The sequence below is a fragment of the Dendrobates tinctorius genome, unplaced genomic scaffold (genome assembly GCF_039654945.1).
Source record: "Dendrobates tinctorius isolate UK_male_01 unplaced genomic scaffold, ASM3965494v1 ptg000022l, whole genome shotgun sequence".
In the NCBI taxonomy this organism is placed as follows: Eukaryota; Metazoa; Chordata; class Amphibia; order Anura; family Dendrobatidae; genus Dendrobates; species Dendrobates tinctorius.
Window position 1 is genome coordinate 9,256,815 of NW_027361690.1, and position 136,762 is coordinate 9,393,576.

Below are 136,762 nucleotides of genomic sequence, written 5' to 3' on the forward strand. Positions count from 1 at the left end.
CTGTTCTGCATCTGATGGAACATCTGCAACACCATCTGCAACACCAGCTGTTCGACAACAACCTGCCTGTCCGGTGGCAGGAGAGCCGACAAAAAAAAAAAAAAAAGGAAGATCCCAGTGTCAAGGCAGCGACTGAAAAATCCACTTCAGAGGACCAGTATGATTTTTTTGCGCTGCAAATTGCCAGCAAAGCGCGATCACTGCCACCGGACAGGCAATTGATTTTCATGAGTATAGTCCAGATGTCCCTAACGGCTCTAGAGGACCCTGCTCCGATCTTCAACTACGAACAGATTTGGATGCAGCTTTTTGGCCTGTTTAGGCCCAGACAACAAGGCCAGCAACCTACAGCCCCTGTGCACCAAGAGAGTCAACACCAAAGCTTCACCCAGCAGTTGCAGGCAGCATCAAATGAAAGGGTGGGAGACTCCACATCAGATTGCAGTACTGGGTATGGATATTACCCCCAGTACTATAATTTAAATTAAAGTTATCTTTTTGTTTGATCAGTTTTTGTTCATTTTTGCTGAAATGGACTTATGTGTCCATAATGTTCTTTCACATTGAAAATAAAGAGGTTGACATGTTTGTCAAATGTTATTTATCCCAAAATAAATTTCTACGTTCAACAAATTATTTTGGTGTCCTGCTTGGTACTTCCTATGATCTGTGTTTTCCAGTCTCTATGCTCTACCTTACGTTACGCTTATTTGTCGTTGACTCTGCTCTGTTCTTCAGCTTCCGTTCCACTCTCTAGCTCTTGTACCTTGCCTGTGTTCCTAGCGTACTTTTTGTGTCTGTTTTTGAAGGCGCGTGCAGTTTCCCTTTCACCTTTTCTACCAGGCTTTGCTGTGACGTCTTGCACGCGTCTTCTGTACCTTAGCCCTGCCTTGTCGCTGCGTGCCCCTTGCACGCACCTGGTCTTACCTGTGCCCTCCTCTCTATGCCTCAGCCGTGTTTTCCATGCTCTCTTGCACCCACAGTGTTTCTTGCACTGTGCGTTTCGTGCTTCTTTATCACAAGTCTTTTTCTATTATTGCTCTGTCCTGAACATTTTATGTATGTTGTGTTCTGATCTGTATGACCTGAGTTGAACCGTTGTCCGTACCCACCTCTCTGTTACTGCCTATGTTCTGCTCTTTGTCTTGAACCCTGCCCCTGGCGTGTCTCTCTTCACGCGCAGGACCTTGTGTTGAATCCTGCCTTAGACCATGTCTGGAACTGACGCACCTCCTTGACTGAACCCTTGAACCCTGGCTTGCCTGACGGATGGCTGTAGTCTGCCGATGGCTGACATAGGTCCAGAGACTGATGACTGCGGCCTGATTTCCGGAGATGATGTCCACATCATGATGTCCTGAACCCATTGATCGTTGCCAGATGTCAGGAGTCAGATGCCACCTAACCCTTGTCTGAACCCAGGCGTGCCACCTAGCACATAACATGCCTTGAATGTTGGCGTGCAGTCGCACGCACCTTGATGTGTATCACTTTGTCCTCATAATTAAGTATTTAAACGGTTGTTACCCTTGAAAACACGCTTTAATGAGGATAGTCTGTGAGCACACTTGGTCTTGTCTTGTATCCTGCACGTACCCTTTTGTCAGACACACTTGTGTCTTCCTTGAGTCGGCCTTCAAGTTACAGCAGTCGTAGTGGCTCACACCATTTTTCTTGCCCCTGACACTACATATATAGGTATGAGTACGTGTGTGTGTGTGAGTGAGTACATGTGAAGTGTGTGTGTGTGTGTGTACATGTGAAGTACGTGTGTGAGTACATGTCTAAGTACATGTGTGAGTACGTGTGTGTGTACATGTGAAGTACGTGTGTGTGAGTACATGTGAAGTACGTGTGTCAATACATATGTGTGAGTACGTGTGTCTAAGTACATGTGTGAGTACGTGTGTGTGCGTACATGTGAAGTGCCTGTGTGAGTACGTGTGTGTGTACATGTGAAGTACGTGTGTGAGTACGTGTGTACACTGTGAGTATGTGTGTGTGTACATGCGTGTGACAATATTTAGCAAGGCAATTCCTGCTTAAAAAAACGCACTTAAAAACGCATGAAATCCTCAGCAAAACGCATGCAAAACCGCATCTGCGGCTTCTGCCAGCAGCTGCGGTTTTTGTGCAGAAAAATTCGCAGGAGAATCTGCAATGTGTGCACATAGCCTAAAACTTAGGGAATATAATATACACCTGTTAATATGGGATATGTGCTCATTCCTGTATTATCTACATATATTTCATGTTTATTCCCCACCTATAAAGCACAGGAAATATAATATACAGCTGTTTATATGGGATATGTGTAGATTTACTAGTTGTCTGTATATAATATAAGTTCATTTCATATCCAAGATGTCTAAGAAATCTATAATACCTTTCCATTTCTTTGGACCTATAAGTTACTATAGTCATTCTTTTTATTAATTCCTTTTCTTCATTCTTTATAGTTCGACCCCCAGAACGCTGATAATTCAGTTTCGACAATTTTTTTTTCTCCAACATCCGCATCGGCAGAAACTGGGTCAAGAAAAAAAAATGTTTTTTTTGTCTATAATTTTGTGGCTTTTTCAGCTGGTTTTCATTTGCGCTGTATTCACACATTAATCTTGTCGTTTGCACATATTTTCGCCTGATTCACTTCTGCCAGCCGTGGCATCTGCTCTGTAGAAAAATCGCATGTTTTGTGTGCCAATAATATTTTTTTTTTCAGGCTATTCAACTAGAGGAAATAAAAAAACTTGAAAATGGCGTCTGTTGCTATCTCAGAGCTGCTACTGCGCAGACGGCGCCCTCTTGGAGGAGGAATTTTTTTCCTCTCCAGTATGATGCAGCTAGCGCATGCACAGCAACAGGTGCCATTTTCAAATGTTTTTTTTTATCTCCTCTAGTTGAATAGCCTGAAAAATATATATTATTGGCACACAAAACATGCAATATTGCTGCAGAGCAGATGCCACTGCTGGCACCTGTATGCAGAAGCTTTTTTTTTCCAGTATATACAGATATTCATTATGAAAACTAGGGGACAAGTCAATGAGGGATCAGTGACCTGTTCGCAGTATGCATTATGAATATATAATCAGAGCATCACAGACACCAACTTTGCCTTAGGCCACGAGAATCTCATTAACACAAAACTGAAACTACAGATTAACAACATCCACAAGACGGATTTCATCACCAGGTATCATTTTATTCAGTATAACAGCGCCGACCTGACACTGTCTGTAGGTTACTGTGCACAATCCTGCCGACAGGTTTCCTTTCAATTTTGTCTTAAGCATGCAAAATGCTGCTCAATGGGGTTGAGATCTGGTAATTGACTCGACCATTGAGGAATATTTCACTTCTTTGCCTTCAAAGTTTGTTTTGAGAATTGCCCATCTGCACTTTGAAGCGCCGTTCTTTCACCCTTGTTGCTTTGGTTGAATCTAAGCAGAGAATATCGCCCTGTACACATCAGAATGCATCCGGCTGTTTCTGTCTTCAGGTCACATCATCAATACTTTATCATTAATTGCATAAACATATGTTATGCGCCATAATCCATTAGTTGAATGATGGTAATTGCTGAAAAGTGACGTTCTTCTTGCCCGAGTTTCCATTAAGGAGAGCAAAGATGAATTTCCCTGGTATCACCCTTGTTGCCTTTGGTTGAATCTAAGCAGAGAGTATCACCCTGTACACATCAGAATGCATACGGCTGCTTCTGTCTTCAGTCACATCATCAATAAACACTAGTGATCCAGCGACATTGGAATCCGTGCATGCCCATGTCATCACACTGCCTCCAGCATGTTTTACAGAGGATGTGGTGTTCTTTAACCCCTTAATGACCGTGGTATTTTTGGTTTTGCATCTTCATTTTTCCCTCCCCTTCTTTCCAGAGCCATAACTTTTTTATTTTTCCATCAATATGGCCATGTGAGGGCTTGCTTTTTGCGGGACGAGTTGTACTTCTGAATGACACCATTGGTTTTACCATGTCATGTACTACAAAACGGGAAAAAAATTCCAAGTGCAGTGAAATTGCAAAAAAAGTGCAATCCCACACTTGATTTTTGCTTGGCTTTTTTGCTAGGTTCACTAAATGCTAAAAGTGACCTGCCATTATGATTTTCCAGGTCATTACGAGTTCGTAGACACCAAACATGTCTAGGTTCTTTATTTATCTAAGTGGTGAAAAAACATTCCAAAGTTTGGTTAAAAAAAAGCACCATTTTCCGAGACCCATAGTGTCTCCGTTTTTTGTGATCAGGGGTTGGCTGAGGGCTTATTTTTTGCGGGCCGAGCTGACGTTTTTAATGATACCACTTTTGTGCAGATAACAATCTTTTGATCACACGTTATTGCAATTTAATGTAATGTCACAGCGGCCAAAAAAACGTAATTCTGGCATTTTGATTTTTTTTCTTAATACGCCGTTTAGCGATCGGGTTAATCCTTTTTTTTATTGATAGGGCGATTCTGAATGCGTCAATACCTAATATGTGTATCTGTTATTTTTTTTTAAATTGTTTTATTTTGATTTGGGGTGAAAGGGGGATGATTTAAACATTTATTTTCTCCTTCGCCTCATTGGGGGACACAGAGACTGTGGGTGTATGCTTCTGCCGCTAGGAGGCTGACACTAAGTGAAAAAAAGAAGTTATCTCCTCCTCCGCAGTATACATCCTCGCCCCTATTGCGGGCGGAAATCAGTTTTTTGCTTAGTGTCCATGTAGGCTCACGTCTGTTTTTTCTCTCCAGACTTTTTCCGTCTTTTTCCCATGAAGATGTGACAGGGGCAATGGATCCTATTGAAAGGGTCCGATTTCCCCAAACCAACAACGGGCGAGCACGTGCGAGTGTCCCTCCACGTATCCTCTCCCGCGTCGTGGGACACAATGCCGGACTTAGCCCTGACCACCCCTAGGTATTGAAACCATGGGCTGTACAGAGGCACAAGACTAGTCCGTGCGGCCCCCACTGCTCCACCAATGCTCAGACTGCGGTGCTGCAAGGTGCCGGACGGTCCCTCTCCTCACCCCCTGAAGGGGTTAGACGGAGCTAGGGTCCCTGCACCGTCTTATTTTTTATCAAAGACCCCCTCACATACCTGCGCTCAGGCTGAAGAGGATCATCGGTGAGGAGAGGGTCTGGGAGGGCTCCTGCGAAGACTTCGGGCTGGAGCCCACAGCGCGAGCACTGGCCATGCAAGAGAGGGCACAATCCGTCAGGCGGCAGCCTGGGTCAGGAACGCCGCGCTGGTCAGTAGCGCCTTTTTTTGGTACCGTGCCTCCCCCGGTCGGGTAGGGGAGAAACTGAGGCCGCAGCTTCGGCCGGAGCCAGGCCACGGACGGAAGTTCCGCCCCCGGGGCCGCTCATCACTTCCGGCGGCCCGCCCCGTACTGGGCAGCGGTAAAAATTGAGGCCCCGGCTTTGGAGCGCGGCTAGGCCGCAAAGCGGAAGTACCGCCCCTAGAGCGGTTTTTACAGGCTGGCGCGCACCACAGATGTCGGCGCACGATTTAAAGGAAGCATCCAGGTCGGGGGGGCGCAGGATTGGGGTACGTGCTGCCCGAGAGGCCACCCTACAGGGAAAAATGAGGTGCTACCTCCTCCCCATATCCCCAGCAGCGGACAGATACAGCATGTCCGAAAAGGCAAAGACGCACACGTTCTTTTACGCTGCATGCATCTCTTGTCGGGCTGCGTTTCCGCGGGCGCAGAGCAAGCGTTTATGCAAAGCCTTCGAGTCCAAACGCGCCCAGGAGCCCTCCCCTGCGATCGCGACCAATGTGTCAAATTCCCCGGAGTGGGCCCGATCACTGTCACAGTCCATGGCGTCGCTTACGAGAGCAATAGAGTCCCTTCAAGCCCAAGATAGGGGCAGGGACAGTGGCTCGCCGCCTTTAGAGGGAACCTCCACCTCACTAGAGCCTCCGGCCTGCAGGGGCCGCTCTCACTCCAGGCAGACCCGGAGGAAACGAATCCACACGGTGTCGCCCAGTCCATCCGGTGCCTTGTCATCCGTTAGCTCTGCTTCTCGCTCCCCGTCACCAGTGGTTGATAGAGAGCAGACCTCAGATTGCGACTCAGATGAACCCCTTGACCTGGACACTCCAGGGTCGCGTGAAACAGTGGACAGACTCAGAAGCCATCAATCAGACCCTGGGGGTTGAGGATGATCTCGCAGCGGCTACGGGGCATAAGGTGGCATTTAAACGAGTGAAGCAGCCGCACAGAATTTTTTCCTCTCACCCTAAGTTTGAGGACATAGTGCAGCGGCACAGAGAACGTCAAGACCGGAGTTTCTCGGGTCAAAAGGCACTCGAAACGAGGTATCCGTTTTCTCCGGACCTCCGAAAAAAATGGATGGAATCCCCGATAGTGGATCCTCCGGTTTCACGCCTGGCCACTAAGACCTGTTATCCGTCCCTACTGTTTCCTCGATTAAGGATCCCACGGACCGCCTTATTGAGAGCCTAGCTCGTTCAGTATATGAGGCATCAGGGTCTGCACTCGCTCCCTCGTTCGCAGCAACTTGGGTAGCTAAGGCTAAGATATCATGGTCAGAGACATTAAACAAGGTCGCGAAGGAGCAGGATCTACCTGCAGAGATTTCGGAGGTCGCAGGTCAGATGGCGATGGCCGGAGACTATGTAATTAATGCATCTTTGGATGCGGCAAATTGTTCGGCACTTGCTTCCACCAATGCAATCTCTATCAGAAGAGCCCTGTGGTTGAGGACATGGCGAGCCGATTCTACTTCCAAGAAGTCCTTGACTTCCCTGCCTTATCAGTACGGCCGCCTATTTGTGGAAAAGTTGGATCAACTTATCTCAGACTCCACAGGAGGAAAGAGCTGGTTTCTCCCTCAATAAAAGGTTAAACCGCTTTTTCGTCACCCAGTTCAGGCACGTTTTTGGTTTTTTCGCCACCCCGGGTGGACTACGGGGCCCAATTCCTCCGCTTCAGGCCGCCCCAACCAGGATAGGGAGCGGCAGGTCTCATATAGAGCCAACTCATTGGGGAGAATGCATGCTCAACAGGCCAGATCGAGGGGATCCAGAACCCAAAGATCATCGGCCAAATGACTCGAGGTCTTTACCAGATAACACCAGCAAGGTGGGCGGCCGCCTACTCTGTTTTCACCACGTCTGGGCCAACGTCGCTCACGACGCATGGGTAAAAGAATTGGTGTCCTCAGGTTATAAAATGGAATTTATCAGAGACTCCCCAAGACGGTTTTTTCTTTCCCGACTTCCCAGGGTAGATGCCCAGGCAAGGGCTCTATTGGGAGCCATCAAATTGCTCCAGCACAGCAGAGTCATTATTCCAGTACTGGAACACGAAAGGGCTCAGGGTTTCTATTCCAACCTTTTTGCGGTTCCCAAAAAGGACGGGTCTGTCAGGCCCGTGTTGGACCTGAAGCTTCTAAACAGATTCATCAGGATCAGACATTTCCGGATGGAGTCTCTCCGTTCAGTCATATTGGCCATGGAGCAGGGAGAATACTTGGCCTCAATAGACATCCAAGATGCATATCTGCATATTCCCATTTTTCCTCCTCATCAGAGGTTCTTACGCTTCACCATCAACGGTCGACATTTTCAGTTCGTAGCGCTACCCTTCGGGCTAGCCACGGCTCCCAGAGTGTTCACAAAGGTTATGGCAGTTGTCATGGTCATACTGCATTCTCGAGGCATAGTCGTCGTCCCTTATCTGGACGACCTCTTGGTCAAGGGCCCGTCAATACGGGCATGCGAGGAGAATGTCAGCATCACGCTGGATACTCTTGCCAGCTTAGGGTGGTTGGTCAATGCGAAGAAGTCATCCCTTGTGCCAGCTCAGAAGATCTCTTTCTTAGGAATGATCTTCGACACTTGCCGAGGATTTGGTGATTCTCCCTCAGGAAAAGGTACTAGCTCTCCAGCAGGGCGTCCGGACACTTCGCCAACCAGTCCCTCATATCATCCGATCTGGGATGAGGATCCTTGGGAAAATGGTGGCAGCAATGGAAGCAATAACTTTCGCCCAGTTCCATTTTTGCCCCCTGCAGCACGCCCTCTTGTCAGCCTGGGACAAAAACCCTTTCACGCTTGATTGGCGATGTCGTCTGTCCTCAAGTCAGGCAGTCACTCGGATGGTGGATAACCAGTTCCTCTCTAACCCAGGGGAAACCCCTTCCCCCAGACCATTGGCTGGTGATGACAACCAACGCCAGTCTCCTCAGCTGGGGAGCAGTGTTTCACCACCACACAACCCAGGGATGGTGGTCGCCACAGGAGGCACGCCTCCCGATCAATTTATTGGAGATACGAGCAATCTGGCTGGCACTGCAGAAGTTTCATCACTTTCTAGCAAGCCGACCTTTTCGAATTCAATCGGACAACGCCACGGCGGTGGCTTACATAAATCACCAAGGGGGCACTCGCAGCAGAGCAACCATGCACGAGGTGGGGCACGTTCTTCAGTGGGCCGAAGCAAACCATGTGGTGATTTCGGCAGTTCACATCCCGGGCGTGGAAAACTTTCTCAGCCGGGAGGGTCTTGCGTCCGGAGAGTGGTCTCTACATCCCGAGGTCTTTCAGCAGATTTGTCAACGGTGGGGAACACCGGATGTGGACTTGATGGCTTCCAGGGTGAACGCCAAGGTGCCCACATATGTCGCTTGGGCCAGGGACCCAAAGGCAGTCGCTGTGGATGCGTTGATTCTGCCATGGAACCAGTTTCGCCTCCCATATCTATTTCCCCCGCTACCACTACTTCCGAGAGTCGTCAAAAAGATCAAGACAGAAGGGGTCCAGGCAATTCTGCTGGCCCCAGATTGGCCCCGTCGAGCGTGGTATGCAGATCTAATGCTGCTGCTCGCCGACATCCCTTGGTGCTTACCAGAGCGCCTGGATCTCTCAAGGGCCGATTTGCCACCCGAACTCAGGGGCCCTGTGTTTGACGGCACGGCCGTTGAATCTTGGATTCTAACCCAGGCAGGGCTCGGGAGCAAGGTGGTCGCTACAATGATTAGCACCCGGAAGCCTGCTTCAGCACGAATTTACCACCACACCTGGAGGGTGTTCTTCACTTGGTGTCGAGGCCGCGGTGTTTCTCCGCTGAGATTCTCGATCCCCAACATCTTGGCTTTCCTCCAGTCGGGGCTAGACTCGGGCTTGGCCCCAAGTTCCCTCAGGAGCCAAATATCGGCCTTATCCATCCTGTTCCAGTGCAGAATTGCTACCAATTTGCAGGTAAAGACTTTCATCCAGGGAGTCTCCCACTTGGTACCTTCCTATAAGGCGCCGATGGACGCCTGGGTTCTTAACATGGTCCTAAGTATTCTGCAGGAAGCTCCATTGGAACCGCTTCAGGATATCGCTTTCAGGTACCTTTCCTGGAAAGTTGTTCCCTTAGTGGCCATCACTTCCATCAGGCGGGTTTCAGAGCTGGCGGCTCTATCCTGCCGAGCTCCGTTCCTCACTTTCCATAGGTATAAGGTGGTCCTCAGACCAGCCCCTCCTTTTCTGCCGAAGGTCGTGTCCTCTTTTTCACATCAATGAAGATGTTGTTTTGCCTTCATTTTGCCTATGGACGCCTGGGACCTTAACCTGGTCCTAAGTGTTCTGCAGGAAGCTCCTTTTGAACCGCTTCAGGATGTTTCTTTGAGGTACCTTTCCTGGAAAGTGGTGTTCCTAGTGGCCATCACTTCTATCAGGCGGGTTTCAGAGCTGGCGGTCCTATCCTGTCGAGCTCCATTCATCACTTTCCATAAGGATAAGGTGGTGCTCAGACCAGCCCCTCCGTTTCTGCCGAAGGTTGTGTCCTCTTTTCACATTAATGAAGATGTTGTCTTGCCTTCATTTTGTCCAGCACCGGTGCACCGTGTGGAAAAGGCTCTTCACATGTTAGACCTGGTAAGAGCCCTCCGGAGGTACGCGTCGAGGACTGCACCCTTTTGCCAGACGGACACGCTGTTCATGCTCCCCAAAGGGCGCAGGAAGGGACTCCCTGCCTCAAAATCGACCATAGCCTGATGGATTCATTTGACTATTCAGGAGTCCTACCTCATTAGAGGCACGCCGATTCCAGCGGGAATCAGTGTGCACTCTACTTGGGCAGTGGGCGCCTCTTGGGCACTTCGGCGGAACAGGTTTGCAAGGCAGCAACCTGGTCCAGCCTGCACACATTTGCCAAACATTGCAATATCCATACTCAGGCCTCAGCGGATGCTAGCCTGGGTAGAAGGATTCTCCAAGCAGCGGTGGCGCACCTTTAAACAAGAGGTGCATGTAGCTTGGATCGGTGAGTTAACTCCCACCCAGGGACTGCTTTAGGACGTCCCACAGTCTCTGTGTCCCCCAATGAGGCGAAGGAGAAACATGGATTTTTGTGATAACTCACCGTAAAATCCTTTTCTCCGAGACGCTCATTGGGGGACACAGCACCCACCCTGATAACCAGTTGGCTCTTGTTTTGTTTAAATTAATGTGTCTACTTATTTGATATAAGGGTGGTGTTTTCCTTTGGACATGTTGTACCTGTCTTGAGGTTGATTTTTGTTGCCCTCCTACTGCTTTGGTACCAAACTGATTTCCGCCCGCAATAGGGGCGATGGTGTATACTGCGGAGGAGGAGCTAACCTCTTTTTTCACTTAGTGTCAGCCTCCTAGCGGCAGAAGCATACACCCACAGTCTCTGTGTCCCCCAATGAGCATCTCGGAGAAAAGGATTTTACGGTGATTTATCACAAAAATCCATGTTTTTTATTTTTTTCATATTTTTTAAAGCATTTTTTTTTTTTAGTTTGGCATGCTTCAATAGCCTAGAAGCATCCCATACTTCATTGGCTGTGCTAAATATAGGCGATGCTTAGATCGCCTATATGTAGCAGAATTACTGCATTGCTTTGAGCGCTGACCACCGGGTGGCACTCATAGCAATGCGGCATCAACAACCATAAAAGTCTCCAGGAGACCTCTGGTTGTCATGCCAACACATCGCTGACCCCCAAACATGTGACAGGGGTCAGCGATGCGTGCATTTACAGCCATGCAGCCGGCAGCGCTTGTTAAATGCCGCTGTGGCATTTACTGTAACTAGTTAATAGGCGCAGGTGGATCGCAATTCCACCTGCGCTTATTGCGGGCACATGTCAGCTGTTCAAAACAGCTGATATGTCCCGGCTTTGATGCGGGCTCACTGCCGGAGCCCTCATCAAAGCAGGGGAGACGTCCAATGACGGTTATGCCCGTCATTGGAAGTTAAGAGGTTCAAGGGAACCTGTCACCTGTTTTTGCCGCTACAAGATACGGCCACTGCCTTTTAGGGCTTATCCACAGCATTCTATAATGCTGTATATCTGCCCCATCTGACCTGCAAGTGAAGAAAAATAAGTTTTATTATACTCACCCGGAGGGGCGTTCCGGTTCGATGGGTGTCGCAGGTCGGGGTCCGGAGCCTCCCATCTTCTTGCGACGATGCCCTCCTGCTTGCTTCATCGCCCCCCCGACATCGTGCTCCTGCGCAGGCGTACATATTTGCCCTGTTGAGGGCAGAGAAAACTTATGCAGTGCGCAGGCACTGGGCCTCTCTGACCTTTCCTGGCGCCTCAACAGGGCAGTTAAGTACGCCTGCGCAGGAGTACGATTCCGGCGAGCGATGAAGCAGGAATGCGGCATTGCAAAAAATGGGAGGCACCATACTGGGACCTGCGACACCCATTGGACCACACCGTCTCTCCTGGGTGAGTATAATAAAACTTCTTTTTCTTTCAGGTCGGACTGGGGGCTTATCTACAGCATTATAGAATGCTGTAGATAAGCCCTGAAAAGCGGTGGCCGTATCTTATAGCGGAAAAAACAGGTGACAGGTGCACTTTAAATCATTAGCCGTTCCAAGCCTTCTTCATACTTCCCATCATTCTGGTACAGGTTGATCTTAGTTTCATCTGTCCAAATAATCTTTTTCCAGAACTGGGCTGGCTTCTTTAGATTTTTTTTTTTTAGCAACTTCCGATCAGACTTTTGCATTTTTTCTGTCTGGTTAATGGTTTGTACCTTGTGGTGAACCCTCTGTATTTGCTCTTATGAAGTCTTCTCTTTAGGGTAGACTTAGATACTGAAACACCTACTTTCTGGAGCGTGTTCTTTACTTGGGTGGATGCTATGAAAAGGTTTTTCTTCTGTATGGAAAGGATTCTACAATCACCCCCACTGTTGTCTTCCAGGCCTTTTAGAGTTCCCAAGCTTATCAGAGAGCTTTTTTAGTAGAATGTACCAAACTGTTGATTTGGCCACTACTAACATTTCTGCAATCTCTCTGATGGATTTTCTCTTTTTTTTCAGCCTAATGATGGCCTGTTTCTCTTCTATTGAGAGCTCTTTGGACCTCATGTTGTAGGTGCACAACGACAGCTTCCAAACAGAAATGCCACACCTGCAATCAGCTCCAGACCTTTCCCCTGCTTGATTGATAACACAGGTCTGCAAAAATTTTTCAAGAGCTGTTTTGGTTATTCCACGTAATCTTCGTTTTTGAGTGTGCTGAATCCGAAAATGACCTCCGTTTTGTCATAGGACATCACAATTTAAGTAACTATGTTAAATAAGACAAAATCTCAAAATAAATTAAAATAGACTCATAAAATTAATTTTTCATTACAAATGTTTCATGAAAATCATTTTTTTAACTGCAATGAGCTCACTAACACACACTAAAATCGATTCTTCTTCCCTGTGAGGCTTCTCTTGGTACATTTACGCTTGTGAGTAGCATCTGTAATGTCTCTCTGAAGCGTCCAACAGTAGTCTGCCATCATTGTACTGTAATGCTCCATCTTCCCTGGTATCTTCTTTCCATCTCTTTACTGTCCTGGTGGAATCGTTCACCTTGCTCTTCACTCACAGCTCCCAAATTTTCAGGAAAGTTGTCAAGGTGGGAATGGAGGAAATGCACTTTCAAACTCATCAGGCAACCTAAAGCTTGAAATGCTTTCAGCATTCGTCCGACGATTTTTTTGTAGTCAGGATCTTTGTTATTGCCTAAAAATTTCTCTACAACCTCTTTAAATGCAATCCACCCTTCTTTTTGAGGATGCGTCATGGTATTGATAAACTCTTGATCAGCTATAAGCCTTCTAATGTCTGGTCCGACGAACACACTTTCCTTCAATTTTGCCTCCGAGAGGCCTGGAAACTTGGTAACCAAGTATTTGAAGCATTCTCCATCTTTTGGAAGTGATTTGGCGAATTGCTTCATCAATCCCAATTTGATGTGGAGAGGTGGTAGAACTTTATGGGGAGTAACCAAAGTTTCTCAGAGGACGTTTTTTTCACCAACTGTGAGCACCCTCGGCTGCCAATTCTTCTTGGTCCAGTGATTTTGTCGGTCTCGACTGTCCCATAGACACAGAAAACAAGGGTATTTGGTATACCCAGCTTGTTGCCCGAGCAGCATGCATAAGACTTTCAAATCCCCGCACACTTGCCAACCGTGGTCTTCATATTTTAGTTTACGAAGAACCAATTCCAAGTTCTCGTAGGTTTCCTTGAGGTGTACGGAATGACCTACAGGGATGGAAGCATAAAAACCGCCGTTGTGGAGTAAAACTGCTTTGAGACTTCTTTTTGAAGAATCTATAAAAAGACGCCATTGCGCTGAATCATATTGGATTTTGAATTGACCCATCAAACCTTCGACATCGATGCAATAAACCAACTTATCTTCCTGGGCAAAGTAAGGAACGAACTCGTCTTCACGATGTCTGAACCATGAAAAAGACACTCCTGGCAACAATAAATCCTTGCTTTTGAGCCTTGATCCGAATAACTCAGCGGCATCTTTGGAAAGATTCAAGTCTCTTACCAAATCATTCATCTCCTCCTGGGAAAACAATTTTGGTCTTGTATCATCTTCAAAGTCAGAACTTGATTCATCATCTGGTTCAGGTATGACTCCACCTTCATCGGAGCTAGGTATCTCTTCCAAGGTAGCAGGGGCCTTGGGTACTGGTATACTGTATCTGTACCATGGGGGATGGGACGAATTGCTGAGTGAATATTGGGGAATGAAATGGAATGCTTCCATTTTGAATTATACCCTTTCACATCGCATGAACAAAAGTAACAATCGTCACTATGGTTCTTTTGCCATAGGAATCCCATAACGGAAAGCTTTTTTCTTACCCTTGAACCAATTTCGGAGGTCCTCAACACACTGTTTGCACACTTTATGAGGCGCCCAAGCTTTATCTTGATCTCCAAGCTTTAGTCCGAAATATGCGAAGTATACTTTTTTCACAAAGTCTGTAATATTCAGCTGTTGCTTCACACTGTATATTCACCACAAATGTAACAGAAACTGTCAGGCGAATTAATACACTTCCGCTGAGCCATAATGTTAATTTTGGGAAACACGGTAGAATATGACGAGCTAACACGAACTGAGATTAAAAAGTGTGAACAGGCGAGAACCAAGATAAAAGAATTGAAACAAGCCCGGGCATGTCAGAACCCACTCGTTCAGCTTGCAACATGTTGATGCTGGTTTCATTAGCTCACTCTGCAAGTTCTTTTGTTTGAAAGTTATATTTTTTTGGCATTGTATATCTTCAATGCATTGATGTGAATTAATTAATAGTAATTTTGACTTTCAAAACCCTAAGATAAAAAAAAACAAAAATTAAGAAAAATTTACTAAATTTGAAGAGAATTTTGCATTTTGTGGCAAATCCTGACTTCCAGGATTTTTTTCAATATTTTTTACGTTTTCAGCACACCAAAATACATGGAAATTAGATGAAAATAATCAAACAGCTTTTTAGTCGCAGACCTGTGTAATTAATGAGTGAAAATCCCATGCAGCCCATTAAAGAGCTTTTGAAATAATTGTCCAACTATTTTTGGTCCCTTTAACCCCTTTCTGACATCAGACGTACTATTCCGTCCATGTGACCTGGGCCTATCTGACCATGGACGGAATAGTATGTCATGTCCTTTAATGCGACACTGCGACTGAAGTCGCGGTGATCACATTAAAATTCTGGTGCTATCTTACCTGTGGGAAGATGGTGTCAGCATCCTGGGGGGGTTGTCCCCGCCCACCCGCACTCACGATTGCTGTGATTGGCTGTTCAATTCTGATGTACTCGATCCTAGGCTGGTGCCTGGCAACGCCAGGCATCGGCGAAAAAGTCTCAGATTGGTGCGATCAACGATCACATCGATCGCCCCAATCACATAGCACAGCCGTGGTGTGACCACGCTGTGACCTGCCTATTAACACCGGCGTCACTAGGGCCAGCTCTGATTGGTGTGATCGATGTCATCATCGATCACACCAAGGACAGGTTACAGCAGCAGTATATTTAACCAGTGTGTAGACCGGATAAAGTATATAAGATCTACCCATGGACAAAGCTGCGTATCATGATTAAGAGTGCTTAGTCACTCGAAACACGTAGATCGATCGCATGCCTTGTAACTCATGCTGGCTTTTAAACCTCATTTCTATTGAATGAATAAAGAATATTTTTCACTACATCGTGGAGCTGGACAAAGTTTTTTCTCATTGCCTACAGCAGCAGTATGCCTGGTCTGTGACTGCTCTGCAGGTCCTCACACTACCTGAGGATTCCTGCAGAGCGGTCACACTACTGGATCTCCTGCTGTTCTGGGCCTTGTGATGCCACAGAAGCCTGTGATACCACAATCACTGCTGAAAAAATAAAGAGGACAAGACAGAAGGAAGAAGAGAGACTACTACTGTAAGTGTTTTGATCCCTGATCCCTGCCTGATCATTTTTCATCCACCCCAATCCCCCCTTCCGTGCTCGCTTTTCTTTCTCACCCCCCTTTGCTCCACCTGCATGTGCACATCCAGCAGCTGCCGAACTTTGATAAGTGAAGCAGTTCACTCATCAGACCGACCTCGTGCCTGCTGTTTTACTCTTTTCTTTTCACAGACATTTTTTTTCTCCCTGGTATTATTTTTCTTTTACCTTTTTCTTTTCAGACAAGTTTGCACCAAGCACTATTCCCACCACACATACACAAACAGTTCAAAATAAAGTACTTGACATAAGAGCCATATTCATAAAAAAAGCCACGTTCGTCCCAACAGCGCTATTCAGTGGAGGAGGCATATGCTTTCTGGTGAAGGTGGTCGACCTTCTGTGGTAGAAGTAGTGGCCCCTCCTGAGCCATGTCTATCAAAGTGCTGCACCAACTTCTTCCCAGTCACATTGGGAAGATTAAAATCCAGTGACCGGATCTGACCGGATCTGACTGAATCTTCCGCAGTGTCCTTGCTAGCATTGGGATTGGCGGGAAGGCGTATGCCAGGTTGAACCTCCAAGGATGAGAAAAGGTGTCTATTCCCCGCGCTCCGTTTGAGGGACTGAGGGAAAAGAACATCTTCACCTTCGCGTTCTGGCCATTTGCAAACAGGTCTACATCTGGACTCCCCCCCTTGACACCAGGGACAAAAAGACCACTTGGTCCAGGCACCATTCTCCTGGATATTGTTGGATCCCTTTAGATGTACTGCTGTGATGGACTTTCTGCCCAGGAAAAAATCCTTGCAGCGATAGACTTCAAACTGGCGTATTTCGTGCCTCCCTGGTGCCGGAGGTAGGCCACTGTGGTCATGTTGTCGGAGTAGACACATACAGTGCATTGCGAAAGTATTCGGTTCCCTGGAACTTTTCAACCTTTTCCCACATATCATGCTTCAAACATAAAGATACCAAATGTAAATTTTTGGTGAAGAATAAACAACAAGTGGGACACAATTGAGAAGTTGAATGAAATGTATTGGCTATTTTATATTTTTTTGGAAATGCAAAAACTGAAAAGTGGGGCGTGCAATATTATTCGGCCCCTTTATTTTCAGTGCAGCAAACTCCAGAAGTTCATTGTGGATCTCTGTATGATCAAATGTTGTCCTAAATAACTAAGGATGATAAATATAATCCACCTGTGTGTAATCAAGTCTCCATATAGATGCACCTGCTCTATGATAGTCTTAGGATTCTGTTTGAAGCACAGAGAGGATCATGAAGACCAAGGAACACAACAGGCAGGCCCGTGATACTGTTGGGGAGAAGTTTAAAGCCGGATTTGGATACAAAATGGTTTCCAAAACTTTAAACATCCCAAGGAGCACTGTGCAAACGATCATATTGAAATGGAAGGAGTATCATACCACTGCAAAGCTACCAAGACCCGGCCGTCCCTCTAAACTTTCATCTCAAACAAGGAGAAGACTGATCAGAGATGCAGCCAAGAGGCCCATGAGCACTCTGGATAAACTGCAGAGATCTACAGCTGAGGTGGGACAGTCTGTCTAGGACAACAATCAGTCATACACTGCACAAATCTGGCCTTTATGGAAGAGTGGCAAGAAGAAAGCCATTTCTCAAAGATATCCAAAAAAAGTTTTGTTTAAAGTTTGCAACTAGCCGCCTGGGAGACAAACCAAACATGTGGAAGAAGGTGCTCTGGTTAGATGAAACCAAAATCAAACTTTTTGGCAACAATGCCAAATGATATGTTTGGCATAAAGGCAACAGCCCATCACCCTGAACACACCATCCCCACTGTCAAACATGGTGGTGGCAGCATCATGGTTTGGGCCTGCTTTTCTTCAGCAGGGACAGGGAAGATGGTTAAAACTGATGGGAAGATGGATGGAGCCAAATATAGGACCATTCTTGAAGAAAACCTGAGTCTGCAAAAGAGCTGACACCGGGACGAAGATTTGTCTTCCAACAAGACAATGATCCCAAACATAAAGCAAAATCTACAATGGAATGGTTCACAAATAAACGTATCCAGGTGTTAGAATGGCCAAGTGAAAGTCCAGACCTGAATCCAATCGAGAATCTGTGGAAAGAGCTGAAAACTGCTGTTCACAAACGGAATGGGCAAGAATTTCAGTCTCGATGTACAAAACTGATAGAGACATACCCCAAGCGACTTGCAGCTGTAATCACAGCAAAATGTGGCGCAACAAAGTATTAAGTTAAAGGGTCCGAATAATATTGCACGCCCCACTTTTCAGTTTTTGTATTTCCACAAAAATTTAATATAACCAATAAATTTCATTCAGCTTCACAATTGTGTCAAACTTGTTGATTCTTCACCAAAAATTTACATTTTGTATCTTAATGTTTTGAAGCATAATATATGGGAAAAGGTTGAAAAGTTCCAGGGAGCCGAATTCTTTTGCAAGGCACTGTACGTGATGACCTTCAATGAGAGTAGAAGCGGCTTTCAATGTCTCCTCTACTGCCTTCAGTTCCCTCAGATTTGAGGAGCTGGATCTGATGTCTGGGGTCCACAACCTCTGGAAGTGAGTGCTCTCCACCACGGCACCCCAGCCTCTCCGACTGGCATCCGAAGTGAGTATCTTCAGGGGAAGTTGGTCCCCAGCTGACTCCCCGCTGAAGGTTTCTGTAGTTTAGCCACCATGAAAGAGAAGCCTTTACTTGACCGGGAAGGGAAACTCTCCTGGTTAGTGCATTTTGATGCTTTCTTGAAGACATCAGAACATGGGACTGAAGGGCTCACGTATGGGCTTGAGCCCAGGAGAATGCCTGGATGCACGACGTCAGTGATCCCAGGAGCCCTCTGTCTCTGAACCAGATTGAGCTGATGATCCTTGGGCAAGAATGATGTTCTCTTCCCTGAATCCAACAGAGTTCCCAGGAATTTCTTCCTTGAAGAAGGGTGAAGATCTGATGTCTCCAAATTTGGGACCAGCCCAGGGATTCAAGGGTTCTTGCCACATCTAGAGTCAGACGATGGATAGATGGTGTGATGATGAGAAAATCGTGTAGATATGGGATGATGCCAACCCCCTGACGTTGAATCAAGATTACCGCTTCTGCCATAATCTTGGTAAATACCCACGGTGCTGATGAAATGACGAACGGTAGGACATTGAACTGGCAATGGCTGACCTGATGACCATGGGAAACTGCAAATCTGAGGAACTTCCTGTGGTCTGGATGGACTGGCACATGATAATAGCCATCTTTTAGATCTATTGTGGCCATTACCCAATTCTGTCCAATGAGCTGGATTGCCGATTTGATCGACTTCATGTTGAATCATCTGTACTTGATCACTCAGTTCAGGGGCTTCAAATTTATGATAACCCTGTGTTTCCCTGAGGGTTTCTTTACCACGAACAGGCAAGAATAGTGGCCTCTGCCTACCTCCTGTTGTGATACTCGAGAGATCACCTCTAATTGAAGAAGACCTTGGAGATCTAATAGCAAGGACTTTTGAAGGTATGGAGACTGCAGTGAGGTAATTCTCAGGCATTGAGGGGGAAGACTCTTGAATTCTAATTTCAATCCATCCTCTATGGTACAGAGAACCCATTGGTCTGTGGAGATGGATTGCCACTGAGCGAGAAAATTCGAGAGTCGACCTCCGACCGGAGAGCAGACATTGTTTGTCAGGGGTTGGCTGGTGGTGGGGGACAAGGATATTTTTGCCCTTACCACCCTTTGGATAACTCCACCAGCCTGTTTTGCCTTTCCCTTTGAATTCCCTCTTGGAAGACATCACGGGAGGGACGAAAGAACGTTTCCTAGGGTTTTTCTGCTCGGCAAGTGATTTCATTTTATCCGTAGCTTTTTCAAGGATTTCGTCGAGAGCTGGACCAAAAACAATGTCCCTAAAAGGGAATGGCACACAGCTTAGTCGTGGCGGTAAAGTCACCCGCCCATGACTAGCCACAGTGCTCTCCTAGCTGATTTGGAGTGGACTGAGGATCTTGACGCTACCCGGACGGATTCAGCAGAAGCATCAGCAAAGAACCCTGTTGCCTTCTGAAGGAGGGGAAGAGAGTCAAGTATCTCCTCCCTAGAAGTCCCCTGAGTAAGGTAGTCTTCTAACGTACGTAACCAGTGGAATAGAGACCTGGAAACACACGTTGAGGTCACATTTGTTTTAAGCAGATTGGTGGAGGTGTACCAGGACTTTCTTAGCAAGCTCTCGATTTTATGATCCATGGGATCTTTGAGCTGGGACGAGTCTTCGAAAGGCAGAGCTGTCTTTTTGGCCACCCTGGACACCTGCACAACCACTTTGGGGATATCCCATAAAGAGCAATCTCCTTCTAGGGGAAAGCGATTTTTTTTTTAACACTGACGAGACGCTAATTCCTTTCTCAGGAAGGTCCAATTCATGAACGATAAGGTTTTGAATGTTCTCATGTATGGGAAACCCTTTCTGTTTTTTAGGTTTTAGCCCCCCAAACAGCTCATCCTGCACAGAGTATCTCATTTCCTCCTCCTCAACCCCCATGGTGCTTCTTACCATACTAATTAATTCTTCCATATCTTTGGAAGAGAAAGTCGTAGTTACTCACCGGTTAACAGTATTTTTCGGAGTCCATGACAGCACCACCTGTGAGAGGGGATCCGCCCTTTAAGAACAGGAAACCTACAGATACAAAAAGGTGGCACCTCTCCCACGCATCAGTTGGATTACAGAGCACAAGAGGACCACAATGGTTAATAGCATAATTTATCTACAATACTTTATACGACTATTTAAATTACCCGTGTACATATAAGGGGAAGAAGTGCACACCCAAATTTTAAACTAAAGGGAGGGAATATAGGGGTGCTGTCATGGACTCCGAAAAATACCGTTAACCGGTGAGTAACTATGACTTTATTCGGTCGTCCATGACAGCACCACCTGAGAGAATTACAGAGAGTAATAACTATTTAGGGAGGGACTACAGCCTGCAGTACCCTTAAACCAAAAGAGAGGTCTGTGGAAGCACCCAAGACTAGCCTATAATGACTATAAAAGGTGCTCGGAGAGGACCAAGTAGCCGCCTTACATATCTGGTCGATGGAGACTTCTGATCTCTTGGCCCACGAGGTCGCCATGGCTCTGGTGGAATGCGCCCTCAGCTTCCCGGGTGGCGACCTGCCTTTTGAGGTGTATGCTATTGAAATCGCCTCTCTAATCCACCTAGCTAGTGTGCTTTTTGACACTCTACAACCTTTCCTAGGGCCTTGATGGGAGACAAACAGGGCATTATCTTTTCTCCAGGGATCGGTAACTGCCAGATATTCTATGAGGCATCTCCTAACATCTAGGGTGTGTAGTTTCTCTTCCTTCTCATTAGCTGGATTAGGGAGGAAGGATGGAAGAACTATTTCCTGTGTCCTGTGAAAGCTAGAAACTACCTTAGGTAAGTACGCCGGATCAGGTCTGAGTGTTACCCTATCGTCCTTAAACTGTATATAAGGAGGACGCCTAGATAATGCCTGGATGTCGCTTACTCTACGAGCTGAGGTTAGAGCTACCAGGAAGGCTACTTTAAGGGACAGGTTTTTTATGGAAGCTGATGAAATAGGTTCGAATGGAGCCTCTGTCATAGCCGTGAGGACTAGGTTTAAGTCCCACGGCATGAACCTATCTTTCACTATTGGCCTGGATCTACCCGCTGCCTTAATGAATCTACTGATCCAGTAATTACCCGCGATGTTGCAGCTAAAGAGGGCCCCCAAGGCTGATACCTGTACTTTAAGGGTACTAGTGGAAAGCCCCATATCCAGACCTTTCTGAAGAAACTCTAAGATCTGGTTTATAGGTGCTGAACCCCCAGCGACTATTCCGGAATTCTGAAGGAATTTCTTCCAAATCCTGACATAGATTTTGGTAGTGATGATTTTTCTACTTTTAAGTAGGGTGTTAATCATGTCTGGCGAGAAGCCTTTTTCTCTTAGCAATGTCCTTCAAACTCCACGCCGTCAGATGTAGGCCAGCCACCTGAGAAAGGAAGACTGGGCCCTGGGATAGGAGATCCGGGATGTCGGGAAGGACCCAAGGCTCGGACACCGACATGGTACTGAGGCATGAGAACCAGTGCAGTCCGTTTAACGCATGCATTGAACAGACTGCACTAACGCAGTGTGAACCCAGCCAACCTGGAGGTCTCCCCTGACCAGGTTTTATACAGTCGAGGTCCCAGCGTGATTTCCTGTGCTCCTCCTCCCCTAGGTCCAACAGGGGGAATCCCGAAGGGGATGCCCCAACCACGGCGGCCACTCCGGAGCAAGCCGACACAAACCAGCAGCGCATGCGTTCCAACGTGGAATGCACCAGGATGTAGAACGGTAGTTCGGGTACGACATCACTTCCAGTATGCGCGAACACTGGAATCAGCCAGCATGAAGAGAGGACGACTCCGGTCGCACGTCACCGCCCCTCAAAGGGGCGCAGGAGAAGAGTCCCGAGACATATGCAACATGGAGACGGGAGCGGCCCAGCATAGAATATGTAGGCTTTAAGGTGCCCACAATGGCCGGCCATGGCAGCACCATCCAGGAACCTCTTCATGCCCCATAGGGGACAGGAAAAACACTAGTGGTTGTAGGAAGGGGAGGGGTATTTAACAACTTTCGTGTTTCCTGTCCCCCATTAGGACGGAGAGACATCCTCCGATGATGCTGTCGTGGAAGGTGAGTAGAGAAAATATGATTTTTCATTTTTACGGCAAGGCATTATAAACTTTAGTGAAACACTTAGGGGTTCAAATTTCTCACCACACATCTAGATAAGTTACTTAGGGGTCTAGTTTCCAAAATGGGGTCACTTGTGGGGGGTTTCTACTGTTTAGGCACTTTAGGGGCTCTACAAACGGAACATTACTCCCACAAACCATTCCATCAAAGTCTGCATTCCAAAACGTCACTACTTCCCTTCCGAGCCCCTACGTGTCCCCAAAGAGTAGTTTTCTCACACATACGTGGTATCACCATTCTCAGGACAAATTGGACAACTTTTGGGTCCAATTTCTCCTGTTACCCTTGGGAAAATAAAAAAAATAGAGACTAAAAAGATAAGGTTTCTGGAAAAAATGAGTTTTTATTTTCACTCCCAGGTGTTATAAACTTTAGTGAAACACATTTTGGGGACTCCAACTACCCTGAAATACATTTGGGAACAGAAACCTGCAGTTTCAGCAAAGGTAATAGGTTTTTAACAACTATGAGAGACAATTACCTTTCACAAATGGTTCAGGACCCAACAAGAGGGGGGGCACTGCTAGACCTAATATTAACCAACAGGCCAGACCGCATATCAAATATAAGGGTTGGGGGTCACTTGGGTAATAGTGATCACAAAATAATAAGTTTTCATGTATCCTTTAATAAGATGTGCAGTAGAGCGGAAACTAGGACACTAAACTTTAGGAAGGCAAATTTCCAACGGATGAGAGATGATCTTGGTGCAATTAACTGGGACGATATCGTGAGACATAAAAATACACAAAGAAAATGGGAGACGTTTATTAGCATCCTGAATAGGACCTGTGCACAATATATACTGTATGGGAATAAACATGCTAGAAATAGGAGGAAACCACTATGGCTAAATAGAGCTGTAAGGGGTGCAATAAGTGACAAAAATAAAGCATTTAGAGAATTAAAGCAAGTAGGTAGTGATAAGGCATTAAATAAATACAGAAGATTAAATAATTTCTGTAAAAATCAAATCAAGACAGCAAAGATTGAGACAGAGAGACTCATTGCCAGAGAAAGTAAAAATAATCCCAAAATATTCTTTAACTACATAAATAGTAAGAAACTAAAAAATGATAGTGTTGGCCCCCTGAAAAATTGGGTGGATGAGGAAAAAGCGAATATGCTAAATGACTTTTTCTCAACAATATTTACACAAGAAAATCCCATGATGGATACCATGATCAGTGATAACAAAAATTCTCCATTAAATGTCACCTGCTTAACCCAGCAGGAAGTACAGCGGCGTCTAAAAATCACTAAAATTGACAAATACCCGGGCCCGGATGGGATACACCCCCAAATACTGCAGGAATTAAGTACAGTCATAGATAGACCATTATTTTTAATCTTTAAAGATTCCATAATAACAGGGTCTGTACCACAGGAGTGGCGTATAGCAAATGTGGTGCCAATATTCAAAAAGGGGACAAAAACTGAACTTGGAAATTATATAATTATATGCCAGTAAGCTTAACCTCTACTGTGGGTAAAATCCTGGAATGTTTTCTAAGAGATGATATACTGGAGTATCTGAAAAAGAATAACCTCATGACCCAATACCAACATGGGTTTATGAGGGACCATTCCTGTCAGACTAATCTGATAAGCTTTTATGAAGAGGTAAGTTCCAGACTGGACCAAGAAAATGCAGTGGACGTGGTGTACATGGACTTTTCAAAAGCTTTTGATACAGTGCCACTCAAAAGGTTGATACATAAAATGAGAACAATGGGTATAGGGGAAGATATGTGTAAGTGGGTTAAGAGCTGGCTCAGGGATAGGAAACAAAGGGTAGCTATTAATGGAGCACACTCGGACTGAGTCATGGTTAGCAGTGGGGTACCGCAGGGGTCAGTGTTGTGAGTTCATTTTCCCCTTCACCTTTGATGTCTGATGAACTCCCTCTGCTGGTGAAAGGAGGTAGTGAAATTGATTGGGATGGGAAGAACCTGTCATCTGAACAGGCGCAGTGTGATTGGACATCTGGAATTTCTGAGTGGATATAAGGCAGCCGATGCCCTGCAGGGTTTGCTGGTGATCCTTTCTGCTCTGAGCTCTGGCATCCAGTTTTAGTTCCTGTCTACTAAAAGCTAAGTTTTTGCCCTGCTATTATTCCATGAGATTTTGTCTGGTTTCCTTAGTGTTTGTATTCAGCCAGTCCTGGTTGGGACTGGCTGAATTCCATTTTTGTCTCTGATCAGTTGATCTCTTTGCTCTGTTTTCAGAATATACCTGAGTGCTGATATAGTGATTTTGAAGTCTAGCGAATTCAGGGCCTTTTTCCTATCAGACGGTTGGGACATTTTTGTAGGGTTTTTTGCGGATTGCAGCCAGCATCTTTTCTGTCCTGTCCTATCTAGTTAGTTGGGCCCCATCGTTTGCTCAGCCTGTCTTTCTGTCTGTGTTTGTGTTTTCATCTGTTTTTCACCGACAGTACATGTTGGGGGATGTCTATTGCTTTGGGGTCTGCTCTGGGGCAGTTTAGATTTCCCCTTTCTTTCTTTAGGATTATGTAGTTCTCCGGCTGTGATGAGGGGTCTAGGGCACCGTAGGAACCCCCCACGGCTACTGTTAGTTGTGGTAAATAGGATCAGGGGTCTGCAATCCGATAGCTACCAACCTCTCCGGTTTTCTGGACTTAGCTTGTATTTTTGTTTTCTCCTCCTCCGGTGACTCATTCATAACAGGTCAGTATTGGGTCCGCTTCTTTTTAACATTTATTAATGACCTTGTAGGGGGCATACATAGTAGTATTTCAACATTTGTAGATGACACTAAACTCTGCAGGGTAATCAACACAGAGGAGGACAATTTTATATTACAGGAGGATTTATGTAAATTAGAAGCTTGGGCTGATAAATGGCAAATGAGCTTTAATGGGGATAAATGTAAGGTCATGCACTTGAGTAGAACAAACAAGATGTATAATTATGTGCTTAATTGTAAAACACTGGGCAAAACGGTCACTGAAAAAGACCTGGGTGTATGGGTGGACGACAAACTCACATTTAGTGGCCAGTGTCAGGCAGCTGCTGCAAAGGCAAATAAAATGACGTGATGCATTAAAAGAGGCATAGATGCTCATGAGGAGAACATAAGTTTACCTCTATATAAGTCACTAGTGCGCCCACACTTAGAATACTGTGTACAGTTCTGGTCTCCGGTGTATAAGAAAGACATAGCTGACCTGGAGTGGGTGCAGAGAAGAGCGACCAAGGTTATTAGGGAACTAGGGGGTCTGCAATACCAAGACAGGTTATTACACTTGGGGTTATTTAGTTTGGAAAAACGAAGGCTTAGGGGTGATCTTATTACAATGTATAAATATATAAAAGGGACAGTACAAAGACCTTTCTAGTGATCTTTTTACTCTTAGACCTGTGATGGGGACACTCGATGTGAGCGGATGGCTCCTGTGACCTCTCTGCTGCATATCTTCATTTAGGCTGAGTTCACACGTGGTGTTTTTTCGCGTTTCCGCTGCGGTTTTAACCACGCGATTTTGCCGCGAAAACGCGAAAAATAAGCATCCCATGCATTCCTATGGGATTCCGCAATGCTGTTCTAATGCTGCGGTTTTTACCGCGGCGAAATCGCTTCACGGTAAAAACTGCAGCATGCTCATTAATTTTGCGGAATCGCGGCGATCCCACACCCATAGGAATGCATTGTTCCGCTTACTTCCCGCATGTGGCTGTGCACACCATGCAGAAAGTAAGCAGAACATTTGCAGATGGTACCCTCGGTCCGGAGGAGAGGAGACTGTCCTCCGGGCTTTGGGTACCATATCCCTGTAAAAAATAGAATTTAAAATAAAAAATATTGTTATTCTCACCTTCCGACGTCCCGCGCAGCCTTCCCGCTTCTCTCCACGCTCTCGTTCCCAGTAATCCTTTGCGAAAATGCCCGCGATGACGTCCGTTCTCGCGGGATCACGAAGTCTCGCGGTCATTCGCGCAACGTCATTGCGAATGACCGTGAGACATCGTGATCCCGCGAGAACGGACGTCATCGCCGGCATTTTTGCAAAGGATTACTGGGGATGGCTGCGCGGGATGTCGGAAGGTAAGAATAACACCATTTTTAATTTTTTTTTGCATTTTATCTTTTACTACTGATGCTGCATAGGCGGCCTCAGTAGTAAAAAGTTGGTCACACTCGTCAAACACTATGTTTGACGAGTGTGACCAACCTGTCAATCAGTTCTCCAAGCGATGCTACAGATCGCATGGAAAACGCTAGCATTTTGCAAGCTAAATACGCTTGCAAAATGCTAGTTTTTCCGCGGGAAAATCGTGGGAATTTAAAATGCGATTTTCACGTGGAATGGAATTCCGGAATTCTCGCGGTAATTTCCGCGAGAGTTCCGGTACATGTGAACTTAGCCTTATCCTGTTCAAAGTTCCTCTGGAGTGCTGATAACAATCTGTGCTGGTGGTGGAGGGGAGTAGATGCAGAGCCCAACACGTGCTGTGGTGACCTGAGGTCATGGGAAGGAGACGGCAGCAGGACGCAAGGTTGGGAGCTGGGCAGAAGATGACACAGAGATCGTGGAGGCAGTAGAGAAGGCAGATGCAGCAAATGCCTCCTATGCACGTAGACTCCAGCTGTCAGCCAAATTGGAGAAGTTTGCGAGGCTGGAAGGAGCAGCAAAGGTGATGTCTGAAGGGAGAGAAGGGGAGACCGAGGAGAAAGAAGACTCAGAGGTTGATTCGGTACAGGAGGGGTTAATGGGTGAGGATGAATGGCGGGAGAGTGGAGCAGGAAGACATGGAGGAGACTGTTATAGGGGAGCCCACATTGAAGGATGTATATGACTTGGGTAGACTTTGTAAGACTGCACTAACAACCCTTACAAAGAGAGTTGATGGGGTTAAAGAAGAAATGTCCAGCATGAAGGCAGCCATAAATAAAGCTGATGCCAGGGTGGGGGCAGTGGAGGAGAGAGTGAGTGTGCTGGAAGATCAACTTTCTAAAATGCAGAAGTCTCACACTCAATGTTTGCAGAGACGTGCTGCCCTGGCCGATAAAAATGATTACTTGGAAAACCGCTCAAGGCGGAATAATGTGAGACTAGTGGGCATCCCCGAGAAGGCGGAAGGGACTGATCCTACAGCATCTATTGAGGACTGGCTCCGCACTAAAATTGGCGCCGATAACTTGACCAAACTTTATGCTGTGGAGAGAGCGCACCGCGTTCCCATGAGACCCCTCTCGCTGGGATCCCCCCCGTACTATCCTTGCTAGGATTCTTAAATATAGAGACAGAGATATACTAAGGAAAGGAAGAACGGCTAACGATCTGTGCTTTAATGGCCAAAAGATTTCCATTTATCCTGATTACTCAGCCGAGATGCAAAAGCAGAGGATGCAATATGGTGCAGTGAAGAAAAGACTGAGAGACTTGGCTTTGGCTTACTCTACCTTATATCCGCAAAGCTTAGGGTTGTGGCCATGGGAACAGCACATTTTTTCCAAACACTGGAAGAGGCTGTGAAATGGCTTGACTTAAACAAGCGGTTCCAGGCAAATAAGGACAAAGGGAAGTGAGCGGAGTAAAATGTTGCACTGTGTCATGTCGTTTTTTGATAAGGAGAAACTAAAAGATGGTGCTGTTATATGGAGGTTTCTGGTTCCTGCATATTAATTGATTTGAACTATGGAGGGACTGATTGTAATAATAATATCTATATGCATATGCGGAGGAGGTGTCTAGGAGTTTTACATAGATAGTGGTTCAGAGGTAACGTTTATAGGGTAGCTAGACGTTGGAGTACCCTCTCTCTGGTAAGTGAGGGAAAAATACAACAGGAGAACTGTTATGGTTTGCTGGGTTAATGTATAGGGGGGAGGAGGGAGGGGTTAATCGTTTAGGGAAGAATTTTATTGCATACAGAGAGCTGCAAGATATTTTCAAGGGTCGGGAACTTGTATGTATAGGATTGTATGATGGGTGATAGAATTAAAATCCTTAGTTAGAATGTAAGAGGACTGTCAGAGGGAACACGAAGAACGGTGATCATGGAATATGCTAGGAAGAGGAGACCGGATGTTCTATGCCTCCAAGAGACTTATTTACTACGGGAAAAGGTAGAGGTGTTGAAGAGGAGATGGATTGGGAGAGCATATCATTCCATGTATTTTTCATATGCTAGAGGGGTCTCTTTATTAATAGGAGCGTCTACGCTATTTGAATTGAAAGCCATGTTGATAGTGAAGGACAGTATATTTTTGTTTGTAAAATTTATGGGCAATCACTATGTACAGTAGCTATGTACATAACACCGCTATATAGGGGGAAAAAGTTATGTGAGGTTATGGAATTATTTAAGCGTGGTACAGGATTACCATTACTTGTTATTGGTGATTTCAATAATGTTATAGATGAGGGGTGGGATAGACATAAACAGAGTGCAGGTAAAAGCATTAGGAAATTGACGGCATTTGGGAATTATATTAAAGAGATTGGAATGATGGACCTGTGGAGAGTGAGAAATGAGAATGCGGTGTGCTACTCTTGTTATTCTGCGACGCAGGATCTCTCTCACAAATAAATATGGAACTGGGAAATGAGCTAATGACACAACTGGTCTGTGGAATGGAATACCTCCCAAGAGTGATTTCGGACCATAAGCCTATTGAATTGTCCATTAGATGGATAGGGGGGGAAGTTGAATTCCTCCAGGGCACGTCGCAAATTGGGCGAGAAGGCGGAAAGAACTACCCCCTCACCTAGAATGGCAGTAGGCTCAGCCACAATAAGAGAATCTGCAAAGAAACTCCTAGAAAGGGCGTCCGCCTTAACATTCTTAGTGCCCGGAAGAAAAGAGACCACAAAATTAAAACACGTGAAAAACAAGGCCCACCTAGCCTGTCTAGGATTCAAGCGTTTGGCTGATTCAAGATAAATCAAATTCTTATGGTCGGTAAGGACCACAACTTGATGTCTAGCTCCCTCCAACCAATGTCTCCACTCTTCAAATGCCCATTTCATGGTCAACAATTCCCGATTCCCCACGTCATAGTTACGTTCAGATGGGGAGAATTTTCGAGAAAAGGCGGCACAGGGATTCATTTTAGAAGTCACTGGATCTTTTTGGGACAAAACAGCTCCCTGCATCAATCTCAGAAGCATCTACCTCCACCTGAAATGGAAGTGAGACATCAGGTTGCCGTAGAACGGGAGCAGAAGTGAATCTCCGCTTAAGCTCCTGAAATGCCGAGACTGCCTTTGGAGACCAATTCACCACATCAGCGCCCTTTTTGGTCAGATCAGTCAGTGGTTTGACAATACCAGAAAAATTACCTATAAATTTACGATAGAAATTAGCAAAACCCAAAAACTTCTGGAGAGCCTTCAAAGAAGTGGGCTGAACCCAATCATAAATGGCCTGTTCCTTGGCCGGGTCCATTTCAATAGCCGATGGAGACAAAATAAATCCCAAAAATGAAATCCTCTGCACACCAAAGAGGCATTTCGATCCCTTAACATACAGGGAATTTTCCCTCAAAATCCGGAACACAGTCCGGACATGTTCCACATGGGAATCCCAATCACTGGAAAAGATCAAAATATCCAGATAAATGATCAAAAACTTATCCACAAAGTCCCGGAAAATATCGTTCATAAAGGATTGGAAGACAGAAGGGGCATTAGTGAGCCCAAAAGGCATCACCAGGTACTCAAAATGTCCCTCCAGAGTATTAAACGCCGTCTTCCATTCATCCCCGTGCTTGATGCGAATAAGATTATACGCCCCCCTGAGGTCAAGCTTGGTAAACCAGCAGGCACTTTTAACTCTGGAAAATAAATCAGAAATCAGGGGTAACAGGTACTGATATTTAACAGGGATTTTGTTAAGGGAACGATAGTTAATACAAGGCCTTAATGAACCATTTTTCTTGGTCACAAAAAAAAAACCCCCAGCACCCAATGGTGAAGAGGATGGTCTAATATGACGCGACTCCTTGATATAAGTTCGCATAGCATCATGTTCGGGTACCGATAAGTTGAAAAGCCGACCCTTGGGAAATTCACACCCGGGCATTAACTCAATTGCACAGTCATAACTCCTATGAGGAGGCAAAGATGCAGACTTACTCTCACTAAATACATCAGAAAAATCAGCCAAATAATCAGGAATATCATGAGACTGAGGAGAGGTGGAGAAAACAGGAGGGTCCCTAAGAACACACTGACAACCCCAACTCACCACAGACACAGATTTCCAATCCAAAACAGGATTATGAGTTTGCAACCAGGGAAAACCCAGAACAATAGTATCATGCAAATTGTGCAGCACCAAAAATTTACATTTTTCTTGGTGGTCCGGGGCGACCCGCATTATCACCTGGGTCCAAAACTGGGGTTTATTCTCCGCCAAAGGAGTAGCATCAATACCCCTCAAAGGAATAGGAGCCCACAGTGGTATCATAGGAAAACCACAACGTTTAGCAAAGTCCAAATCCATCAGATTCAAAGCTGCTCCTGAATCTACAAAAGCCTTAGCAGAAAATGTAGATAAGGAGCAGATCAGAATAATTGCCAAAAGGAACTTAGGTTGCACACTGCCCACAGCAAATGTGTGTGCAAAACGTTTCTCTAGTTTAGGGCAGACTGAAATAGTATGAGAGGCGTCCCCACAAAAAAAAAAAACAGCTTATTACGCCTTCTAAACTCCTGATGTTGCGCCCTAGACAAAACCCTATCACATTGCATGGGTTCAGACGTTTGTTCAAAAGGCGGCAACACCTCGTGTAGTTTTACGTTCACGTAAACGCCGATCAACTTGAATGGCTAATGACATGGAATCATCAAGACCAGAGGGAACAGGAAATCCCACCATAACATCTTTCACGGTTTCTGATAAATCCTTCCGAAAGAGAGCTGCTAAGGCACCGTCATTCCATGTAGTAAGGACTGCCCACTTTCGGAATTTTTGACAGTATAACTCTGCAGAATCCTGACCCTGGTTCAATGCCAATAAGGTTTTCTCAGCTTGATCAATAGCATTAGGTTTATCATACAACAACCCCAAGGCTTGAAAAAATGCATCCACATTAATCAGAATAGGATTTCCAGGTGTCAAAGAAAAACCCCAATCCTGAGGATCGCCGCGCAGCAAGGAGATGACGATTTTAACCTGCTGCACAGAGCTCCCCGATGAGTTAGGCTTCAAGGCAAGAAATAGTTTACAATTATTCTTAAAATTCAAAAATTTAGGCCGATTCCCAGAAAACACATCAGGAGTAGGGATTTTTGGTTCAACAGCAGGTGATTGAGAGAGATAGGCAGAAATTCCACGCACTTCAGCAGCGAGCTGCTCACCACGATCAGACAATTGCTTAATCGCCATTAAAGAAAAAAAAAATCCTTCTACGGCCCCAGAGAAAAAGAGGAAAAAATATATATTAAAAAAAATTTGACACTTTTTTTTTTTTTTTTTTACAATTCTCTCCTGCTTTTGAGTATCCTAGAATCTGCGGTTTAGGCTGGTGATTCTGTTATGATTGGGTCACCGAGGAGGAAGGCAAGACCAAGCTAAGCCATAGAAAACCAGAGAGTTTGGTGACTAAGCGGATTGCAGACCCCTGATTCTATCCACACAACTAGCAGTAGCCGTGGAGCGAACCTACGATGATTCTAGACTCCGCAACACAGCCGGAGAACTAAATAAGCCTAAAGCAAGAAAGGGGAAATCTAAACTGCCCCAGAGCAGACCCCCAAAGGAATAGATAGCCCCCAAACATATATTGTCGGTAAGACAAGATGAAAACACAAACGCAGGTAGGAAAATAGGCTGAGTAAACGATGGGGCCCACACTAACTAGACAGGAAAGACACTGTCTGCAATCACGCAAAAAAAACCCTGCAAAAAATGTCCAACACGTCTGATAGAAAAATACTGAAGTCACTCGACTTAGCCCACTATATCAGCACTCTGGCATATTCTGAAAGCTGAGCAAAAAGAAGCCAATCTAATAAGGGACAAAAAACAAACTGGCACAAGCAGTAACATAAGGATGGAAATTCAGCACAACCCCAGCTGGGGCTGATTGACCACACAAAACTGAACAGAAAAAAAACAAATCAAATGTGAACAATAGCAAAAGAACACTTAGCTTGAGCATGCAGGGACTGAGCTGGAAACTAAGACCTCAGGAGGCAGGAAAAAATCACCAGCACGGATAGAGGAAGTCGGCTGTCTTAAATCCAGTCAGAGACTCCAGATGTCCAATCGTCCTCCTCATTATCAGGTGGCAGGCCTCTTAATTAGATCAGCTCCATTACCTCCTGTAACCACCAGAGGGAGCCCGGAAAGAGAACTCGCGACCCCTCTGTCAATATAACCAGCTCCACTACCTTCACTAGTAACCAGTGGTAAACCAAAAAGTGAATTCACAACAGGCGTGGTGTAAACTGTATCTCTCAGTAGTGGGAAGAATTAATCTGATTAAGATGATATTGATGCCCCAACTGCTGTACGTCTTGCACAATGCCCCTATCTGGTTCCCTACGCAGTGGTTTCGTACTATTGACTCTATATTTAGGGATCTTGTGGGGGGGAAAAAAAGCAGCCAAGGATCAGACTTGAGATATTGTAGAGGCCGACGGATGGAGGGGGACTGGTGCTTCCGAACCCTTGGATTTATTACTTAGCTGCTCAGGGCCAATAGATGAGGGATGTGTCTTGGGCTGGTTCAATACAAAGGGTCTTGGTCCAGGTGATGGGGAGGGATCCCTTGGTTCAGGGGTTGGAGGCAGGAAGTTGGGTTTGATGTATCCTACTTTAGCGCTGATACATAAAGTCTGAGAGGCAATTAAAAAGATTAGGGGTTTGGAACACTTGACAAATTTTTCCCCGATATGGTAAAACGAGACTCTACCGGAATTTGCAGCGCTGGAGTCCTGGGTTTGAATCCCACCAAGGACAACATCTGCAAGGAGTTTGTATGTTCTCCCCGTGTTTGCGTGGGTTTCCTCCGGGTACTCCAGTTTCCTCCCACATTCCAAAGACATACTGATAGGGAATTTAAATTGTGAGCCCCAACGGGGACAGTGATGATAATGTTCAAACTGTAAAGCGCTGCGGAATATGTTAGCACTATATAAAAATAGAGATTATTATTAAAATAAAGATTATTAATTTGTTAAAATGGGAGAATTTAAAAATGGGATGAGACTGGGAATACAGTACATGGTTCAGGTGCAGGACGCGTAGGGACTGGTGCCCTTTGGAACATTGCAGGTAGACTATGGGCTACCGGAGGTCAGCAGATTTCAATATGGGCAGTTTAGGCATGCTTATGTTACGCAGAGTAAGACAATGAATATGGAAATTCACAAGGATATATTATGTATGTGCAGAAGGGGAAACAAAAGGGGTAGTTTCGGGCATTTATAAGGATCTAATGCATACTTTTTTAAATAATTATCCTATTAGAGCACAGGGGAAATGGGAGGAGTTGGGTAGGATAGAGGAAGATAAGTGGGAAGTGATTATGGACTATATACCCCAACTATCGCTGAGTGAACCGGGCAGACTCTTGCAGATATATGTACTCCATAGAGTATATAGGACTCCTGAACAGCTGCATAGAGCGAGTCTGAGACATACTTCAGAGTGTCCTCGGTGCCGAATGGAGGGGGCTGGAATTCTCCATATGTTATGGCAGTGTCCAATCTGAACCCATATTGGACAGCGGTACTTAATGCCATAAGGAGGAGTATATGCTTGTAGGATTGAGAAGGATCCTGTGTTGTGTATACTGGGATATGTGGAGGTGGTCCAGGTACATAATAAATATAAGATGGCAATAGCTAGATTATATATTGCGCGAAAACTGATCGCCAGATACTGGATAAATGAAGATTTGCTGACGTTGAGGGAATTTTTCGGACAGTCTTGACTATTGTGAATATGGAAAAAAACATTTACGTTAAGAGAAAAGGCATAAGAACATTTGAGACACTGTGGACACCATGGGTGGAGAGATGACCCTGAACTTAGGTTACACCATGCATTATTTGCTTCTCATGTATGCAATGGGGGGAGGGGAAGGGAGGGAGGGAATTTCTGAAACTAATGACCATTGTTAATGTTCTCATTGTGATTTTTGTTCTATTTTTTTGTACGTTCAATTTGGTTAAATAAAAATTTATCTGATTTAAAAAATTCATATATTACAGGTTATATACACTAGTTTTATAGATATTGTGTTGATCCAGGGAGCGTGTCTAATTGCCGTATGTGGAGTCGGGAAGGATTTTTTTCCCCCAATGTGACGCTGATTGCCACATGGGTTTTTTGCCTTCCTCTGGATCAACATGTTAGGGCAGATTAGGATAGGATATGGGTTGAACTAGATGGACTACGTTACTTAGGGGGTCAAAGTTCTCAGCACACATTTAGATAAGTTCCTTGGGGGGTCTAGTTTCCAAAATGGGTTCACTTGTGGGAGGATTCCTCTGTTTAGGCACAGCAGGGGCTCTCCAAATGCGACATGGCGTCCGATCTCAATTCCAGCCAATTTTTGTTTGAAAAAGTAAAACGGCACACCTTCCCTCCTGAGCTCTGCCGTACTCCCAAACAGTGTACCCCCCACATATAGGGTATCAGCGTACTCAGGACAAATTGGACAGCTTTTGGGGTCCAATTTCTCCTGTTACCCTTGGAAAAATAAAAAATTGGGGACTAAAAAAGATCATGCTTGTTTAGAACGCCGGGCGTTCTAAACTTTAGTGAAACACTTGGGGGGTCAAAGTGCTCACTACAAATCTAGGTAAGTTCCTTGGGGGTCTAGTTTCCAAAACTGTGTCACTTGTGTGGGGTTTGCACTGTTTAGGCACATCGGGGGCTCTCTAAATGTGATATGGCATCCGATCTCACTTCCAGCCAATTTTGGTTTTGAAGAGTCAAACGACGCTCCCTCCCTTCCGAGCCCTGTCATGCGCCCAAACAGTGGTTTCCCCACATATGGGGTATTGCCGTACTCAGGACAAATTGGACAACAACTTTATCTGTCCATTTTCGCCTTTTAACCTTTTGAAAATAAAAAAAATTGTTGCTAAAAATCATTTTTGTGACTAAAGTTAAATGTTCAATTTTTCCTTCCATGTTGCTTCTGCTCCTGTGAAACACCTGAAGGGTTAATAAACTTCTTGAATGTGGTTTTGATCAGCTTAGGGCTGCCGTTTTTAGAATGGTGTCACTTTTGGGTATTTTCTGCCATATAGACCCCCTCAAAGTGACTTCAAATGTGAGGCGGTCCCTAAAAAAAAAGTTTTGTAAATTTTGCTGTAAAAATGACAAAATCGGTGGTCAACTTTTAACCCTTATAACTTCCTAACAAAAAAAAATAAATTTTGTTTCCAAAATTGTGCTGATGTAAAGTAAACATGTGGGAAATGTTAGTTACCGTATATACTCGAATATAAGCCGAGATTTTCAGCCCGTTTTTTTGGGCTAAAAGTCCCCCTCTCGGCTTATATTCGAGTCATATACACCAGGGGGGTCAGGTCATACTTACCCGTCCTGACGCTGTCTCTTGAGCCCCCAGCTTCTCCGCGCTCTCTGTTCCTGCCTTCAGCGGTCACGTCGTACCGCTCATTAAAACTCATGAATATGCGCATATTCATGAGTTTTAATGAGCGCAGGAAGAGAGAGCGCGGAGAAGCTTGGGGCTCAAGCGACAGCGTCAGGACGGGTAAGTATAGCGATACTCACCTGTCCTGCGTCCATGGCTGCTTGCTGCTGTCTGTCATCGGTCAGTGACTTGAGACAGCAGAGGGCGCGGTGACGTGATTAGTGCGTGTCGCGCCCCCTGCAGTCTGAACGTCACTGACTGATGACGTGGCAGATAGCGGTGAGCAGCCATGGACGCAGAACAGGTGAGTATCTGACACCCAGCGACGGAGAGGTGAGTATGTCATTTTTATTTTTACATGCTGCAGCAGCGGCAGCACATGGGGGAATAATCTTTAGGAGCTTCTAATGGGGGCAGTATATGGGGGAACAATCTATGGAGCTTCTTATGGGGGCAGTATATGGGGGAATAATCTATGGAGCTGCTTATGGGGGCAGTATATGGGGGAACAATATGGAGCTTCTTATGGGGGCAGCATATGGGGGAATAATCTATGGAGCTTCTAATGGGGGTAGTATATGGGGGAACAATCTATGGAGCTGCTTATGGGGGCAGTATATGGGGGAACAATATGGAGCTTCTAATGGGGGCAGCATATGGGGGAATAATCTATGGAGCTTCTAATGGGGGCAGCATATGGGGGAACAATCTATGGAGCTTCTTATGGGGGCAGTATATGGGGGAACAATCTATGGCACTTCTTCTGGGGACACCATATGGGGAAATAATCTATGGGGCATTTCCCACCCTAGGCTTATACTCGAGTCAATAAGTTTTCCCAGTTTTTTTGTGGCAAAATTAGGGGGTAGGCTTATACTCGGGTCGGCTTATACTCGAGTATATACGGTAACTATTTTGTGTGACTCATTTCTCCGTTTTAAGGGCATAAAAATTCAAAGTTTGAAAATTGCTAAATTTTCGCCAAATTTCCGTTTTTTACACAAACGCAAATTATATCGAAGAAATTTTACCACTAATGCGAAGTACAATTTGTCATGAAAAAACACTTAGAATCGCCAAGATCCGTTGAAGCGTTCCAGAGTTATTACCTCATAAGGGGACAGTGGTCAAAATTGTAAAAATTGGCTTGGTCATTAACATGCAAACCACCCTCAGGGGAAAGAGGTTAAGAAGAGGCAGCTACATATTAGGCCTCTTTCACACATCCGGGTCTCCGTTATGTGTGGTGCCAGTTTTCACACGTATTGGAGACAGTGACACATGAAGACCCATTCAAATGAGTGGGTCTGTGCACGTCAATGTGTTTCCACTAACCGTGTATCCGTGGACAAAACACGCTGACATGTCCGTTTTTTTAGTCAGCATGGACAGTAAAACGTCCCACACACGGAGAACACACATTGTCCGTGTAACACGTATCGGCACCGGGAATGAAGTGCTACAGTAAGCACTTTTCCCCGGCGGCAGGTGCTGAAGACTGCTCTCTTCATTCTCCCCTGCTCTGCTGGCGATCAGGGGAGAATGATGAGAGTTATATTAAAGTCCGAACGATGACAGCAGGTGGGGGCTTTTGGGACAAATACTCCCATCATCCGACACTTTCTGCCGCTAATAACTGACAGCAGGAGTGGATGATCGGAGTTTTTCCTCAGCCGCCGCCTGCGATCTAATGAAATAAATGAATGAAAAACCTGATGTGGGATCCTCCCAATTTTTTTTGAACCAACCAGGCACAACTCACTGCTGGGGGCTGCAACCCTCAGCTGTCAGCTTTAGCAAGGTTGGTTATCAAGAATAGAGATTTTCCTATGCTGTCCGTCATTCTGTCCCACGCCGTAATTCATATCTGGGGGATAAATAGTTTTCAACCTGTAAGGTGCCAAGATGCGACAGTCCCGACTGAAAACCACTGAATGAGCTGCTGACAGCACAGCATCATTCACCAGCAGTGACATCATCGAGGCCGGGCTAAACTGCAGTGACCTCAGGACCATGGGAAAATGCCAGTGATGATTTCACCGCTAGTGAGTGATGCTGTGCTCTCAGCAGCTCAGTCACCAATGATTTTCAGCCTGGATGGTCGCATCTTGGCACCGTCCAGGTTGAAAACTATTTAGACATGGATTACGGCTTCGGACACAATGACGAACAGGTATAGTATATTGTTTTTTTATTTTCTTTTTCTTACAGGAGATTGAGGGCTTCTCTGGAATTAGGCGATGCAGTATGGTTTAATTGAGATTAATAAAGGAGTGTCATTTTTTCAAATAAGGACTTTATTCTGGCTGTGTATTTAACATAACTATAGGATTAGTAATGGATATATGTCTTATAGACACCTCTCCATTACTAAGCCATGGGCTTGATGTCACCTAAAAATACAAAGTTGACATCAACCCCACAAATATTAACCCCACTTGCCACCGCTACAGGGCAAGTGGGAAGAGCCGGGCAAACGCCAGAAAAGGCGCATCTAATAGATGCGTCTTTTCTGGGCACCTGCAGGCTAATGTTTTTGGGCTGGTGTTTTTTTTAGGCGCGGGGGGGTGGGCTATTTCAATGACCCCTTACCAGCCTGAGAATACCATCCCTCAGCTGTGAGCTTTAGCAAGGCTCGTTGTCAAAAAATGGGGGGACCCCATGCCTTTTTTTTTTTTAAATTTTAATAATTTAAAAAAAAAACCCAGCGTGGGAAACCCCTCTATTCTTGATAACCAACCTAGCTGACAGCTGAGGGTTGCAGCCCCCCCAGGTGTGAGTTTTGCCTGGCTGGTTCAAGAAAATAGGGGGGAACCCATGTTGGGCTTTTCATTCATTTTATTAGATCGCAGGCGGTGGCTGAGGAAAACCCCGATCATCCACTCCTGCTGTCAGTTATTAGCGGCAGCAAGTGTCGGATGATGATAGTAATTGTCCCAAAAGCCCCCACCTGCTGTCATCGTTCAGACTTTAATATAACTCATCATTCTCCCCTGCTCACGCTGATCGCCGACAGAGCAGGGGAGAATGATGAGAGCTGTCTTCAGCACCTGCCGCCGGGGAACAGCACTTACTGTAGCGCTACTTCCCCTGCGGCCATCTGTGTAGTACCGATGCGGCACACGGTTGCCACATGTGTGCCGCATGTATTACACATATGGACATGGATATCTCTGGTACCGGTTTTTACCGGTACTAGAAATAAACGGACGTGTGAAACCGGCCTTAAAGACATTCCTAAACCCTTATTCCAATTAAGATTTGAATACTCTCAAATTAAAGTAGAGAGTCTGCTCTTTAAGCCTATATTGATTATACAACAATCTCGAAAATGTTTTGGTAAGCAGCTGAAATGTCAAATCTTTTGTCACTGTCCATATATTTCAGGACCTAATTGTATGCTCTACCTACATGGTATGGTAATGTTTGGGGACAATAAGTAGGAGGTTCCATTTCTAAAGACATTTTGTTACTAGGTGAGCAGTATTTTTGGAACACATGCATGGCTGGTGTGCGCCTTTCACATTCCCCCTCCCAAAAAATAAAAGGCAAATCTTATTTTAACTAATCAAGGCAAGTTAAAGATGTCATTCACAAAATAAGAGCATTAAATTTGTGACCAGCTGAGGGCGCATTGCTGGAGTGGACTATATAAATAAGGACACCTTGCTATGACATAGGATAGGCTGGTGTAGGATACAGGACATCAGTGTTATTGCCGACCAGCACTGTTCCGAATGCTGATGGTAGAGAGGAGGACCGACTTAGGTAAATGAGTTATCTGCCCTAGTAACCATGTATGAATCGTGTACCAAGATTAATTAATTTCTTTTTCAATTATATTATGCCGGAGGGAGTGGGGGGAGGTTTCTGTAGCAAAATCATAATCAATCGGTACAGATAATTTGAAAAACAAACTTTATTTATAAATGCTGAAAATCTGAAGGGCTCTCTTTAACAAGTAATATGTATATTACATACAAATATATATACCGCCATAGTACAGTGTTTGGCACCCTTTAATGTGTACACTATAACAAAGAAATAATACAATACAGCTTGTCAATCAGGAATGGTTTAAGTAAAATGTGGCCCGAAGATAAACATGGAGTTATGTTAGAATAATCTACATGGCTAAAAGGCTACATTAAGTATGGCTATCCTTTAATTCAATATATTTCCTTTTTTTCTTTTTAAACCTCAGAGTTGTGTCACATATTAGACAAGTAAAAAAGGTTAAGCTTCACCCCAATCCCCTCCACATCCCTGCGAGCATAGTTTACTTGGATGGGATATTTGGAGGCACAGAAGGTTGTGACGTACAAAGTATTCCCTTGTCTATGGGATCCCAAAGACTCCCGTTCTATAGTTTCCAGGAATGGGATATTTGGAAGCATACGTGCCAAGACATACTAAGTAGCTCTAAAACAAAATCCCTGGAATATTCTCACATGCCTCCAAATATCCTAATAAATACCGCTATGAATTCCGGGGATAGGATATTTGGAGGCATATGAGACCTAAGACAGACATACTAAATATCTCTGGGTTTATAAATCTTGGAAATAGGCTTTGTGGACACAAGACATTACAATATATATTCCCAGATCTGTAGTATCCCAGAATGTTATATCTGAACACAGAGGAGGTTAAGACATACAAGACATATATATTCTCGGTCCATAGTTCCCTGGCATGGGGTATTTGAAGATGTGTAATGTTAAGACATAAGTATTAAAGTATTCCAAGTCCCCCAAGCTCTCGAATTTCCTGAGACTGAATATTTGGTACATTGTTTCCCTGAAATAAGAGCGCTATTCTTTATGGCTCTTATTTATATCCTGCATAAAAGAGGATACTACAGCAACATACGGTAATGACTTTTCAGCAAAATATTAAGCCTATAATATTGTATACCCATCCCTGAAGAACTCATCTTATGTCTACTAGAGAAAACCTAACTGGAGGAAGAAAACAACAGGTAGGAGTGCTTGGTACTGTGAAAATTAGATTTTACAAATCTCATCATTCAGCATCTTTACAGGAGGCAAATCATTTAGATTTCATTGAATCCAAACACTACAAAGTACTGGTTCTGTGCTGCACTCAAGTTTCTAACATGGCCACAACTAGTAGATGGCCTAATAACATACACCCAACCCAGTCATTTCTTGGCAAATTAATGTAATGCCGTCATGTTTCCCAATAGGAAATGTAAATGCAGAGAACATTTTAGCCTAAGGGCAATGACACACTGATTCAAGTTGATACAATAGAAACAATTACAGTGTATGGGTGAAGGCATACTCTACATGATAGCGCACTACTGCTTCCCTCAAAATGAAAAGAAAAAGTACAAAATTCTTGTCATCAGTCTTTTCCGTGTAAACGCCAAAATTTAGAACTATTTTGAAGAAGTTTCTGTCTTCCTGTCCAGCATCTCTGTGACATATCTGGATGGAGATCTTGGAAATGCATCTGTTCCTACAAGAAGCAGGCAACCGGCTCCACCTCTGTAATATTCAATAGGAGTCTCAACAGTTTAAGGTCTCATAGGGATTACATATAAAAAAAAAGCAAGGCGCATCAAGAGACAGTGAAAAGAACGATCAGATACGATCAGATGTGGTTTTCCAGTATCTTCCCTTCTTCCCAGGCACATGAAGTCAGAGACTAGAACACCTGAATGAAGCTCACTATTCCCCAGTGATGTCGGAACCTCCAAGCAATGTTCTCATGGTTAAAGGCTTACTCATGGTCTCCTTCCACTCGTTTTTTGCGAACTGAAAGAAAACAGAATATTCATTGGTTCAGTTTCATTAGTACAAGCAGATTTTATTAGCTTCTCACATTTAAAGAAGTTAAATGGGCTTTCTAGTTTCAGGAAACTCTTGTTCCCCGGTTGCATTTTGAAAAAATAAACTGAGCTTTCCTCATCCTCCCCAGCTTCAGCACTCTTTCCCTAACGGAGCTCAGTGGCTCAGTCCAGTTGATGGCATGAGCCGGTTAGAGCCGTTAAGCTCCGTGATGTTAGCACTGCAGAAAATAATTGACACTGGGAACAGCGGCAGGGACTTGGCGGTGGACCGGGGAAGGGAAGTAAAAAAAAAACAGGGTTTTGTTTTTTCTTCAAAAGAAACTGCAGCTGGGGGGGAACAGCGTTATTAGAACACTTAAATCTCGTTTCACAAAACTAACCCAACAAAGGAAATGCTGGAAAATAATCACATGCCGGTTTTTATTTTCCAATCACGGCCCCTAACTGTCATGTACATAACTACATTCACAACTAAGGACAGTGTTTGGCTGCGTCACCTCTTTGCTCCAGGAAGATAAAGCCTGGTGGATATCTGGAGTGTAAACGTTTTAACAGGTGAATATTGCGTTTTTTTCTCTTTTATACCTTTTCTTGCAGTTGGGTTAATTTCTTAAATTCTCAGACAGCACCTTTAACATATATTTCAATGGGAAGAGACACTGCTTGAAGATTAACTGAAGCCTGTAAACTCCATAGCAGTAAGATATATTACTCAGATAATATGGCATATATAATAGACAACTCCCACGAATGGTGGCGAGAACCCACATATAGCCAGAATATATAATCAATTGCCAGCAGCAGTAGTGTGCAAACATGGCCACCTCTCCATTGACTTGTATGGAGAGACAGAGATAAAGCACTTGGAATGGAGAGGTGGTTATGCTTCACCGTTACTCCATTCACCCAGAGTTTTTTGGAGCCTTGCACTCACGATCCTGTGGATACGTAATAATGTCATTTATAGAAAACGGCTTTATCGAACGTCCTGCTTTGTAACATTACCAGTGACTGAAGTTACAAACCTATAGCTTGTAGGGTACCACCTGATCCATTCACAACAGGGCTTCATGCCATGTTCTCCAGAAATGAGATTAATTCCTCCAGAGACACGTCGTGTAGACTGATATTAACATTCACATCCCAAAGGTATTGACCCATACACCAAATTTATCACCCATCTACAGCCTAGATGACTAATGTATGATCATGGGGAGTATGGCTGAAGAGAGGCCCACAGATCCCTAGAACAGATGTCCCAACGTTCCCTGTGTGTGGGGAGAGGTGAGAACATAACTCCAACAGCCAGTGAAAGCGACAGTGGTCGGACATACGCATGATGGCCCAATTCACACATTAGGACCCCTGCTATCTTGACCATTGAGGCTTCCAGTGAGTAGACCACCAGCGATTAATAACCTATCGCCTATCCTGACCAAGGATATTAGTCATTTTTAGGATAGCCACTAAGGCTGCTTTTACACATGCAGAGTTTTCTGCGGCCCATTTTTACGGACCGTATTGCCGTGATTTTCACGGTCTCCCGCAAAACGCGCCGCAAAAAAACCTTCTCGAATCACCGGTTTTCCCTAACAAATAGCAGGGGAAAAGGAGATTTTTGTGTACTCACCGTAAAATCTCTTTTTCTTAGCCTTTAATTGGGGGACACAGAACCGTGGGTGTTATGCTGCTGTCCACTAGGAGGCGACACTATGCATAATCTGAAAAAGATTAACTTTGGCTCCTCCTCTGCAGTATACACCCCTGGACGGCGTCAGCCTTCTCCAGTTTTGTGCAAAAGCATTAGGAGGAATATACCAGAAACAGAACCATGCCTGCAAGAAGGCTACTATAAACGAGCTCAATATGAGAACCCAGCTCAAACAATATGAGAACCCAACCGTAACAACGGCCCGCAAGGGCAACAGGGTGGGAGCTGTGTCCCCCAATTAAAGGCTAAGAGAAAGAGATTTTACGGTGAGCACACAAAAATCTCCTTTACTCTGTCGCCTTATTGGGGGACACAGAACCGTGGGACATCCCAAAGCAGTCCCTGGGTGGGAAGCAGTGGACGAATATTGTACTGACAGTTCCCTAAATTTGGGGTACTGCCGTCTGCAGGACCCGTCTACCCAGGCTCACATACGCTGAGGACTGGGTATGCACTCTGTAGTGTTTTGTAAATGTGTGCAGGCTAGTCCAAGTGGCTGCCTTACACACTTGATGTGCCGAGGCTTGGTGCTGAATGGCCCAAGAGGCCCCTACCGCCCGCGTAGAGTGAGCCGTGATACCGGCTGGAAGAGGAGAATTGTTAAGGCGGTAAGCTTCTTGAATGGTGGACTTGATCCACCTAGCAAGGGTGGCTTTGGAAGCCGGTAGGCCCTTGCGAACGCCTTCTGGAAGAAGGAAAAGTGAATCAGACTTCCGGAAGGGAGCAGTCCTAGACACGTAAATACGCAATGCCCTGACAAGGTCAAGAGTATGCAGAGCCTTCTCCACTCTATGAACGGGAACCGGGCAAAGAGATGGTAGTGAGATTTTCTCATTGAGGTGGAAGGTGGACACAACCTTCGGAAGGAAGGATGGCACTGTATGGAGAACCACCTTGTCCTGATGATAAACCAGGAAGGGTTGCCTGCAGGAAAAAGCTGAAAGTTCGGACACCCTGCATAGCGAGGTGATTGCCACCAGGAAAAACCACTTTCTGTGATAGAAAGCGGAGTGAGACCTCCTTTAGGGGTTCAAAAGGAGGTGTGTAGTGCTGTCAAGACCAGGTTGAGGTCCCACGTCTCCCGACGGATGTTTGTAGGGGGGAACCAATCGAGAAACCCCTTGGAGAAAAGTCTTCACTTGCGGCTTGTTAGCAATATGCCTCTGAAAGAGCACTGAAAGCGCTGACACTTGGCTCTTAAGCGAGCCCAGGGATAGCCCGGCGTCCAGACCTGACTGACGGAAACCGAGGACCTTTGGAAGAGAATAGGGGAGTGGGATGTGCCCATGAGATTCGCACCATGTGAAGAAAGCCTTCCAGGTATGATAGTAAATCTTGGCTGCTATTTCCGCTACCCCTCTTGCGGAATCCAACGCTGCATGGACCATGTAATCTGCCACTACTGCAATTTGCACCGCCTGGTCCGCCAGCTGAGGATTTGAAGCTTGGAGGCCCTGTTGTAATAGATCAGCCCAGGCCATAATGGCCTTGGCTGCCCAAACTGAAGCAAATGCAGGAGCCAAAGAGGCACCTGCCGCCTCAAAGATTGAACGAGCCATGCGTTCTGTCTGTCTGCTGCATCCTTGAGGGTTGAGCTGTCCGGCAGCGAGAGAAGCGTTTGTGCTGCCAGCCTAGAGACTGGAGGATCCACTTTAGGCAGATGTGTCCAATCCTTAGTGTCCTTCTGTGGGAAGGGGTACTTTGCTTTCAAGTATTTGCGATTGGCAAATTTTTTCTCAGGCTGCGAAAAATGCTTAGAAAGTATTTTTTGAAATTCCTGGTGATCAGGAAAGACCTCAGATGGTTTCTGAACACTTTCAAAGGAAATCTTGTGTTCTGGTACTTCAGGAGGTTGGATCAGAAAAGTCTAGCACCCAAAGGATGGAAGAGATTATATCCTCAACTAGCGCAGTATTGCTAGGGGGACAAGGGAGCAGAGCGTTCCTTGTTTCGTTATCTGAGTTGGAGTCACATATGCCCTCTGAGTCTTGCGCATCGCTAAGGAGCTCCCTAGCGGGCGAACTAGGGCTGTTCTGTGGTCTGGGATCGTTGTGGAGATCCACATTGTCTCTCTCTATCAGGGGACGGTCTCGGTGACCTGTAGCCACTGTGCCTCTCCCTGGAGGGGGACGACCTAGTGCTATGTGAGGACGCAGATGAACGCGACCTGTGGGTCCGCTTACGTCTCGAACTGTCGTAAGCGGCCTGTTCCTGATACCGGACGTCCCTTTGCTGGGTAACGTTCATAGCCGAGACATGACCCTGCAGAGCCTGCAGTAGTGTGGAGGTCAGGTTATCTATAGACTGTCATAGACTGCGACATCTGAGTCGCCCATTCCGGCGCAGTAGCGGCTGCAGAAGCGTTTTCTTTGGGTACAGTCCCGGCAGTGCGGGTACGTGCTGCCACTGGGGAGAGTGGCCTTGCAGGCTGTGCAGACTGCGTAAAAGCAGTCTTGCCTGAGAGCCCGACATAGTACCTATTCGCAGAGGCCCTACAGGGGTATCTACGCAGAGGAAAGGAGGAGTAGGGGAGCGTTATAGGTTACAGGAACTCACAGCTGAGTACAAAGAACCCAGCTGTGATCTTACCCCACCGGTGCTTCCCCTAGGTCCAGCGCTGATAAATCCCACGTCTTGTGCCCCCCAGAGACTGCTGTGCTGCCTTCAGTTTCTTCAGGTGCAGCAAGATGGCCACCGGATTCTGAGGTGGAGGGGGAAGGGGGCGGAGAGCTGAAAAGGGCGCACGGAGCTATGTAAAAGCGCGCCCTTCCTGTCTCGATCCGCCCCTTCTATGACACTGTAGTGTCATTTTTCGTCATCCGGGGGGCGGGAATAAGGCGGCGACTTCGGCTAGGCCGAAGCCGCGGCCTAAATTTGATAGCTCATGCCCAGAAGGGCTCCAGGATGGCGCGGTTGTCCAGGGGAGGGTCGGATTCCAACCAGACCCCCCCGGATTGAACGGTAGGCTAGCGGTGGGGACATGAGTGCCACCTAGGCCCTGTGGGGGGTCCCTTTGAGGCGCTATGCAGCTGGTGCTGCCGCAGAGACAGGGGTGCCGGGAGCCCTGTCTCTGACAAGTGCCATGCCTGCCTGCACCTCCCCCGGTCCAAACAGGAGCCCGCAGCTGGGCTGGGGTCCCTGGACATGTAAGTGGCCGAATGGTGCCTGGTACAGGCCCTACCTGCGGTGTCTCGACCTAATGCCCCCAGAGGGGGATTAGGGAGGGTGCTGCTGTCACCGTCAGGGGGCTTCGTCCTACCCTCGACCTCAACCCAGAGCCCAAGGAACTGGGGAAGGAGGGGGGGCCTCGACTTCGAACCACTACCTGAGGGACTGGGGAAGGAGCGACATGGGGAAGAGCCATCTCGACCTCAATCGGGTACCCCTTAATAGGGGACCGAGGAGGGAGCCATGCCGGGAGTCTCACTGGAGACCCACTTTTCTTCATCTGTAATCCGTTGAAAAAAAATTAAGGAAAAAAATCTTAGGTCTGCCTCCTTGCGACACTAAGCAAAAACTGGAGAAGGCTGACGCCGTCCAGGGGTGTATACTGCAGAGGAGGAGCCAAAGTTAATCTTTTTCAGATTATGCTTAGTGTCACCTCCTAGTGGACAGCAGCATAACACCCACGGTTCTGTGTCCCCCAATAAGGCGACAGAGTAAAAACGGTGATCTGCAAATATAGTGTACAGCAAAAACAAGCAAAAGTTTGTTTTTGCGCTACTATTGAAATGCATTGCGGCCGTGTCCGTAAGCCGTGAGAAATATCAAGCTTGTCGGTATTTTTTCATGGCCGCAAATACGGCCCTCACGGCCATATGGAGCATGGCCCTCCTATTAATTTTTGCGGGCCGATTTTGCGGCCCCATGGAAATCTATTGGGGCCACAAAAACGGCCGGCAAAAATATGGCAAGTGTAACTGATAAACATTGATTTATATGCACAAAATGTCCCCATGCCAACTCCAATCTGGCAGATGTGTTGTCAGTAGGACATTAGACTATATGCACCAGAAGCATCAGGCCTGGAACCATAAGGCTATATTTACATGTTCAGTACCGTATTTTTCGGATTATAAGACGCACCGGGCCATTTCATGGCCGGAAATACGGCCCTCACGGCCATATGGAGCATGGCCCTCCTATTAATTTTTGCGGGCCGATTTTGCGGCCCCATGGAAATCTATTGGGGCCACAAAAACGGCCGGCAAAAATATGGCAAGTGTAACTGATAAACATTGATTTATATGCACAAAATGTCCCCATGCCAACTCCAATCTGGCAGATGTGTTGTCAGTAGGACATTAGACTATATGCACCAGAAGCATCAGGCCTGGAACCATAAGGCTATATTTACATGTTCAGTACCGTATTTTTCGGATTATAAGACGCACCGGACCATAAGATGCACCCCAAGTTTTCAGAAGGAAAATAGGGAAAAAAGATATGTGTCAAATGGAGGTTTGTCTTACAGTCCGAATTCAGCTTAACAGGGGGTCGGGGGGAGATCAGCACAGGTGGAGGAGTGGTCACAGGGGTTGTTCGGTGGTCCAGGCTGGTGCAGTGGCCTCCAGGAAATCCCATCCCAGGCTGGTGCGGTGGTGGTACTCTGCCGGGATTTTGCGCCAGGTACAGCGGTGGTGGTGCTCCTCGTTGCCGAGATGTGAATTTGAGCATGCGCAGACCCTGGCGGCCATTTTCCCGGAGGCCACCGCATCGCAGAACTGGATCTGCAGGGGCCTCCGGGCTTTCACAAAATGCCAATGGAGCCACGCCGCCCTACAGAGCAACACCACAGCCGTCGCCCTACAGAGGAGCACCACAGCCACACCATCCTGGGAAGGGAGGCTGCAGTGTCAGACTGGGACCACCGCCACAGCATCTGTAAGTATATTCTGACCATAAGAGACACCCCCCATTTTCCCAAAAAATTTTGGGGGAAAAAAGTGTGTCTTGTGGTCCGAAAAATACGGTATTTGGTGAGTTTTTTTTTTACTCTGTATGTGCAAGCCAAAATTAGGAGTGGAACAGTCAGAGGAAAGTATAATAGAAACACGTTACCACTTCTGTATTTATCACCCACTCCTGGTTTTGGCTTACAGATACTGAGGTAAAACCTCAAATACTCAACAAGTGCACATGGCCTAACCGCGATAATTCACTGTATTCACTTACTTTCACTAGTGTACTTTTTGTATTGGCTCCCATGCACCATTCATAGCAGTTTTCAGCTCTTTTTAGCTCTTTTTTATAAGATAATGACATGTCGGATCACCAGTGTGATGATCACGTGTGAAGATGTAGATTTAATATCACAGGAAGAGGGAATACAATTCTGCAATGTCATGAAAGGGTTATACACAAAGGGAAAGGGGCCCAAATAATATAGTGTAACCGGCAGAGACGTAGGCTGTGCCTAATGCAACCTATACCTGTCTAAAATCTACATAACTCATGTTTACTTACATGGAGTATTCGGAAGAGACAAAACACCCCAATGATTAGCAAATGCCAGGTTGTCTAGCGAAAACAAGTTATCACCTATTTTATAGGCGACGGCTTACTGATTGGTGGCGGTGTGACCAATTAGACCTGCAGAGATTGGCAGAACAGAGAATATGTATCTCTAGTATGGCACCTTCATTATGCCTGACCGTTGCTCCATTTATTCATTATGGGGCTGCCGAAACACTGAGTACAGCGCTTGGCAGCCTCACAGGGAACCAATGGTGCAGTGGTCAAACATGCGCTCTGCCGCTCCATTATAGCAGGGCTAAAAGGGTTTCATTCTGCCAACTGGTGCGAATCTCATTGGTCAGGCATCCACCAATCAACAAGATATGACTAATTCTGTGGAATATGTTACCACCCGACAACCCCATTAAGTGAGTTTTATCATTGTAGTCATTTATGATACATCCACTAGATCACTTTCTGGGACCTCCAACTATTGGAAACAAGGGTTTAGAGACCCTGGTCCACTCATTTCTAAGCAATGTATTCTCCATAAACTTAAACGAAGGTGCGTCTATGCGATTCTCTTTGTTGAAGCTTATAAAGATGCAAAAAGGGATGAAGGGACGAAACGCGCGTTGGGGCGCTCATGGAGGACCGCATTAGCAGACTACAATTTATAGGCAAGTGCCCAGATTAACTCTGTTATCACAAGCAGCCATTCATAGGCAATACAACAGTACCTATTGTGTACTGATAGCTGACATGTAGTTAATGCTAATTAATGTTTTGGCTTTCTGTGAATTACAAATGTGCACTGTACACCATAATTAGTAGGTCGGGCTTCTGGCGTTGTTCTACTCCTATTGTAATTTTTGTAGTGACCTTGGAACTGTATTTTGTATACTTTTTTTCAAGCCTGTTAAGCACACAATGCAGGAGAAGGCTATACGAAGATAGCAAAGTATTTTCAAGCTGCCATTTTCTCAGTTTGAAATGTAATTGAGAAATGTCATTTAACAGAACAGTAGAGGCCAGGATAACATCTGGAAGACCAAGCACAATCTCAGTGAGAGCTGCTAGCAAGATTGCTAGAGAGGCAAATCAGAACCCCCACTTAACTGTAAAAAAAACCTTCAGAAACATTTAGCAGACTCTGGAGTTGTGGTACATTGTTCTACTGTTCAGAGGCACCTGCACAAATATGGCCTTCAAGGAAGAGTCATCAGAAGAAAGCCTCTCTTGCATCCTTACTATAAAATTCAAAATCAGAAGTAGTATGCATAAGAACATCTAAACAAGCCTGATGCATTTTGGAAACAAATCCTATCAACTAATGAGCTTAAAATCAAACTCTTTGGCCACAATGATCAAAAGTATGTTTTGGAGAAAAAGGGCACAGAATTTCAGGAAAAGAACATCTCGCCAACCATTAAGCATGGTTATGGATCAATCATGCTTTGGAGTTGTGTTTCAGCCAATGGCACGGGGAACATTTCATGCAGAGGGAAGAATGGATTCAAAGAAATTGTATAAAATTCTTGATGCAAACATAAAACCATCTGTAAAAAACTGAAGTTGATTAAAGGATGGCTTTTACAAATGAATAATGATCCTAAATAAGCATCAAAATCCACAGTAGACTACCTCAAAAGGCACAAGCTGAAGGTTTTAAAATGGCCCTCACAGTCCCCTGATCTGGACATCATTGAAAATCTGTTGCTAGACCTCAAAATAGCAGAGGATGCAAGATGACCCAGGAACCTCACAGAAATTTCCAAGGAAGAATGAATGAAAATCCCTCAAACAAGAATTGAAAGAGTCTGGGCTGGCTTCAAAAAGAATTTAAAAGCTGTGATACTTTCAAAATGGGGTGCTACAAGGTACTAATCAGGCAGGGTGCCCAAACTTTTTGCATTGGCCCATTTTCCTTTTTGTAATCTTTAAAATGTAAAATATGAAAAAAGTTTGTTACCTCAAACACTAAGGAAATGTTTCATCTTTAACTTTAGCCCTTTTAGAGATCATTTCATCTTCAACTTGCTTAACTGTTCATAACATTAGTTTTGACCAGGGGTGCCCAAACCTTTACATACCACTGTAACATTGAGTAATTTATTGGTTTATTTTTTTTTTCTAATTAGCTACAAAACCCATCCTACAGATTATTAATCCACTAAAAGTTACACCCAAGAGGTGCTTTATACCACAGGTCTTATTATGTGGCTACACAGATTAAACCCTGTGCAAAATCTATTAGCGCACACACACCAGCTGCTTCATCTATTGATGGGTAATATGTAATCCTCCATGATTACTAGAACTAGTAGTGCATGCTACATCCAAGCTTACCGAGATCGTTATTTTTAGTAATAGCAGCAGCCGCCCTTGTCCGTGGCCCTTGCTGCGTGAAGTGATACCCAAATTTGAGAATTGAGACGTTTTCCTCCAGCAGTCGGGCGATCTCCATCTCCACACCAGTTCCCAGTTGCTGCCTCTGTTTTGAAAATGATAAAAAGAGTAAAAAAATAAATAAATAAAAACTAAAAATGCAGAAAGAGTAGTATCTTTATATGCACTTCACAACCAAGAGAATTCCTCATTTACCAAGTTTTAACCTCTTAAAAGGAAAGCATTGGCTTTGACACGGTACACGAGTGCTGCAGGCAATCGGCAGCTGTTAACAGGCTGCAGTGCTCACACTTCCTCAGGACGAAACCTGGCATCCGTGAAGAGCGAGTGCTGCTGATTGTTATACTACGTGAGCGCTACAGCCAACGTCACGCCAGTGCCACGAGAAGAGACATCGCTGATTTGTGAGGATAGTACAAGTTATGGGGCCTCATTTCATTCATCAAGGAGGTCACCCAAGTACTGGAAACCCATTAAGGGAACTTTCTATACAGTGTACAAAGTCTCAACGAGTTGTGGGCTTAAAGATATTAAGAAAAACGGACAGAAGGAGCTAAAAAAACAGCTACTGTATATACTCGAGTATAAGCCGAGATTTTCAGCCCATTTTTTGGGCTGAAAGTGCCCCTCTCGGCTTACATTCCAATCATTGTTCCAGGGGCTCGGAGGAAGAGGGGGAGCAGCAGGAGCCAACGGCTGTCACATCATACCCCCTCCTGGCGCGGTCTCTGCACTTCCCTGCTATTCCGATGGTCTCCGGCGCCAGCAGCTTCTTCCTGTGTTCAGCGGTCACGTGATACCGCTCATTAACGTAATGAATATGTACACTCCCATAGGGCGTGGAGCGCATATTCATTACTTGCTGCTGGCGCCGGAGACCATCGGAGAAGCAGGAAAGTGCAGAGACCGCGCCAGGAGGGGGCGAGTATGACTGGGAGGACATGCATACAACAAGGGGAGTACGGGGGGGGATACAGCAGGGGGAATGATGGGGGAGCCATGCACAGCAGGGGGGAGGACGGGGGAGCCATGCATACAACAGGGGGGAGGACGGAGGAGCCATGTATACAACAGGGGGAGGACAGAGGAGCCATGTATACAACAGGGGGAGGACAGAGGAGCCATGTATACAACAGGTGGAGGACGGTGGAGCCATGCATACAGCAGGGGGAGCCACACATACCAGGACAGGGATGAGAGGACAATGCATACCGGCTTATACTCGAGTCAATAAGCTAACCCAGTTTTCCGTGACAAAATTAGGTGCCTCGGCTTATACTCGAGTATATACAGTAGGTATTCGCTTCTGTGAGCTTGTCCAGCTGGGACCTTTATATACTGCACCCTGTATAATGAAATGCTGAGCAGCCAAGCATTCACAGTCTATGTGAACACTGCAATTTTAATTTTCATTTCTCCTATAAACCAAGTCCGTTAGGCCGTGTATCAGCTTTGTGCATCCATTTTATTCAACAAAGAAACATTGAACTACATTATTTTGCAATCTGCAACCTCGTGAAAACCCCAATCCTACCTCAAAAAATAAATGACAAATAAATCTGTAAAGCAACATAGCATGCAATGTTACTTTAAAAATAATCCTTCTCTTAATATTTTTTTAATGTATTTCTTTCTCAAACAGTGAACAGATGTCACATATGGTAAATCTGCCACTACTTATCCCTATGTTCATCCTGATGACAGTAATCCATTATTAGACTACAGCCTGTTTCTACAGAGGATAAAAACATCATAACAAGAACGTAATGCACAAAAACAAAGTCTACCTGGTTGTCAATTTTGATTTCTTGCAAAGTTTCATTCTCTTTAAGTGCTTCAACCAAAGCCAAAATGCCAGCACCGGTGACAAAATTAGACTCGATATTTAAACTCTTTAGAGTTCGGTTTACTTTCAGCATGTCCGCAAATGCCTATGGGAGCAAACAAAAAAGCATAACAATACATTAAGTCAGTAACGCATAGCCAAATTTGGGTAAAAGACCGGCGGCCCAATCCCAGAAAAGTGACTGCTTCCCACTGTTATACACACGTGGACAAAATTGTTGGTGCCTTTCTTCTGTTAAAGAAAAACCCACAATGGTCACTGAAACAACTTGAAACTGACAAAAATAATTTTCAATTTAAATTAACTGAATATTAACTAATGAGAATTAGACATTGCTTTTGAATTGTTGTCCAACAAAAAAAAAAAAAAAAGTTAAAAAAGAAAACCCGCCAAACTAATGAAATTGGCCTCGACAAAAAGGATGGCACCCTTAACTTGATATTTTGTTGTACAACCTTGCAATCAAATGATTTCTGTAACTGTAAATGAGACCACCAGTCTGCAGGTATTTTACCCCACTCCTCATGTGCAAACTGCTCCAGCTGTCACAGATTTGAAGATTGCCTTCTCCACACTGCACATTTCAGCTTTTTCTAGGGATGTTCAATAAGATTTAGATCAGGGCTCGTATAAGGCCACTTCAGAACAGTCCAATGCTGTGTTCTGGGTTATACTGTTGGAGGACCCATAAGCTGAACACCCAGCTGTTTGGAGAATGTCTTCTAGCCTTTCCCTTTAACATGTTTGTCTACAATTCTCTATCTAATCTCCTGAGACAACTCTCTCCTTAGCTTATTTTGGTCCACGTTCAGTGTGGTACACATAATGAAACAAACAGAACAGTGACTACTTTTCAACCTTCAAATAGGCAGACTGACTGATTGCAAGTTTGTAGACACATGTGATGCCAATTACAGGACATATCTTAGTTTCACATGTCCCTATGATCAAATTAATTTCAATCTTTTCTAGCGGTACCATCATTTTTGTCCAGGCCATTTTTATTAGGTTTTTAATTCTGTTGAAATTTAAAAAAAAATTAAATTGAAAATTTACTTTTGTCAGTTTTAAGTTATTTCAATGACTGTCGCTTCAGTGACATAGTATGCACCTTCAGTGCATTCAGGGTCAAGACCTCTTCTCTGTCAGAACTGGCAGCTTACGCGGAGAAGCAAAGATGGTAGAAAACACAGACTTCTTGTGACACTTACTACTGCGACTGGATCATTGCTTCTGGTTGCTGCAATGCTGAACGCTTTCACATGGGTATTTGCCTCCAGAGCCCTCGCAAATTCTTTCAAGGTGGGAATTGGGATATTCTATAAGGAACAAAACATACAAAGCTTGGTACATAATACTTTGTGGTCATAAGTATAGGATCGATTCTGCAGCAGTATTAAGCACAGTTAAATAAGTCACGAGACAGACATCATAGTAGATCGCTGCCCATATCTCACTTCTATGTCAATATTTGGGTAATATACCAAAGAGAACAGGTTGCTTTAAAAAGGTTGTTAGATTACATTTTTTATATTACCCACTGTTCCCAACCGGTAAAAATGGGGGAGCCAGTAACATGGTGCAAGGTGCTCCACATTTATATAGGAAGTACCCTAATGATATTCCGTACACTACTTTCCCTCCGGACGTTAGTCCACCAGTGTTCATAATGTAAGCAGTGCCATGCTCTTTGGGGGCTGGCTCAACCCTCCCCGGACTACTGAGCATTTGTGGCATTTACAGTGGGTATCTAGTATAGCAGTACTGAAGCAGGCAAAAAGCTGAAAAAGTTTTAAAAAATATTTTAAAAAGTGTAAAATTATAAAATTTCAAATCACCCCCCTTTTGACCCACTTAAAATAAAACAAAAAATAAAAAATACACGTTTGGTATCGCTGCGTTCAGAAATGTCAAATCAAAATACGGTATAAAGTAAATGAATCTGATCGGTAAACGGCGTAATTAGAAAAAAAACAGCAGAATTAATTTTTGGTCAATACAACATTGCAATAAACTGCAATAACAGTCAAAACATCGAATCTACCCCAAAATGGTATCAAAAACATCAACTTGGCGCATAAAACTCACTCAGCCAGCCCCAGATCCCGAGAAATGGATTGAGCCTATTTTTTCCTTACAAACTTTAGATTTTTGTTCACCATTTAAATAAAAAAAAAAAAACAAAAAAAAAAACCTATACATGTTCGCGAACTCATAATGACCCATAGAATCATAATGGTAGGTCAGACTTAACATTTTGTGAACACGGTAAAAAAAAACAAAAAAAAACACGCAATTGTGGAAATTTTTTTTTTTTTTTAATTTTATTCAATGCACTTGGAATTTTTTTTCCTGTTTTCCAGTACACAGAATTTACACAGATATGACAGTGGAAAATGTTTATATGTACTGGATATTATTCCTACATAAATGTTAGCAGATGTAATTGTATCTATAATAAATCCATCTTCAAGTTTAATTCTTTCATTTATATTGTACAAGCATGGCAGAGGTGCAAGTATTCATTAAAAAAACGGGGGAATATTAAAATCCTAACGCATTTGTTCTAAACTCTTAAATACCTCCTGAACTAATATTTATCTGAATATATGCCCTTGTCCCCCAAGTTTGCACAGTTCCGGTAGGAGTGGATCACACCATATAGGAGTGAAGTTGGTATTAAAAACTGTACGACGTAGTTCTTTCCCTCTGTCCCAAAGCTCACATATTAAAGAGTGGATATTGTTTTTCCCTTTTTTTGTATAGATTTTCCATGCCTCTAGTATAGACACTGGAGACAGCCATTTTGTATTTTGGAAAATCAAACGTCCATTTATCCCCAAACTATCTGAAGATAGAACCATGAAGATGATGTAGCTGAGGGGCCCTGAATTATACCATGGGAACTTTTTAAATACCGTAATTTCTTGGAAAGTCAGACAACCCCTGTAAAGAAGTGAATGCAAACATGGGAACATAGATGTAATCCACATGTTTTTGTTGTACTGGTTGGACTTGAATTTATGTCCCTAATACAGCTAACCTACAGTGCTGACCACCATAGCTCCTCCTGGGCTGTATAGTACAGGCGTAGCCAGCATTAGCTTGGAGCTGCCTGGACTGGACAAGACGAGTAGAGCACTGATCACGTGTTTCTCATTTGTACCTTTTTACACAGACTGTGCTCACACAGCACTATGTTTTACACTAGCCATTTACTAGAAACTAGACACTGGTTTTCTAGCAATGCCAAGTATAAGCTTCAGGTAGGACAGCTTGTTTCAAATGGCTGGGCTGTGGCCATGTCCACGTCGGACCACAAACACTTTTCTACAAGTCCTTCAAAATGAAGCTTGTGATATTTTTTCCATCCCAATAGACATATTAAGACAAATGTAATCGTTAAAACTGAGCACATTATAGTCTATTGGCAATCAATAGAGAAAATGTTGGCACTGCACCGGGCTACATCGATCAGGCTTCCTTCAGACTTGGACTGGGATAAAACACACAACTTTGGACAGTGAACCTTTAGCCTTACCTTTATATTATTGAGGTTCACTTCAACCAAGCGGGGATCATTGCTCTTTATTCTCTTCAGGCTCTCCTCTACGTTGGTCGGGTTTGGTGGCTCATCCAACACTGGTCTGATTGGCTCTGCTTTTACTACATCTATAAAATAAGCCGTAAATATTGATAAAATAATAGGCAAATACTACAAAACATTTACACATAACTTTATTTAGAACTGTCCATTAATGGCTTTGGATCTTGGAAAAACTGGTTTCTGTACCAGATCACACTTTCTACATTCATGTCATTTAGAAACCAGTTTTTCTTCTTGACAAAACATAAATCCTGACAACCTCCCTACATCCCAAAAAACATTACCCATATGATTTCATAAAATTAAATTACTGTAAAAAGTTAAAACCACACTTCAGTACTAAAGGGGTTTTCTAGGATATAGAACTTTATACCTCTGATCACAGCTGCGTATTCACGCTGTCTTTTGACAGCGTGGGAACCGTGGCTCTCTGACCGGCGGGGATGATTTCACCGCAGATGAGAAGCGGTGTTTGCCATGTTGTCATGCACATGACAGCGCGACGAACATCAGGTGTTTGGGCAGCCGAACCCAAACAGTAACACGGACTTCCTGGTGAAGTCCATGTTCAGTATCCGTGCCCGAACAGAAGGTGTTTGGTACGGACGCCGAACTCTACTGTCAGGTTCGCCCATCTTTAAGAAATATTTATTCGCCCTGGCATAAAAAGAATAATGAATTTCAAAACAAAAAAGGCACAAAACACAAAGCTAGACAAAACATAAGCGCAGTGATGAATTGGGGCCTATATCTTATCTTTTGCGCTCCTTTCAACTAATTTATGACTACATGAAAGTTGAGCTGAAGTTTGTGGTCTCTGTTAACGCATTCTTCAGCCAGGGCAGACAGTGCAATGGTGAGGCTATAGAGGGCAAGCCAAGAAAAATTATAATCAGACCCAATGGCAAAAACTGATTTTTCAAAAATACATGCACCTAAGAAAAACAAAAAAATGTTGCCTCTGAATAAGTCCCTATCCTTTAAGTTGTGAAATGTTTTAGTATAGAGGAAATAATGAATGAATTTGAACTCTCATCAGAACAAAATCCCATAGTTCTTAGTAAATATTCCAGGGGACCACCATAATCTTATTCCAGCACTTTACAAATTGATTTTAAACAGCTAAAAACAATTTTTAGCAATAACCTTAATTATTTTGGGGGTGAGATTTCATTTTTGATAAGTACATGTCACAGGGCACATGGACAGAGATTTCCTAATGATTTTTAGGCGCCGTTACATCATTCATACATAGATACTCACTGGGAAATCCTTGGCTATCAAACCCATTACTAGTGCTGTTTGGATAAATGCCCGGCATTCCCAAAATGGCTAAAAGGAAAAGAAAAAAAATGGTTAATTATATTTTTTATCAATATACGGTAATCTCTGCATATCACTACTAAAATTATCCAAACTGGTTAGGAACTCTATGAACATACGACAACCAATAACGCAGTATTTAAAGGGAACCTGATACATGCTGAACATTACTGGATGTAGGATGTCAGGCAGGCATGTATGACTCTGTGCTGCTATGTTTCACAGGAAAACACACTTTGAAAGCTGCGGTTTCTCTCCACCTGTTGCCCTTGATTGACAGGTCTCTCCCTGCTCCTCGTACATAGAGACCAGTCATTCCAGGGCAGTGGGCTAGAAGAAGCTGCTGAGGACTGGCCTGTAAAAATAGTCTCCAGCATGGTTCTGCAGTTTTTAAAGGATGTTTTTCTCTGAAATGCCACAGAGTAGAATCAAGCATACATAGCCAAGATCATACAAGCAGTGTCTCATACAAGCAGCTTGTGGATCAGGCGGCATGTATCAGCTGTCACGTTGACTTTAACCAAAGCTAAAAGTTGCCGTATACACAATGGTCACAAATTTAATTATTTAATTATAACCAGCAAATAAATATGTATCATCACAAATATGGGGAGTACAAAGAAAAATGTATGATGCATATAGTGAAACATGTTGGAGGCAGTGGCTTTATATGGGGCTGCATGAGTATGGGCATGAGTGCTGCCGATGTACTCCTCATATTTGCGACGCCATAGAGTTTTGAAGCCATCAGTTCCAAAAACATTTGATCTTGATCTCATCACTCCAGAGTATAGAATCACCCAGTAGTCTTTATATTTTCCAGTATGGGCCCTGACAAATTGTAGGCAGTCTTTTTTTTTGTGCATGGGCTTTCAGAACGGTTTCCTTTGTAGAGGACACGCATGCATGCCATTCCTCTGCAGTGTAAGCCGTATTGTGTCACGGGAAACACAGACCCCAACTTGCATGTCTATTTCCTCCAACCCTTGTTATCAGAAGTTGCTCCTGTTTAGGTGTTAACTTCCGCGGTCGGTCCGAACGTCTTTGCGAGAAGATTGCAGTTACACCTTTCTTAAATTTGTGTGTCAATTTTGCTACAGCATTCTGACTTGGCTTTGGCGATTTTCTTGTAGCCTTCACCTTTCTTGTGTAGAGAAATTATTTTCTCTCTCAGATCTCCTGATATTTCTCTTCCATGTGGTGCCACTGCTGACAGCATGACATGTCTGCTGGACACCTGTTGCTAAATTCGTGTTTATTACAATTCTGTAGTCCTAACTTTAGCTCTTCTCCCAATAGTTTCATTGGGGTGTAGTCATTTTTCCAACATGGTCGTGAATAAATATTGTGGGTGCAAACTGACAAATTTTGCTTACAATCAAAGGTCCACACTTGTGGGAGTATTTTGTAGTATGGCATCACATACAATATGTTGATTCTGAAAGGAAACTTAAGATTTCTGACAAATTTGTTAGGGTATACTCATTTATGCTGAGCACTGTACACACACGCAGAGCTGGAGGCAATAGAGATTCTCCCTGTGTTACTCCCGGTCAGTATATGACTATAGGCTTAAGCTGGGCGTACACATTAGATAGCTGTCGGCAGATCGGTAGTTTGGCCAACCGCTATTTCTTGGCTTGGTCGTGCATTTCTGTGTTTTGTTTGAAACATGGATTTTTGTGAGTACTCACCGTAAAATCCTTTTCTCCGAGACGCTCATTGGGGGACACAGAGACTGTGGGTGTGTGCTACTGCCGTCTGGAGGCCGATACTAAGTATACAAAAAAACAAGTTAGCTCCTCCTCCACCGCATACACCCTCGCCCCGATAGCGGGCGGAAACCAGTTTAGTGCAAAAGCAGTAGGAGAAGCTGAAAGCGAATTAGCCTTACCGCAGAAAAGCATATGTCTGAAAAAAGGACCACCCTACGATAAAGAATTATACCAATTAAAATAAACAAAAGCCAACTGGCTATTAGGGTGGGTGCTGTGTCCCCCAATGAGCGTCTCGGAGAAAAGGATTTTACGGTGAGTACTCACAAAAATCCATGTTTCTCCTTTGTCTCATTGGGGGACACAGACTGTGGGACGTCCCAAAGCAGTCCCTGGGTGGGAGCAACTCATCAATCCACACCGCATGCCTACCTGTTCAAAGGTGTGCCACCGCTGCCTGGAGAATTTTCCTACCCAGGCTCGCATCCGCCGAAGCCTGAGTATGCACATTGTAATGCTTAGAGAACGTGTGCAGGGTTGACCATGTTGCCGCCTTGCATACCTGCTCTGCCGAAGCCTGATGCCGAAGCGCCCAAGAGGCGCCCACTGCCCGAGTCGAGTGCGCCCTTATTCCAGATGGAACCGGCGCGCCTCTAATACGGTAAGCCTCTTGAATAGTAAGGCGAATCCATCTGGCTATAGTCGACCGTGAGGCTGCGAGCCCCTTCCTGCGCCCTTCGGGGATCACAAACAACGAGTCTGTCTGGCGAAAAGGTGCTGTCCTCGACACATACCTCCTGAGGGCCCTTACTAGGTCCAGCATGTGGAGTGCCTTCTCTACTCTGTGTACTGGGACTGGACAAAACGATGTCCTCATTAATATGGAACGAGGACACAACCTTCGGCAGGAACGGCGGAGGTGGTCTCAAGACTACCTTATCCTTAAAAAAGGTCAGAAACGGCGCTCTACAGGATAGGGCTGCCAATTCCGAGACCCGCCTAACAGAGGTTATAGCTACCAAAAACACAACCTTCCTGGTAAGGTATGGCGATCCGACTTCCTGCAATGGCTCAAAAGGAGCTTCCTGCAGGACACCCAGAACCAGATTAAGGTCCCAGGCGTCTAAGGGAGCTCTAAAGGGGGGCACTAAATGCAAGACCCCCTGAATGAATGTCTTGACCTGCATATTGCTAGTGATCTTTCGCTGGAACAAGACAGACAAGGCCGAGATCCGTCTCCTCAGGGAACTCGGGGCCAAACCTGCGTCTAGGCCTGACTGCAGAAAAGCCAGCATGTTGGGAACCGAGAAGGACAGAGGCGCAACCCCGTGCTCTCGACACCAGAGAAAGAAAACCTTCCAAGTACTATGATAGATCCTCGCCGAGGCCGGCTTCCGGGCGCTAACCATCGTAGCCACCACTTCACGCCCAAACCCCGCCTGGGTCAGAATCCAGGATTCAACGGCCATGCCGTCAAACACAGGGCCCCTAAGTTCGGGTGGTAGATCGACCCCTGGGACAGTAAGTCTGGCCGTTCCGGTAGACGCCATGGCACGCCTGCGAGGAGCTATACTAACACTAAGCAAAAACTGGTTTCCGCCCGCTATCGGGGCGAGGGTGTATGCGGCGGAGGAGGAGCTAACTTGTTTTTTTGTATACTTAGTGTCGGCCTCTAGACGGCAGTAGCACACACCCACAGTCTCTGTGTCCCCCAATGAGACGAAGGAGAAAAAGTCTCTGCCAGACTCATCCGGCAGTGGTTTCTTCCACTAAACAAAATGAGCAAGTATTACATTTCTGTGAGCAGATCCTTCTCTCTCCCAATCATCACCAGGTGGGGTAGAATTGGAAGGCCCCATACACATTAGACGGTCGGCTGAGCCAGGTTTCTGCCAACTTTTATCCAACATGTATGCAGACCCCTAGACCGTGATTACTTGATTACCTCATGGTATGAAACATCGGGAGGATTTCTCAACATGTATCTGTGATAAAGTCATGTGAGCCTCAGGATATAGCGTTTTACTGTATGCCCATGCATAAAAGACCACAGTGTACTATGCCAATCCATGCAATGGAGGAAAAACAAGGAGGGCCAAACTAATATTACACACCCGATGAACGAGGCCTGAAGGATATGTATAGCTGTGAGAGGTTATTAAATCACAGACATTTCACAGTCATTGCTACCAGACATCCTTGCAATGCTTGCCCAAGTGAAAAAGGGCTTCCAATTTTGCAAAAATCATTTTACCATATCCTTTTTCATCAGAAACATGTTTCCATGTCAGCTATGGCACCAATTTACGGCTGGATAATTAATGCTTATTGTTATGGCTACCCTTCCAGTAGTAGTCAGTAAAGAGATGTTATAGATATGGCATACATTGTTATTGGCATGGCCTACTAACCAGCGAGGTCACTCAGCTCCACGTCAGTGGCACTGCTCAAAGCCTCTTCCAATTCCGGATCAAGAGTCATCTTCTCCTCTGCACGGAAATCTTTGGGCAGTTGCTTGGGGACGAAAGCTTTCCCTGCAATAAAAAGTAATACATTGAAAAGTCAGAATTCTGTGTTACCGTATATAGAAGTCAAATCCAATATTGCAATGACATTTTGGCATCATCTCTGACCAGAAGGTGGCGCTGTGGCCATTCTTGTTCTGCATTACCATCCTAATACCATAAGATGACGTTTGTGAGGACTTGCATCAGGACATGCAGCATAGATAACACATCCAATAAGCCACAGACTCTAAAATGCTGAGTAATTCTCTTTCACATCAGTGACTGTGCTCTGCAATGGCTGTACAGTTGGATTAGAAACATTTCAGGCTAATTTGATGCAAAACTGGTTCTACTTTAAAGAGGTTATCCAGGAACATTATATTTTTTTCTTACTATGGACCTAAAAACTAACAGGCAGATAGTTACTAACAGCGGTGTCGGCTCAGAGTGGTCACTGACGTCATCAGTGAAGCTCCTTTTTCCAGGCTGCTCTGTCGATGGGGTGTGCCTGCCGACGTCATGCTGATTGACAGTCACCTACCCGCAGTTAGACAAAGGGGAGCCAGTTGTCAATCAGCATGACCTCAGAAGTCAGACCCCATTAACGGAGCAGAGCAGATGAGAAGCTACTACTCATCATCCGAATTGCCGACAGGAGCGATCTATGACCACTCTGTGCTGGCACAGATCGGCACTTGTGTTAGGTTCTTAGGCCTGTAGTAAAAAAAAACAAAAAAAAAAAAAAACACAACATTGTATTGTCCTGGATAGCCCCCTTTAAAGTCTAAGTCCCAAGGAAATATGCTGGGGTACTAAAAGATCACTTAGGCTACTTTCACACATCAGGTTTTCGGCGTCAGGCGCAATCCGGCGTCGTGCCGGAATGCCGGATCCGGCAAATGTTTTGTAAAACCTGAAGTGCCGGATCCGGTTTTCTGCCGGATCCGTCTTGTTCTTGACAGACAAAACCGGATCCGTCTCATCCGGTTCATCCGTTTTTCTATCCGTTTTTCGACGGATTACGCCGGATCCGGTTTTTAAAATTGACCCTTGTGGCCTTCCGAACGGGATTGGCTACTGGAAAACTAGATATAGCATGTTCCTACAGCCCTTCTTTGACAGGTTGTAGAGGAGAAAGTGCAGGTTGGAGAGAAGAGCAAGTTACTGGCGAAGATGGATGTTGTCATTGGAAATATTACCACTAGAAGTTCTGTGACGGTTTCAGGGACAATTTTCCACTATACTTTATGTCAGCTCAAGGCAGAGTACACTGGGATGACAGAGTGTGAGAGATTTTTGCCCTAAACTTGTGTACCTTCTGGACCAACAGTATATACCTTTGCCAACCAAAGTTGGCTATCTTGTCATGGTCTTACTATTTTTAGCTTTAGGCCACAGGTGTGTACCTGGTTGTGTTTTATGCAAAGTATTTCACCTTTTAACAAAAGTTGTGTACATTGTTAGGAAATCACCAACAATAAACACAACTTTTTAGGTGAAATACTTTGCTTCAAACACAACCAGGAACACAACTGTGGCAAAAAGCTAAAATTTACCCACAGTTATACCTGGTTTTGAATACCTTTTTACCTTTGAAATACCCTGTATTTAACCTTTTTTTAAAACATAGTTCGCCGCAGAAAGAAATGACAGACAACCATTGTGAAACCATAATTTAACTTTTATTTAAATTTTTTTTTTTTTTGTAAAATGTTTTTAAAGTGCAAAAAACTTTTTTAATAAAGGTTTTAAACCCAATGGGCATTTTTATTACAAAAAACACACATTACAATTCTGTGTACTGTGGGGTGGAAATACTGCTGGAGGGGCTGCGGGACACTTCGACACTGGGTGTGTGGAGAGAGGACTGGGATCGTGGTGGGGAAGGAACAGTTAGAGGTGAAGGTGTGGAAAAAACTACAGAATGGGTGGACATGTGGGAAGCAGAAGAGGTGGTGGGCGGTGGAGTGGAGGGTTGGGCAGGGACTGTAGGAGCAGATGATGTTGATGGAAAGTGGTACGGGGAAGGAGTTTGGTACGGGGAAGGAGTTTGGTACGGGGAAGGAGTTTGGTACGGGGAAGGAGTTTGGTACGGGGAAGGAGTTTGGTACGGGGAAGGAGTTTGGTACGGGGAAGGAGTTTGGTACGGGGAAGGAGTTTGGTACGGGGAAGGAGTTTGGTACGGGGAAGGAGTTTGGTACGGGGAAGGAGTTTGGTACGGGGAAGGAGTTTGGTACGGGGAAGGAGTTTGGTACGGGGAAGGAGTTTGGTACGGGGAAGGAGTTTGGTACGGGGAAGGAGTTTGGTACGGGGAAGGAGTTTGGTACGGGGAAGGAGTTTGGTACGGGGAAGGAGTTTGGTACGGGGAAGGAGTTTGGTACGGGGAAGGAGTTTGGTACGGGGAAGGAGTTTGGTACGGGGAAGGAGTTTGGTACGGGGAAGGAGTTTGGTACGGGGAAGGAGTTTGGTACGGGGAAGGAGTTTGGTACGGGGAAGGAGTTTGGTACGGGGAAGGAGTTTGGTACGGGGAAGGAGTTTGGTACGGGGAAGGAGTTTGGTACGGGGAAGGAGTTTGGTACGGGGAAGGAGTTTGGTACGGGGAAGGAGTTTGGTACGGGGAAGGAGTTTGGTACGGGGAAGGCGTTTGGTACGGGGAAGGCGTTTGGTACGGGGAAGGCGTTTGGTACGGGGAAGGCGTTTGGTACGGGGAAGGCGTTTGGTACGGGGAAGGCGTTTGGTACGGGGAAGGAGTTTGGTACGGGGAAGGAGTTTGGTACGGGGAAGGAGTTTGGTACGGGGAAGGAGTTTGGTACGGGGAAGGAGTTTGGTACGGGGAAGGAGTTTGGTACGGGGAAGGAGTTTGGTACGGGGAAGGAGTTTGGTACGGGGCAGGTTGCTGGAAGTGGGGAGATGACTGGTACTGGGGAGGTTGCTGGTACTGGGCAGGTTGCTGGTATGTAGTAGGAGGGGGAGGATGGAAAGTGGCTGGAGGGGGTGCAGATGTAATAGGAGGGGGAGGATGGAAAGTGGCTGGAGGGGGTGCAGGTGGAGGAACTACAGTGGTGGGAGGTGGAGGTTGGGAGGTAACCTGCTGTGGAGCACCGTGGCACGAATGCATTACATGCATCTGCTGGGTAGGAGATAGTGTTGCCATGCGCTCCACAACAGACCTGAAAAAGGTGTGGTTTGGCGAAGATCTTGCTTCTGAATGCATGGTTTGCAGAAGTGTCTTCACCTCCAGAATGCTGGAGTTGATCTGCTGAAAGCCTGCGGAGATTTGCTCTGACAAGACTTTGAGACAGTTCTGGAAAGATGCATTCAGATGCAATAACTCTTGCGCATAACTCTTTTCCTGACCCCTCTGCCGCTGCCGCCCAGTACCCGCAGGTGTACTAGAGGCGGCAGGGGCAGAAGGGTGGGGTAAAGGGAAAGCGATCTCCTCACCAGCAGCTTCATGTAATGTAGGCGGCCACGATGCTCCTGTGCTGGTGGATGGGACAGATGGGTCGAATGTGTGGGAAGGCTGGGAAGGTGCAGATGTACCGGGGCGGTCGAAGTGTCCCTCGGTGCCGGTCTCCTCAGGGATCGCCTCAGAAGGGTCCAATCGTGCAGGCTCCCGAGTGCTGCTCACCGTGCTGTGGAATAAAGAGAAAAAAAAACAATTAAAATACTGACATGGTATGGCCCTGGCTGAAAAAAAAAAGTTACATCTAACATTTTTTTTCACATGTGGTGTATTTACCTTCTGGTGAGCATTGTTTCCCGGAGGAACGACAGGGCTTGTGCGTACTTGTACTTGCTCCTGCGTCCTCCAGATCCACTCGGGGCCCGCATCTCTTTATTGAACTCCTTCTTGAAACGATCTCTCACAGACCGCCACCGATTCACAATTCTGTTCCCTGAAACGAGAAAGGAGTGGTTAGTATACAACATCAGTGTTTCACAAACTCCAGTCCTCATGGTCCCCAGGGGTCATGTTTTCAGGATTTCCATAGTAAATAGAAATCCTGAACACATGATCCGTGGGGACCACGAGGACTGGAGTTCGGGAAACACTGGTTTACATCAAGCAACCGTTACTGTATATACTTACGCTCTTTAATCTGGGCCCGAGCTTCGAGGTCCTCCCAGCGGCCCACAAGGAGAGAACAGATTTCCTCCCAGAGTCGTCGGGTAATGATCAGGTCAGCGTGGCGACGGTCAGCCATATTCCAGAGCGGCTCCCTTTCTCTGACGAGATCGATGAGGCGGTCCACATCAATCCCTCCATCCTCACCGTCAGAGTCGGGAGCACGCTGTGAAGGCTGTTAAAGAAAAAGACAAAAATAACATAATTAGCCTCCACAAAAGAAATGAAATAAAAAGTGCAAAAAAACAAAGCAAAAATATTTATACTTACACGCTGGTGACCGCCGCGTTGCTGTCGCCGACGACCCTGGGAGGCACTGCGAGGACCTCTTGGCCGAGCACCAGATTGGGAATACTAGAGAAGAAAACAAAAAATGTTATGTCTTTGGATGTAGGCATTTGTTTGCTGTGTGTGGTCTGCAGAACATTGTTTTCTATGTGTTGTGTGTAGTGTGATGTTGTGTTTCTGCGTTTGATGCAAAAAACTTACGAATTGTGAGCCCACTCCAGGTGTCTGTCCACCCCTTCCTTCTTCTTCTGGGAGCTCCTCTTCATCTTGTGATTCCTGTTTTTAAATAAAAGGCAATGAATAGACATATATTACAGAGATGATGGATTTTGGAAATAAAAACTTACCGTCAAACGCTGACGATGCGAGGGAGGGCTCCCAGAAGATGTGCTGTCCTGTTGATGGCCAGACTCCATGGCTGTGGGTATTGCTACAAATGACCTAAGACTAACATCCCCCGTAATCCGAACCTCGCACCTCCGTCTCCAAGACTTCTCTCGTGCTGCTCCAGCTCTCTGGAATACACTTCCCCAGACGATCAGACTGATACCTAGCCCTGACCTATTCAAGCGCGCTTTGAAAACCCATCTCTTCAAAGAAGCCTATCACATCAACTACTCAGCAAGCTAACTTTGCCCTGTTCCCTCCTTCCAAATATTATTCTGAATCTGCACCCTACTATTCATCTGTCTCCACACCCTTCATGCACATGATAACTGCACTTGATACTTGTCTATTGCACTTAAACACACGGGCTGATGACCGGATCATGCAGCTTTATATGAAAATCCCTATTATAATTGCCAGACCTGAATTAACAAGCATTTCTCACCTACTGTGTCCCCCCATTTCCTTGTAGATTGTAAGCTTGCGAGCAGGGACCTCACTCCTAATGTCATTGTTTGAATTGTCTTAACTTGTATTGAATTTATTGTCTGTACATGTCCCCGCTTAATTGTAAAGTGCTGCGGAATATGTTGGCGCTATATAAATAAAAATTATTATTATTATTATTATTATTGCTGCTGCCAGTGATGCCATTTCTGCTGCTGCTGCATCTCTTTGGCGGCTGTTGAATAAAGAGAAACAAAGGGCCAATGAATATCTTGATATTCCATGGCCCTAGTTTGGAGGAATGGGGGATTTGATAATTACCGTCTCTCATCTGCTGCTGGACTCCCCTCCTCAGCATGTTCCATTTGCTGCTCCATTTGGGGTGGTGCTGATGGTGCTGCTGCTGCAGATGTCTGCTGCCTTCTCCTGCTCCTGGTTCTTGGCTTGGGTGGCATGTTGGGTGTGGCTGAGGGTCCCATTGTCTTGCTTTTATATATCTCCTGTGGGCAGAGCTACTGAGCATGCTCAGATCAAAAAAAACGGATCCGGCCGCCGGATCCGGCGCATTGCGGCGCTCATAGGCTTTCATTGTGTGAAAAAGCCGGACGCGCCGGATCCGGCGGGTACGGCTTTTTCGCCGGAGACAAAAAACGTTACAGTAGACGTTTTTTCCAGACGCCGGATCGCGACACATTGCGACACATTGCCGGATCCGGCGAAAACCGGATGAAACGCATGGCCATCCGGCGCGATCCGGCGCAAATGCAAGTCAATGGGGGGGAAACCGGATCCGGCATTGCATTTCGCCGGATCCGGTTTCTGTCAAAAGCGCCGGATCGCGCCTGACGGCGAAAACCTGATGTGTGAAAGAGGCCTTATTATTAGGCTGAGTGCAGACGGACTTTTTGGTCCTGCGGATTTTTCCGTGCAGAATGGAAGAAAACCGCAGGTCAAATGACCTGCATTTTTCCTGCGGATTTCTTCCATTTTTCATGCGGTTTTTGTGCGGTTTTCCATTGCGGTTTTCCCCCTGCGGATTTGGTGACAGGGGAGATAGAAAACCGCACAAAAGAAGTGACATGCTGCGGATTTTGTACCGCAGGAAAACCGCACGGAAAAATCCGCAGGGTCTGCACAGCGGTTTTTTTTTTTCATTGCTTTTAATGGTACTGTACATCACAATGCAGATATGCAACGTTTCTGCGCGGTAAAATCCGCTTTGGAACCACTGCAAATCTGCATCCTGTGCACACAGCCTTAAGGCTGAATTCGCACGCAGCTGGAAGCCACAGCAGCCCCGTGTCACTGCAGTCATTTCACTGCTCCCCGGCACAAACACTGAACTTTTGCAGGGAAATAGCTGGAATAATAATGTAGAGCAGTTTAAAGAAACATCCCTAGGCAATTATTTGGGCCATGCCCCCTTGCAAAAACCATAAAAAATTGCACTGATTAAAATGGTCAAAATCTCTGGAACTGTATGGTGAATTAAAAATAATAACAGTAAACTCAGGAGAACAGCGGGAGGAAAATAAGAGCAAAACTATCCACTTTTGACCTGGTGACAACTCTTCTTTAAAAGAGGTTGTCCACCACTGGTGCAGCCCCTTCTAAATCTCAGTGTTTGCCCCTATTAAAATAAAAACACCTATACTCACCTCCTGTGTCAGCGCCTTTTCACCGGTTTCGGCACTCGTGTTCCCGACACTCGTGTGAGGTTATGTCATGTGAGCTCTGTGCGCCCAATCAGTGCTGGCGTCACTTTCCCCACCTACAAGTGTTTTTTATGTTAACGGGGGGCAAATATTAGTTTCGAAAAAGCATTGACCCAGTAGTGGACAAACTCTTTAAAGAAAAATTAGCCAACTCTGGTGCCATAAAAGAGTGGTTCGTCATTGGGAACAATTTGTTGTTTACGTAAATGCATGCAATTGGGGATAAAAATCAAATTTGCAATTGGATTTCATTAAAAATTGTGATCATTTGCCTCCTACAATGTCTGTATTTCACAGAGTGTCACTGGCTACAGAATGAGTTATCTGAGAATCTGTCAGCTGGCTACTTCTATATTGGACTGACAAGCAGCTTGTAACTCTTTTCTGCCTTTTTCAGAGCTCCTTGCCATAATAGCTGGGGTGAGATGTATGGGGGCAAGACACTGTTCAAGCACACACCATAGTGGTTTCTTCCTCTTGCCTCAACTAAGCTGTGAATAAGAAATTCCCCCAAGAATATTATGTTATCACAAATGTCGCAGGATTCACAGTATTGGCATGATATACCGTATTTTTCGGACCAAAAAATGCACTTTTTTCCCAAAAAATTTTTGGGGAAAGCGGGGGGTGCGTCTTATGGTCGCAATATACTTACATCCGTCCATGGCTTGTGCAGGTGCCGCGGGGCTCTGTGGTGCGGTGGTGGCAGCGGGCTGTGCTCCGGTGCAGGGGTAGCGGCTCTCTGTGCTCCGTGGGGGGCTCCGCTGGCATTTCCTCAAAGCCCGGAGGCCCCCCCGCACATCCGTTGCTGGCTGCCACCACGTTGCGGTGGCCTCCGGGAACATGGACGTCGGGAAGATGGCCGCCGGTTCGGGGACAGCGCATGCGCAGGTTCAGATCTCGTCCCGAGATCTCGGGAGACTAGATTCAAATCTTGGCAACGAGATATCGTCCCCCGAGATCTCGGGTCGAGATCTGAACCTGCGCATGCGCCGTCCCCGGACCGACGGTCATCTTCCCGGCGTCCATGTTCCCGGAGGCCACCACAACATGGCGGCAGCGAGCAACGGATGTGCGGGGGCCTCGAGGAAATGCCGGTGAAGCCGCCGCCCCTGCGCCGGAGCACAGCCCGCCGCCACCCTCACCCCACAGAGCCCACCTGCCCCAGCACAGCTGCCCCAGCCCACCTGCCCCAGCACAGGCCACCTGACCCAGCACAGCTGCCCCAGCACAGCCCACCTGCCCCAGCACAACCAACCTGCCCCAGCACAGAGCCACCACCGCACGAGCCTGGACCACTGAATGACCCCTGTGACCACTCCTCCACCTGTGCCGGATCCCTTCCCAGGTAAGCTGAATTCGGACTGTAAGACGGACCCCCATTTGACACATAATTTTTTTCCCTATTTTCATTCTGAAAATTGGAGTGTGTCTTATGGTCCGGTGCGTCTTATAGTCCGAAAAATACGGTAGGTCACGTTAATATTGGCCGCATACACACTACCGCATTATTCATTGAATACTGCACAGGACAAATTCTCCATAAACACCGTAGCGGTGACGGATATGAAAACATTGCCTATAAAAGCTAAAATGTCCTTGATAAATGATCTATTCCAGGTTTACATATGAAAAGCAGAATTGGATGTGGTTAGCGATATGCAAATAACACCGATATGATCCGCTCTCCGGAGACCTGGGCTGAGTACACAGGAAGAAAGCAGTCATCACATAAGCCACCATTACGGAGCGGCCGGTCCGTACACGAGCTGGCGACTCCTTCCACATACTGCATCTCCGCAGGCCACAGCAGCTTTCATCCTCGGCATTCTTGGGAGAGGTCACATTGACAGAAACGTCCCCTGACTTTCCACCGTGCACCGTGCTCTATTGTTTTTCACCCCAGGAAGTGGAAATTCACTGCAAATGACTGCAAGTAGAAAAACGGGTAGGACAATAACAAGAGCAAACTCGCCGGAAAAAAAAATAAATAAATCATCCATATGGCAATTATGCAGCCAAAACCCTCCAACTCCTTATTCCAGATAGGGAAACAGAAAAATAACCACTCAATGACAAAGCTCAAGCCTGTGCTCCCCAGGAAATGGTGAACTTGTGATGGGCACAGGATTACTGCAAACGTCAGATATGCAAGTGTGCAGAATATAGCATCAGACAAAGAAACTTTATAACAATACATGACCTAATTGCTGACAGTGTGGGAATGAGCCTACACCAATGTCTGTGGCATCACCCTGGGAACTACTTTGCATATGCTAGGAAACATTTAACCCATTGTGAATACAAACAGGTCCGTTCACTTGTGTTAACAGCGGGCTACAGGAACAAAACAACATAAAGCACCGGATGCCACAAGTCATCTACAACCATCTAACAAGCTGAATTAGACACAATAGTCTCCAAGGTTGGGAAAAAAATGGCAGAAAACAAGGCAACTGTTCCAGCCAATGTGCCACAAACACTGCCATCTGTAATTTCTTCATCCTAACATGCTTCATGACATAAAAAAAACAATTGTGGGAGATTTACTGTCCTTTCTACTTTCAATAAAATTGGGATTGAATCCAAAAAGGAAGATCAGTTTTTGCTTTATATCTCACTTTCCTATTGGTTCAGGCTCCAGTATTGGCATCAAGAAATGTACAGGCAGCAAACGCGCTCAGATAGGTGAGTATGTGCCCATACTAACCGTAGAGTGCTACTAGAGCCACAAAACTAAAATACGGCATGACATGTAAAAACGCTTATCACAGATCATATACCATGGCAATATCGGATGTCAAATATGGCAATAGTTGCTGTGATCTTATAGGGAATCTAGGTTTTTGCTGCCCATTTCAGAGCAGCTAGATGTAGGGGCAGAGACACAGATTCCAGCAATGGAACACTTAACGGACTGTTTGTTGTTTTTATAAAAGCACTTTTAGCTGCTGCAGATCTAGCAGTTCTCTGAATGCTGAGAATGCACACCACTGATTGGGAGCTTTCTGTGTATACTGTGCATAGGCAGGAAGCAGCAAATCAGTGGAGTAGGTGGGATTATATAGAGCTCATGAATATGGAGGACTTCATGGAAGTAGGTTTACTACTCTTGTAGTGTTCATCTCCTGCTGACAAAACAGTGCCTTTTAATTAAAACTACAGCAAGCAGAGCAGTAAGTGATAGATCTCTGGAATCAGGGTCTCTAGCTCTACGTCATGCTGCTTTCAGAATAGGTGTCGAAAACCTGGTAACAGCTTCCCTTTAACTGCAGCTATGATGATGTAAAGAGATGCTAGTATAAAAAAAAATAAAACTTGTTTAACTGCTGTATTTATTGTGAAGTCACTTCTCTTTCCTCCCCATGACAAGCAACAATCATTATCGCCTTACAGAGAGTGGTGCTATACAGCAAGGCTTAGGTCTGACAGGGAAGGGGTCAGCAACTAGAGTGGTGCTCGATAGAACAACAGAGAATGAGGATCTTTGTCTACTGCAGGAATTCCAGGTTGTGAACTGAAAATCTGGTAAAGTAAGTGCCACTCTAAAGAAGAAACATCTTTAGGACTTGAAATTTTATAACTGGTCATAAGTCAGTGAAAGCCAAAGGGAAAGTATAGTAAGAAAAATAAATTACTTAATTGTAAAAAAAAAAAAACAACATTTGTTTCTGAAACTTTATCATCAACAAAAAAAATAATTTTTTTTTCTACAATTTTACATTTTCAAAATGGCCAAAAAAACCCTGAGGCTTCCTGATTTCAGCAGCTCATTTTTATAGTGATCATCCATCCCCGTCACTGAAAAGGGACTACCGCATATACAGCTCTGGCAAAAATTAATAGACCACCGAACAGTTTTATAAAAATCAGCTTCTCTACATGTCTGACAGCCATTCCATTCTCATTCTACTTAATGGGCTTTTGATTAGGTGATCACCTGAGCCAAATCTTATTTAACGAAGGAAAGTATAAAAAAAACCCTGCTGTGTTGTTGACAATCCTCTTGCAATAGGACAAGCTGGATGGTCAAATAAGTGGTAGGAATATCTCCAAAATAATTTGAATAAAAAAATAACATTTAACCATGTCAAAGGAGTTGAAAAGTCTTGAATGAGGAAAAGAAGGGCTCAATTCTGGTTTTACTAGCAGAGGGATACATTGAGCGTCATGTTGCCTCCATCCTTAAAATTTCTAAGACGGCAGTCGATTACAACAGGGTTAAGAAGCAGACATTGGGGACAACATTGGGGGTGAAAGCAACTCTCCAATGACCGGGCTGACCATCTTATTTGAATGTCACTCAGCAACTGCAGGATGGCATCAAGTGACCTACAAAAGGAATGGCTTATGGCAGCTGGGGTGAAGTGCATGGCAAGAACAGTTCGTAACAGGCTCCTAGAAGCAGGCCTCAAGTCATGGAAAGCTAGAAAAAAGCCTTTCATCAATGAGAAGCAAAGGAAAGCCAGGCTGAAGTTTGCCCAAGACCATAAGGATTGGATGACAAAAGACTGGAGTAAGGTAATCTTCTCTGATGAGTCTAATTTTCATCTTTGCCCAACACCTGGTCGTCTAATGGTTAGATGGAGACCTGGAGAGGCGTACAAGCCACAATGTCTTGCACCCACTGTGAAATTTGGTGGAGGATCTGTGATGATTTAGATTGTGAACCCCATCTGGGACAGTGATGATAATGTGTGCAAACTGTAAAGCGCTGCGGAATATGTTAGCCCTATATAAAAATAAAGATTATTATTATGATCTGGGGATGGTTCAGCAAGGATGGAATTGGGCAGGTTAGTCTTTGCGAAGGATGTATGAATCAAGCCGCATACAAGGTTATCCTGGGAAAACAGTTGATTCCTTCTGCTCAGGCAATGTTCCCCAACTCTGAGGACTGTTTTTTTTTCAGCAGGACAATGCGCCATGCCACACAGCTAGGTCAATCAATGTGTGGATGAAGGACCACCACATCAAGACCCTGTCATGGCCAGCCCAATCTCCAGACCTGAACCCCACTGAAAACCTCTGGAATGTAATCAAAAGGCAGATGGATAGTCACAAGCCGTCAAACAAAGGAAAACTGCTTAAATTTTGTGCCCGGAGTGGCATAAGGTCACCCAGAAGCAGTGTGAAAGACTGGTGGAAAGCATGCCAAGACACATGAAATCTGTGATTAAAAATTATGGTTACTCCACAAAATATTGATATCTAAACTCTTCCTGAGGTAAAACACATTAGTATTGTTGTTTCTGAATGATTATGAACTTGTTTTCTTTGCACTTTATTATTTTGTTGATTTCTCATTTGCTGCAAATAAATACAAAATTTTTAGTTTTAAATTTCGGAGACGTTGTCAGTAGTTTATAGAATAAAACAACAATGTACATTTTACTCAAAAAATATACCTATAAAAGAGAAAAATCAGAGAAACTGAAAATTTTGCAGTGGTCTCTTAATTTTTGCCAGAGCTGTATTTGTCCTATATAGTCGCCCTGCCTGGTGCACTCCATTCGCCTCCCACTGGCCTTTTTGATTAGATCAGTATTCCTTTTCTTCTGCTTTCTAGATGGCTGGTCACTAGCATGAGGATCACAGTGGTCTAAATCCCACAGCACAGGAATACCCGGGGAAGGCATGGTTTAGGCTTACCACTGCACTCCCAGGCCATTCTTGAAGATGGAGAAACAGAACACTGATGCGAGTAGGGCACGCACCACATAGGGCAACTGTGCAGGAGAAGTATGTAGTTATTTTTTTTATTCCTGGGATGGAGGGTCCCTTTGAGTTCTGTTGGGTAGGATTTAATAGGACAGCTCTACTGTACTGTTACTAGCAGGACAGAAACACTATATACACAGAGGAGGCTGCGCATCTGGAGCCTTACTTCATCACTCCCTGGAGAATATACCAATGTCTACCATTACGCCTTATTTCAGCTGCCATAAGGCTCATGGAGTCAATACAGATAATGCAGGAAGAATGGGCGTCTTACCAAAGTAGCAGAAATACCATACACTAGAGCACTTAAAAACAGAACACATTTGGGGAGATGTACGAAATGGTCTTTCTCAGACAGAAAACCATGGAAAGTATTCTGCCATTTGAAGGCTGACACTAAGAATACATCTTAAGAAAAAAAGTTGGCTTCTCTCCAACTGGCTACACCGGGCCTGCCAACACCCAGCTATTCAGTTTAGCTCAGTGTCAAGTAGGGGGCAGTGTCAGACTCGCTTTTGCCTATGGTTTGTTATGGTAGAAACTAACCTCTTTGTCGTTTCCCCTTTAAGTTGCGTAACAATGTGTGGGCAACTCTATTGTACCCCAATAAGTGACGAAAAGTACAACCTATAGTGGTCCCCTTCTCTCGTCAGGAAAGCAGGTGCATTATACCTGAACGCAGTTGGTGATCAGATACCTGGTGAGGATTCCTGCCTGCCCACCCATCAGAGAGTGTGTCCCTGCAAGGAGCAGAAGATGGAACCAAGACTTCCAGGACCACAGGATCAATCCTCTTCAGGACAGTTTAGCAGGTCCCCATCTTCGGTCCCGCATTGTCTTGCAGCTCTCTTGCTTGTGGCATTGTAACCTTTGTGAGCTTGTGGCATTCTCGATCCTCGGGTGTCTAGCAGCAAGTCTGAACCATTTCCTTGCCCCTTTCCTCTCCTGCCACCCTTGTATTACCTTGGTGACCAAGTTTCGGTCCATTTCCAATGGCGCCCATAGCAACTAATCACAGTTCCGATTTTATTTTGTAAATCGTAAACTCTGCTGTGATTGTCGCCAATAGCAACCAAAGAGCTTTTCTTTTATAATTCTGCCCCATTACTTCTATTTTACAGACTTGCACCTAATTACTGAAAATAAATGGCATTCCCTTTACATATCGGCCATCTTCAATATCTATAGAAATCTCACAAAGATTTTATACTATTCATACAGCTGCTGGTGATGGTTGGAATAATGATTGGCAAACTTCCAGGGACTTAGAAAAAATGTGTAGGACAAAGCCCTGCATGTTATTTCATTCTGCCAAGCTAAACAAAATAATATAGTAGGAGCTAGGATGATATCATTCAGAAACAAACCAACCCATATTATCAGGTCATACTGAACTGCCTGAACCGTGCACAATGCCGCCATAATACTAACACTCCCATACGCCTCGCGTTACTCACTAAACATTACGCACCCCTAATAAAGGTACTATGGTGTTTGCTCTTAGCCTTCATCAGGAGACATAAGAGAACAGAGACCTTCCTGTTTCACCACAAATATAAAGTTTACTGTTCGGGCTGATTCAGGGCACACTAATACTCACTTTACTGGAGCAGAGAATCCTCATTCTTATAAAACAAATTATAGTGTGTTATTATCCCGTATTATCTACCCAATATAAAAAATATACAAATAATTGGGTTAGTGTCCAATTTGCAGTTGAAAGAAATGGATGTGACTAATACAGATAAAAGGGCAATCATTGCCCAAGAATAACTGAAGATGGCCACAGACGTTAGATTGTCGCTAGCCCAAGGCCATTCCTCGGGACACCCAGCCTCATATCTGTAAGCCTGGCTGAAAATACATGCCTTGTCAATGGGAAAAGGAATCCTAAGGGATTTCCGAACGATTTTAACATCTCCCATTGGAGAAAAAGGGTGGCTACCAATGTATAACATGAAACCACTGGCACGCTTCTATGTATGCATGCGGTGTTATGGCAAAGGCCAGTGTCCCCCCCAATGATACTTTTTCTGTAGATCACATATATTCAGTATATATTATATTCAGTAGTTTAATCCAAAATCTGGTCCTTAAACTTTACTAATGAAGGGAGACAGTAATATTTTGTACAGATTCTCCCTGTTAAACTAATCTGCCATGCAATCCATTAATAGCGGGTCTGAATCTAGTGCGAGCGCAGAATAGACCTGTCGGGAAGGAATGTGTTAGGACCACATCAAAGTGCAGGAAAGCACCAAGCTTCAAAAAACATGAAGGGGGTATGCAGTCCTGGCAGGGAACACTTGTCTTTGCAGTTATTCCTTACGACTTGTATTTTGCTACAATTAGAAAATCTGTATCCACAGCTGTATGAAACAATAGTACTACACTGGTGGCCCGAAGCTAAACAGGACTATGCCGGCACCAGGTCACCCGACAGGTTCTGTATACTCTAGCAGTGACAGTACTTTATGAGCGAGATGTACAATTATGGACATTTTTGGACAAATGCATTAACAAAAACCTGCAAAATTTTCAAGCCAATAGAGTTTTTAGTGACCTGGAAAAAAGCTTTTGTTGACATCAATAGAAAACAACTAAAAATGTTCAACATCAACATATTCATACACAAAGGCCACCTGTTTTATAAAGGCGTGTTACCTACAATAAAGGATTGTATACATTATATTCATTGCAATACACAGTGGGAGTTTCCAGGATTTGGGGAAGAAGTAGGTCATTGTAATGGTTGATGGGGGTTTTCTCATCTACATTAATAGGTAAAATTGCCAAGTGCTTGTAAAAACAAGTAACTTTGCAATTTACGTCTTACTAAAAATCCTTTGCATTCTCAAGAACGGGACAATTTCTACCTCTATTCTGTACATCTCATAATGTAGGTTACAAGCAACGCTGCCGTTTCAGAGAGGCTGGTTATCTAGAATGGAAGCAATGGTGCTATAAAATAAATAATCTAGGCAGCCAGCATCTGCCACTTGCTGGGTCTTTGCCTTAGATCCAGCACGCTTCAGTTCCCCTACACTTCTCCCATTCTATAGGGGTAAAGCAGCCTCTGATAGCTGCGTCGGAGAGCATTCATATTAGGATCAGCAACAGGATCATACATCTGGTCCAAGCTGTCAATCTGGAGACCATACACCTAGAAAACAGGAAGCCTGGAGGTTTTCAATATGGGTGGCTTGTTCCTTAGGCTTGGGTACCAGAGATCTGTAGGGATACGACACCCGAGCAATTATTTATGCAGCCGATTGGTCTTCACTGAATGAGGCTAAGCCCCATTACCAAAGATGCTGAACGATCGTCACCTATAACCTGAAAATAAATGGTCTACACTAATAACTTTACTTTCCCACTCACTCCTAAATGCTCCCTGGAGTTCAGGAGCTGGTGCTGTACAAGCTGGTCCTAGCTTAAACATTAATTTTGCATGCCCAATAAATAGATAAATGTTGCCAAGTCCAGAGGATTAAGGGCGGTTGTCCACTACTTTGATAATGATGACGGACCTTCAGCATATGTGGTCAATATCGAGGTAGCAGACAACCTCTTTAAGCCAGATGAGCCATTGATTGTGTACTAGGGACAGTCAAAGTCCCAGGCAAGCAGAAGGACGCTGAAGTTCCATATGGGGAATAAGCTCTGTATGAGGTGTCCTGAACATTTGGCTGATCTGAGCCGGCATATTTATTTGGGAATAAGAGACTATATGCATTTGGCCAACAGGTATCCTATGTGCACTGCCAGGAGGAGGCGTCACAGAAAAAGAGGTCAGCAGTGGATTTCTCTGATTAATGTGACAGCTAAGATACAGTTAGGTCCATATATATTTGGACAGAGAACATTTTTCTAATTTTGGTTCTAGACATTACCACAATGAATTTTAAACAAAACAATTCAGATGCAGTTGAAGTTCAGACTTTCAGCTTTCAATTGAGGGCATTCACATTAAAATAGGATGAAAGGTTTAGGAGTTTCAGCTCCTTAACATGTGCCACCCTGTTTTTAAAGGGACCAAAAGTCCCTGAAACTCCTAAACCCTTCATCCAATTTTAATGTGGATACCCTCAAATGAAAGCTGAAAGTCTGAACTTCAACTGCATCTGAATGGTTTTGTTTAAAATTCATTGTGGTAATGTCTAGAACCAAAATTAGAAAAATGTCTGTCCAAATACATATGGACCTAACTGTATCAGTATTCAGGAGCCCTTGAGGCATATTCCCATATGTATGCATCTGACCTTCTGTGCGGAAAATGTGCAGCATATTACAGGATCAATATTTTGAAAGCACAAAATCTCATGTAACTCCCTGCTAAGAAAGTCAGCAATGTAGAGATTACCACTGGTAATTCAAGCTGCAGGTATGGCCATGAATATCCCCATTCACCATGCAAGAAAGAAATGTGATGCAAATCAACCACATTTTGCAATGGTTTTAGCCGCACCGCATCCAGTAAGAATATAACTTAAAGAGGTTGTCCACTACTAGGACAACATCTTCTCAATTGTAATAGTGGGTGTCTGCACTCACATTCCTGGGGGTCACGTGAGGTTATGTCACATGAGCCCCGCAACAATTAGAGCTGGTGTCCCTATCCCTTCCTTTGGAAGTGTAATTAATCAAGATGAAATTTGAGCTACGTCTGGCCACTCACTTCCTCCTGATTACTAATAGGTCCGAAGATGGGTGACAGTGACGCCAGAGCTGATTAGGTGCAGGGCTCACTTGACATAAGTGAGCCCAGGAACAAGGGGGCCGACACTGTTGGAACAGAGCTGGCATAGGAGGAAAGTATAGGTGCTTTTATTTTATTGGGGGTAAATATTCAGATTAATAAGAGGTTGTCCTTGTAGTGGACAACCCCTTTAATGGTAGTGACTTGTGACAGAATGGAAATTGGGTTAAATGCCGCTCCAATGGGTAAAGTAAAAGGCAAGGAAAAAAACTGAAAACTAAAGATGCTAAGTATTAGGCTACGTGCACACGCTGCGGAATGGGGTGCGGATTTGGCCGCATGGATTTTGTAAAATCAGCAGATAAATCTGCAGGTCAAAAGACCTGCGGTTTTACCAGCGGATTGCTCTGCGGTTTTGCCCTGCGGTTTTTCATCTCCACAATGGAGATGGCAAACCGCTGCAGAATCCGCAGAAAGAATTGACAGGTCAATTCTTTCTGCGGTTTCAAAACCGCAGGAAAACCGTGCGGAAAAATCTGCACCGTCTGCACTGCGATTTTTATTTCCCATAGGGAATCATGGTACTGTACACCGCAGCAAAAACTGCTGCGGACCCGCAGCGGCCAAATCCGCTGCGGACCCGCAGCGGCCAAATCCGCTGCGGAACCGCAGCAGAATCCGCAGCGTGTGCACACACCCTTAGTTTTCCCAACAGTAACCTTCCAAAACAAAGCTGCCCAAATCAGCTGCTACATTGTGCAACATTTCTGTAAAATAATATCAATGCAAAGCAGATCTCAATAAGGATGTAATGTTTGAACACAGAGACTATTTATTCATCCTTGACATGTGATAATGGATGTGATGTCCCGTACTTATTCTTTAAAGGTGTTCTCAAGGCTTGGGCTCATCCTTGGGATTCCCAGTGCAAGTGGGTGGTCATGAGATCATATGCATGAGGTCTGGTTATATGGGGTCCTGTGCCGGCTGGGCTCATCTGGCTTCTCTCAATTCCCTGATTGTATCTAGTCAGCACGTGACCGCAAGAATACAAATCGCTCACCAGCTTGGATGTTAATGCTGGGGAGTTATGACAGTGTGTGCACTGCACACTGATACGATTCAGCAGTCTGCAGTCACATAAAATGACTGCAGACTTTTCTCCCAAGCCGGGAAAACCCCTTTCAGTGTCTTTACAAGCAGGAGCTAACAGTAAAAACAACTATCAGGTCTGTCAAGTGTGAGAATGATCCAGTTATGTACCAGCATCTATTATGTCTGCAGGTGAAGACAAGATCTGCGAGTCAAGACCGAAGGCTTGATTTCAGGCAAGCACAAAATCAATCACTAGGGCACAAAACAAACACAACTGTGTTTTGATAGAAACAAGCAAAACTATTTCAGTGCAAACACTAAGAGGACCTCCTCCAGATGACTTTGGAAGTTTAATTTTCGTTTATGCCTGTGCCATCAACAAAAGCTGAAACCTTCCCTCCTCATGTAAATTAAAGCAACTAAAAGAATGCTGAGCAAAGGTCACAACTACACAATAAACATTGCAATAAAACTACAATCCCTCCCTCCTAAACCTGTATATTATGCTTTACATACAGAAAAACTCTAGATAAAACACAAGCACCAGAACTAATGCAGACGAAGGCTTAGAAAATATACTTTTAAAGGCACACACTAATAAACCAGACAGAAAAATACATTCACAAGTCAAGGCTATTCAACGAGTAACTACACTTTTAGGATTTTTTCATTAATCAACATTACAAAGCCAAAAAGCCAAGAAAATATATTATAAAGTTTCTTACGAAAGAAAAATCCTACTTTCCCCAATTAACAGTCATTTCTCCCCTCCACTTATCGAACTGCTCAACCTGGGCTATAGATCTGTCTTCAGCGAAGGACCAAATTACACATGATGCCTTTAAGAGTCTATGGAGAGGGAAAAAGGAAGGAATGGGAGGAGACCCCCAAAGAGCTGTAGCTTTTAATAACTAGAGCCTTCAGAAGGGAAAACCTCTAAAAAATATAAGTCATAATATGGCCAGAAATAGTGTTATTACTCATGTACACACACAGTTACCTGAAAGAGCCACACACTTTAAGGTAGAGGATAAAATAACATTGTAGTCTTTTTAGTTTATTAGTTTACGTGAAAGGGACTCTGTCAGTAGGATCACCCCTTCTGAACCATCTACATGGGCATGTAGGTCACAGAAAGCTGAATAACATGACACCTTGATATCTGCGATCCGATGTCTTATTTCAGAGATATCCAGGTTTTTCTTGTATATAAATGAGCTGTTAAAGGGAACCTGTCACCAGGTTTGGCCAATATGAGATACGGCCACTGCCTTTCAGGGATTATCTGCAGCATTCTATAATGCTGGAGATAAGCCCCAGATCCAACCAGCAAGAGAAGAAAAAGATTTATTATACTTACCTGCGGGACTGTCCAGGCTGATGGGTGTCGAAGATCCTGCTACGGCACCTCCCATCTTCTTGCGATGCCACCCTCCTGCTTGCGTCATCACTCCCCGACATTGCACTCCTGCGCAGGCGTACTTATCTGTCCTGTTGAAGGCAGAGCAAAGTACTGCAATGCGCATACGTCGGGAAAGGTCAGAGGCCCAGCGCCTGCACACGGCAGGACTTTTCTCTGCCCTCAACAGGGCAGATAAGTATGCCTGCGCAGGAGCACGAAATCAGGGAGCCTGTGAAGCAAGCAGGAGGGCGACATCGCAAGAAGATGGAGGCGCCAGACCAGGACCCGCGACACCCATCGGACCGGACCGCCCCGCAGGAGTGTTATTTTTCTTCTCTTGCAGGTCGGGTCGGGGGCTTATCTACAGCATTATAGAATGATGTAGATAAGTCCTGAAAGGTGATCGCCGTATCTTATATCGGTCAAACCAGGTGACAGGTTTCCTTTAAGGTCTATGGGCCGGACACTGATCTGTATGAGAATCTGCCTCCAGGGATTATTTTACATGAAAGAGAGACCAGTGTGAGACATGTAATGACAGTGTGCTCTCCTGATCTACAGGAGGATAGACTGCAGACTTGAACCAAGCCTGGACAGCTACTTTACACAAGTCAACATGTTAGGAAAGGCGGCAGATCCCAATAATCCCTTCACGATATCCGCCATACATGTACGGCACAAGCAGGTACGGACTGGGACAGAAATTGTTATCTTTTTATCAGCACTTGCTGACTACTGCTATATGTTTTACTGCAGGATATTTCTGCACAATTGTCACTCTGTGCTCTTTGTTTGTGTTTGAGTCAGTGGGTGGTATGAACAGTGTCCTACCGACTTGTTCATATGTGTGCATGTCACATGTGTTTTTAATCCAGTTTTTTCCGTGCCTATGCATGATTTGAGAGACCCCACCCCTCTCTTGTGTGACATGCACATAAAGAGCTGGCTTGCACCACGTGCCAATACTAGGAAGTGCCTGTCTTCATCCTGTTCATTTAGACGCTGCTCACATGTTCAGGTTTTAAATACATTAGATAGGGACTGCTTCAATACGGGTTACCTTGACACGGTGAGGCAGCTTGGTATACATTTTTTTGCAAAAAAACTTATCGACTAAATACCCTGTATTTATCATCTTTTTATCAGCACTTGCTGACTACTGCTATATGTTTTACTGCAGGATATTTCTGCACAATTGTCACTCTGTGCTCTTTGTTTGTGTTAGCATTATAGAGTGATGTAGATAAGTCCTGAAAGGTGATGGCCATATCTTATATCGGCCAAACCAGGTGACAGGTTCCCTTTAAGGTCTATGGGCCGGACACTGATCTGTATGAGAATCTGCCTCCAGGGATTATTTTACATGAAAGGGGGAGATACCAGTGTGAGACATGTAATGACAGTGTGCTCTCCTGATCTACAGGAGGAGAGACTGCAGACTTGAACCAAGCCTAGACAGCTACTTTACACAAGTCAACATGTTAGGAAAGGCGGCAGATCCCAATAATCCCTTCACGATATCCGCCATACATGTACGGCACAAGCAGGTACGGACTGGGACAGAAATTGAGCCCTGGCATTTGAAATCACAGAGGTCCATTGTTATGAATAGGTCACCAAGGAGGATGGCAGGAATAGGCTAGGCCACCAGGAAACCAGAAAGGTTGGTAACTTAGCAGACTGCAGACCCCTAATCCTAACAACACAACTAGCAGTAGCTGTGGGGCGTACCTACGATGCCCTAGATGCCTCGGCACAGCCGGAGAACTAACTTAGCTCAAAGCAAGAAATGTGAAATCTAAACTGCCCCGGAGTAGAATCCCAAAGAAATAGCCCCCAAACATCTAATATATAAAGCTCAAATGTATGTATGTATGTATGTATGTCCGGGATTGGTATTCACACCGTCACAGCTACAAAATTTGGCACAGTCACACGTCTGGACCCCGAGAGAGTCCTAGGCTATGTTGTGAGGCGAAATTTTAACCCAGAGAATATGGGAAGCAAGGTGTGCCACAGTCCGCGCTGCTGAGTCCACAAAATCACCTGGGATGCAAGATGTTGTAACAAAGTACTTCTTTATTCCTTCCTACGCGTTTCGGCGCACTGAGGAAGGTGCCAGGAAGGGCGCCGAAACGCATAGGATGGAATAAAGAAGTACTTTGTTACAACATCTTGCATCCCAGGTGATTTTGTGGACTCAGCAGCGCGGACTGTGGCACACCTTGCTTCCCATATTCTCTGGCAGTTTTTCCACGTTGGAGTGGTCGGTGGAGGTCCTGCAGCAGCTGATACTGTGTTATGTCTTCAAGCCAGTTGTGGGTCACACAACTGGAATAGGTGAGTGGAACTGCATTACACCACTCACACCGTAGTGTCACTAGTGATAGGGCACTATTGCGCCTCTTGTTCCCCCACCCTTTTTGTATTGAAATTTTAACCCCGCGCGTTCCAATTCACCAAACAATTTTGCCCCTATCTACATAATGGGGAAAATGTGTGTGTATCAAGCCCCGCCCCTCATTATGTCATAATGGTTGCCATGGCGACGCTGATGTCATCATAGGTTGCAAGCCCCGCCGCTCATTATGAGGTCATAAGGGTTGACTATGGGATGGAGGATATGTATGACGGGTATATGAGCACGGGACTATGGGATGGCAGATATGTATGATGGGTATATGGGCACGGGACTATGGGATGGAGTATATGTATGATAGGTATATGGGCATGGGACTGAGATGAAGGATGTGTGATGGGTATATGGGCACTCGACTATGGGATGGCGAATATGTATGATGGGTATATGGGCATGGGACTATGGGATGGAGGATATGTATGATGGGTATATGGGCACGGGACTATGGGATGGAGGATATGTGATGGGTATATGGGCACGGGACTATGGGATGGAGGATAATTTTAATTTGCTATAACTAACCACAGTTAGTTACTATGCCCGGGCAGCGCCGGGATCTTCAGCTAGTATATTGATATATAAGATGAGGCACAAACACAGGCAGAAAATAGACTGAGCAAATGATGGGGCCCAAACTGTCTAGATAGGATAGGAAAGGAAAGACACTGTCTGCAATCATGCAAAAACCCTAAAAAATCCAACACATCTGATGTACAAAAACACTGAGGTCGCACGACCTCTCCCCCACTATATCAGCCTTCTGGTGTGAACTGGCAGCAAAGCAAAAGAGACTAATATAACAGGGGACTGAACAAACTGACAAGCTGTAACATATGGAGCGGGGTCCAGCACAGCCCCAGCAGGGAGCACGCTGAACCCTCACAGCAAAGCAGAAAGAGGCAAAACCAGATCAGATGCAAAGAATTAGCAAATGAACAACTGAACTGAAAAATGCAGGATCAGGCAGGAGACAGCAGACCTCAAAATGCACAGGAAGAAACAATCACCAGCAGCAACTGAGGGAAGCCTGCTCACTTATATCCTCCCAGTCAGTAACCCCTGATTTCCAATAATCGTCGTCAGGTGGCAGACTTCTGTCAACCCGGCCAGCTCCATTACCCGCAGTAACCACCAGAGGGAGCCCAGACTCAAAAGTCAGATCAAGAGAATTCACAACAGTCCATGTTGTCCCCATCCCCAAGCACCAGATTGTGATATATTACCCTAGATGGAGGAAAGGAAGATTTACAACAAGACCAATATTTGAAATGATACCAGAGGCCCGCCGGGGTAAGTGACGAAGTCAGCAACTTTGTGCTCCAACACAACTCTTAATAGTATGGGTGTCTTGAGAATACCGATTCTGCTAACAACGTAGCAGACAAGGCAGCCCTCAACTAGACAAGCCCTTCTGGCATTTGCCAGAATTGCCAGATGGCCAGTCCAGGCCTGGGCACAAGTCAGTAGGGGGTGTAAAGAGCAGGCTCAAGGGGTGAGTTCACTCAATTCTCGGAAGGTAATGGTTCTGTGTTATAACCAGGACCTACCTCTTAACAAATCACAGGTAGTGCGAAGCACTGCCCGCGATTGTTAACCTGTTAAATGCCACTGTCAAACTGACAGGGGTATTAACAGCGTAACAGCTACTAGCATGGGAGTCATTCCATGCACAGATCAGTGTGCTTGTAAAGTGACTGCGGGTCACAGTCAGAGAGGTCCGTTGACGTTCTCCATGCTTGTCATTATGGAACTCCCTTAAAATCCAGCCTATGGCTGGGCTTCAAACTGGACCATGACTTTTACTATATACAGCAATGCTGTGACATTTCTGTATACAGCACAAGCAATCATACGATCCCAGCTTCAAGCCCCGTAAGGGGGACTAATGAACTGTGAAAAAAATAAATAAGTTTTGAAAAAAAAATTAAAAAAACAAAGTTCTAATCACTCCTACCCCTCCTCCCCCATTTAAAGAGAATATATAGATTCAATCTGAAGGCATCAAAACTATGAATTAAGACATGTGGAATTATATAATTAACAAAAAAGTGTGAAACAACTGAAAATATGTCTTATATTCTAGGTTCTTCAAAGTAGCCACCTTTTGCTTTGATTACTGCTTACAAAAAATGCTGTAACAAGTGAACACAGCTTTAAATCGATCCCAAAATGGTATCAATAAAAAAAAAATTCTCGTCCCACAAAATATAATCACACAGCTCAAACAAATATGTTTGGCGTTTCAGAAAATGGTGCCACACATCAATAACAATTTTTTTTCTTCAATTTTTTTTTTCACCACTAAAATAATTTTTTTAAAAAGGATGTCTTTGTTATCTGGATGCTTATTTCGGTATCGCCGTAATTGTACTGATGAGCAGAATCATATTGTGAGGTAATTTCTACTACACAATGTACACCGTAAAAACAATTCCCAAAAACCAATGTCAGAATTGTGTGGTTTTTTTCACAATTTCTCCCCAATTGGATTTTTTTTCCTGTTTCCAGTACACTGGGTGGTAAAATAAATGGTGTCATGCAAAAGTAATGATTACAACACAGGGGATAACAGTGTGCCCGGCACAGCGTGCGTGGGCCCGGCCTGGCACAGCGCGCTACAGAGTTTATGATAAATACTAACAACTTTAAACCAACATATTTTGGAAGATATAATGACAGCCACATATTAGAGATTTTATCATCACTTTCTGCCTTTATACAGCTTGTCGCAGTATTAGCAGTGATGTCGTAAACTGGATTAGAAGGTAATCTGTGCAGGTAAGGGCATCCCTTCTGATTCCATTTATGGAGTTGTAATTGGTTTGTAAAAAGGTTTATGGCAGCAGCAATTGCCAGGTCTGACTCACCTCATGGGCAAGGAACACAAGCAGGGTTAATCAGTTCCCAATACCTGTGATTGGACTGGGTATAGCTTCCAACGCTTGCTGTGCATATTCCTCTTCCCAGGCGATAGGTCACCTTGTATTACAGCATGCTTATATCATTACATGTGGGGTTTATTGCAGCAAGTTGCTATTCAGACACTAAAGCTAAATACTGCTCTGAATTAAAGCTCTTTTGACGCCATTGTTCAGGATCATGGGGTGCATTAAAAGATGTCTGGATACAAATGGTGAGATCATTAAACTGTCTCTGTACAAATCTCTGGTTAGACCACACATTGAGTGCTGTGTACAGTTTTGGGCACCGGTGCTCAGGAAGGGTATAATGGAACTAGAGCAGGTACAAAGGAGGGCAACAAAATTAGTAAAGGGGATGGGGGAACTACAATACCCAGAGAGATTAGCAAAATTAGGATTATTTAGTCTAGGAAAAAGACGACTGAGGGGCGATCTAATAACCATGTATAAGTGTATAAGGGGACAATACAAATATCTCTCCGAGGATCTGTTTATACCAAGGAAGGTGACGGTCACAAGGGGGCATTCTCTGCGTCTGGAGGAGAAAAGGTTTTTCCAAAAACTTAGAAGAGGTTTCTTTACTGTTAGGGCAGCGAGAATCTGGAATTCCCTGCCTGAGGAGGTGGTGATGGCGAACTCAGTCGAAGGGTTCAAGAGAGGCCTGGATGTCTTCCTGGAGCGTAACAATATTGTACCTTACAGTTATTGTTAGGTTCTTTAGGAGGACGTAGATCTGGGGATTTATTCTGACAGAATTTTATAGGCTGAACTGGATGGACTAATGTCTTTTTTCGGCCTATGTTACTATGTTATGTAAAGAAGATATTGCTCCCTAATACGAAATCTGCCCATCACACATATGGGTACTCACATGCTGTATATTAATGAGATATCTACAGGATGTGCCATAAAAGGTCATTCAGTGAAAACAACTGCACTCTGGGAAATTTTGATTTTCAATGCAAAAAAATTTTTTATTGAAGACACCACAGGGGAATAGTGCGTTGAGGTAACGTTTCGACCCTATGTCGGGTCTTTTTCAAACCTCACTTAAAGCACAAGAGAAAAAAAAAGAAGCAATCACAGCACTATGAATGTGCAGGAGGGGCTGAAAAAAGATCCAGTCTGGCAGGGACCAGGAATAGGTTCTAAGATGAGCTGGAAGCGTGGGGCAGCTAGCGTCGTCTGTGGTGTAGTACCACAGACGGCGCTAGCTGCCCCACGCTTACAGCTCATCTTAGAACCTCTGCCTGGTCCCTGCCAGACGATCTTTTTTCAGCCCCTCCTGCACATTCATACTGCCATGATTGCTTCTTTTTTTTCCCTCTTGTGCTTTAAGTGAGGTTTGAAAAAGATCCGACATAGGGTCGAAACGTTACCTCAACGCACTATTCCCCTGTGGTGTCTTCAATAAAAATTTTTTTTGCATTGAAAATCAAAATTTCCCAGAGTGCAGCTGTTTTCTCTTCACTGGATGACTGTCTGGACTAAGTTCCAGGTTCAGCTTACACCTACCTCATATCCACAGAGTGCACGCCTTGTCTGTATCACCATAAAAGGTCATTAACGGACCTGCATATCTCTAGCGAACGGGGCCTTGATTAGTGCTGCTGTCAGAGAGGTGGTTAAAATTCCCATTCATTTGTATAGGAATTCTAACATCTCCCACCCCCACCACCACTGGCAGCAGCATGAAACAGGGTCCCAATCGAAAGTCCGGTGGAACCCAATACATGGCGTTTGTAGCATGAAATGTCATCTCATTGGTTTCCATAGTTTTTTTCTTCATAAAAGAAAAACATATATGCTGTACCTTTTTTCTCTCCGGTATATGGTATATAGTCTTCCCTGTCTTTTTGGGTAAGAGCATCCTTTTCCAAGAACTCCAACAAATGCTCTCTGTCAAAAGCACCGGTGTCTTTCTTTACCGTTTGGTTCTTCTGTCGAAATCCTGCGGGCAGCAGTGCATTCTGTGATACGGAAAACACAGTTAGGCTATGTGCCCACGTAGCGTTTTAAAACGCTCACTAAAAACCGGACTCCTTCCCAGAAATCGCGCGTTTTTTTCCGCGCGATTTCGCAGCGATTTTCGCATGCGTTATTCAAGCACTTTCCAAGCGATTTGAAGCATCGCTTGGAAAGTGATTGACAGGTTGGTCACACTCGTCAAACATAGTGTTTGACAAGTGTGACCAGGTTTTTACTATTGAGGCCGCCTATGCGGCATCAATAGTAAAAGATAGGATGTTAAAATGCTAAAAAAAAAAAAAAAAAAAAAAAAAATCGGTGTATATTTACCTTCCGGCGTCCCGCGATGCATTCCCGGGCCTCAGCGTTCCCAGTAATGCCTTGCGAGACCTGTGATGACGTAGTCTCGCGTTGCTATGGCGATCTCGCGAGACCGCTAGAGTCACGCGAGACTACGTCATTACAGGGCCTTGCCGCAAGGCATTACTGGGAACGCTAGGCCGGGAATGCAGCGCGGGACACCGGAAGGTAAATATACCCCGATTTTTTATTTTTTATTCTTTTTTTTACAGGGGTATGGTACCCAGGGCCTGGAGGACAGTCTCCTCTCCTCCACACCGTGGGTACCAACCGCACATGAGACGCTTAACTTCCCGCATGGTGGGCATAGCCACATGCGGGAAGTAAGCGATTCTCATGCATTCCTATGGGTGCGGAATTGCGGCAATTCTTTGCGATTCCGCATGAAAGATTGAGCATGCTGCGATTTTTTCCGCGATGCGATTCCGCCGCGGAAAAAAGCGCAGCATTAGCACAGCATGTGCGGAATGCCATAGGAATGCATGGGAGGCGTTCTGTACACGATTTTTAAGCGTTTTCGCACCAAAAATCGCGGCAAAAACGCTTAAAAATCGCTACGTGTGCACACAGCCTTAATGACAGGACTGATGGCCAGAATGCATTTACAGTAAAAAACCCGCAATGTTAAAAACACAATTCAGCCTTAAATTCATGTTAAATAGTAGTAAACAGCAGTCTTTCTCCCATCTAGCGATTGAAAACACATGAACATTTGCCGAGCAATCATGTGCATGGGGGAGTTAGGAGAACAATCAGCAGACCACCATCTCACGTGCATGGCCAGCTTTATACAGTCTCACATAGCATCGATAATAACGCTAACCTCATGATCCCACTCACTGGAAGATATTGCTGCAGTAAAAGTTATGAGAGTGGAGACCTCTCGGTATGCGAGAAGTTTATGAAAGCAAAAACCTAATAACCGATGCAACGCAAACCTGTAAAATGGAGCTCAGCTTTAAACTGTGAACGTTTTCACCATGTCACTGTGGAGCTTGGATCTCCACAACTCTGGCAGGAAAGCTCCGAGTACAAACCCTTGGGAGAGATTACAATGTTCTACAGGAAATGCAGAACAGAAGCCAAACAGACAGCGTTTCACATGCAGGAGCTCTCAAGGCAAAAGCAAACATCTTAAAGAAATGGAAAAGGCAAACCTAATCTAGGGGGATTGATAATTAGACGGGATACTACATTCTGGAACAAAAGTACCGTAAGCTCCTGTGAGAAAAGTCACCCGAGCCAAAAAGTGAATATTAACACATGCTATGTAGAATTTTATGGAGTGGACTGTGAATGTAACAAACCTCAAGCTCTGTATAAACACAAAGCAAGAAGCCTGGAATATAGGGAGAGGTGGAAAAAAAAGGAAAAGCTTTTCACAACGGTGTTTGCTCAGCTAACAGATTGCGCTCAACTATTGTGAGCTGAGAAAATAAGACGAAAGAAAATTCTTACAAGTCTGATGTTGGTTTGTAGAAGATTTCAAAGGAGATATCAGAAAATGGATATGTGACCAGGCAGGACCTCACATACACAAACCCCGCGTTCTGAAGATGATCCGCCATGTTACAGACTGTACGCAGCTCGGTGCGCCACTTCTGCCGCCCTTGTAAATTCTGATACAATTCTACTAGCAGAATCTGACTTGGGACAGACATTTGTCTTTCGGTATAAAACAATGTCAGATACAAATCTATTCTCACCTCTGGGTCCATTTCTTCCAGGACATTTTCCAGTTGTTTTAGATCAGCTTCCGAGAGGTTTCCAAGCAGTTCATCATCATCCATATCCCTGTACTTGTCCAAATCTTTCCGGAAGGCCATAGTCATTGCTTCAGCTATGTGTTGGGTGTACGCAACACCCGACAGCTATTGTATTTCTTCTTAATATGGTTTTCTTAATACTAGAAGATACAAACATGAAAATGGAGAAATTTACTTACTCAATGTCTCTTAAAATATACAAAAAAAGACATTATGGGATTTCACATGCACCTTTAACTACTTGGACAGTAAAGATGATGTGCTGGTCGCTACTTGGCATCAGACATGTCTCCCATTACAAGGCAGCCATCCATTTAAATGGCTGGCATCACATGCTACCTTTCTCTTGTAACAGTCCGGGCATGGTTTCCCAAGTGATATCATCTGATTACAAAGGTCAGAGAAGCCAGACGCGTGGTGGTCAGCTGTTCACTGAACTAACATCTTTTTTAAAAGGGGGTTTATGGAGATAAATCCCTTAGGGTTATTCTTCTGTTATAAACTGAAGCCAGGTCACTAGGAGAGGATATCCCATCACTTAATCATGGTGAGGGTCAGTTTGGACTCCCAGTAATCCTGAACATCACTGATCAGGATCGCTGGTTTAGTGCAATGTTTCCTTCATTGTTTCTCTGCATATCGGTGTCCTGGCCACCAGCTGTCCATGCAGGCAGTATAGGCAGGAGTACCATTCTACAGGTAGGCAAGTACTGGAGAGGTGAAATTCTGAAACCTTCATTTTAAAGAAGCACTCCTCCTCCCATCAATGCTTTTATACTCTCAATATATTGCAATTATATTATATAGCACTTTGTACTTATAATTGCTCATTTTGCCTTTCTACCCATTTACCGTAATTCTTCTCTTTTCTCTGCTGTATGTAGGAAGAGGAAGTCTCTTTTCCCTCCATGAGTCATCCCCTTCTTCAACTCCTGACTTAGCTGCTTCGCTTTTCCCCCTGCTAGAGATTTTTGCAGTGACTCACTAGTCATTTAGGGAAAATTGACCTCCTGTTTCTACACACAGCTTAGCAGGATTCTGCTGGTCAGTTTTTAAATCACATGATGTCATAGACCAAATGAAAAACAGAAGAAGTAACTGGGTAAAAAGGCAAAATGAGCAATTGTAAGTACACAGTGCTATATAATATGAGGACTGCAATATATTAAGAGGATAAAATTGTGATGGTAGTGGTTCATTAAAGGGGAGATAATGTGCTAGGAGCGGTTTTCTTTCCTCTGCCCACTGAAAACTCATGAATACTCGGAGGAGGGTTAAAAGTGTGTGTATAGGGGAGTCGAGAGAGTTAGCTTTACATCAAAGTATATGGGAAGCTTTATGATACAGCCAACAGCAATCTCATTTGTGTATGTATCTTTAAAAAAAGAGGACACAGCACTGTGACCCCTTGATTCTAAAGATGATTGAGGGTGTTAGAGGTCAGACCCCTACCGGTTATACGCTAACGGCATATCCTAGCGACATGCCATCACCTTGTAAGATAAAGATGACTTTTAAAAGGGACAAGGTCACTGCGGGGCATTCCGTCACACTAATCCTGCATCAGATATTGTAATCTATGAGAGGGAATCGGGGATATAACAGGTTTCCTTTAAACATCAGTACTAGATGGGGATTATGTCAAATTTATTTTCACTATAATTAACGTATATTCTGAATATGAAAGCTATCAAGTAAAAGACTAACGTTTCTGTAACTATTTCAACAACACACAATTCAGCAAAGCAAGTTCCTCTCATTCAAGAGTGACAAGCTAATGCCATTAGTGCTTCATTAGCAAACATAGAAAATAAAAGCAGGATATTATCAATGCAAGAAACTGGGTACTGCTTATCTGTAGGAAGCAGCCAGGAAGAAACAGTATCCAGTGAAAGGTTTATTGAGACTTAAGGCCCTTTCACGTTTAGCGATACGACCCGGTCAGGATCGCTGGTGCATCGCTAAATGATCGCTAGTGAGCTTCCACACAGGAAGATCTCACAGCGATGCAGCAGCGACGCAGCGCACGATGCTCACCTTTCACACACAGCGATCCTGACGTCCTCCCGCCCGCCTCCACGCGTCGCTCGTCGTCACAGCAGGAAGCTGACGACGAGAAATGGAGCCGGACAATCTCGCGCGATCAGCGATGGACAGTGGGGGAGCCGATCGGAGGTAAGTATCACACATAGCGATATCGCTAGCAATATCGCTATAACGTCACAAATTCAGTGACGTTATAGCGATATCGCTATGTGTAAAACCCCCTTTAAGGGTGTGTGCACTCACTGCGGATTCTGCTGCGGATCCGGAGTGGTTTAGGTCCTGCGGATCCGCAGCAGAATTAGCTGCGTTGTACAGTACCATTATATCCTATGGAAAATGGAAACCGCAGTGCAGACGGTACAAAATTTTCTGCGCGGTTGTTGCTGCGGTCTCCAATCTGCAGAAAGAATTGACATGTGACTTCTTTTCTGTGGATTCCGCAGCGGTTTACCATCTCCTCCATTGTAGAGATGATAAACCGCAGGCTAATCCGCACGTCATTTGACCTGCGGATTTACCTGCGGATTTTGCAAAATCCATGCGGATCAATCCACAGCAGAATCCGCAGCGTGTGCACACACCCTTGTGCACACGCTGCGGATTTTTTTTATCTGTGGAACCGCAGGTAAAATGACCTGCGGGTTTACCTGCGGATTGGCCTGCGGTTTATCATCTCTACAATGGAGGAGATGGTAAACCGCAGCAGAATCCGCAAAAAAGAATTGACATGTCATTTCTTTCTGCGGATTCAAAACCGCAGCTTTTCCGCAGTTAAAAATCCGCAGCATGTGCACAGAAAATTGTAAATCCCATAGGATAACATGCTACTGTACACTGTCTGCAGAACTGCTGCAGTTCTGCTGTGGCCAAAACAGCAGCGGAACCGCAGCAAAAACCACAGCGTGTGCACATAGCCTAAGGCTCGAGTGAACTCCACAGCCATCTTGAGACTGGTGTAATGCACAAAAATGTATTTCTCTGCAGGAATTCACTTTGAACAATACCAGGACGCCATTTAACACAAACCTCCTTCCAGTAATGATTACTTTTTCCCATAACATTTCTGCAAAACTACAGCATAGCAAAGTCAAAATATGTACCCGATTTTTCAGCAGGAGATATTAGGCTTCATTCACATGACCCTTTGGTTTTCGTTTGAATGCAGCGTAGTTTCCTGAAGGCACTCTGACATTCTGTGGAGCTTTTTGTCATTTTATTTATTTTTTTTTTTTAACAGATTTGTGCAACTTTGATCTATTCTACAGACCCAACTCGCCCACTCAAGTGGGTCTGCAAAAAAAATAAAAAAAACACAGCAGACAGATGCCATCCAAGCTGCAATCAGCTGTTTTCATTGACTGCTTGCTAAGAATAGCTTGGAAAACATCCAATGTTTTAACATACAAGAAAAATGGATGACACGCACGGTTAAAAACTAACGCACGGACAATAATGGATGAAAATTGGTCCATTTTTTTGAGGATGGAAAAATTCTACCAAAGACTGACGTATGAAAGGAACCTGCATGCTTCCAAGTTTCTCTCTAGAGACATAACAATACTGTTCAGTATTACAATAAGGGCTGAAAAAAATAAGTGAACCGTGAGAGTGAAGGGAGCGTTTCCTGCCCGCAGAGACAGACATGAAATTACATCAGCACAACATCAAGAAAAGCCTTTTCAGCAGCTGAAAACAAGAGCCAAAGACTGGAATCGAGCTCCAAATCTGAGGCCACCAGGACATGGTGAGGAGATCACTGTATGCCAAGAGCCTCAAAAAAGTCAGGCTAATTTTCTTCCAAGTGACTATAATTCAAAGAATTATAATCTGACAAGAAGGATCTCCTACTCACCATGAAGGAACGTCTTACCTCATCGGGTATCTCCTGAGTAATCACTATGCTGTACTGCAGTCTTATAACTTTAAACTTTAGGGTCACGTCAGAGACCGCAGATTTCATTCCCGTTGTGGATGTTACTTTTTTCATTGCATCTCCCTCAAGAAGGCCTGACATGACGGAAATCACCTACTGATTTCAACGGACATCATGTTCTCCCAGTGATCAGCTTAGCAAATCACAGATTGTCCAAAGTAGAAACCTTCTCCTTTGTACATGACCATTGACCAACAACAAGAAAACAAGATTTCTAAACAATGTTTCAGTATTTTACTGGTCCAATGTCCTACAGTTAGGTCCATATATATTTGGACAGAGACAACATTTTTCTAATTTTGGTTCTAGACATTACCACAATGAAATTTAAACAAAACAATTCAGATGCAGTTGAAGTTCAGACTTTCAGCTTTCATTTGAGGGTATCCACATTATAAATGGATGAAGGGTTTAGGAGTTTCAGCTCCTTAACATGTGCCACTCTGTTTTTAAAAGGGACCAAAAGTAATTGGACAATTGACTCCAAGGTTATTTCATGGACAGGTGTGGGCAATCCCTTCGTTATGTCATTCTCAATTATGCAGATAAAAGGCCTGGAGTTGATTTGAGGTGTGGTGCTTGCATTTGGAAGGTTCTGCTGTGAAGGAAACATGCGGTCAAAGGAGCTCTCCATGCAGGTGAAACAAGAAATCCTTAAGCTGCAAAAACAGAAAAAACCCATCCGAGAAATTGCTACAACATTAGGAGTGGCAAAATCTACAGTTTGGTACATCCTGAGAAAGAAAAGCAAGCAAGCACTGGTGAACTCATCAATGCAAAAAGATTTGGGCGCCCAAGGAAGACAACAGTGGTGGATGATCGCAGAATAATCTCCATGGTGAAGAGAAACCCCTTCACAACAGCCAACCAAGTGAACAACACTCTCCAGGAGGTAGGTGTATCAATATCCAAATCTACCATAAAGAGAAGACTGCATGAAAGTAAATACAGAGGGATCACTGCACGGTGCAAGCCACTCATAAGCATCAAGAATCAAAAGGCTAGACTGGACTTTGCTAAAAAACATCTAAAAAAGCCAGCACAGTTCTGGAAGAACATTCTTTGGACAGATGAAACGAAGATCAACCTCTACCAGAATGATGGAAAGAGAAAAGTATGGCGAAGGCGTGGTACAGCTCATGATCCAAAGCATACCACATCATCTGTAAAACATGGCGGAGGCAGTGCGATGGCTTAGGCATGCATGGCTGCCAGTGGCACTGAGTCACTAGCGTTTCTGGATGATGTGACACAGGACAGAAGCAGCCGAATGAATTCTGAGGTATTCAGAGCCATACTGTGTGCTCAGATCCAGCCAAATGCAGCCAAACTGATTGGTCGTCGTTTCATACTACATATGGACAATGACCCAAAACATAAAGCCAAAGCAACCCAGGAGTTTATTAAAGCAAAGAAGTGGAATATTCTTGAATGGCCAAGTCAGTCACCTGATCTCAACCCAATTGAGCATGCATTTCACTTGTTAAAGACTAAACCTCAGACAGAAAGGCCCACAAACAAACAGCAACTGAAAACCACCGCAGTGAAGGCCTGGCAGAGCATCAAAAAGGAGGAAACACAGCGTCTGGTGATGTCCATGAGTTCCAAGACTTCAAGCAGTCCTTGCCAACAAAGGGTTTTCAACCAAGTACTAGAAATGAACATTTTATTTACAATTATTTAATCTGTCCAATTACTTTTGGTCCCTTTAAAAACAGGGTGGCACATGTTAAGGAGCTGAAACTCCTAAACCCTTCATCCAATTTTAATGTGGATACCCTCAAATGAAAGCTGAAAGTCTGAACTTCAACTGCATCTGAATTGTTTTGTTTAAAATTCATTGTGGTAATGTCTAGAACCAAAATTAGAAAAATACTGTCTCTGTCCAAATATATATGGACCTAACTATATATACAGTCATATGTAAAAGTTTGGGCACCCCTATTAATGTTAACCTTTTTTCTTTATAACAATTTTGGTTTTTGCAACAGGTATTTCAGTTTCATATATCTAATAACTGATGGACTCAGTTATATTTCTGGATTCAAATGAGGTTTATTGTACTAACAGAAAATGTGCAATCTGCATTTAAACAAAATTTGACCGGTGCAAAAGTATGGGCACCCTAATCATTTTCTTGATTTGAACACTCCTAACTACTTTTTACTGACTTCCTGAAGCACTAAATTGGTTTTATAACCTCATTGAGCTTTGAACTTCATAGCCAGGTGTATCAAATCATGAGAAAAGGTATTTAAAGTGGCCACTTGCAAGTAGTTCTCCTATTTGATTCTCCTATGAAGAGTGGCATCATGGGCTCCTCAAAACAACTCTCAAATGATCTGAAAACAAAGATTATTCAACATAGCTTTTCAGGGGAAGGATACAAAAGGTTGTCTCAGAGATTTAACCAGTCAGTTTCCACTGTGAGGAACATAGTAAGGAAATGGAAGAACACAGGTACAGTTCTTGTTAAGCCCAGAAGTGGCAGGCCAAGAAAAATATCAGAAAGGCAGAGAAGAAGAATGGTGAGAACAGTCAAGGACAATCCACAGACCACCTCCAAAGACCTGCAGCATCATCTTGCTGCAGATGGTGTCACTGTGCATCGGTCAACAATACAGCGCATGCATAACGCCTTTTTGTATGACCAAACAACTCAATCTTTGTTTTATCAGTTCACAGGACCTTCTTCCAAAATGTAACTGGCTTGTCCAAATGTGCTTTTGCATACCTCAGGCGACTGTTTGTGGCGTGCTTGCAGAAACGGCTTCTTTCGCATCACTCTCCCATACATCTTCTCCTTGTGCAAAGTGCGCTGTATTGTTGACCGATGCACTGTGACACCATCTGCAGCAAGATGATGCTGCAGGTCTTTGGAGGTGGTCTGTGGATTGTCCTTGACTGTTCTCACCATTCTTCTTCTCTGCCTTTCTGATATTTTTCTTGGCCTGCCACTTCTGGGCTTAACAAGAACTGTACCTGTGTTCTTCCATTTCCTTACTATGTTCCTCACAGTGGAAACTGACTGGTTAAATCTCTGAGACAACTTTTTGTATCCTTCCCCTGAAAAGCTATGTTGAATAATCTTTGTTTTCAGATCATTTGAGAGTTGTTTTGAGGAGCCCATGATGCCACTCTTCATAGGAGAATCAAATAGGAGAACTACTTGCAAGTGGCCACTTTAAATACCTTTTCTCATGATTTGATACACCTGGCTATGAAGTTCAAAGCTCAATGAGGTTACAAAACCAATTTAGTGCTTCAGGAAGTCAGTAAAAAGTAGTTAGGAGTGTTCAAATCAAGAAAATGATAAGGGTGCCCATACTTTTGCACCGGTCAAATTTTGTTTAAATGCAGATTGCACATTTTCTGTTAGTACAATAAACCTCATTTGAATCCAGAAATATAACTGAGTCCATCAGTTATTAGATATATGAAACTGAAATACCTGTTGCAAAAACCAAAATTGTTATAAAGAAAAAAGGTTAACATTAATAGGGGTGCCCAAACTTTTACATATGACTGTATATAACAATGTAAAGGTGCCCATTCATAAAATACATGAATGACAATTTTGTCAGGATCTGGTGGCCATCTAATGTTTATGGGAGTGTCCTGAATTTTCCCAGAAGCCAGGGGAAAGAAGGATCACATGTTGGATTTCAACAAGCCCAACTTTTTTTTTTTTCCCACAAGCTATAAGCTGCCACCAGAGATTTATGAAAGCTACTTATTCCGTGACCAAGTTGAACATCTTTGTTTCTAGGGCTTTCAAGAGTGATAGCTGTCCAGTCAGCAACTGTATGGTTAAACCAAATGTTCTTCCATTGCTATCAATGATATACATTTTAACATGTATAAAAAAAAAACACGTGCAAAGCGAAATCCTTAGTGTCACGACTGATGTCGGGTGTCAGGGGCTCCTTCCTTGTTCCTAACTCTGTGGGTGCCCTAGCTCGCCCTGCTCTCCGGATTACTTCTGATGGTGAAGACGCCGGGGCCAAGTACCTTACCTTAGTTCCTGAATCTGCCCTCAGCCTGTACCCTTCCTCCACCTAGGGACAACTGAAGTAAAGAGCTGATAAAATCATGGTCAGTCTCACCAAACTAATACTAATGTATCTAATACGCCTGATATTTACTACCTAATATTGATGTATGTTTAATGTAATTTCCTAAGAGTAAGCCATAAATTTTAAAGACCTGGACTGGTTATAAAATGGCACAGCATAGATGTGCATGCTTCCATAGAGTGTAACTAGCACCTAATGAAGCGGTGATCAAAGAGTGGTAACGGTGTGTGAAGACTTGTGCTGTATACAAGAAATAGCCATAGCATTCAAATTCTGCTGGTGATATAACATGAGGTCGGCTTTCGATCAGCTGTGCTGCACTCTGGTGAACTTCATCCCATCTACAAAATTTAAAATTAAAGCGGGACTAATGGTATTCAGACGGGAATAGAAACTCTTGTGCAATCTACACTGTGGCAGAAGAGTATGGAAGAAACATACGGTACTGCAAAGTTCTCGGAGCATGTTAGTTTGTAGCACCCATAGTTCTTAGAAGTGATTGAGACTTTGTACCACAATAACAATACACCCTGATCCATCTCTAATCACCTACAAGTGCAGGCAGGCGGATTCCAGGGAGAGGTCTACCGCCTGCGTTATGTTTTCACTAGAGCTAGTGTCCATGTCACCAATGCTTTGTGTGATAAAGATGAATGTGAACACAGTGCTGTTTAGAAAACAGTCCGTTTCCTTTCCCCTTTCACATTTGAATGCCAGAGAGTACAGTCATGGCCAAAAGTTTAGAGAATGACACAAATATTATATTTTCACATGATCTGCTGCCCTCTGGTTTTTATGTGTGTTTGTCAGATGTTTTTATCACATACAGAAATATAATTGCAATCATATTATGAGTAGCAAAAGGTTATACTGACAGAATGAGTTAATGCAGCAAGTCAATATTTGCAGTGTTGACCCTTCTTCAGGACCTCAGCAATTCTCCCTGGCATGCTCTCAATCAACTTCTGGATCAAATCCTGACTGATAGCAGTCCATTCTTGTAAAATCAATGCTTTTATTTTGTCTGAATTTGAAGGTTTTTGTTTGTCCACCCGTCTCTTGATGATTGACCACAAGTTCTCAATGGGATTAAGATCTGGGGAGTTTCCAGGCCATGGTCCCAAAATCTCTATGTTTTGTTCCCTGAGCCATTTCGTTATCACCTTTGCTTTATGGCAAGGTGCTCCATCATGTTGAAAAAGGCATTGTTGATCACCAAACTGCTCTTGGACGGTTGGGAGAAGTTGCTCTTGGAGGACATTCTGGTACCATTCTTTATTCATGGCTGTGTTTTTAGGCAAGACAGAGAGAGCCCATTCCCTTGGCTGAGAAGCCACCCCACACATGAATGGTTTCAGGATGCTTGACAGTTGGCATGAGACAAGACTGGTGGTAGCAGTCACCTGGTCTTCTCCGAATAAGCAGTTTTCCAGATGTCCCAAACAATCGAAAAGGGGATTCATCAGAGAAAATGACTTTACCCCACTCCTCAGCAGTCCACTCCCTGTGCCTCTTGCAGAATATCAGTCTGTCCATGATGTTTTTTCTGGAGAGAAGTGGCTTCTTTGCTGCCCTCCTTGAGACCAGGCCTGCTCCAAGAGTCTCCGCCTCACAGTGCGTGCAGATGCACTCACACCTGCCTGCTGCCATTCCTGAGCAAGCTCTGCACTGCTGGTAGCCCGATCCCGCAGCTGAAACACTTTTAAGAGATGGCCCTGGCGCTTGCTGGTCTTTCTTGGGCGCCCTGGAGCCTTTTTGGCAACAAGGGAACCTCTTTCCTTGAAGTTCTTGATGATGCGATAGATTGTTGACTGAGGTGCAATCTTTCTAGCTGCGATACTCTTCCCTGTTAGGCCATTTTTGTGCAGTGCAATGATGACTGCACGTGTTTCTTTAGAGATAACCATGGTTAACAGAAGAGAAACAATGATGCCAAGCACCAGCCTCCTTTTAAAGTGTCCAGTGGTGTCATTCTTACTTAATCATGACAGATTGATCTCCAGCCCTGTCTTCATCAACACCCACACCTGTGTTAATGGAGCAATCACTGAAACGATGTTAGCTGGTCCTTTTAAGGCAGGGCTGCAATGATGTTGAAATGTTTTGGTTTTTTTTGGGATAAAGTTCATTTTCTAGGCAAATATTGACTTTGCAAGTAATTGCTGTTAAGCTGATCACTCTTTATAACATTCTGGAGTATATGCAAATTGCCATTAGAAAAAATGAAGCAGTAGACTGTGTAAAAATTAATATTTGTGTCATTCTCAAAACTTTTGGCCATGACTGTAGATAAGAGTTTAAAGCTTTGAAAAATAGTTGTAAATTCCACCCCATGTCCATTAGACTAAAGCCCCCTTCTCACATAGCGAGATTGCTAGCAATACCACTAAAGCGTCACCGATTTTGTGACGCAACAGCGATATCGCTAGCGATCTCGCTACATGTGACACATACCTGCGACCGCCCCCCCCCCTCTGGATATTGCTGATCATGCTTGAACGTCCTGGGCCATTTTTTCCTCGTTGGAGTCCCGCTGGCGCTGACTAGCGACACATGGACGCAGGCGGAAGTCGTCATCATCGCTTCTGTGTGACAGGTAAGAGCGACCGACGATGGATCGCTTATCGCAGCTGCATCGCTCGGGAGATCTGCCTGTTTGGCAGCTCACTAGCGACCATTTAGCAATGCACCAACGATCCTGACCGGTTCGTATCGTTGTCGGGATCGCTGGTGCATTGCTAAATGTAACAGGACCCTAATATCTGTTGTACCAGACGCTATCAACTGGTTCAGCTGACAGTCTAATGTATCCGTGGGGTCTCCGGTTAGATGATTTTCGGGCAAGATAAGGATCTACATATCTGATTTCAGAGTGCTTATCCTTTTTCTCCAAGTGATAAGCTGCCTTCACAGATATATCCTTCATATAGAACACTGGAGCACTTGGCAGAGCGAGCACACCTGTGTATGGGAGAGATGGCATAGATGGCTGACAACCAAACCATTCAATTGACAATCATCTAAGGTGTATGAGGGCCTTCATGGATTGTTCAGACTGTACGACCTGCGGCTGTAACATAACCGCACATTTACTACATAGAGGCCAAACGGCGGTTATTTATTAGACTGTTTAGAGGGGCCGACCACACTTCTATTGCCACTGATCGCGCATATTGTCATTTTTCTAGGCAGCGTGTATCCTGTTTACAAAGGCCTACAGTGGATACAGAAAGTATTCTGACACCTTTAAGGCTATGTGCACACGCTGCAGATTCACCTGCGGGTTGTTTCCCACGGAACCGCAGGTAAAGTGACCTGCAGTTTTGCTGCGGTTTGGCCTGCGGTTTTGCCCTGCGGTTTTGCCCTGCGGTTTCATACCTCTACTATGTTAAAGGTATGAAACCGCAGTGGAATCTGTAGAAACAATTGACATGCTGTGAAAAAAAAACCGCAGCAAAACCCCGCGGAAAAAACGCAGCGTGTGCACATAGCCTAAATGTTCCACTCTGTTTTATTGCAGCCATTTGGTAAATTCAAAAAAGCTCATTTTTTCTCATTAATGTACACTCAACCCCAACCCCATCTTGACAAAAAAAAACAAACCAAAACAAATGTAGACATTTTTTGCAAATTATAAAAGAAAACCTGAAATATCACATGGTCATAAGTACTCAGACCCTTTGCTCAGTATGGAGTAGGAGCACCCTTTTGAGCTAGTACAGTCATGAGTCTTCCTGGGAATGATGCAACAAGTTTTTCACACCTGGATTTGGGGATCCTGCACCATTCTTCCTTGCAGATCCTCTCCAGTTCCGTCAGGTTGGATGGTGAACAGCGATTTTCAGGACTCTCCAGAAATGCTCAATTGGGTTTAGGTCAGGGCTCTGGCTGGGCCAGTCAGGAATGGACACAGAGGTTCTGAAGCCACTCCTTTGTTGTTTTAGCTGTGCTTAGGGTCATTGTCTTGTTGAAAGGTGAACCACTGGCCAAGTCTGAGGTCCAGAGCACTCTGGAAGAGGTTTTCATCCAGGACATCTCTGTACTTGGCCGCATTCATGTTTCCTTCAAGTGCAACCAGTCGTCCTGCCCTTGCAGCTAAAAAAAACACCCCCATAGCATGATGCTGCCACCACCATGGTTCACTGTTGGGATTGTATTGGGCAGGTGTTGAGCAGTGCCTGGTTTTCTCCACACATACTGCTTATCTATCTTTGTCTCATTAGACCAAAGAATCTTATTTCTCATAGTCTGGGAGTCCTTCATGTGTTTTTTAGCAAACTATGTGGGCTTTCATATGTCTGGCACTGAGGAGAGGCTTCCGTCGGGCCACTCTGCCATAAAAACCCCTGACTGGTGAAGGGCTGCAGTGATAGTTGATTTTGTGGAATGTTCTCCCACCTCCCTTCTGCATCTGCGGAGCTCAGACAGTGATCTTGGGGTTCTTCTTTACCTCTCTCACCAAGGCTCTTTTGCCACGATTGCTCAGTTTCCCTGGACGGCCAGGTCTAGGAAGACTTCCGGTGGACCCAAACTTCTTCCATTTAAGGATTATGGAGGCCACTGTGCTCTTAGCAACCTTGAGTACTGCAGAAATTCTTTTCTCTTTTGTAATCTTGGCCCGATCTGTGGCTTGCCACAATTCTGACACTGAGCTCCTTGGCCAGTTCCTTTGACCTCATGATTCTCATTTGGTCTGACATGCATTGTGAGATCTTATATAGACAGGTGTGTGCCTTTATAAAACAAGTCCTGTCAGTGTGATGAAACACAGCTGGACTCCAATGAAGTAGAACCATCTCAATGAGGATCACAAGGAAATGGACAGCATTGGACTTAAATTTGAGCAAAGGGTCTGAATACTTATGACCATGTGATTTTTTTTTTTTTTTTTTTTATAAATTTACAAAAATTTCTACATTCCTGTTTTTTTCAGTCAAGATGAGGGGCAGAGTGTACATTAATAAGAAAAAATGAACTTTTTTTGAATTTACCAATTGGCTGCAATGAAACAAAGAGTGAAAAATGTAAAAGGTGCCTGAATACTTTCCGTGCCCACTGTACATGGTGATGAGAGCAATGATTCTTAAGCATGCTTAAAAATAGTTTCACCTGGTAATGAGTGTTCTTTAGTACACTCAATCTCCATAATTAGCCAGTGTAAACGAGCAATCAACATATCTCCTGACCATAAGTCGGCCGTTGACCCTATACACAAACTGTGGGCCAAACCTGTCGCTATCGGCTGGTTCAGCCAACATTAGTCTAATATACAGACTATGACAAATCTAAAAGCTGGAAACCACCCTTTAGTTTTGCAAGATTTGGAAATTACGCAATTTCACAGGATAATATCACATCCATAGATGTTACGGAACAGTTCATATCTCTCCTATTTAAAGGGAACCTGTCACCCCCCCCCGGGCGTTTTTAACTAAAAGAGCCACCTTCAGCAGCACTAAGGCTGCATTCTGTGAAGGTGGCTCTTCCGTTTCTGACCACCATTATTGGCGAAATATTGACTTTTATAACTAGGTCCTCATACCTGGAATCAGTTGGAGAGGTACGGCGTGTCCCTCTGTATAAGCCCTCTCCCAGCTGTCCATCAACCCCCCTGTAGCGTCCGACACCGCCTCCTACTGTGCTGGATGCCGGAGGGCGTCTACGTTGTTCCAACAGTTCTTGGGCATGCGCAGTGCACGCTGCCCGAGAACTGACATCAGGCTATCAAGCCTGTGTGTTTTGGAGTCCCCTGATCCCGCCCCGCAGTGTGTTATGAAGTATTCACACTGCGGGGCTGGGAATCTTGTACCTGCGCATTGAACAGCTTTAGCGTCACCTGCCTCCATCTCCCTCCTCCTCTTTCGTTTTCCTCCTTTGGCAGTGTCTGATGAGCTGAGCGATTCACTTGCAGTTCAGTTCATCAAACGCCACCAAAGGAGCAAAACTATGACTGATTCCAGGTATGAGGACCTAGTTATAAAAGTCAATATTTCGCCGTTAATGGGGGTCAGAAACAGAAGAGCCACCTTCACAGAATGCAGCCTTTGTGCTGCTGAAGAGGGCTGTGGAGTCGGTAAGCCAAACCTGCGACTCCGACTCCACTCACCAAAGGATTTTGAGTCACAACCTAGTTCCCAGTGTCAGAAAGTTGGGTTTACATCAGGGCTGAGGAAATCAAGAAAAACACATCCAGCCCATAAACGGCAGCGCTTCCCAGGACTCACATCCAAAGATGATATTCCATATTTTTTTATTTCATAGGTTAAAAAGATACGACGCGTTTCGGATACAGTGTATAAACTTCATCAGGTATCATAAAAACACAGTACAAATAAGTATCCCAAAAGGAAGGATTTTTGAGGATACATAATCCAAAGCTATATTAGTCTTCTATCAGGTGAGTGCATAAAATTGTGCACCCTTTAAAGACTACAATATTGTGTTTACGCACTTAGGGCGCCGCGAATTGTCTGTTCTTCTCTCCCAAACAGGGGGTTTTTCTGCATCAGGGCTGTGGAGTCGGCAAAGCCAAACCTGCGACTCCGACTCCACCAATTTCCCTTCCACCAACTCCAACATATATTGCTTATATTTAAGTGAAAAATTTATTGTAGTACAATGTGAACATCAAACATTTAATCATTTTTATGACACAATAATCAAGATTAGATAGAACATAATATATATTTATTGGAATACAACTTTAGAACACAAACTGTAATAAATTGTAAATACAGTATGTAATACACTATGTAATAAACTATATAAGTGGCAAAAAAACAGTTTTCAACAAAACATACTAAATAACATTTGTGCAGTCTATGAATTTGTTCTAAGAAATAGATGACCTCAAATCTGACCTAATAATTTTAAGGCTAGAGAACAACCTCTCTACACTAACTTGGGTTGGAGGCAAAACCACATGGGCGACATCTCTAACAATTTCCGGGTATAAAGGAATTGCCTCGTGCACAGTCAGTTTTGATGAACGGTTTAATTTTTCTATTTCTTTGAGAACAAATTTAACATTTTGTTGAAATATGGTCAATCTGCTTGCTATAGGAGACTTAGTGAAATCTTTTTCCTTGCGGCAACGCTTTGCCTGCTTCATGTCATCCAAATACTTGTCAAAAACAAACTCCTCATCTGATGAGGATGAAGCTATGGCAGCAGTAGCACTGTCAGGACCCGAGTCCTCTTGCGCCTGGCAGTCCTCTCCTGTAGGCCACTCATCCTAACTGCTACCTCAGTCAGAGCTTCTTTTCCTTTAGTAAGCTGTTGATCATCAAGCAGTATACGATGACTTGGGTCCACATAAACAGCTGCCAGAAATTTTTTTATTTTCTAATAGCTGTGTCTCTCTCCGTTTTATTAAAGCAGAAATGCCATCTGCGATTAAACCTCCTCTTTGGGACAGGTAAAATAGCAAGTTCTTCCAGTCCCTTATGAAAATGCCAGGAGTTAAATCCTCAGCTTGTAATTTTTTAGTTACGGTAAATGGGTGATTAAGCAATTCCTTCAATTCAGCCACCAGCGTCCATTGACCTTCATTTAGAGTTACTTGAGGGTTCGCCATACCTATAAGAAATGGTTTTAGTTGAAGCAATCGCTCAATCATTAAATAAGTGCTGCCCCACCAAGTGGCTTGATCGACAATTGCCCTTTCCCAGCACGTCTCTTCAAGATGGAATCAAATTTAGGGGTTCCGGCAGAAATAACCAATTTCCTCACTTTTCCAATCAGATTTCCAGCATGTCCCTCTTGCAGACTCTCTCTTATTGCCAGCTGCAGCGTGTGCAAAACTTTCTCACTTTCTCCAGCTCGGGGCCCAGGAATCTGATCCTGTGCAGGGCAGGCACCCCTCCCCCTCCTCTCTCTGGTGAAGACGGCAGAAGACAGGACAGAGGAGGGGAGATTGCCCCCTGCAGTCTGGAGTCGGTGCAGGATGGGAGCACTGTAGCATACGAGTTTTGATAGGTGCGTGCCCCTGCTTCTAGGGGGGGCAGCCGCCCCCCCTGCCCCTCGCTGGCTACGGCCATGATTCACACACAGCGTTTTTGCGGAACCGTTTTTTGCAGTAAAATGCAGTGACTCTGGGCATCCCAGCAAAGTCAATGGGTTTCACGATATGACATTCAGACACAATGTTTTGTGAGGATCCATTTTTGGGCTGAATGAGCATGTCAGTTTGTGTAGCGTTTTTCTAATCTGCTTTTGCTATTCAAAACATTATGAGCTCAAAAACCTTTCAGGTGATGCGGTTTTTATAAAGCTGATCTGCTTTTGCAGCTGAAAACCGCATCCTCAAAAAAACGCAGCAAAAACGCTGTGTGTGAATGTAGCCTTAGATCAGGAATAGAACAGCCATTTATAGGACATTTCATAACTTTCCCAAATTCTTATGAAAAAAATATTCATCACATTCTGCATAGAACTACTGTACCCAATTTATTATATATTTTAGGAGTCGGTCCTTTTTATACTGACTCAGACTCCACCAAAATGAGCACCGACTCCGACTCCACAGCCCTGCTGCTGAAGGTGGCTCTTTTAGTTAAAAACGCCCTGGGGGGGTGACAGGTTCCGTTTAATAGTGTTTTTTTTACTGTTAGGAAAAAAAACTGCACTGAGATGGCAGTAAAACAGGAAGACAAGACTTAAGGTACTGTCACACTTAGCGATGTACCAGCGATCCCGACCAGCGATATGACGTGGTCAGGATCGCTGGTACATCGCTAAGTGGTCGCTAGTGAGATGCCACACAGGCAGATCTCACCAGCGACATCGCTGGGGACGGGGGTCGCTACTTACCTGTCACACCAGGCGATCCTGCGTCCTCCCGCCCGGCTCCATGCGTCGCTCGTTCTCACAACAGGAAGCGCCGCAGGAAGCTGACGACGAGAAGCGGTCCTGAACGTTCTCGCGCGATCAGCAATAACCAGCGGGGAAGCCGGTCGGAGGTAAGTATCAGACACAGAGATATCGCTAGCAATATTGCTATAACGTCACTAGTTATAGCGATATTGCTAGCGATATCTCTTAGTGTGACATGCCCTTTAATCTATCAGGACAAAGCAGGAAACTTATCAAAGTTTAATTTTCATGAGAAAATATATGGCAGCTTTGTCTTGACTGTATCCGACCATGCTGCTGGCATTAATACAGCTCCTGGTCATATAGTCATCTAGCTCATATTTCTATTCAAAGATGACAAAGCATTGTACAAAGAAATAAGGGAATGCTCTTATCAATTCACAAAAACCTTATTCTTAGAGGTTTCGCTTCTTGTACCCAATTGACAGGAACAATAAACACGTACAATGTACACAATTAGAACTGAAAGTGGGTAAGTGCCTATAGAAATCAGTTAGGTTTCTGCAGTCATTGTGCACTTCGCTCCTGAATACTAATGACGTCTAGAATCAGGATGATTGCCCGAAGCAACACATTCACTAGCAAATCCTGGTAGCCAAAGAGAATTTCCATGTGAGTAATGAAAGTCACATGTAACAAATCATGGTGCCAGTTACCGTTTCAGAAGTCAATGGTTACATCAGTAGCAGTCCATATAACTCATGCCCATAAAAAAGATCCCTTACAGTCTGATCCCAGGTCTTTAAAACACAGATTTAGACGGTTTTTGTCACTTCCATTACCTTTAATGAGAAACTAAGCCATATAGATTTTCTGTCCACCATGGAAAAATTGCAAATCACCATTATGGGATTTGTCATCATTCCTCTTTTAAAAAAAAATAAATAAATTGGAAGTGTCTTCCAAAGCCCTCCTTCCCCCAGTCTATTTCCCTGCTGGTAGCTACACTGATATCGAATGTACATACTACAGATGATGGCAGTAAAAGGCTCACCTCAGTACCTGTGTCACCAAGGCCGGGTTCACACAAGCCTATTTTATAGACCGTATAGAGACCACAATCCCTGTTCTGCAGGCGAGTCTCTGGACCCCGAACTTACAGCCTTTTATGAGCCTGAAATCTAAGACACACAGTCAGTCTGAACTTTGCGGTCTGTATTCGGACCGTGATATACGGTGGTGCGAACATGGCCTAACTCTAGTAGGAAATTATTCTGATAAGCACAACACTCAGAGGAAGAGACAGGCGATGACCCTTTTCCTGCCATCATCTGTACTCCAAATGCTAAATGAGCCCCTCAACGTCACCATGTCCTCGAAATACAAGTATGTATTCAAAATACAATAGCACTCAGTCGTAATCACCAAGTTGGGCTGCATCTGACCGGTTCAAGAAAATGTCAACTATACAAATAACAGATCAAGTAGCACATAGCCAGAGTCCATCAAAGTGAGAAACAATTCCTTTTTAAAACCTCGTATTTATAAAACCTTATTGGGAATCTGTCGGCAAGATCAACCCCTCCAAGCTGTTTATATACGCATGTACGTAAGTGAATGAAAAACGCATTGGTACCTCTACATCCTATACCTGTTGCCTGAATCCAGAGAAATCCACAATTTATGCAACCGAATCAGTATGCAGCCATGGAATGGGCCTAGAAGAGAAAGAACTCTGAAGCCAGTGCCCGAAGTAGAACACCTTAGTGTGTGGAAGCAAGGAGAGCAGCGATTTACGCAGGCGACAGATTTCCTGGCTTGCTCCTGATGACACATTGAGCTATAAAACGTAACAGAGAGGAAGGCGCTATGGGCGCAAATAACCTCAGGAGGCAGAATTTTGTTACCGGTATGTGCTCTGGGCCGAACAATGCCTGTTAAAATCGTGGCTTTGTCCAGATTGAAGTAATGGATAGCGGATATGAAGGTACCAATATGTTTATCTTTGACTGACCTTAATGCCCATATAAATGGTTTAGAGTTGATGATGCTGACAGATTCCCTTTAAGGCCATGTTCACGCATACAATGCTCAATGCTGACCTCTACATAGGGATTTCCATAGAGTGAGAGGGCAAGGACAGCAGGGTATATATTACTTACCCATTTACTTCTATAATAGAGAAGTGAACATCATAAAAATAATTGATCTAAACTGACCAGCCTTAAAGAGCCACGCTTTCTCAATAGCTCTCCACTCACCCCTCATCCATAAACCCTAACAGAACTACATACCGGGGTGGTCTTGTTGGGTCAACCTCTGTAATGGCACCTACAAGGGCTGCCTTTTTAATACACACGTAAAAATGAATGCACAAAATCTATGTAATTGCTCTATAAATGCCAGGACTCGGGGCCTCCAGTACTTTGCATTTAGGGCATTTATCACCTATAATTTTTTGCCATGTTTCCATTCCTGTAAATCATCAGTAGGATAGAAGATGGAAACCGGAGGGGAGTCCACAAGCTGATATTAATCACATTCCAGCTTCCCTCTGTCTGTTCAGAAATATTTCCAGCTGTTCGATGGAAAATGCTCTCAATTCATTCCAGGAACAAGGAATGGAGCCCTATGACTTCAGGATAAAAAATATGGAGCCGACACATCTGAGGACCATCACCCGCTCGCTATGCATTCTGAGGCAAATTACAGCTTAGACTCATCGGTGATGAAAGGTCTTCTAGAAGTGAGGAGCTTGTGACCCGCTGCGGTAAAGAGAGGTTATGGCATGTATAGTGTTAACACAAATCCTGCAGCATTGACAGATTATTCAGCCAAAGTTTTCTCCATAAATTAAGTTACATCAAATTCTAATCGGTTCTATGAAAAGTCAACAGTTGAAAAGAACATGTAACAACGTGAACATGTGCTGGTAAGTGTCCGACGCTGGTCAATGAAACGTTAAAACAAAAAAAATCAAAACTCTACATAGCTAATGGCTTGTTCATGTCTTGCAGAACGCTTTAGATACCTCATCCACATGCTGCTGTAATTTTCCAGAGAAATTGACCCGCAGTGCAGATGGTTAGCACAGATTTTACCCCTTTTAAAGTAGCATCATGGGTGAAATCCGCAGAGTAATGCATGTAACACATGCAGATTTGATGTGCAATTATGGGGTGTGATTAGATTATATGATTACAATTTTCAATGATTAATGCTCTTCTCATAAAAAAGTAACTCATGAAAATGTACATTCACGGGTGGACAGTGTCTAAATGTCCTCATGATCAGACAGAGTGATGTATATTGGGACTCCTAAAGAGATAACGTCAGGAGAGAGAAAGATCTAGCCTGCTGAATTTCAGTAGCCGATCCTTGTGTTCTCCCTGGAGATAAGTCGCTGACAGCTTCTGAATTAGGCGCCTCTTACAAACAGGCAAGGTTCTCCTCTGTTTCTTTAGTCAGTCCATTCTGGCATAATTTTTTACTATTTGCTTCGCTACACCCCAGCTCAACACACTCTGATAGGACTGGCGTTAAAAAGCCAAAGGTTGCAAACAAATTTGTTATTTGTTACATGTTGCCAAAAATGTAGAAACATTTCAAGGCATTTTATGGCAGAATCCTGATGTGAAAATCTTGGGCCCCAAGAGTTTAAGCCACTACCCCACGGGTAAAGCTCATCATCTACTTGTCTTCTATGAAGCTGGCTGCTTCATTATGACACAGGTAGGATTTGTGGTTGCAACTATCTATTCACATCTGCTTTGGAGTCTCCAGCATTGCCTTTAATTTCATTGTTTTGAAAATATGGCGGAGTAGAAAAAGAGAACTCATTACTACTTAGGACTGTGAGAATCGTTCTGACGTAGGAACGCAATGCATCGGCTGGCGGCACATATCCTGACCCGAGTGTGATAGCTTCATATTATTCTATGAAGTTGTCACGCTCAGGTCATGAAATGTGCGTCCAGCCCGTGCATTGCAATCCTACATCAGACCGATTGTCACGGAATTTTGAAATAGCTCTTACGAGAACAGATCTCAAGCTACAGATCTTACATGTGCCCAGCTAGACGTACACCTGCGCAGGAGTGCGATGCCGGGGAGCCATGAAGCAAGCAGGAGGGCGGCGTCGCAAAAAGAAGGGAGGACCCGGACCTGCGACAACCATCGGATCGGACCGCCCCCCCAGGTGAGTATAGTAAAAATTATTTTTATTATCGTTCAGGTCGGACCGGGGGCTTATCTATAGCATTATAGAATGCTGTAGATAAGCCCTGAAAGGCAGTGGCTGCATCTTACATCGGCCAAAACAGCTGACAGGTTCCCTTTAAATCCAGCCAAAACTGACAATTTCAGTGGGATCAACCAAACCTCTATTGCAATAAGACCTACACCCATTTACATCTGTTACCCATCAGGTGGATAGTTAAATTCTGTAGACTGAAATACTCCTTTAATTCTTGCCATATGAACATTTTTTTCATAATCTACAGAAAAGCATGAATCCCTTTATTATAAAGGGCCAGTTGCACATAGCGATATCGCTAGCAATATCGCTGTAACGTCACTGGTTTTGTGACGTAGCAGCGATATCACTACATGTGACAATTACCTCCGACCGGCAACCCTGCTGTGTCGCTGATCGTGCGAGAACGTCCTGGACCATTTCTCGTCGGGCGCTTTCTGCTGGGCTTCTTGTGGCGCCGACGAGCGACGTGTGGACGCGGGCGGGAGGACGTCAGGATCGCCGCATCTGACAGGTAAGTAGCGACCCCCAACCGCAGCTATGTCGCTGGTGAGATCTGCCTGTGTGGCAGCTCACTAGCAACCACTTAGGCCGATTTCACATTTGCGTTACAGGCCGCAGCACCTGCCGCCACTAAGCCCCGCCCCTGCCGCACCTCTGGCGGTAGCTCCGCCTCCGGGCGCATGACGCTGCATGCGTCCCCCATCTTTATCACTGAGGACGCAGGCCGTGCACAGTATGCGTTTGGCGGCGCCTGCTTCCTTTTGACGGTGCGCCGAGCGCAACCAAATTGCAACAGGTTGCGTTTAGCGCTGGTCGGCGCACCGTCAAAAGGACGCAGGCGCCGCCAAACGCATACTGCGCACGGCCTGCGTCCTCAGTGATAAAGATAGGGGACGCATGCAGCGTCATGCGCCCGGAGGCGGAGCTACCGCCGGAGGCGCAGCGGGGGGGGGGGCTTAGCGGCGGCCGTGCGCAGGCCGACGCTGCGGCCTGTAAGGCAAATGTGAAATCGGCCTTAGCGATGCACCAGCGATCCATATCGTTGTCGGGATCGCTGGTGCATCACTTAGTGTAACGGTACCCTAAGACAAAGCACAAAACCTGTTCCACTTGTAAGAAGGCTCTCAGAGCTTCGCGCACCTGTGCATTCCCCTAGAACTTCAAGTTCTTTAAAAAAAAATAATAAAACAAAGATGTTTACAAGATATTATACTTCCTAGGTCACAGAATAAAAGGCGCAGAGCGTCTTATGCTATACGCAGACAGACTTAGAAAAAGTAGAAAGGATCACAAAAGGATCCTCCAAACTGTCGTCAGTGGCCAACAAGAGAAAAGACTAACATACACAAGTCCATTACGTACACCCGGTGAGCAAAAGTAAGCAGCCACAGAGGTAAACCTGTTTCTCCAGAATGGAGATTTTGTGAATGGCAAACTGTTTTTTTGCTTCATTACTTTTTCTCCATATATTTTAAATCTAGATTCAAAATTATAAATAGGATAGAAGACAACCCAAAAATTAGCATTCAGGAGAAAATTCCTGGCTTCTGGGACCTGTATCACCCCATTATAAAGACTTACAGGCATATCAGAAGACGTTTCCGCGGCTGATCCCACAGCTGCGTGTCCCGGCACTGAGCAATATCAACAAACAGCACTGAGAAAATCTCATCAAAGAGACTGAAAAATTCCAAAACAGTAGGGTGAGGTCACTAGTTAATTAGGATCAGAAACAAATAACTGCTAAGAATTTCTTCATAATGACTCAGAACAGCACAGAATGGATCGTGCCGCACACAAGGTGCTGCGCACATGCAGAAAGATGTGGCACGATGCCATAGGAAGCAGGGCTGTGGAGTCGGTGCTCATTTTGGTGGAGTCGGAGCTGGAGTCGGTATAAAATGGTCCGACTCCTAAAATATATAATAAGTTGGGTACAGTAGTTCAATGCAGAATGTGCAGAATATTTTTTCATAGGAATTTGGGAAAGTTATGAAATGTCCTATAAATGGCTGTTCTATTCCTGATCTAAGGCTACATTCACACACAGCATTTTTTGAGGATACGTTTTTCAGTTGCAAAAGCAGATCAGGTTTTTAAAAAACCGCATCACCTGAAAAGTTTTTGAGCTCATAGATAATGTTTTCAATAGCAAAAGCAGATTAGAAATCAGCTCTATCCATTTATCCATATCTGTCTATCCATATCTTATCTGTACCAAAAAGAATGAAAGCCAGGTAGCACACAGACTAACACTTTTTTTTTTTTTTAGCACCAGTCAGGTACACCTCATAGCTGCCCAAAAGGACGCCCAGTATAAGGTTCTGCAGCAGCTGAGGTGTGCAGTATGAGGTTCTGCCCCCCCCCCCCCCCCCTAGTTTTGATCTTGGCTAAAACCGTTTCTTATAGATATGGCGAACCCTCATGTAACCCTAAATGAAGGTCAATGGACACAGGTGGCTGAATTGAAGGAATTGCTTAATCACCTATTTACCGTGACTAAAAAATTACAAGCTGAGGATTTAACTCCTGGCAGTTTCATAAGGGAGTGGAAGAACTTGCTATTTTGCCTGTCCCAAAGAGGAGATTTAATCGCAGATGGCATTTCTGCTTCAATGAAATGGAGAGAGACAGCTTTTGGAAAATAAAATTTTTCTGGCAGCTGTTTATGTGGAACCAAGTCATCGTATATTGCTTGATGATCAACAGCTTACTAAAGGAAAAGAAGCTCTGACTGAGGTAGCAGTTAGGAGGAGTGGCCTACAGGAGGACTACCAGGCGCAAGAGGACTTGGGTCCTGGCAGTGCTACTGCTGCCATATCTTCATCCTCATCAGATGAGGAGTTTGACTTTGACAAGTATTTGGATGATATGGAGCAGGCAAAGCGTTGCTGCAATGAAAAAGATTTCACTCCGTCTCCTATAGCAAGCAGATTGACCATATTACAGCAAAGTTTTTCACTTGCTCTCAAAGAAAAAGAAAAATTCAACCGTTCATCAAAACTGACTGTACATGAGGCAATTCCTTTATACTTGGAAATTGTTAGAGATGTTGCCCATGTGGTTACGGCTTTGCCTCCAACCCAAGTTAGTGTAGAGAGGTTGTTCTCTGGCCTTAAAATTATTAGGTCAGATTTTAGGTCATCTATGAAGGATGATCTGATGGAGGCAATTCTATTTCTTAGAACAAATTCATAGACTGCACAAATGTTATTTAGTATGTTTTTGTTGAAAACTGTTTTTTGCCACTTACATAGTTTATTACATAGTGATATATATACAGTGCCTACAAGTAGTATTCAACACCCTGCAGATTTAGCAGGTTTGATAAGATGCAAATAAGTTAGAGCCTTCAAACTTCACACAAGAGCAGGATTTATTAACAGATGCATAAATCTTACAAACCAAAAAGTTATGTTGCTCAGTTAAATTTTAATAAATTTTAAACATACAAGTGTGGGTCAATTATTATTCAACCCCTAGGTTTAATATTTTGTGGAATAACCCTTGTTTGCAATTACAGCTAATAATCGTCTTTTATAAGACCTGATCAGGCCGGCACAGGTCTCTGGAGTTATCTCGGCCCACTCCTCCATGCAGATCTTCTCCAAGTTATCTAGGTTCTTTGGGTGTCTCATGTGGACTTTAATCTTGAGCTCCTTCCACAAGTTTTCAATTGGGTTAAGGTCAGGAGACTGACTAGGCCACTCCAACACCTTGATTTTTTGCCTCTTGAACCAGGCCTTGGTTTTCTTGGCTGTGTGCTTTTGGTCGTTGTCTTGTTGGAAGATGAAATGATGACCCATCTTAAGATCCTTGATGGAGGAGCGGAGGTTCTTGGCCAAAATCTCCAGGTAGGCCGTGCTATCCATCTTCCCATGGATGCGGACCAGATGGCCAGGCCCCTTGGCTGAGAAACAGCCCCACAGCATGATGCTGCCACCACCATGCTTGACTGTAGGGATGGTATTCTTGGGGTCGTATGCAGTGCCATCCAGTCTCCAAACGTCACGTGTGTGGTTGGCACCAAAGATCTCGATTTTGGTCTCATCAGACCAGAGAACCTTGAACCAGTCTGTCTCAGAGTCCTCCAAGTGATCATGAGCAAACTGTAGACGAGCCTTGACATGACGCTTTGAAAGTAAAGGTACCTTACGGGCTCGTCTGGAACGGAGACCATTGCGGTGGAGTACGTTACTTATGGTATTGACTGAAACCAATGTCCCCACTGCCATGAGATCTTCCCGGAGCTCCTTCCTTGTTGTCCTTGGGTTAGCCTTGACTCTTTGGACAAGCCTGGCCTCGGCACGGGAGGAAACTTTCAAAGGCTGTCCAGGCCGTGGAAGGCTAACAGTAGTTCCATAAGCCTTCCACTTCCGTATGATGCTCCCAACAGTGGAGACAGGTAGGCCCAACTCCTTGGAAAGGGTTTTGTACCCCTTGCCAGCCTTGTGACCCTCCACGATCTTGTCTCTGATGGCCTTGGAATGCTCCTTTGTCTTTCCCATGTTGACCATGTATGAGTGCTGTTCACAAGTTTGGGGAGGGTCTTAAATAGTCAGAAAAGGCTGGAAAAAGATAATTAATCCAAACATGTGAAGCTCATTGTTCTTTGTGCCTGAAATACTTTTTAATACTTTAGGGGAACCAAACATAACTCTGGTGGTTTGAGGGGTTGAATAATAAATGACCCTCTGAATAAACTTTTCACAATTTAAAAAAAAATTAAACAAAGAAATAACATTCTTTTTTGCTGCAGTGCATTTCACACTTCCAGGCTGATCTACAGTCCAAATGTCACAATGCCAAGTTAATTCCGAATGTGTAAACCTGCTAAATCTGCAGGGGGTTGAATACTACTTGTAGGCACTGTATATATATATGTAATCGATATTACATAGTGTATTACATATTTACAATTTATTACAGTTGTGTTCTAAAGTTGTATTCCAATAAATAGATATTATGTTCTATCATAAAAATGATTAATACAATAAATTTTTCACTTAAATATAAGCAATATATGTTGGAGTCGAAGTCGGTGGAAGGGAAATTGAGGAGTCGTAGTCGCAGGTTTGGCTTGCCGACTCCACAGCCCTGAGTAAACCCAACTTTCTGACACTGGGAACTAGGTTGTGACTCAAAATCCTTTGGTGATCTTCAGCTTTCATGATGCCTTGCACACAGCCAAGTCACTCAGTGCCAGAGGCAGCAAAACAACCCCAAAACATCTTTGGACCGTCACCATATTTCACTGTGGGTACTGTATTCTTTTCTTTCTAGGCCTCATTCCGTTTTCAGCAGAATTATGTGCTTTAGCAAAAACCTCTATCTTGGTCTCATCTGTCCACAAGATGATTGGGGTTGCTTATCCACCATCTGGACTATACTGCATTGTATCCCTTCATCAATTTTTCTCAGCTGTCCGCTGATCCTCTGATTAAGCAATAGTGTCATGTGTTCTAAACTTCTTGATTATGTTGTGCTCCATGGACCAAGGAACATCAAGGTCTCTGGAGATGGACTTGTAACCTTGAGATTGTTGATATTTTTCAACTTTTTTTTGTTCTCAAGTCCTCAGACAGTTCTCTTCTCCTTCTCCATGCTTAGGGTTGCACACACACAGACACACATGCAAAGACTGAGTCAACTTCTCCCCTATTTATCTGGTTTCAAGTATTATTTTCATATTGGCCATATTTGGTGTGAAATTATGCCCAATTTGCCTTACTTTGTGTGGTTTTTTTTTTGTGTTGCTGCAATACACACAAAAGGAAATTAACATCTATACTTGCAATCATTTTCTGGGAGAAATACTCCATTTTATGGAACAATTTCAAGGGTGCCAACAGTTTCGACCATGACTGTTTGTAATAATAAACTTGAAATTGTTTTACTGGTATGCTTTTCCTTTAAATGTCTCTCCAGTAAGTCTGATGGCTGAACTTACTTTTACTATTAGGAGAAAGAATGAATGAATGGATGGATAAACTGTAACAACAATATATTGGAAGTTGCAGCAGCAAACAGGGCATCAGCTTGTTACATATACACCTTGCAGAACATGCTGGTGTGAAGAGGCTTTATTACCAATCAGCCATTACAGGAGTGGTTTCAATCGTCTACACCTCTTGTTAAAAGTTGGCCTTAAACCTAATAATCAGCCAAGGAACAAGCAGTCAGCAATTCCCTGTCTCTATACTGGCTTGATTACAGTGCATCAGAGGTGGCTGTGGGTGCTGTCCTGTAAAAGATGTTAAATAGATCACGAATGTTCAGATGCATAATGCACATCAATGGTACGCAAGAACACCGACTGCTCTTTCTACAGCCTAATACTGGGTTCTACATGGTGTGTTTGCTGTATGAGCCCTGACAGACTTCTAGATGGTCATGTTTGATTACACAGGCATGGCAGAGACTAAATGACCCTTTTTTATTACACGCTAGGTGCCCCTGCAATAGTCTGGGAATAGCACCTGCAGCAAGAGGGCATGGAGTCATTCCAGCCAAGACAAACCGGGTGAAAAGTCCTAGCTGATTTTTTTCCTCGGACAGCACACTGACCCAGAGAGTTTCTTTTATCCATACCCAATTTTAAACACGAGTTCAAGTCTCTGGTCTAATGTCCTATTCTCATCCATTCTGCTGCTCAGAGTTGACCATTAGGCCACGTTCAGAGTTTTAGATCAGTATTTATAAGCCAAATCAGCAGTGGAACAGTCAGAGGAAAAGTATAATAGAAGCACGTCACCTCTTCTGTATTTATCACTCACTCCTGGTTTTGGATTACAAATGCTGAGGTAAAAAACTCACCAAATACTGAACGCATTAACGTTTACGGGGGTCGGAGGCCTTGCACTTCAGAGTGCCATCCTGGTCTCATCAGTTGATAATTGATAAAATGCTTAGAGTCAATGGATAAAGTCCAGATAGTCTACCTGCTTCAGGGAGGAAAGGGAAACATGCAAATAGGAAAAACATTGGGAAGGTCAGTGTTATAAAAAAAAAAAGAAAAAGTTTGTTTTTTTCGGATGGTACACTCACACAGATGCGTGAATCTCGCCTTATCTTTCAATAGGACAGCCACCAGAACTCAAATCAATACATTAATCCATACAATGGACACAAATTGGAGCAGAACGCCCCCTGTTCCCATCTCCCTGACATTTTATTCTAACCTTGATTTTTGTCGCACTTCAAAAGGAGCGATATAAGATACTGAACTGGGCGCAGGACAGAAGCGGACATAAAGCGGTGCCCGGCCCAGCAGGCGTGCTGTAAGAAGCGCCATCCTATGGACAGAAGGCTCATGTCTGCCTGGTGACCCTGAGGACCATCACCGCTCACAGGGGACGAGGGTCCGAGATGAGACACCATGTCTTCACATTGTGGCCATTCTGTAAGAGTGTGGAACTTGTTCATTGTCTAAAATATTAGCTGGAAATTTTGCAAGGACACAGATTGTAAAACTGTACAGAATCTCAAGGTAATGGAGGCAGAGTGCTGCCCGCACGATGCCCTGCACACAGGTGACACCAGCTCCATGGCCTCTCTACCCCACATGTCAATAGTCAGTATGGTTATATATAGGGGCGAGGCTGAGGGGCCTAAACCTTGCCGTGGTCTCCGGGGCCATGCGACAGCGCTGCACTTTCTGCAATGCCATGCACACACGTACCGGCTGTAATCACACATGGCAATGGATGCCTGAGAACACAGGTGTGCTGGGTGTGGGGGCCCAGGGTGGGCACTGGGGATCGCCCCACAGAGGTGTTAGGTGCTGTCGGGCCAGATGGCTGGGCGCTCACCTGTGTGCCCATACTGATAAGGAGCCCAGCAGGGTGCCAGCCCTGGAGCAGGACCAGCACTACACACACGCCACTGGCTGACACCAGGGAGCAGTAGCCTGACGTGTCACACAGGCAGCCACTACCAGCCTGCAGCTCCCAGTGCAGGTAGGGCTGTGTCTCCTCCGCACACTTCCTCATACACTCCAGAAGTTGGGGACAAGTCCCCCCCGGCTGCAGCTCATTCTGCCACTGCCGTAAACCACCCTCTCCCCTGCGGTCACAACCGTAAAGCACAGGTCAGGTACACAGCAGCGGAAGCAGCGCCTTACCCGGTGTAACGTGCCCGACACCTCAGCCAGGAAGCCGCCAGCACCCACTGACCGATCCACTCTGCAAGAGCTAGCTGCTCCGGCAGCAGAGCGCAGGCGCAGACGCGCCCTGAAACCAGCGCGCACAGGACGCCGGGAGTTGTAGTGTGGAGGAGTCACCGGCTTGGAATGTCTGCTCACGCAGTTGTAAAGGATGATGGGTGCGATAGTAGTGTCCCATAGCCTTGGTGCAGGCAGCTGTCCGGGCAGTCACCCCTGTGTGCTCTGTAGTCACAAGCTGCTGGCTCATAGGCGTCTGCACAAGAATTGTGGCGCTCACCTGGCTGTGATGAAGCTGTCAGAGACTATACTGCCATCAGACATGTAGTCAGTGTGGTCTATGGGAGAGACGACCCCTGCAGAGGAGTGGGGCTGCGGGGTCAGATGCAATAGGGAGTGTGCCCTATAGTGTAGCAGGGACCAGGTTGTCGTTGGGGACCTGGTTGTGAGGTGGTGGTTAGATGTGGACCTGGTTGGAGGCGGTGGTCAGGTGGGCACCTGGTTGTGAGGTGGTACGTGGTAGTCAGGTGGGGCATGGTTATGAGGTGGTGGGCAGGTGGGCACCTGGTTGTGAGGTGGTGGGCACCTGGTTGTGAGGCGGTGGTCAGGTGGGCATCTGGTTGTGAGGTGGTGGTCAGGTGGGCATCTGGTTGTGAGGTGGTACGTGGTAGTCAGGTGGGGCATGGTTATGAGGTGGTGGGCAGGTGGGCACCTGGTTGTGAGGTGGTGGGCAGGTGGGCACCTGGTTGTGAGGCGGTGGTCAGGTGGGCATCTGGTTGTGAGGTGGTGGTCAGGTGGGCATCTGGTTGTGAGGTGGTACGTGGTAGTCAGGTGGGGCATGGTTATGAGGTGGTGGGCAGGTGGGCACCTGGTTGTGAGGTGGTGGGCACCTGGTTGTGAGGCGGTGGTCAGGTGGGCATCTGGTTGTGAGGTGGTGGTCAGGTGGGCATCTGGTTGTGAGGTGGTGGTCAGGTGGGCATCTGGTTGTGAGGTGGTGGTCAGGTGGGCATCTGGTTGTGAGGTGGTGGTCAGGTGGGGACATGGTTGTGAGGTGGTACGTGGTAGTCAGGTGGGGCATGGTTGTGAGGTGGTGGTCAGGTGGGCACCTGGTTGTGAGGTGGTGGTCAGGTGGGCACCTGGTTGTGAGGTGGTGGTCAGGTGGGCACCTGGATGTGAGGTGGTGGTCAGGTGGGCATCTGGTTGTGAGGTGGTGGTCAGGTGGGCATCTGGTTGTGAGGTGGTACGTGGTAGTCAGGTGGGGCATGGTTATGAGGTGGTGGGCAGGTGGGCACCTGGTTGTGAGGTGGTGGGCACCTGGTTGTGAGGCGGTGGTCAGGTGGGCATCTGGTTGTGAGGTGGTGGTCAGGTGGGCATCTGGTTGTGAGGTGGTGGTCAGGTGGGCATCTGGTTGTGAGGTGGTGGTCAGGTGGGCATCTGGTTGTGAGGTGGTGGTCAGGTGGGGACATGGTTGTGAGGTGGTACGTGGTAGTCAGGTGGGGCATGGTTGTGAGGTGGTGGTCAGGTGGGCACCTGGTTGTGAGGTGGTGGTCAGGTGGGCACCTGGTTGTGAGGTGGTGGTCAGGTGGGCACCTGGATGTGAGGTGGTGGTCAGGTGGGCATCTGGTTGTGAGGTGGTGGTCAGGTGGGCATCTGGTTGTGAGATTGTGGGCAACTGGTTGTGAGGTGGTGGTCAGGTGGGGACCTGGATGTGAGGTGGTGGGGACTAGGTTGCTAGGTGTTTTCCAGGTTGTTAGGTGGGGACCACTTCAGGAAATGATGGAGGGGCTTGTTTTTGTTTTTACCCAGGATCGGTGTTATTAGTTTTCTGCAACCCTTCTTTGTAGTTTTTTGGGGGGCAAACTCAAATGTTTTTTGTTAACCATATGAAGAACATTTGCTCTTTTTGAAGCAAAAAAAAAATCTAAACCACTCCAAAGGCGGTCTGGCATCTTTGGGGGTCTCTTTAGCCTTCCCAGTGGCTCCTGTTATACAGGATGGAACTGCTTCTTAGCGCACATCACACATCGCCTGGAGAATGGTCGCTCACTTCTTTTAACCGCTTGGTGTTTTTGGAGCCGTTAACAGCAGGTTACAGTAGAGATGAATCTTTGAAGCATTTTCTGAGTGATTTTTCAGCCGTCCTTTGGAGCAGACCTGTTCTTAAAAAAAAAAAAAATTAGAAAAAAAGCCTGTTGTGTGAACATACTCTTACTGAGCTCTAGATCCTCTGTCACCAAGTGAGCTTCTGTTCGGAGGCCTATAATGTGCTCTTACCTTTTTGTGTGTGTGGAGGAGCTATGCTATGCTATTCCGCACGGTGGCAGCTAGTGAGAAAACTTACAAGACGTGTTTCTGCATGACAGACTCATGAAGATGATGGAGGCCACATATCACAACCAGGGCTGTGGAGTCGGTAAGCCAAACCTGCGACTCCGACGCCTCAATTTCCCTTAGGGTATGTGCACACTTTGCGGTTTCTGCTGCGTTTCCGCAGCGTTTTTGGCTCTGCAGAAACGCAGCAGATTTTGCTGCGTTGTACAGTACCTTTATTTCCTATGGAAATAAGAAAAAGCTGTGCACATGCTGCGTTTTTTTCCGCGCGGTTTTCAAAACGCAGCATGTCAATTGTTTGGTGCAGAAACGCTGCAGTTTTACACCTCATCCATTATGAGGTGTAAAACTGCAGGGCAAAACCGCAGAAAAAACGCAGCACTTTGTCCTGCGGATTTCCTGCAGTTTTCTCTACAAAATCCGCAGAGACAAAAAACTATGTGTGCACATACCCTTACACCGACTCCACGACTCCGACTCCCACATATATTGCTTCTATTTAAGTGAAAAATTGTTTGTAGTACAATGTGAACATCAGACATTTAATCATTTCTATGATCCAATAATCAAGATATTTAGATAGAACATAATATTTATTTATTTTAAATACAGCTTTAGAACACAAAAAACTGTAATAAATTGTAAATATGTAATACACTGTATACATTTTGTACATGTATACGGTACAGACCAAAGTTTGGACACACCTCATTCAAAGAGTTTTCTTTATTTTCATGACTATGAAAATTGTAGATTCATTCTGAAGGCATCAAAACTATGAATTAACACGTGGAATTATATAATTAACAAAGAAGTGTGAAACAACTGAAAATATGTCTTATATTCTAGGTTCTTCAAAGTAGCCACCTTTTGCTTTGATTACTGCTTTGCACACTCTTGGCATTCTCTTGATGAGCTTCAAGTGGTAGTCACCAGAAATGGTCTTCCAACAGTCTTGAAGGAGTTCCCAGAGATGCTTAGCACTTGTTGTCCCTTTTGCCTTCACTCTGCGGTCCAGCTCACCCCAAACCATCTCGATTGGGTTCAGGTCTGGTGACTGTGGAGACCAGGTCATCTGGCGTAGCACCTCATCACTCTCCTTCTTGGTCAAATAGCCCTTACACAGCCTGGAGGTGTGTTTGAGGCCATTGTCCTGTTGAAAAATAAATGATGGTCCAACTAAACACAAACCAGATTGAATAGCATGCCGCTGCAAGATCCTGTGGTAGCCATGCTGGTTCAGTATGACTTCAATTTTGAATAAATCCCCAACAGTGTCACCAGCAAAGCACCCCCACACCATCACACCTCCTCCTCCATGCTTCACGGTGGGAACCAGGCATGTAGAGTCCATCCGTTCACCTTTTCTGCGTCGCACAAGGACATGGTGGTTGGAACCAAAGATCTCAAATTTGGACTCATCAGACCAAAGCACAGATTTCCACTGGTCTAATGTCCATTCCTTGTGTTCTCTAGCCCAAAAAAGTCTCTTCTGCTTGTTGCCTGTCCTAAGCAGTGGTTTCCTAGCAGCTATTTTACCATGAAGGCCTGCTGCACAAAGCCTCCTCTTAACAGTTGTTGTTGAGATATGTCTGCTGCTAGAACTCTGTGTGGCATTGACCTGGTCTCTATTCTGAGCTGCTGTTAACCTGCGATTTCTGAGGCTGGTGACTAGGATGAACGCAACAGAGGTGACTCTTGGTCTTCCTTTCCTGGGGCGGTCCTCATGTGAGCCAGTTTCTTTGTAGCACTTGATGGTTTTTGCCAATGCACTTGGGGACACTTTCAAAGTTTTCCCAATTTTTCGGACTGGCTAACCTTCATTTCTTAATGTAATGATGGCCACCCGTTTTTCTTTACTCAGCTACTTTTTTCTTGCCATAATACAAATTCTAACAGTCTATTCAGTAGGACTATCAGCTGTGTATCCACCAGACTTCTGCACAACACAACTGATGGTCCCAACCTCATTTATAAGGCAAGAAATCCCACTTATTAAACCTGACAGGGCACACCTGTGAAGTGAAAACCATTTCCGGTGACTACCTCTTGAAGCTCATCAAGAGAATGCCAAGAGTGTGCAAAGCAGAAATCAAAGTAAAAGGTGGCTACTTTGAAGAACCTAGAATATAAGTCATACAGTATTTTCAGTTGTTTCACACTTTTTTGTTAATTATATAATTCCACATGTGTTAATTCATAGTTTTGATACCTTCAGAGTGAAACTACAATTTTCATAGTCATGAAAATAAAGAAAACGCTTTGATTGAGAAGGTGTGTCCAAACTTTTGGTCTGTACTGTGTGTGTGTGTGTGTGTGTGTGTGTATATATATATATATATATATATATATATATATATATATATATATACACACACACTATGACTTATCTCGGCTAAGATAAAGACTAGATCCTCAGGCTAAATTCACACTATGGGCGTAGCCAGGATCAAACCTGGGGGGGGGGGGGCAGAATCTCATACTGTTCCGCAGAATTTCATACTGCACACCTCAGCTGCTGCAGAACCTCATACTTCACACCCCTACACTTAAAAATAAAGCCTGCACCTTAAGAAGATGTGATGAATGCAGTCTATTTATTCCAACTATCAGCTGATGTTGATGTTACTGAAGACGAGCAATGCCTGTCCTGGGCGTCCTTTTGGGCAGCTATGAGGTGTACATGACTGGTGCTAAAAAAAAGGAGTGTTAGTCTGTGTGTTACCCGGCTTTCATTCTTTTTGGTACAGATATGGTATGGATAGACAGATACGGATAAATGGATATATAGATAGAGCAGATTTCTAATCTGCTTTTGCTATTGAAAACATTATCTATGAGCTCAAAAACCTTTCAGGTGATGCGTTTTTTTTAAAAAGCTGCTTTTGCAACTGAAAAACATATCCTCAAAAAACGCAGGAAAAACGCTGTGTGCGAATGTAGCCTTAGTTCAGGAATAGAACAGTCATTTATAGGACATTTCATAACTTTCCCAAATTCCTATGAAAATATATTCAGCATATTCTGCATTGAACTACTGTACCCAATTTATTATATATTTTAGGAGTCGGAGTCGGTCCATTTTATACCGACTCCGACTCCACCAAAATGAGCACCGACTCCACAGCCCTGTTGCATAGGGATGACAATTCAGACGAAAATTGCCCGTTTTTTCTGAATGAAACAGATGACTTTTTATAAACTCATCTAAGGACATTTCTCCAAAGTATCCCTGAAGCCATTTTTTTAACATGGCAGTGTGAGGGAGCTCCAGGGCCGTAGTCGTGGCTAAGACTAAAGGCTCTTGCGCACCCTGGTCTCCCGTCACAAAGAATATCCTTTTGTCAGTGTACTTGCCTCTCAGCTCTCTGCACCTTTGGGGTCTTCTTTAAGTTGCTGCAGACCCCTTCCATACGATTGTGCACAAACAGAGACACAGTCCAGTTTCAACTTAAAGCGTAGAACTTTACTTTTTCCTTTTCGCAGTACATCCTTGTCAGATACAACATCAGCATAGGGTTCCATACAGTTCATATTCTTGACTTTCCCAGCACTTTTTCCTACGTCCTTCAGTATGTGCCAGGGTTGTACTGTCTCATCCGGTAGCGCAGCGTCCTCCCTGTTCAGACTCACTACGCTTATGAGTTCCCTTGTATGTTTCGTACCGGACATGAGGGCATCTGCCCATGCGATGAACTGCCACATTGTAGAGCGACCTGCGTCCCTGTACTGTTGTGACTTCTGCTTTAGCTTCTGCTCCAACACTTGTCACCACTTCAGCTTCGGCAGCGCTTCTGGCCCACTGGGCCCTGGACGGTTGGGCTTCACACTTAAACGTTATGGAGCTGTCTGCCCTATACGGTCTCCATGGCTCTACTCCTCTAAAAAGGGAAAACCCTCTATCTCAGGGTTTCCCAACTCCAGTCCTCAAGGCCCACCAACAGATCGTGTTTTCAGGATTTCCTTTGTACTGCACAGGTGATGCAATTAGCACATGAGCAATACTAAGGAAATCCTGAAAACATGATCTGTTGGTGGACCTTGAGGACTGGAGTTGGGGAACCCTGCTCTATCTTATCCATGGTTGGCTCCTCCTAATTAACTATATACACTACGTGCCCCATCTAGTGGACCGACTAAGGTACTATGCTTTCCCTATTTAATATATACATTATATGACATATATTTCTATACACTAGTACAACAGATAAATATATATACATGTATATGTAAGGGAGGGACAGGACTGCAGTCGTGACTTGTATTACTGTAGCAGCTGTGTCCAGTCCTTCCCCTACATGAAACAATACTCTTCTCGGCATACCTGCATCTCCAGATTCAGCTTCACCCGGGCACTTCCCAGGCCATAACGGTCCCTCTTCTAGGCGACTCACATCAATGGGGACACAGTCCGAGACAACTTTAATACTTTCTTTACTTAGGATTTTGCATGATACATCCACAGTTGGTACATCATAACATTTATTTGCTTCTTCATCTTTCCCTTGCTTGCTGTCACTTCTGTGCAGTACACGCCCGGACCGGACCGTACTAGACTGCTTCCCAGTTCCTTCCCGGCCTGACCTCGCTATCATGACATTTCCTTCAGCCTGTTTCACCCCAGACACAAATTCATCAGTCACTACGTTTGGTAAAGCATCCGGCCCGTCTGTACCGATCTCGTCGAAGCTCCAACTCTCTTCATCTTCTTAGTCCGGCCAACTTCTGCCCTAAAAGCATTGGCCCAGGCGATCAGATGCCACATCTTCCTTTTCCTGTACTGACCCACTGCTAAGACCCGCAGTGGCCGTGGGTAACGTGGACTATAACAACTTAACGTTACGTGGCTGTTGAGCTGTCCGGGCCTATAACCCATGTGGACACTTGGGCGCCCTGGCCCCGTCTCACTAAACTACTCCTCAGCACTAACTGTTATGAGTTCATTTTCCCCTTCACCATTGAGGTCTGATGAACTCCCTCTTCTGGTGAAGGAAGGTAGTGAGGCTGATTACCAAACACCTGAGCTGGTAGAGGATGACTGGGTGACGGGAATTGCTGACTGGATATAAGTCAGCCGACGCCCTTCTGCCTCGCTGGTGATTTCTCTGAGGGATTCTAGGAGACCAGTCTGATTCCTGCTCCTCAAAAGCTAAGTTTTCTGCCTTGCTTTTTGCATTTGTGTTTTGGTTTTATTTTGCCTTGCTTTTCTGGATTCTGCCATTCCCTGCTGGGGTGAGCTGAATTCCTTTGTGTCTTTTTGCTCTGTCTTCAGAAAATACCTGAGTACTGACATAGTCTTTTTGAAGCCTAGCGTCTTCAGGGCCTTTTACCCTGTCAGTCTGTTGGCTCTTGTTTTGATAGGGTTTTTGGCGGATTGCAAACAGCAGCTTTTCTATCCTGTCCTATCTAGTTAGCTTGGGCCCCATCATTTGCTCAGTCTATCTATCTGTGTTAGTATTTTTTCTTCTTGCTTCACCGTCATTATATGTTGGGGGCTGCCTATTGCTTTGGGTTCTGCTCTGGGGCAGTTTAGATTTCCCTTTTTGTCTTTAGGCTATGTAGTTCTCCGGCAGTGATCGAGGGGTCTAGGGCACCGTAGGAACCCCCCACGGCTACTGCTAGTTGTTGTTGATAGGTTCAGGGGTCTGCAATCCGATAGCTGCCAACTTCTCTGGTTTTCTGGACTTAGCTAGCATTTCTGTTTTTGCCTCCTACGGTGACTCGTTCATAACAGAATCACCAGCCATACCGCAGATCCTAGAGTACTCAATAGCAGGAAAGAATTGTAAAAAAAAAAAAAAAATGGTGTGTATATTTTTTCCTCTACATCTCTGAGGCCGTAGGGGGAATTTTTTTTTTTCTCTCTCAATGGAGATAAAGCAATTGTCTGATCGTGTGGAGCAGCTCGCTGCGGAAGTGCGGGGAATTTCCGCCTACCTTGCTCATTCACATGCTGCTGAACCAAAGATCCCTACTCCTGATGTGTTTTTTGGGGATCGGTCTAAATTTTTGAATTTCAAAAATAATTGTAAATTATTTTTTGCCTTGAAGCCTAACTCGTCAGGGAGCTCCGCGCAGCAGGTTAAAATTGTCATCTCTTTGCTGCGTGGCGATCCCCAGGATTGGGCATTTTCTTTGAAACCAGATGATCCTATTCTGAGTAATGTGAACGCATTTTTTCAAGCCTTGGGGTTGTTGTATGACAAACCTAATGCTATTGATCAGGCTGAAAAGACCCTGTTGGCATTGAGCCAGGGTCGAGATTCTGCAGAATTGTACTGTCAAAAATTCCGAAAGTGGGCGGTCCTTACTACCTGGAATGATAATGCCTTGGCAGCTCTCTTTCGGAAGGGTTTGTCAGAAGCCATTCAGGTTGATCGGCGTTTACGTGAACGCAGGACTGCACGAAAGGTGTTGCCACCTGTTGAACAAGTGTCTGAACCTATGCAATGTGATAGAGTTTTGTCCAGGGAGCAACGTCAGGAGTTCAGAAGGCGTAATAAGCTGTGTTTTTTTTGTGGAGATGCCTCGCATATTATTTCTGTCTGTCCTAATGAGAGAAACGTTTTGTACACACGTTTTCTGTGGGTGGTGTTCAACCTAAGTTTCTTCTGGCAATTACTCTGATCTGCTCCCTGTCCACATTTTCCGCCAAGGCTTTTGTGGATTCGGGAGCAGCCCTGAACCTGATGGACTTGGATTTTGCTAAACATTGTGGATTTCCTATGACACCTCTGCGGACGCCTATCCCTTTGAGGGAGATTGATGCTACTCCTTTGGCGAAAAATAAACCTCAGTTTTGGACCCAGGTGGTAATGCGGGTCGCCCCAGACGATCAAGAAAATTGCAGATTTTTGGTGTTGCATAATTTGCATGATACCATTGTTCTGGGGTTTCCCTGGTTGCAAATCCATAATCCAGTTTTGGATTGGAAATCTGTGTCTGTGGTGAGTTGGGGTTGTCGGTGTGCCCTTAGTGAGGCTCCGTTTTTTTCCACCTCTCCTCAGTCACATGATGTTCCTGACAATTTGGCGGACTTTTATGATGTATTTAGTGAGAATAAGTCTGCGTCTTTGCCTCCTCATAGGAGTTATGACTGTGCAATTGAACTGAGTCCGGGGTGTAAATTTCCCAAGGGTCGGCTCTTCAATTTATCTGTACCCGAGCATGAGGCTATGCGATCCTATATTAAGGAGGCGTTGGAGAAGGGTCATATTAGACCATCCTCTTCACCATTAGGTGCTGGGTTTTTTTTCGTGGCCAAAAAGAATGGTTCATTAAGGCCTTGTATTGATTATCGTGCCCTCAACAAAATTACTATTAAATATCAGTATCCGTTACCCCTGATTTCGGATCTATTCTCCAGAGTTAAAGGTGCTTGCTGGTTTACCAAGCTTGACCTCAGGGGGGCGTATAATCTTATCCGCATTAAGCATGGGGATGAATGGAAGACGGCGTTTAATACTCCAGAGGGACATTTTTAGTACCTGGTGATGCCTTTTGGGCTCACTAATGCCCTTTCTGTCTTCCAGTGCTTCATGAGCGACATTTTCCGAGACTTTGTGGATACATTTTTGATTATCTACCTGGATGATATTTTGATCTTCTCCAAGGATTGGGATTCTCATTTGGAACATGTTCGGACTGTGTTCCGGATCTTGAGGGAGAATTCCCTGTATGTCAAGGGATCGAAATGCCTTTTTGGGGTACAGAGGATTTCATTTTTGGGATTTATTTTGTCTCCGTCAACTATTGAAATGGACCCGGCCAAGGTACAGGCCATTTATGATTGGGTTCAGCCCACTTCTTTGAAGGCCCTTCAGAAGTTTTTGGGTTTTGCTAATTTTTATCGGAAATTTATAGCAAAATTTTCTAGTATTGCCAAGCCATTGACTGATCTGACTAAGAAGGGTGCTGATGTGTTGAATTGGTCTCCGGAGGCTGTTTCTTCCTTTCAGGAGCTGAAGCGAAGATTCACTTCTGCCCCGGTTTTGCGGAAACCTGATGTCTCACTCCTGTTCCAGGTAGAGGTGGACGCTTCTGAGATTGGTGCAGGAGCTGTTTTGTCCCAAAAGGATCCTGTAACATCTAAAATGAATCCCTGTGCTTTTTTTTCCCGAAAGTTCTCCCCATCTGAACGTAACTATGATGTGGGGAATCGGGAACTGTTAGCCATGAAATGGGCATTTGAGGAGTGTAGACATTGGTTGGAGGGAGCTAAACATCAAGTCGTGGTCCTCACTGACCACAAGAATTTGATTTACCTGGAGTCGGCCAAACGCTTGAACCCTAGACAGGCTAGATGGGCCTTGTTTTTTTTACACGTTTTGATTTTGTGGTCTCTTTTCTTCCTGGCACTAAGAATGTCAAGGCTGACGCTCTTTCTAGGAGCTTCTTGGCTGATTCTCCTGTGGTGACCAAGCCTGCTACCATCTTAGGCGAAGGGGTAGTTCTTTCTGCCATCTCGCCCGATTTGAGACGTGCTCTGGAAGAGTTCCAGGAGGACAAACCTGAGCGTTGTCCCAGTGTAAAGTTGTATGTTCCTGACCAGTGGAAGAAGAGAGTGATGTCTGAAGTTCATTGCTCTGCATTGGCTGGTCATCCAGGTATTTTTGGTACTAGAGATCTGGTGAGTCGGTCTTTTTGGTGGCCCGCCTTGTCTCGTGATGTCAGGAATTTTGTGCAGTCTTGTGGGACTTGCTCCCAGTCTAAACCTTGTTCTCGCTCTAGTGGGTTGTTGATGCCTTTGCCGGTCCCCAGGAGGCCATGGACCCATATTTCAATGGATTTCATCTCTGATATGCCTGTCTCTCAGAGAATGACTGTTATTTGGGTGATTTGTGATAGGTTCTCTAAGATGGTTCATCTTGTATCACTCCCTAAGTTGCCATCTTCTTCTGTGTTGGTGCCCCTGTTTTTGCAACAGGTGGTTCGCTTGCACGGGATTCCTGAGAACATTGTATCTGACAGAGTAGTTCAGTTTGTGTCTAGATTTTGGAGGACTTTCTATTCCAAGCTGGGAATTCAGTTGTCCTTCTCCTCTGCTTTTCACCCTCAGACCAATGGGCAGACAGAGAGAACAAACCAGACCTTGGAGTCGTATTTGAGATGTTTTATTTCCGCTGATCAGGATGATTGGGTTTCATTTTTGCCCTTGGCTGAATTTGCTTTAAATAATAGAGCTAGTTCTGCCACTTTGATGTCACCTTTTTTTTGTAACTTTGGGTTTCATCCTCGATTTTCTTCAGGGCAGGTGGAGCCTTCTGCCTGCCCAGGTGTTGACACTGTGGTGGAGAGAATGCACCAGATCTGGGACCAAGTGGTGGATAAGTTATCTCTCTCCCAGGAAAAGGCCCAGCGGTTTTCCAACCGACATAGGACCTTTGGTCCCCGATTTAAGATGGGTGATATGGTTTGGTTATCATCAAAAAATATCGCTATGAAGGTAGCTTCTCCTAAGTTTAAGCCTAGATTTATTGGACCTTACAAGATTTTGGAGATCATTAATCCGGTCTCTTTTCGGTTGGCTCTTCCTGTCACATTTAAAATCCATAATGTGTTTCATAAGTCCTTGTTGAAGAGGTTTGTTGAACCAGTAGTTCCTGGGGTGGCACCTCCGGACCCTGTATTGGTTGAAGGTAACATGGAATATGAGGTAGAGAAGATACTGGATTCCCGTCTGGCTAGACGGAGACTCCAGTATTTGGTTAAGTGGAAGGGTTATGGTCAGGAGGATAATTCCTTGGTCTCTGCCTCTGATATTCATGCCAAAAGATTGGTGCGTGTCTTTCATCGGGCTCACCCTGATCGCCCTGGTGGCGTGGATGAGGGTTCGGTGACCCCTCCTCAAGGGGGAGGTACTGTTATGAGTTCATTTTCCCCTTCACCATTGAGGTCTGATGAACTCCCTCTTCTGGTGAAGGAAGGTAGTGAGGCTGATTACCAAACACCTGAGCTGGTAGAGGATGACTGGGTGATGGGAATTGCTGACTGGATATAAGGCAGCCGACGCCCTTCTGCCTCGCTGGTGATTTCTCTGAGGGATTCTAGGAGACCAGTCTGATTCCTGCTCCTCAAAAGCTAAGTTTTCTGCCTTGCTTTTTGCATTTGTGTTTTGGTTTTATTTTGCCTTGCTTTTCTGGATTCTGCCATTCCCTGCTGGGGTGAGCTGAATTCCTTTGTGTCCTTTTGCTCTGTCTTCAGAAAATACCTGAGTACTGACATAGTCTTTTTGAAGCCTAGCGTCTTCAGGGCCTTTTTCCCTGTCAGTCTGTTGGCTCTTGTTTTGATAGGGTTTTTGGCGGATTGCAGACAGCAGCTTTTCTATCCTGTCCTATCTAGTTAGCTTGGGCCCCATCATTTACTCAGTCTATCTTTCTATCTGTGTTAGTATTTTTTCTTCTTGCTTCACCGTCATTATATGTTGGGGGCTGCCTATTGCTTTGGGGTCTGCTCTGGGGCAGTTTAGATTTCCCTTTCTGTCTTTAGGCTATGTAGTTCTCCGGCTGTGATCGAGGGGTCTAGGGCACCGTAGGAACCCCTCACGGCTACTGCTAGTTGTTGTTGATAGGTTCAGGGGTCTGCAATGCGATAGCTGCCAACTTCTCTGGTTTTCTGGACTTAGCTAGCATTTCTGTTTTTGCCTCCTACGGTGACTCGTTCATAACAACTAACCTTAACTCCCAGTGGCCCCTCCTACAATTAACCCTCTATGAACATCCTATCAGGCCCCTCTAGTAAACCCACATCTAGTGGCCCACAACATAACTACATCTATCCGGTCTATGGGGAAACTATGTACTAAGAGTGCCCTTCTCAAATGTCCCAAGAAAGGATGCACCAACTTTCCTTAACTGTACATGTACAAAGGGCACATAATATATGCAATACTATAATACAGGAATACAAAGCAATATATTATACTGTAGCTTTCTATATAATTGGAACACATTCATGTGGCAATACCATTAACGATGACCAGCAGTGGTGTAACTACAAAGTTATGGGCCCCGGTGCGAACTTTCAAATGGGACCCCCCATGCCAAAAAACACGCACATCTCTGCTCCGTACACCTCGTAATGCACATCTCCGCTCCGTACACCTCGTACACGCGCGGCTCCGCTCTGTACACCTCGTACACGTGCGGCTCCGCTCCGTGCTCCTCGTACACGCGCAGCTCCGCTCTGCACACCTTGTACACACACCACGTGGCTCCGCACACCTCGTACACGCACATCTCCACTCAGTACACCTTGTACATACGCAGCTCCGCTCCGTACACATACGGCTACTCTCTGTACACCTCGTACACACACGGCTCTGCTCCGTACACCTTGTACACACACGGCTCTGCTCCGTACACCTTGTACACACATGGCTCTGCTACATCCACCCTGTAAACCCCTCCTGACCCCACACATAAACTTACCCTCATCCAGCACCATGACAACCAGCACAGCAGAGTTCTGTATACGCTGAGGCTCCTGATCATGTGACCCGTGAGTCCTCCCCTCCTGTGACCTCATCACAGGTCCTGTGCGCACAGAACAGCCATTGCGCGCTCCTGAATGCGCGCCTTCCACCTTCTAGCCTGCCTGGCAGCCAATCAAAGCACAGGGCTGCATAGCCAATGAGTGGCTGCAGCTCCCAGAGGCTGCTACTCCCCTGTCACGCCCACTATACAGCTCACCTTGGAAGTGCAAACTTGCGAGCGGGCCCCTAAGCACTCTGGGCCCTGTCGCAGCTGTGATCGCTGCAACCGCGGTAGTTACGCCCCTGATGAGCAGTAATTAGTGTTGAGCATTCCGATACCGCAAATATCGGGTATCGGTCGATATTCGCGGTATCGAAATTCCGATACTGAGTTCCGATACTTTTTGCATATCGAATACCGGAATCGGAAGTTCCCATAATGCTATCAGCCAGTTTGATTTGATTCAGCTAATGAGGAATCCTCAGAAGTGTGGGCACATCCTGTTAGGCATGTAGGCATGTTAACTAATGGCATGGCTGTGATTGGCTGCTGAAATGATGTCATGATGCACTATAAAAGCCGCCGCCGCCACCATTTAGGGTTCACTCTGCTGTGAATTCAGTTAGGGACAGGCTGCTGTTCAAGACTCTGAGGGACAGTTAGAGATAGCAATTTGCTATATAATATTGTGCTTTACCCAGGCTACATTATCAATCACTGTAGCTTTCTTTTGCCTTGCAGCGCTGTTCACAGCTGTCTGCAAGGTCTGTGTGAGTGCAGCTCACACTGTAGTGTGTCCTGCAGCCACCTCTGGTTGTAGGCCGCTCAGCGTGCGTCATTGCTTCATACATATTTATTTTTGTTTTATTGCTGCTCATTTTTCATTACCGTATTTTTCAGACTATAAGACGCACTGGACCATAAGACGCACCCCAATTTTCAGAAGGAAAATAGGGAAAAAAATAATATGTCAAATGGGGGTCCGTCTTACAGTCCGAATTCAGCTTACCTGGGAAGGGATCCGGCACAGGTGGAGGAGTGGTCACGGGTCATTCAGTGGTCCAGGCTCGTGCGGTGGCGGCTCTGTGCTGGGGCAGGTTGGTTGTGCTCAAGCAGCTGGGCTGTACTGGGGCAGCTGGGCTGTACTGGGGCAGCTGGGCTGTGCTGGGGCAGCTGGGTTGTGCTGGGGCAGCTGGGCTGTGGCAGATGTGCTGGGGCTGGGGCAGCTGTGCTGGGGCAGCTGGGCTGGGGCAGCTGGGCTGTGCTGGGGCTGGGGCAGCTGGGCTGGGGCAGCTGTGCTGGGGCAGCTGTGCTGTGGCTGGGGCAGCTGTGCTGGGGATGGGGCAGCTGGGCTGTGCTGGGGCAGCTGGGCTGTGCTGGGGCAGCTGTGCTGGGGCTGGGGCAGCTGTGCTGTGCTGGAGCAGCTGTGCTGTGCTGGGTTGGGGCAGCTGGGCTGGGGCAGGTGGTCTCTGTGGGGTGAGGGTGGCGGCTCTCTGTGTTCCGGTGCAGGGGCGGCGGCTCTGCTGGCATTTCCTCCAAGCCCGGAGGCCCCCGCACATCCCTTGCTGGCCGCCGCAATGTTGCGGTGGCCTCCGGGAACATGGACGCCGGGAAGATGGCCGCCGGTCCGGGGACGGCGCATGCGCAGGTTCAGATCTCATCCCGAGATCTCGGGGGACGAGATTCAAATCTCGGCAACGAGATCTCGTCCCCCTGCACCGGAACACAGCCCGCTGCCACCACCGCACTACAGAGCCCCGCGGCACCCGCACCAGCCTCCAGCCATGATCGGAGGTTAGTATATTGCGACCATAAGACGCA

General features: G+C 44.9%; 1 protein-coding gene and 1 long non-coding RNA gene across 3 annotated transcripts in view; one reads left to right on the forward strand and one right to left on the reverse strand.

Annotated features, from left to right (window-relative positions):
• The window catches only part of LOC141084036 (uncharacterized), a 5,595-nt gene extending 4,959 nt beyond the window's left edge, over positions 1-636 (forward strand). For both annotated transcript variants that reach the window (XR_012230909.1, XR_012230908.1), the window contains exon 4: positions 1-636. This exon is cut by the window's left edge and continues 120 nt beyond it. This is a non-coding gene — a long non-coding RNA (uncharacterized lncRNA).
• A 39,403-nt stretch (positions 637-40,039) lies between these two features.
• On the reverse strand, positions 40,040-121,269 carry LOC141084037 (tropomodulin-3-like). The gene is made up of 10 exons (XM_073568424.1): positions 121,098-121,269; positions 91,789-91,988; positions 89,568-89,724; positions 62,436-62,558; positions 58,250-58,318; positions 56,921-57,051; positions 54,591-54,698; positions 53,321-53,464; positions 51,474-51,618; positions 40,040-41,921 (listed from the first exon to the last, which is right to left on the reverse strand). The coding sequence occupies exons 2-10, from the start codon at positions 91,912-91,914 to the stop codon at positions 41,887-41,889; spliced, it is 1,038 nt and encodes a 345-aa protein (XP_073424525.1). The 5' UTR covers positions 91,915-91,988; positions 121,098-121,269; the 3' UTR covers positions 40,040-41,886.
• Between the last annotated feature and the right edge of the window lie 15,493 nt (positions 121,270-136,762).

What these genes read in the sequence shown, in the direction of transcription:
- LOC141084037 (XM_073568424.1), bottom strand. Translation starts at nt 91,914, where the DNA reads ATGACTATGGCCTTCCGGAAAGATTTGGACAAGTACAGGGATATGGAT. An exon ending in GCAATGATCCAGTCGCAGTA is followed by an intron (nt 53,465 to 54,590) that starts GTAAGTGTCACA and finishes TTGCTCCCATAG; the next exon opens with GCATTTGCGGACATGCTGAA. An exon ending in TACTAAAAATAACGATCTCG is followed by an intron (nt 41,922 to 51,473) that starts GTAAGCTTGGAT and finishes GTTTTCTTTCAG; the next exon opens with TTCGCAAAAAACGAGTGGAA.